General features: G+C 59.2%; 2 protein-coding genes across 4 annotated transcripts; both read left to right on the plus strand.

The window, feature by feature from the left end:
* Nucleotides 1-8,074: 8,074 nt before the first annotated feature.
* PMEPA1 (prostate transmembrane protein, androgen induced 1) lies at nucleotides 8,075-61,328 on the plus strand. 2 transcript variants are annotated; one of them, XM_039236895.1, is made up of 4 exons: nucleotides 8,075-8,659; nucleotides 53,882-54,033; nucleotides 59,447-59,500; nucleotides 59,807-61,328. In XM_039236895.1, exons 1-4 carry the CDS (start codon nucleotides 8,551-8,553, stop codon nucleotides 60,353-60,355), a joined length of 864 nt encoding a protein of 287 aa, XP_039092826.1. In that variant the 5' UTR covers nucleotides 8,075-8,550; the 3' UTR covers nucleotides 60,356-61,328. The 2 variants fall into 2 exon arrangements, with proteins under 2 accessions (XP_039092826.1, XP_039092825.1); XM_039236894.1 differs by having other exon boundaries at nucleotides 8,076-8,659; nucleotides 53,879-54,033.
* An 11,500-nt stretch (nucleotides 61,329-72,828) lies between these two features.
* On the plus strand, nucleotides 72,829-84,545 carry ZBP1 (Z-DNA binding protein 1). 2 transcript variants are annotated; one of them, XM_039236919.1, is made up of 8 exons: nucleotides 72,829-73,171; nucleotides 75,682-75,903; nucleotides 76,388-76,450; nucleotides 76,805-76,978; nucleotides 78,123-78,287; nucleotides 79,628-79,834; nucleotides 80,798-81,031; nucleotides 83,582-84,545. In XM_039236919.1, the coding sequence occupies exons 1-8, from the start codon at nucleotides 73,138-73,140 to the stop codon at nucleotides 83,821-83,823; spliced, it is 1,341 nt and encodes a 446-aa protein (XP_039092850.1). In that variant the 5' UTR covers nucleotides 72,829-73,137; the 3' UTR covers nucleotides 83,824-84,545. The 2 variants fall into 2 exon arrangements, with proteins under 2 accessions (XP_039092850.1, XP_039092851.1); XM_039236920.1 differs by having other exon boundaries at nucleotides 80,957-81,031.
* Nucleotides 84,546-116,121: the final 31,576 nt, after the last annotated feature.

Raw genomic sequence — 116,121 nt, forward strand, 5'->3', positions numbered from 1 at the left:
GTCTGGCGCCCGCCTCCTCCGCGTCTTGACTCTGAGTTAAAGGAGCCGCGCGCGGAAGTCGGGTGTTCTTTCGGAGGCGCTTTGAAGTGACCCTAAAAATGTTTTAATTTATTTATTAAAAAGTTTTTTAAATGTTTTATTTATTTCTGAGAGAGAGAGACAGCATGAGCAGGGGAGGGGCAGAGAGAGAGGGAGACACAGAATCTGAAACAGGCTCCAGGCTCTGAGCCCGACGCGGGGCTTGAACCCACGATCTGTGAGATCATGACCTGAGCCGCTTAACCAACTGAGCCACCCCGGGACCCCTAAAAAAAATTTTTTTTAAATTAACGTTCGTTGTAGAAACTACAGCAAACAATGTAAGAATAATGTAAATTTCATTTAATCTATTCCACAAAATTAACATTTTGGCATCTATCATTCCAGTCTTTTTCCTAAGAACCTCATTTTATTTGTGTAAAGTTGCCATCCAGTGCTGCAGGCTATTTTTACACTTACTTTATAAAGGATTTTTCAAGTCACCATCAAATAATCTTCGAAAACATTGTTTGCAACTCATGCTTTTCCTTTGACCTTCTTTGTCCTATTTAACTAATCCCCCTTTTCTCTTAATTTATTGCACTCGTGTTACTAAAAATGAAGAGGGAATCAATATTCTTGTCCTAAATAATCAGTTCTCCGATGATTTCTTTAAAACATATTGTTAAAATGGAACTAGAGGCTGACGATACCCATACCTTAAGGACCTAGTACACATCGCAAAATTGTTTTGCACTCATTCATTCAGTGGATATATATTATGTGTGTCAACATGAGGCAAGGGTAGCCCATGCCCCTATCGAAAGTGCAATGCCATTTAATCACCTTTGGGGCCAGCTCCTGGACACATGTTCCCAAGCCCCAATATGAGCGCAGGGCTCCTTGTGCAGAGGGGAGGGAGGGCGGGGGTGCTGCTCCAGGAGGGGGCATGGGGTGTTTTCTGGGGGCCACTCCCTGGTGGGGACAGCTGGGGTCACGTGGTGCCCCATTCCTCTGGATTCCAGCAGTGCTTGTCTGGTGTCCTAGAGGCCCAGGGGACATCTGAGCATCTGTCCACAGAACCAGCCACGGAGGACACACAGGACACCGTCCAGCTGCGCTGAGAGACACGGAATAAAGCGCCTACATGTCATGAGAAATTTCACTGGGGGGTAACTCCTCCAAAGGGAAGAAGGGGATTCTGGGGCTCGTTTATATTTCATAGGAGACTGAGAGCTCCGGGAGCACAGAGCATGTGACAATAATACACTTCTCAAGGGCTGAGTGCTGCCCAGGCCCTATGCTAAGTGCCATCCAGCACGTTTCCCATTTAATCTCCCCAAATAGCTCTCTGAGTAAGTATCTTTGTGATCTCCATTTTACTTATTTATTTAAATATTTATTTTATTTTTGAGAGAAAGAGAGAGAGAGAGAATGAATGGGAGAGGGCGGGGGGACAGTGGATCCAAAGCAGGCTCCACATGGACAGCAGAGAGCCCGATGTGGGGCTCGAACCCACGAACCATGAGATCATGACCTGAGCCGAAGTCGGACGCTCAACTGACTGAGCCACCCAGGTGGCCCAGTGATCTCCATTTTACAGATGAAGAAACTGAGGCTCAGGGTCAGTAATTAACTTTCCCGATCAAGATCATGACAGTAGAAGTGGCAGTATGTACTTGTTGGGCCTCAGTTTGGGGCATGTAGAATTCAATGTCTGGGGAAGAGGTCAATGGGTAAGTGAGCTCCCCAGAGGACAAACTCTATGATGGCAGAGCCCAACTTGTCCCTCACCGTGGGCCCCCAGGGCCTGGTGCCTGGCTGTCATATGCAACAGTCTGTGTGAGGCAGGTGCAAGGCCAGGCAGGCAGCCCCCCCTCAGTCCTTATGACTGGCCTGGCCGCAGCCGGCACTTCCAGCCCCCTCCCATCAGCACCCCTTGAAAACCAGCCCCAGAGTGCGGTGGCCCAGCCCGGCCCTAAGTGCCTTTTGTGCCACCAAGAATCATGGTTTTACATTATTAATTGCTCCTGACAACAGCAGAATTTATCCTTCAAGAGAGCAGAGAGACAGACCATGTCTTCTCGGGTGTGTGTGGCCGGTAAAATCAGCTTGAACGACACGCAGTTCTTTCTGGGAGTGTTTCAGACAGGAGCTGAATCTTCTCAGCCTGTGTGAGAGAGGTCTGCATATCACATTATTTACGGTACCCAAAGACCCTGAAGACCAGTGCACTCCCCGTGCACTTTACCAGCAGCTTGACTTGGCCACGCCTTGTCCTTATCTGGGCCTCAGTTTCCCCACCTGCCAGAAGACAGGATTTGGCTCTGATGTTTCCTTCTGCCCGCCCTTCATCTCCCTGTCTGTCCCGGTGGGGGTGCACCTGGGATGAGGCCAGCCGGTGTTCTTTGGCTGCGCTCCTGTACCAACACCTAAGCACATACAACACAACCAGCAAAACACACAGCACATACCTGTCCCCCCGCCCCCAGCACGGGGATGCACCAGTATACACCCCACACATGTATGCCGCACACACACGCATCCACAAACCCACAGCACACCGTCTACACCCCACCCCCACCCCCACCCCCAGTGCATCTTTATGGCCAAGACTTTGGCTTCTCGTTCCGGTTCCGGGCAAGTGGTTGTTCTCCTTGGTGCGCACGGGCCCAGGTTTCTGGCTTCCGGATCCTCAGCAAAACCTGGGCTTCCGGATCCTCGGCTAGAGGCTTGTCATTAGCTGGGCCTCCAGGGGACTGGCAATAAGAGGTGCGGGCTCGTCAGCAAGCAACAGAGGCAGCCCCGAGTGTGACTTGTGTGTTATTATGTGTGGGAGCCATTCACCCCCCAGAGTGCCCGCTGCACGCCAGACCCCGATCGTTCGCCTGCCAGGGGTGGATCCGGGGACAAGCCGACTAAACGTGTCTCCAGAGTTGCCAGTCGAGTGGAGACAGAGGGTCCGCTGCCTTGGGTCACTGTGCTGAGGACTTGCCGCGCACACCGCCCCTCGCTGTGAAATACTGTGTCCCTCCCCCACTTAGGGGTGGGGGGGTGTGCAGGCTCAGCAGGGGGGAACAACCTGCCAAGGTCACCCATGCAGCGTTCTGGCCGCAGGTGCCCCTCGGAGCTTGGTCTTCACCTCCCCCCTCCCCGGCTAACTTCCGCCCCCTGCTCTCTACAAGTCAGCTCCTCTTCATCTTCTGAGGGGAGATGGAGCCAAGGGGGTCCCCCAGGAAGCCCAGGGAGGGGTGCTGCCGAAGCCCATTGGTGAAGGCCGGGGGCCCAGGCAGACGTGGTAAGGGTAGAGGATGGGAGCAGAAAGCACCATACACTGAGTATTCACATCCTGCCCCACCTCGTCTGCGGGTCCCCAAGCCTCCGTGCCCCCGTCTGTCAAATGGGAATAATAATATTAGCTTGGACCTCCTAGGGCTGTTGTAGGGACCCGATGCACTCACCGGAGATCCCGATGTGTGTTTGCGCAGTGATTAACTGGTGAGTACTAGTGTCTAGAACAGGGCCCGGTTCCCAGGCTGCGTCCAGTAAACACGAGCTCTCGTTGGTGTTTGGAAACAAAACAAGCCTCCGGAAGTGGTAAAACACGCGGTCCCACGGTGCTAAACTGGGGAATGTTGGAAGGCTGATTGATCCACACATAGGGCTTGGGGAGAAGCGGAGCCAGCTGGAAGGAGCTTTCCAAAGGCAGTTGGGTCAAGCTGCCCAGAGCTACCTCTGAAGAGGCAGGTGGGTGCGGCCAGGCCGGGGTGGCCGGAGGTGAAGGGCAGGCCGGGACCCCAGGAGGCTGCGGTCTGCCTTGTCCCTGCGCAGGCCCTTGGTCGACTCAGCAGGCCACTCTGCACACTGCCCCGTGGACACAGTCGGGGCCCAAACACACGCCGGCTTTCCCGGCTTCCCGACTGGCTGCCGAGGGGGGCCTGGCCTCCACGCAGCTACGGGAAATGCAGGGCCCCTTGTTCGAAACTTATTAATTATTAAGAACTTCGAGACGGTGAGAGCAGAGCATTAACCCAAGCTGGGGGCCCTTGTGAGAGAGGACCCCAAGGACCTACACTGTCACACTTGTGAAGCGGGCCATGGACCCAGGCCCAACCAGCAGAGACGTGCCACTCGCTGCAAGGCCTCCTTGCTGGGGTGGACAGGACCTTTTCTCTCTAAAGAGCCCCTGTGATGATCCAGGCCACGCTCAGGACAGACAGCTGTCCGGAGGCCCTGGAGGGCCCGGCCAGCCACCCGAGGACATACACCCATTTCACAATCCTGCGCCCTGTAACCGGCTGCGCACCTGCTGCTCCCAGCCTGGGACTCCCTTCCCGCTGTCGCACCTGCCCAGAGAGGCGCCTTCCTGGGCTCCGGCTGCATCCAGAGCGAGTCCCTTTGTATTCTTTCCAGCTTTGCACGCAGCACCTCTCCGAAACCACCCCCAGGACTTCTGTGTTTCCACCTTTGCTGTCTATTTCGTCTACAAGAATACGAGGCGAGGCCTGGGAGGGAAAGGGTTTGTTTGTACTCGGCTCTAGGAAGGTGCTCAGTAGCTATGAATTGAATGAAATGCCACCTCCTCAGGGTGGGCTTCCCTGATCACCACCCTGGCCTCTAACTCATCATTACCATATCTGAAGTGACCTAGTTTAGTTATGAGCTTGTCTGTGAGTCTATAGCCTCTCCAGCCCTATCCCATGTGACACCCACCCCGCCTTGTCGCATGAGGGCGGGGATTTTTTTTTTTAAGTTTATTTATTTATTTTGAGAGAGAGAGAGAGGAGAGGCAGAGGGAGAGACAGAGAGAGAGAGAGAGAGAGAATCCCAAGCAGGCTCTGCACTGACAGCACAGACCCTGATGCAGGGCTCAATCTCACAAACCCAGCGATCACGATCTGAGCACAAAACCAAGAGTCAGACACTTAACTGAACCACCCAGGCGCTCGGAGGTGGGGATTTTGTTTTGTTTGTTGCCCTGTGCCTGGTATCCAGCAGAGAGCCTGGCACCGAACTGGAATATACTATTTGCTGAATGAATGAGGGAAATTTCTTTCCCTGACTTACGGCCTTTCTGCCGAGGACTCAAACTTGTGCAGCGGATCTGGTCCACCCCCCAGCACCCACACTCCCGGTAGGGTGAGTGCTCCCACGCCGCGCCATTCACGCCTCAGCCATGCTGCGTGACCCTGGACAGAATCAGCGAGCTAGGACCTCCTCTTCCTGTGCCTGGCCTGGCAGCGGGCGACGTTCCCACCTCACCGAGTTCCCAGTGCCACCGTGCCTCGCACACGCAGGGCAGCCAGATTTAGCAAATAAGAACACAAGACATCCAGTTACATGTGAATTTCAGATAAGCAACATAAACATTTTTAGTATAAGTATATCTCAAATATTGAACAGGATATACTTACACTAAACCTTCTTTGTGGTGTATCTGACATTCACACTTTCTGGCAGCCCCAGGAGCACAAAGCTTCCCAGGAGTGTGAGCTCTCAAGTTTATGTTCTTCCAAAGCAATTCTGCCCTTTCCTACCACCCACGTTAGCCAAGGACCAAGCCTTCCCAGTCGCCAATCCTCTCCCCTGTAAACAGGAAAATAAAACGATGCTAGCTCCTTCTCTGCCCAGGTTGCCACGAGGATTACATAATATAACCACTGGCACATATTCGACCTCTTACACACTCTCAGGTCACTACTCCTCTGTTCCTCACTGTTACCCCAGCCAAGGACACCATTCAGGGTGCCATTTTGCAGAGGAGGAAACGGAGGCAGTAGCGGTGAAGGTACTTGCCAAGGTCATGTGTCTCACTCATCTTTGGAGACGGCAGTTGTGACCACCAGGCCCGACACCCCACTTTTGGAACCAGGGCACGGACCACTAAACAGTCCCGGGTGCCACCATTGCAACAGCGATGTCACCCTGTAGGCACTCAATGAATGTGGCCGCTTCTGTCGCCCCAGGAAGATCAACCAGAGGTCAGCCTTGTGGGTAAGTTGTTGTTTGAATCAATTGAATTCACTAGTTATTTCTGCCTTCTGGTGGTTCAGCCTCGATTGTGTCTAGGCTGCTTCATTTCCAAGACAATCAGAGTGCCCTGATTTCTCACAGCCTGACAGCCCAGAGCCTCTGCAAGAGACTTAGAGGGCAGGGGAGGTTCCTGGTGGCCTGAATCCTCAGCACCTGCGGCTGGAGCTCCTCAGAGTTTGTTGACTGAGCGACAAGAACTAGCTGGGACGGCTGTGACAGCGGTCTTTTTGGTCCAGGAGATGAGACCCAGCCTATATTTTTAAGCAATGAGCAGGACCCTCCAGTTTTCCTCCAAGCTGCAGAAGCCATATTATAGCAATGGGGCGCCTGGGTGCCTCAGTTGGCTGAGCGTGCGACTTCAGCTCAGGCCATGATCTCACGGTTCGTGGGTTCGAGCCCTGCGTCGGGCTCCAAACTGAGGGCTTAAAAAAGTCCAATAAAAACAAAGAAGACAAATTGCAAGACCTGGCGGCCAAATCCATCCTTCCTCAAGGAAGGGGCTGAGACTGTCCAGCCGGTCACCCGGAGCCCTCCATGTGGGCCCTGAGCACTGCTCACCTCCTGGTCCCCGGGGTTGGGCATAGCTCTCAGAGTGGGCTTCTCTTCCCAAATGGTGGTCAGTGCCTTTTCACCTCCCTCGGTGCAGGGCACCCATGGACGCCTCCATAAAACCCGAAACCCCTAATCACCCCTGAGCTTGAATCTTCCAGAAAAAGTTTCTTTTCTGGAACAAGAGAACAAGAGACATCACCATGACCAGCAGCCAGGAGGGATGTCACCCACTTCCTGGGCTGGCTTTCTCGAAGTTCTGCAAGTCTCTGGGTTGGTGACAGTCTATTAAAAGGAAATACGAATTTCCAAACACCCCTCCTACCATGGCCCAATACAAAAGGAGCCTCTACTCATTACTAAACTCCGGCAATTGCAGGGATATGTGGAAATGTAAAGAACGAGAAAAATATGTGGGGGGCAGGGGTGCATCTACCCCAGGGACCTGGCTTGTGTCAGACTAGTGTCCACGTCCAATAGCCCTAAGCGACCAGCTTCCGAGGCCGGTTCCCACGTCTGTTAAATGGGGATAAACACTTCTGCGTCGGGGAGTAGGTACCGGGCTGAGTTACATTTGGTAAGTTTCTGGCACGAGGTAGTCACTCCAGAAAGTGCATGGAAAATAGAGATTTTAGGCAGCGGTCTCGGAGAGGACACACCAAATTGTGGAGAGTTTGGGGACGTGCCAGGGAGAGGGCCTCTGACGTAATATTTTAATATCTTTTTAACCAGGAGAATGTGCTCTTGTAGCACTCGCGTAATTAAAACTTAATGAAATAAAAGTACACCCCCGCACTTCCTCCCCCCCTCTTTGAACTCCGGAGGCGCCCCCCCTTCCCAGCCAGTGGCCCCTCGGGCAGCAGACAATGGGAGTGGATTCGCCCCGGGCCCTGCGGGCTGGGACAGTACACAAGTCCCCGACACGTATTTACATGACAAGGACTCCCGGGCGTTTCTCCCGGCGGTCCGGGGCGTGTCTACGCGAATTCCAGTCTAACCCAGTCGACCGCCTTGGGGTCGGGTTGAAGTGCGCAGGGGGCGCTGGGGGCTGGAGGCCTGGGGGGGGGGATGCAGACCTGGAGGCGGGGAGTTTCCTGCGAATCAAGTAAGGGGCGATCACGAGGACTTCCCCCATCTTCTCCAATTCTCCTACCCTGAATTTCAGTGACCTCTTTGTGGCGGCGGGGGTGGAGGGGAGGCTTCCCCTAAACCCGGGTCAGAAACCCCGGGGGCCCAGAACACACCCGCGACGGGCGGGGCCGAGCCTGGGACCCAGCCTGAGTAGGGCCGGTGTTCCAAACTGACCCAGAAGGGGCGGGGACGCTACGCCCCTCCTCCGCCCCGCCGGTCCCGGGTCTACGCGGGCCGCCTCGCTCTGGCCCTTTAAGAGCCCGCCCCCTTCCCTGTCACCCCGCCCCGCGGCCCGGGGAGGGGGGTGCGGGGGAACCTCGGCGGGGATTGGCGCAGCGCGCGCCCCCTCCCCGGCCCCCGCGCGGTGGGAACCGGCAGCCCCGTCTAGCGCTGACGTCAGACCGTCTGCCTGCCTCCGACCGCGGTCTCGGAGCGAAACCCGATCTCCTTGGACTTGAATGAGGAGGAGGCGGCGGCGGCGGCGGAGGCGCTCGGCTGCGGGAAGCCAGCGGCAGAGGCTCAGCCCAGGCGGCAGCGCGCGCCCCGGCTGCCAGCCCATTTTCCGGACGCCACCCGCGGGCACTGCCGACGCCCCCGGGGCTGCCGAGGGGCGGCCGGGGGGCGCAGAGGACCGCGGCCCCGCGCACTGAGTCCCGCGGCGCTCGGGGAACTTGGCGGCGCCCCGAGCCCGGCGAGCCGGGGTGCGCCTTCCCCGCCGCGCGCCTCCTGCATGCGGGGCCCGAGCGCCGGGCGCCGGCCGGAACCCCCCCCGGCCGCCCCCGTGCCCCCTGCGCCCCGCGCCGAGCCGCCGCGCCGTCCATGCACCGCTTGATGGGGGTCAACAGCACCGCCGCCCTCGCCGCCGGGCAGCCCAATGTCTCCTGCACGTGCAACTGCAAACGCTCTTTGTTCCAGAGCATGGAGATCAGTGAGTGACCCCGCGCTCCCCCCTCCCTTGGGGCCCCGTCGGGCTCGGACCCCGAGTCCTCGCGCAGCTGCTGGCGGGGGCCCGGGCCGTGCGCGCCCCCTCGGGCCGTGCGCCCTGCGCCCCGGGCGCGCCCTCCTGGCTCGCGGCAGCTGGCGGCCGGCCCGGCTTTGTCCCGCGGCGCGGCGAGCCTGGCACGGCCCCCGCTGCCCGCGCCCCGCCCGCTGGGACTCGGACCCAGGGCCGAGCGGCGCGGAGGGCGGCGGGGCGCCCGGCGCGGGAGCGCTGGGGCGGTCGGATCCGTGAAGTTTCCGTTTTATTTCCCTAAGGGGCAGCCTCGATGGAGCAATTAGGCCGGCTCTTTATCAACTTTGGCTGGGGGAAGGGGGGTGGCGGGCGTGTGAGACACTGTCTGGCCTGCGGGGTGTCTGGGGCCCCGGGTGTGTGTCTGGAGTGTGCGCGGCGCTTATGTCTCGGTCTGTGTGAGCGGGTCTCCTTGCGTCTGTGGAGTGTGCGTGTCTGTGTGTCTGTGTGTCTGGGTCTGGGTCTGGCGCGTCTCCGTGTCTGTGTGTCTGGGTTGCAGTCTGTCCCGGGAATATGTAGTCTTCCTGCGTCTCCGCCTGCCTCCGGCGCTGAGTGCGTCTTTTGAGTGCGTGCATCTCTCTGGGGGTTTGGGGACCATTTGTGTCCAGGTGCCGGAATCCAGGGCCCAGCGCTGGAGGGTCTGGCCGAAGGTGGATCCGGAGTGTGTGTGTCTCATTGTGTGAGTGTCTGTGTCCCCGACGCACCTATAAATAGCCTCTGTCTGGACAGCTTGGCTCAGCCTGGCTGGGACCGTGGTTACAAATGAGTCAAAGTTTGGGGCTGTCTGTGTTTGGGACTGCCTTGCCCTGAAAGGAGGAGGTAGACCGAGGGTGGGGAGGGGGTGTTTGAAGATTGGCACCGACTAGCCCCATCCATCCAGAAGTTATAGACAAATAATATGCCTCTTCCTCCACCGTGCACAGCCCACTCCGGTGGAGGTTGGGTTGGGTTGGGAATTGACTGCCACTCCCTGGGGTCTGCCTTCCAACCTGTACCCCGTCCCCCAGCCCATCTTTTGGGGGGACCTCTTGCTTGTCTAGACTTCAGTTTCTCCGCCCTCGCCTCCCAGCACCCCAGGCAAAGGGGCCACACACACTGTGCCTCCCAGCAAGGGCTAGCCTTCTTCCAGCTGGGACCCGGAGAGGCAGCCACCGCGGAGCAGGGCAGTCACCGGGTGACTCATAAGCCAGTTTCCGCAGGCGGCTGCCACAGTTGTGGACCCTGAGCCTGTACAGTGAGGCACAAGAGGTAAAAATAACCCGTGACCGGCCCTGCTGGGGCAGGCTGGCCAGTTGTGGTGGGGCCTTCCATCCGTGAGTCCCTCCCCCGCCTCCAGTCCTGGAATTGAAAGCCTTGTTCTCTCCCCCCCACCCCCACCCCCCAAGCTGCCCCCACGCGCCAGGCCAGCAAGGTGCCTCGAGAATCTGCTAGAGACAGCCAGCGTGCGGAACCGAGTTGCATTAAACCAGATTGTTTCCCAAAAGCCCTTTGTGAACCCAGGAGGCTAATGAAATGCATGGGGATATTATTAAAATATGTTCGCACATGTTTGGAGAGAGCCTCACCAGGGCCGAACGGATGGATTGCTGCTTGAGTACCCTTGGTGCCCCATCTTCCCCCTCTTCTGGAAAGCCGCCTTGGCCGACTCCCCACCGAGGGGTCCGCGCCCTTGTGTCTAACTTACCATTAAGAGGCCTGGGCACAGGCATTTTGCTCCTGTCCTTTGTGTTGAGGACTTCGGAAAAAATTCATTCTTATTCCTGTCCCTTCTTGGGCTGCTCAGCCCTGATGATATTTTGGCCGACACCGAGGTGTTGGTAAATCCATTGCCTTCGACCTGTGCGTTTCCCACAGTGGGGCGTCTGCTCCCGGGGTGGTACGGGAGTCACCCTGCGCGGTGTATCTTTTACACACGGCCCCCTACTTCCTGGAAGAAAGCCCAGGGTAGGAAAGGAAGTGATCTTTAAAATTCAGGTATAGTGTGACAGCTTGTTGGAAGTGCTAATCAGATTTCCCCTGGAAAGGGTCTGGGGAGGAGGCTTTAAAGGCCTCGAGTTGCTTTATACAAAAAGATGAGGAGGAAAAACTGAAATGTGGAAGGAAGGCCACATTTCACAGGATAGGAGTTCAAGATTCTTCGCAAGTAAGGCGTTAAGATGGATTTGGAGCTGCGCTGCGGAGGGGCCCCGGTGACTTCTTTTGTGTAAGAGAGGAACTCGGTCTCAGTAGGTTCCTCAAGCCACCGTAGTTTCCTCATCAGAAAAATGAGATCCTGACGGTTGAAATCTAAAGGTCTACCATGTTTTAAGACGGGGGCCTTTGCCTTCCAGAGTCTGGCTGGAGGCTTCAGGGCCAGAGCCGAGCGGCTCCCCTCTCCTCTAATAGTGCTGGGTCTCTGGCGTGGGGGCCTGTTGCCCCAGATTTCAGAGCTGGATGGAGCGTTGGCCAGCTCAGGCTTTAGGAGGGAAGGAATGGAAAAGCTTTGCCCCAGGTCGCCAAGCCACGCCAGCCCCAGCCCCAGGAAGCACACACACTGTCTTTGGAACTTGGAACTCGGGCCCCACGGTGGGTCTACCTTGAACTTGGGGGCTGGAAGAAATCAGCAGCATCCCCGTTGCACTTGGGAGGGTGGGCACCAGGCTGTGTCTGGGATGGTCTTGACTTTCACAAGGTAACTGCTACCACAGTCCGGGGCCCCCCATCTTCTCTGAGAGTCAAGGCGTGAGGGACGCCGTCCTATGGGAATTCACTCTTCCCGAGGTACCCCGCAGAAAAATACGCTATTCTTAAAAAAAAAAAAAAAAAAAAAAAGCTGGGGGTCTTGGGGTTAAAATCAGCCGGCTCAAGTGACAGCCCTCCGGAGCTGACAGTAGGGAGTTGGCCGGGCGACTTTTCAAGAAAGGATTCCTCTCCACGCCTGTTCTTGACATTCTTTTTGGCCTTTTTACAGTTTTGTGTCTCGTACAAATTAGCCCCTGTCTTTCTCCTTCCGCTTTTGCTGAGATTTTCGGGGGAGCAGACAGATGCTGACTAACCACACCCGGACAGACTGACCCATGCCACACAGCCGTTGGTGGCTGGGCGCCACGTTTGGAGGGCTCTGCTCTGGGCCCACCATGGACCCCTGTGGCCAGGAACTGTGGTGGCAGCTTTGTTTCCTAACACCACCCATGTCACCGAGCCTCTGATTCCTCTTCTCCAACCAATTCCAAACAGATATTCCCCAAACTGGAGGTTCAACTTGAAGAAAGTCACTGGTCACCCAGGAGGCACTGATGTAGGGTTAGGACCTCCTTGTGGGGGAGGGGGTGTCCTGTGCTGGATGTTAAGCATCCCTGGCCTCTGTCCACTAGATGCCCTTTGGAGTAGGATTCTGCCCCCCCCCACCAAGGTGTAACACCCCAAAACGTCTCCAGACTTCACCACATGTCCCCTGGGGTGGGGGGTGGGGACGCATTGCCCTGGGGGAGAACCACTGTTTTAATCAATGCTTAGTTTCCCCAAGGGGCTTGGGGGGGGGGCCAAAGTGAGTGGCCAGCAGCGGGAACCCCAGTGTTGTTCACAGATCAGCCCCTGGGAAAGCCGATGGTCATGCTCAGAGTTGGCGCCTGCCGTCATTCCCCTGGCCTTTATTGAGCGCCTGTTGTGTGCAGCACAGGAGGGATGGGGGTGGGGGGGGGGCTCTGGCTCTGGTGAAGTTCCCGGTTTTCATCTTGGATTTGGCGTTTTTTTAGGAGAGACTCTGGCATCGCACAAGCTTGGATGTCGGGACTCGGTTCCAACTGTGGCTGTGTCTCGCGCCAGCTGTCCCCCATGGGCCCTCCCAGCGGGGCCTAGTAACCCACACGCTGTCTGGCCGTCTGGCTTTCAGGCTGAGGTGCAGTAAGGGCTGGGTTCCCACTGGAGGTCAGGTCAGACAGCAGGCCAGCCACGCCAGCCAGTGTGCCCGGGGTCAGGGGTGGCCTTCGTGTTGGTCACACGTGCACAGGCCCCGCGAGGCTGTGTGCATGCACACAGACACATGCACACACATGTGTGCACACACATGCCTGGCTGCTACCACTTTCTGCCTCCTCGCCAGCTTCTCTCTGGGCTGGAATGGTTTCCACTTCTGGGCACGTTAGGAAAACAAGGGCGGAAGTGCACGCGCGCGTAGTCTGCCCTCTAAGTTGTGCAAATTTATGCGCTCTCCCTTGGGAAGAGAAGGGAGGTGGATGGGTGTGTGCAGCTGGCCCGGAGAGGAGGCTGTTGCGGAGGACGGGGCGGCGGCTGTTTTGGGACAGCAGCCGCCGGCTCGGGTGAGGGTGAGCCTGGACGCCTGCTCCCACCGTGTCCCGGCCCGGGGCCGGGCTGTGCCTGTTCCGGTTTGGTCAGTTGTTAAAATGGAAGGAAGCGACCCGGAGGCGGTTCCTGGAGGTGGGGCCCAAACCAGAGGGTCTGCCTGCCCGTTTTCCTCTCGGGAGTTTGCAGGCCACTCGGGGTCTGGGATCCTGCGCAGAGACCAGGGGCTCTTTCAGGGGAGGTTTGGAGGCTCCAGTTCTGCCGGCCGTGGACGCACCAAGGAGGCGATCAAAGCCCAGGGCCTGCGTTGTGCTTTCTAAAAGGTGTAGTGTGCACACATGCATGCATGTGCGTGTGTGTGCGCGAGCGTGTGTGAGCGTGCCGGGGCACGTGCGGGGGGGCCCTGTGTGCTGGCATGCCCGCCCCTCTTTGTGTGCCCGGCAGCGGTGAGGAGGGCACCGTGCTGTGCCCGGGGCTTCCCGAGACTGGTGACACGTGGTGCGGGCTGGGAAACTCCGTTTTCTCCTAGTGGGGGGGGGGTTGGGCAGGGATAGGGGCGGCTGCCGAGCCCTGGGGGTGTGAGTCCTGCCCCAGGGGGCAGCGCTGCCTTTCCATTTCAGGGGCCCTGGCAGCTGGATTTTGATGTCACACACCTGGCAATTCTCTTTTTCTCACACTTTGAGGGCTGCACAGAACCTGCCCGCCGGCCTGATCTCTCGGTGACTGGGGGCCAGAGGGAGGGAGCCCAGCTCAGGCCGGCTCCAGAACCGACCCGGTGTCCTTTGGCCCGTGTGGAAAACGGGGATAGCAACAGCTCCTGTGTGCCAGGGGTTAGGGTGTTTGCAAGCGTGGGGTCGTGGAGGGCGGCCTCCCATCTACACGGCGCAGTGTTCGTGCGCATTGGCGGTGGCTGTCAGGGAGGGTCAGCCCTCCGCTGCTCACTCTGTCCTGTGTCCCCTGGTGACCACTGCCTGGCGAAGAGGCCTCTTCACCAAGAAAGGTTCCACCTCCTGGGGCTGGGGCGCCGGCACTCGCTGGGATGTTGGAATATCCAGATGCTCGTGGGGACCGTGACCTTGAAGGTGGAGGCACTTGAATATCTAACTTTCTTGTCCCTGCCAGGCCCACCGCAGAGCTGGCTGGGACCCCCCCAGCAGAACGCCCCCCCCCCACAATCTCCTAGGGACCCGTGTGGGTTCCTGAGATCTACTGCCGGGGGGGGTGGGGGCGGTGCTGGGGGAGCCGCGAGGCACAAGATCTAGGCCGTGAAGTCAGCAGCACCATGACATCCAGGTTCCCCGCCTCGGTCCAGTGCAGAAGGCGACCCCAGGGCGCTAAGCCTGAAACTAGGGATGGCTTGAGGCTCCTTTTTTTTTTTTGAAAATTAATTTCAGTTTTTAGCAAGTGAGGGTATACAGGCCATGAGTTATCAAAATAAGACCCTAATCGTTATCCCCCCCTTAGTGGGTTGGGGGGGCATGTCTTCTGTTTGACTTCTCCCAGCAAGAGCGCCTGCTGCCCTGCCCCCTCCCCGAGGTGAGCCGCGCCCCGCCCCTTCGTGCAGCCATGACTGCGCGGAGCACTGACACTCAGCCTCCCTTTGCCTTCCGGGGACACTGCAGAGCTGAACTGCGACATCTCTGGGCCTCATCAGGGCCTTGTCAGGTGCTGGTGGAAATGTCTGTCACAAGCTGGGAAAAGTCCCAGAGTGACGTGCTGCGGAGACGGGGGGCTTCAGTGCCCCCGGATGGGCCCGGGAAGGGTTGGGGCGTCCCCAGGCTTTCCGAGAGAGCCACCGAAGGGCTTTATCTCCTGTTTCCAGGGCGACTATTGGATTTTTTGCTTCCACTCCCTCTCTTAGTTGTGTGCGGAGAACTTATCATGTGCCAGGTACTAGTGACGCATTTTTCTCAATCTTAAAAACAGCTCTGTGAGGGAGCTATTGCTGTCGCCAATTTGCGGCTTCGAAAATGGGTTCAGAGAGGGTAAGACACCTGCCTCAGGTCACTCAGCCAGGAACTGACGCTCCGTCGGAATTCAGACCTGAGCTCCCTGATTTCTTCCCCGACGACCCCGCGCCAACTCCCTGAGCCCCAGCGTCATCTTTGCAAGACTCAGCACGGCAGCGGTGGCTTAGATGTTGTCGAAAGACTGCAAGCCCACATTGGTCGGACCGTTCGCTAGGCAAGAATATGAACGAATCTCAGGGGCACCGTTGGGTCCGTCCCCCCACTCTGGCAGCACATGGGCTCTGTCTCGTTGGCCAGGTGGCCCCCACACAGGTGTGTCCCGTATCAGGCTGCCCGAGGAGCTGGCGTCCCTGTCTGCATCCCCAGTGCGGCCCCGTCCGACATCGGGTCAGGAGACTGCTGAGTGGCCCCAGGGCTGTTCCTGGAGGGACCGTAGCTGTTAAGCATCCCGTGTGGGGTCTGCGCCGCCTGCCTCCTGAGTAAGTTAGGAAAACGCAGACCTGACCGGGGCATGTGTGGGACACGCAGCACCCTTTGGGTGCCTCAGTCACACTGTGCTGTTCCAGGCGCTGCAGGTGGGTGTCAGGATGGCACCAACAAAATCTGCTCTCTGGGAGCTGTCGTTCTAGGGAGCAGACAAAGTGCGTGTATTTCCAGAAACGAAAACGGGGGCCACTCTCCAAGCCCCTCGCTGGAAGGCTCCCCCAGGATCCCAGACCCATCCCGTTTGGGCCCTGAGCAGCCCGGGGGGGTCCCTCCCGCACACCCATCACATTGTGTTGGGTACCATGTCGTTAGTTGTCACCTGTGATGTTTCTGGTCACCAAACACCGAGGGGTTGGGGACCCTGCCCGTTTTGCTCAGTGCACTCCCCGAGCCTGTAGAAACCCCTTCCCACGTAGGAGGTGGGAAGGAAGGAGATTCCCAACTGGACAGGTCGGGACGGAGTCAAAGATACACTCTGAAACCCCTCAGGGCAAGTGCAGCGTCTCCCCCTTGAGCCTCCACAAGATGGAGGGAAGAGTAATGTCTTACTCACCAGCAGGCTGGTGGGACCGTTGCCTGGGTCTGAAAAGCGCCTCTGGCTCAGGGTATTATTTTGAATGCGTCCAGGAGGTGTCCGCTGTTTGGGGCAGGAGCTGTGCCTTAGCCTCCTGGCCCCTCATGGCTCCTGGCAAGGTCAAAGCCGCACCAAGGGGCAGGTGGAGAAATCCATCGCAGACCTGCTTCCCCTGCTCGAGCCGCAGTTGTCCTGGGAGGACCCGGGAGGTCGCTTCAGCGCTTAGAGTATCGGGAAGACAGAGATGCACTGCGGACCCCCCCCACCCCCCCCTGCCCCCCGCCCCGGAAGGGGAATTCACCTGCTTCAGACCTGGAGTGTTGGGGCTGCGCTCCCACCTGCACCGCCCACGAGTGAGGCTGGCGTTCGCTCCAATGCCAGGCGAGATGCCAACGTGGTGAGAAGAGTTGGGGGCCTCCTGTGTCACCTGTGGGGGTGCCTGGGGTCGTGGGATCTTCCTGGTGTTCCAGCAAATTCTAACATGCATTCGGTTTCCATTGGGCCGGGCGTGGGAAGAAGCAGGGGTGGGTCACTTGGCTGAGCGTTGGTGCCTGCAGTACCTTGCGAGGATGTCAGAAGCCTCGGAAACGTTGAGTCTGACTTTCTTTCTTCCCCTTCAGATCCCCTTCAAATCCCTTCAGGACCGTAACTAACGTCAGGGAGCATTGTGTCAGGGGGTTGGGAAATGGCTCTCCTTGCAGAAAAGAGGTTTAGTTACTTGGGATCTGGGTGCCGGATGAAGTTTGCTTCTGGCTTCTAGGAGCCGGCTCTTAGCAGTCCCACTGCTGCCTAGATGCACCTGCCAGTGCTCCGTGGCACATGGCGCTGCCCCTCCCCCACACCCCAGGCTGGACGGGCACAACATAAACCTCCAACGGTCATGCGGGTTCGAGACACCACCTTGCCTTTTAAGTTTGGAGAAGTTGTCCCGAATCTTCTGTCCCTTGTGTGGACTTCGGGGGCGGCGGGCGCGGGGACAGCCGTGCCGAGTCCTGGCGGGGACGGATCCAGATTTTGCATATGCTCTTGGCCCAGAGTAGATGTTCCATACAGTGAAGCAGTTGGCAAATGAGCGGATCTACGGGGTTCCTCACTTGCCCCTGTGACTGCTGGCACTTGCAGCAATGGCCTGTGCACATGTGATGGGGTCCCTGTCTGGAGCAGCTCCCCGGCTTTACTGTCATCTGTGGGGAATCCTCGAATCCTGGCATGCAGGTCATGTGGTCCTTAAGTCTCCGAGAGATGCTGTCTCCATCCCTGGGCTTGGGGGGAGGGGGGGGCATTAAATGGGACCTACCAACCAGCCGTGGCTTTGTTTGGGCATCTGTGGTTAAGAGTACAGAAGTCTGGGGGCACCTGGGTGGCTCAGTCGGTTAAGCGTCCGACTTCGGCTCAGGTCATGATCTCATGGTTCGTGGGTTCGAGCCCCACATCATGCTCTGTGCTGACAGCTCAGAGCCTGGAGCCTGCTTCGGATTCTGTGTCTCCCTCCCTCTCTGCCTTTCCCCTGCTCATGCTGTCTCTCTCTCTCTCTCTCTCTCTCTTAAAAATAAAACATTAAAAAATTTTTTTCTAAAAGTACAGAAATCTGCTTTTTAACACGTAAAACCACACACCTTTACGTATATAAAAGAGACATATCTTATGATATAAAATATGCAGAATGTTTTCTGGCCGGGAGACCTTTTCCGTGAGGTCCCTTGACTGGAGGCCAAGGTGGGGACCCCCGCTCCCCACAGGTGGGCTGAGGACCTAACCTGAGCCTTCCTAGGCTTTGCCCCGGGCTCCACAAGGCAGGTGAAATCCGGGGTCCCCGGCCCTGTCTTCTGAAGCAAGAGAAGTGGGGAGCCGAGGGAAGATTTCCAGTAAATTTTGGGGAAAGCAAACTACCCTTGCCCGAGAGAGGTTTTCTGCCTCAGTGGCCTTGACTGCCGGGTCACCAGCAGGGGCTGGCTTTGCCCTGGGCACTCACGTGCTTCACCCGGGTGGTCCAGGCAGCTGGTGGGAAGAGGGAACGCTGCCTGAGTGCGTCAGCCAGGTGCAGGCTCACTTTTGTTCTCTCTCCTCTGTCGTTTTGTGCAGGGGATTTGACAGCCCTGATGGGCTTTTGTACTTTTCAGATGCTGTCCAGGAAGCCTGGCCAAGTAGGTTCAACCCAAGCCCTGTGGGGGTGATCCGCCCCTTCTTTAGGGAGCTCAGCAGTTGCACGTGGCCACCGCGAACGCTATTTCTTCATTACCTTCCGTTTTATAGTAGGTAACATAGCTTTGCACTGAACTGTTAGCGGCTGATGTCCGTGTAGAAACTAACTGTGTGAGCCTTGGTTCTTGTTGATGCCGTGTTTGCCGCAGAAGAGGGAATCTTTGCTACACTTCAAGAATAAAAAATAAAAGTTAAAACCTAGATTTTTGACTGAGACTGTGGTTATACGTGCTTCCTTCCTGTACATCGCTTACGTGGCTCCACAGCTGAAGGATTTCCTTAAGATCTGAAATAACCCGCCAGGAGCAAGTAGGAAGTGAGGTCCCTGGAAGCCCCCGCCCCATTTTGCAAATTCCCAGGCCGATAGGCTCCTGGCCAGGACCGGGTCATGGCCCTCGTTGCCTTCCTGAAGACCATTTAGTCGGTAATAATTCTGCAAACCCATGAATCAACTTTGCGCAAACACCCTGAGTAATTTCTTTGTTCTTTTCTTTCTACTTTGTAATTGGTGTCTGTAAAAGCCAAAGGTTTGGTCTTGCGGAAGGCATGATTCATTTATTGGTGTCTGTGCCGCCCCGTTATCATTCAGTCATTTCAGAATGCCGTCGCGGTGAGCCTGGAGTGATTCATACCAGGCTGAGCTTGGCAGCCGTCGGGGTCACGGCCATAGCAGGAAACTATTTTTCCTAATCTATTTATGGTCGGGGAGAAAGAGGTGGGTGTATTGAGATGATAGAAGAGGTGTCGGTTACATCGGTGAATATAACCGATTAAGTAACACCGACAGGCCCTTGGCTGCTGGTGATCATTAAGGCTGGGTCTTAGCTAAGTGTGCTCCTGGCTCAGGCGATTTCGGAGCCCTGGTCCCCAGCAGGCTGACACGTAGGGACGCCCCCATCGGAGTTCTGGAGCAGAGTGTCTTTTGAAAGACACCAATACCGAGAATGTTGTCATCCAGGAAAAAAAATCTATCGAGTGAGGCCACCGTAGAACAGTTTATAAATGTAGGCTTCAGGGTCAGAGGCCGCTCCCCCGCCTCCCATCCTTTTTCGGACGATGGCAGTCATTAGATGTTTGCAGTTGTGAAGTCTTTCATTGGCTCTACAGAGTTTGGGGACTTGCATGTGAAGCTGCTGCTTTTGCCTGATTTTATTACTTACTTTTGGCCCTAAATAAAATTGTCACTACCGTCCCATCTAGAGGCTAATTAGAGTTCCTTGCTGCAGGGCCCAGAGGGGTAATTATGAGCCGGCTTCCAGTCGACTGTCCATGTAAATCTAGGCCCTGTCTGCGAGTGCGTAATCCCAGAGTTGCTCGTGTGCAGTTGAGGAATATTCCTCCCTGCGGTCGGCTTCTGTGGCGACTCTCCGTCTGCTGGATCCTGCCCTCTGCACCACCGAGTGGGGAGGGCTTGGCTCTCGCATGTGGGAATCCCCAGCTCCTGCGGCCCTTGAGTTGGGGGAGAACCAGCCCATGTTTATTGAGCGACTTTGTGACCTCAGGGTGTGGATCAGGGGAGAGTGAGTGCGTGGCGGCCGGTCCCGCGCTGCCCTTCCTGCCCGTGACGTTGCTCATCCACATAGCAGCGTCCGCTCTTGCTGGGCTCAGACTCTCCCCAAGGTGGTGCTCCCCCGCACTCCGGTCGCAACTCCGAGAGCGCTCGACCGTGATGGAGATGATTCTGTGGAAGGAAGCTGGGGGTGGTCTGTGCAGAGAAGTGCAGTGGGGAGAGGGGCGAGGCCTGCAGGATTCCCTCCGAACCACAAGACAAGGCCGGGGCAGCCCGTTCTGTGAGCTCTAGAAATGCGCCCACTGCTCCTTGGATTGCCGCAGCCCCTGCCTTCCGCTCTCAGGCTTGTGTCCCTCCCAGACCTGCAGGCTTGTGCACGGTGAGGTCTGTAGCAGGGCCTCACCCCTGTTACTCTTCAGCTCCCCAGCTCCCCGACAGCACTCCATTGGTCTTTCTTTAAAATCGGGGTCACTAGCCTGCGTGTCACAGAAGCGCCTCCGCTTTACCTCAACAGCCTCTTTCCCCTGGACGTCTTAGCATTCCTGCCCTCGGCACTTCATAGCATTCCTTTACACTCTAGCGAGAATGAGCTCTCAACCTTTTCCCCAGAATAGACTCAGGTTAGGAGGGGTGGGGCTTGGGAAGAAGGAGAAAGGGGGAAGGCTGGGAGGCAGGGCTCTGCTCAGGGAGTGGGCGCCCGGCTCCAGCAACTTTGTCCATCTGATCGTTTTCTTAGCGTTTGCCCGAAGTGACCTTGCGACTACTCCTGCTGATAGTCACTGTGCGTGCCCTGCCTCACTGTCCCTGTGGCAGCTCTGGTTTGCACCTGAGGCGGCAGAGCTCGGTCGTGTGCTGCCGTGTGGGAGATCACGAGGGGCAGAACAGGATTTGAACTTGGGCAGCGGGGCTCTGAAGCCTGTGCTTTGCCCACCCTCCCCTAAGGGTCAGAACCACCTATCACCCGCTGCAAGGCTGTGTCCTCTCTGCCTTTGCCCTCCGCCACCTCGTTCAGCCCTCTCTCCTCCACATCACTTCCTGGGAGGGTCACCTGGCCGCCATCCCTGGGGCTCAGGCCCAAGGGAGCAGGAATTTGTCCAGCACTGAGGGTCACCATGACCTGTGAGGGCTGGGCAGGGCCGGGGCTCCTGAGAGGGGGCGGGGCGACCCTAGAGAACATCACGGTTGGAATGCCCTTCCCGGCCACCTGGGGGCTGGCGAACCTGAGTCTCAGGTGCACCCCAGGCCAGTTACTGGGGACAGGGCAGGCAGCCAGGATGCAGAATCCGGGTGATTCCAGGGTGTGGCCGAGGTTAAGCCGAGGTCTAGTGAGGGACAGGAGGAAACCAGGGCCGATTTTCAGCCCAAAGCCCTTCTGTTCCTAATTCGAGGCGAATTTCTAACGCTATTGTCCTTAGGAGGACGCCCCACACTGACAGGGACCCCCCGCCGCAGCTCCCGGGGGCCCCGCCCCTCGTGTGGGTCCTGCCCCGTGGTCAGCAGGTCCCAGGGCCGTCCTGCTCCCGACACAGAGCTGACCTGTTGTCTTCTGGACCAGGTGCTGGGAACAGCTGAGCCACCCCTGGGGCCTCCACAGCCCCTCCACAGCAGCCTCGGGGTCGGGGGCACTGCCTGGGGTTGGTGGGCACCGCGATCAGATGGGCACCCGGCGACCTGGCCCCTTTATCTGCTCCGTGTGGCTGGCCCGAGTCGGCCCTGAGCCTGTGCTGGGTAGGACCTGCCCGCAGCCTTGGCCTTCTGGCTTCTCCGCGACCCGGATGAGGCTTTCTGTCCCACCAGAGATGGCACATCGCCTTTGTGGACAGGTTTCTTGGGCGCCTGGGTGGCCCATTCGGTTATGCATCCGACTTCTGCTCAGGTCATGATCTCACGGTCCGTGGGTTCGAGCCCCGCGTCGGGCTCTGTGCTGACGGCTCAGAGCCTGGAGCTGCTTCAGGTTCTGTGTCTCCCTCTCTCTGTGTCCCCCCCTCCCGCCATCAAAAATAATTAAGCATTTAAAAATTTAGAAAAAGAAAGACAATGTTTCTTGGCACAAGGGCTAACGGTGGAGAAGACGGGCAGAGGCGGCACTGGCGGCCCCGTCTTGAAGACGGAATGTTCTTTCTGGACGGGAGGTTTCTTGTTCCTGTTGCCCCCGATGAGCCCGTGCTCCGCTCTCTCCCCTACAGTCTCCTCTTGACAGTTTTCCTCTCTGCAAAACGGGCGTGAGCAAACCGAGGGCTTTGCGAGAAAGAAGACCCATCAGACCTCGCGCGCCGTCCCTTCTCTTCCCTTAAGTAGCCCAGCTTCGTCTGGAGCCTGTTCTCCCCGCCGGGACGGGTCTGTTGAGACCGCAGACAGAGAGCGCACAGACACAGGGTACACTGTGGTGACGGGTGGCTAACGTGCGTACGGGACGCCTGTCCGGGTGGAGACGTGGCTCCTTCCGTCTCGGGACAGTTCCCCTTGCCCCTTTCCGGCCTCTGCCCCCCCCCCTCCCCCGCCAGCAGTCGCAGTGGGTCAGTCTTTCCTCGGGGAGAATTTTGCATCAATGAAGCCACACCGTGTGTGTTCACTGTCTCTGCTCCTGCTTTTCTCACCCGGTCTCCTGACTCGGGGACCCGTCGCGTAGGGTGGGTAGGTAGTGATGCCTCTATTTGTGAGTAGTGTTCCCTGTGCGGCGGGATCTCACCGGGGCCAGGGGGCTGCAGAAGGGCCGAGCTGGACCCGGAGGGATCACTGCCCACTGGCGGAACGCCAGCCGCCTCCAGGGGGAAGAGCTTTTGTAGCCTGAATCTGGGCCCCATAAATGGTTCCATGAGACCCGGACGTCCGTCCAGCCCCAGCTGCGATGGGATGGGGACATCAGGTGGCAGCTGAGTCCTTGGAGACTCCTCAGGCCACCCCCCCGCCCCCCCCGGCACGGCCCTGCCAGCCACTGATGCCAACCTGCCTGCCCGCCTCCTCTGGCCTGCGTTCCTCTGCCAGGAACGAGGGTGTGGGTGACCCCAGACAGGCATGAGTCACGTCTGGGGGAGGCGGGACTCAGAGGCCGTCGCACCGAGGCCGCGTTCCTGCCGGCTGGCAGAAGGTTCCTAACGCAGCTGTGGGTCCCCCGGCGGGACACGCCTCCCAGGGGGGTGTGGGGTGTGACACTGTGGTCCCCGGCCAGCCTTCTCTGCAGAGGGGCTTCGGAGTCAGGGGCCAGTGCAGAATGGGGGTTGCATCGCCGTTGGGGGTCCCCACTTGGTCTGTAAACTGCAGGTGCGGGTGAGTGTGCTCCCTCCCTTGGGCTGCGTGCAGGCGGCGCTGTCACTCCTGCCTTCCCTGGATGCCTGCACCGGCGGGGGCCCTTGTTACTAGACCTGATTTTCAGATGGGTAGGCTGACGTGTAGAGGACGAATGTCACCTGCCCGAGGGCACACTCGTCCGGGGTTCATCGGCCGAGCTGCCCCAGGAGCCCGCTGAGGCCCCAGGAGTCCTGCCTCGTAGATCTGGAGAACCGGACAGGCCCATGGCACGCGGCAGCCCGCGGGGACAGTTTTGGTGGCGTGGGGACGTTTCCGATTTCACAGTTAAGCACTTAGGCGGATGCGTGTTGAACACACGTCAGGAAGAATGGAGCAAGCACGTCGCTGACCTCCTGAGTGGTGGTGTTTCAGACCAGGCGAGGTAGTGAGTTGAATATTTAAGAATTTAAATTTTATTTCGTTTTTTTTTTTAAAAGTTTATTTTCTTTTGAGAGAGAGAAAGAGGTGGGAGGGGCAGAGAGAGAGGGAGACAGAGAACACCAAGGAGGCCCTGCACCGTCCACACAGCCTGACGTGGGGCTCGATCTCATGAACCATGAGACCATGACCTGAGCCGAAGTCCAGAGTCGGACACTCAATTGAGAGCCACCCAGGCGACCCAAGAATTTAAATTTTAGAGGGCGCCTGGGTGGCTCAGTCGGTTAAGCGCCTGACTTTGGCTCAGGTCGTGATCTCACGGTTCTTGAGTTCAAGCCCCGCGTCGGCCATCTGCTGTCAGCTCAGAGTCCGCCTCGGCTCCTTGGCCCTCCTCTCTGCCCTGCCCCCATGCGTGTTCTCTCTCTGTCTCTCTCAAAATAAATAAACTTTAAAAAAGAATTTAGGGGCGCCTGGGTGGCTTTAGTCGGTTAAGCGACCGACTTTCGCTCAGGTCATGATCTCACGGTTCGTGGGTTCGAGCCCTGCGTCGGCCTCTGTGCTGACTGCCAGCTCAGAGCCTGGAGCCTGTTTCAGAGTCTGTGACTCCCTCTCTCTCTGACCCTCCCCTGCTCACGCTGTCTCTCTCTCTCTCCTAGAAATAAATTAAAAAAAAAAAAAGAATTTAAATATTGAAGTTAAAGTTTTTAGGAATTTTAACTTCTTTAACAGGTATTTGGAAACAGCAGGAATCTGGAAGCCCGGTCGAAGTTCCTGCCAGGACTCCTCGGGGGTCCTTCATAGCAGCGGGAGGGCTCCCGGGGCCTCCTGAGGAGGGAGCACCTGGCCTTTCAGGCTTCTAAGGTCACCCAGCCATGCGAAGGTCAGGGTTAACTCAGTTCTAATGAGATCAAGGTCACGGCATTACGCCCCCGCTCTGAACAGAGAGGAACCCACAGGGCAAGTTCACGGGCAGAGGGTTAGGGGTGGAGAGAGGGGTCAGACACAGGGCAGAGTCAGGCAGGTGACCGGGAAGCCTTGTTCTCCGGTTGGTGCTCGTGCAGGGGAAGCCAGCCCTCGGCCCCTTTGGACTTTCGGGGCATCCCACAAAGTGCGTGGGGTGGGGGGGGTTCCCTGTCGTCTGGGTCTGTGTGTGTGTTGTGAACGAGGTCTCTGAAGTTCTTTGTTTGTAATGGAAAGAACCCTCCTTGACTTAATTGCCTTGCAGCGCAGGAAATGGTTTGATGCTTTGCAGGGCAGATCTGTGATTTATGATTTCGCCTCCTCACGCATGTTTTTGGCTCTGGGGAGGGAGGGACGCACTGGGAGACCGGTGAAGCCAGGGGCCCAGGTGTGCCCGGCTGAGGACCCCGCAGGGGTGTGTGGGCTCCCCCGGTACTTCCGCTGTCCGCTGGACGCGCGTCCACACTGACTCACCCCTCCATCACCTGAAGGCCTCTGTGACAGAGGCCTTGGGGGACGTTCTCTGGCTCGGGGTTCGGCGGAGTTTGTGCTTAGTTCTACTGTTTTCAAAGCCATTTGTGTGTGACCTGCAGGGGAGGGGGCTGCTCGAAGACCCCACAGCGCGACCAGACCCACCCCTGGCGGCCGCCCTGGCTGGGCTGAGGCAGGCTCCTTCCCGACGGGGTCCAAACTCCGAGACCTTGGTGAGGAAGGAAGAGGCCAGGAGGCTACTCCCTCTGCCCGCTGGCCTTACAGGTAGGACCCAGGAGAGCACGTGGCGCTTGCCCCCTCGCCCTCTCCCCGCTCCTCCCGGGCCCAGCCTCCTACCTGACTACCTGTCTAGGAATTTTTATTGCAACCCACGGAGGCATTGCAGCCTGGCTGGAATGTGACAGGTCCCGGCCGCGCGGGTGGGAAGGCCCCGGGCGGGGGCCCCTGGCCTGCTCACAGGAGCAGTGTGGTTCTGTTGCTTCGGGCCCTCCTGGGCTTTGTGCCGTCTCTTTGTGGCCTGGTTGGTTGCGGCCGGATTTGGGGGTGACTGCCCTCCGGAGACCTCGCCGCACAGCAGGGACTGAATCAGGTTGAGTACGATGAAGTGTGAAGGCCGGGAAGATGGGCCTGACGGCCCCTGGGTGACCCTGCTGTGTCCCCGCGAACACTGCCCGGCGCTCTCCTTGGTGGGGTGGAATCCTACCAGCCCCCCAATGTTTCCTCTCGCTAGACCCATTGCAGGGATGTGGACACTGAGGTTTAGAGGGCGCTTGCCTTTGGGCCCGTGGCTGGTGAGTAGCAGAGCCGGGACTCCGAGCCCAGCAGTCTGGTTCTCGTGCCTACGAATAGAGCTGAGTGTGGGCCGGGGGCTCCGCCAGGGATTATCGCGGCCCCTCGTGGATCTGACCTTGCCGGTCAGCTTTCAGTCACTGGGAGGCATGGTAGCTCCGGGCTTCTAGGGCTGTGCCTTTCGCCTCCACCCTGAAGAGTGTCCAGGTGAGGCCAGGAGCTCTAGGCTGACTCGGGCTTCCATAGGCCGCCTCGCCACTGGGTGCCAGGCCGGCAGCCCCAGCCAGGGTGAGAGGCCATTCTGCCTCCGCCCTCGAGCAAGAGTGGCCGATGGTGTGCCGTCTCCCGCTGGCTGCCAGGTGCAGATGATACAGGCCCCTGTGAAGGAACAACGGCCGGAGCAGAGGAGGGGTCGTCCGGAGGAGGACCAGGCCCAGAGACACCGGGCACCAGGGATGGCGGTGTGGGGGCCTCTGTCCGTCTCTCCTGGCCATCCGTGCTTTCCTGGCTCTGCCCTGACGGCCCCATTACCTGCCCCTGCAGCCCGCCAAGGTCCTTGAGAAGGCCAGACCCCGTGTGTCTGAGTAGGCCCTGGGGACCCGGCCCCAAGAACAGGGGAGGCAGGGAGGCCCCGCTGTGGAGCCAGACAGCCCCCACCACTGGGGAGTGGCCCTGGGGCTGCCTCGGCTGTGAAATGGGGATCCAAAGAGTCATTCCCTTCATAGGATCACCGCGGGGATCAAACAAGAGAACATGTGCTTAGCTCAGCGCTCGGTGCCTTGTAAATGCTCAGGAAGTGCGGGCATGCTCTGTGCTCTGTGGTTAAGGCCGGCACCCTTGCCGCCACCTGCCGAGAGAGACCCTTTGTGACTCAGCCCCGAGTCACGGCCCCTCGCCCTGCAGAGCCTTCCCCAGGGACCCCAGCCCAGCCCCCTGCCCAGGGCACCTCTGCGGGGGTGCTGAGGAGGAGGAGGAAGAGCTGGGAAAGAAGGGCACCCCCCAGCCCCACACTAATGAGGGGCCTGGCAGACGCTGGGGCTGGGGTGCGTCACCTGTAATTTCGTGTTCATCCAGGAGCCTTTCGGATGGGTCGTTTCCCTCAATATTTTACTCCTTCATTCCTGAACTCCTCTGACACATTCATCGAGTACCTGCTCTGTGTGGGGCTGAATGTCCTAGAAGTACACAGCCACAAAAAAGACAAACTCAAGGCAGAAAATGAAGGAAACCAGTGAGCGTCGGGCACGGCTGGGAAGTGCTAGGACACGACTCGAGAGGCAGAGGGCTGCCGCCACGGGAGCGTCTTTGTCTTTAGGTCCTGCTTTTCCATGGACCTTGAAAGCTGAGGGGGACCTGCAGCCCGTGGTGTGGACGCATCCTGATTTATCAGGCGCAGCGGTTCACTTAGGGGACTTTCTGAAAAGGAGAGGCTTCCCAGCTTTCCTGCCGGAGTGCTGATCCAGAAACCCGGGAGTGAGCCAGGAAGCTGCAGTTTTGCACTTTTTCTCGGAGGAGATACAGATTCAGGAAGCCGGGTCTTGGGTCCCAATCAGCCTGGGGCAGCATCGCTACTTCTAGGTGGGGGTGGGGTTGGGGGGGGGCGTCCCTGAGCCTTTGGTTCCCTGAGGGCTTCCTAGGACAGATTCCATGCAGCAGATCCTGGGGCTCACCTGTGGGCCTGCTTTTCTGGATCCCCGAGGACGCCTGGGGCAGTCCCCCCCACCCCTCCGGCTCCACCCGTGCAGGGGAGAATGGGCAGTGAAAGTAGCATGGTTTTTCAAGGGGTAAAAACCGATTTGTGCTCCTTTATAACAAAAATTCAAAGAATTTGATAAACGACAGAGACAAAAGTCAAAATGTCTGTAATGCCATCACGTGAAGATGGGCTTGATTGGCAGGAGGTACTCTAAGGAAGGCTGATGGAGAGCTGTTAGCAAAGGCTGGGGGCATGGGGCCTCTCCCCACCCCCACCCCCGCCCCCAGCAGTTTGGGAGGGGAAGGAGACGCCCCCTACAGGCTGTCCGCCCTGCCACAGCTGCCTGGCATCTATTCCTTGGGACGCGGAGGTCCCTGTGGGGACCCGCTGCCCTCCCTCTGATGCAGCTCTCTGCTGATGGGCAACCTGGCCTCTGCCCCCCGGGAGCCTCGCGCTCCTAATCTGTCAAATGGGCTGATGCCAACAATTTCTGCCTCGGAGCCAAGGTGAGGGGGACCTAAGTGTCGGGAGAGGCTCAGCCACCGCCCGGAACGTAGTAAGTACCCAGTAAAACAAACTCAGCTGCTATGGGTGCACGGCCTCCCGCCCCCAGGCCACAGGTCACTGTTAGTAGTCTCCTTATACCTTGAGCTTCCAAGTCAGACTCCCATTCAAGCAAAGGCTTCTGCTGGTAAGATAAGTGCAAACCACAGATTGGATTTGAGCCCTTTTCTGTTACAGACGAAGGTTCCTGAGTGAGGCCCAGAGAGGCTGAATAGGGGCCTGAGGTCACACAGCCGGCAGCCATGGCCAGGGGTCCCGGAGCGCATCCCCTCCCCCGCTTGGAACAAGGCCTTCCAGACTGAGGCAGACCCTCGGGTCCCTGCTGGGGTCTTTCTGTCCTTGTCACGTCCGCCCAGCCTACACGTGAAGCCTCTAAACTGGTCATCCTGATAAATGACTTCTGTTTATGCTTTGCTGCCTGGACGCAGGGCTCCCCGTGGATTCGTTCCTTTAGCGACAGGCCGAGGATTCCCCACGTTTCGTTTGGAGCCAGCGCGTCCAGCCTTGGCAGCCACCCAGCCCGGATTCCCAGTGCAGAGCCCCGGCCACGTCTCTCTTCCAGGAGGGACAGGCCGTGCGTGGGACCCGAGAGGCCAGGCCCGGCCAGAGCCCCCGCTCGCCGCCCCCACACCCCGACCTTTCCTCCGTCCTGGTCATACGATGCCCCTTCCCGCGTTCAGACTGGAGGTCTAGACGCTCACGCTCTCTTTTGTTCTGCAGGACTCGGGGGCTGGGGAGGGGCCCCAGAGAGCGGGATTCGGGCCCAGACAGGAAGAAATCTTCCCCGGATGAAGAAGGGGGGTGGGAGTGAGGGGATGGCAGTTTCCAAGGAGGCAGCCCGGTGTCTGCGCCTGCCCGTCGAGTGACAGGCCCCACCAGCAAAGCATGTCCGTCCCTGTCTATAAGCATCAAGGCAGCTCCCGACAGACGCCCCCTCAGGCCTGCTTAGCCGACATCATCTACATGAAACCCCGCAGCCTGTGCCAGGAGGTCTCAGAGGCAGCGCCCAGCTGGGCCCGAGCCCAAGATGCTGTGGGAAGGGATGCAGCCACGTCTCCCGGCCTCTGCCCACGTAGGGGCCGTCTGGGTGCATGGTAACGGGCAGGGCAGGCAAACGTCCCTGTGATGTGAACCTCCAGGCCCTCCTGTCTGTGGCTGCCGCCGACAGGAAGCGCGAGGCCACACTGGGAGCGGGCGCTGGCCCAGGAGAGACCAGAACCTCTAGTTTGATACTCTGGTTCCAGAGCCAGTGTTGACCGGCTCTAACCTCTTAGAGCCCCATCTGTGAAATGGGGTGATGAGGGGCCGCGGCAGTTGCTCACAGGGCGAACCGGGGTCGGGACTTTGTGAGCGAATCCGCGTTCCCTGCCTGGTGCAGGGTCAGTGCTCTCGCTGCCGGTGCGGACTGTGACCCTGTTCTCTCTTGGGGGTGGAGAGGGAGCACGCAGGTGCCCCATCCGGCCCGGAGCAAGTAGGGAGCATGGCGGAGGCCACCGAGGGTGGGCTGATGGCGGGCCCGCCGCGGATGGGGCTTGTCTCTGCCCAGCACGCGCTGCTGTGTGAGGCAGCCCGTCGCTTGCCTCTTTGAGTGGCCTGTTCCCACCAGAAGGGCCCTCCCAGCTCTGTGTTGCTGGGGACACGGCCTCCAGAATTGGGGCGGCCCGTGGAGCTGCTCACCCACGCAGGCCTCGGTGCCTGTTGGCCCAGCTGCGGGGAAGAGACCTCCCTGCACAGCCCCTGTGGGTTTGAGACGAGCTTGGGAAAAGCAGAGCAGGGTCGAGAAGGGCGGGCAGCGTGGGGGTCCCGGTTGGAGCAGAGGTGCCCAGAGGGGCTGGACACGGTTGGGGGACCTGCTGTGATGCCTGGTGCCCAGCCTCCTCTGTGCTCTCCAGCCGCCCGACCCTGCCCTGTGAGACCTTTCTCGTCCCCTGTCAGGCCGGGGACTCTCCAGACTGTGTCTGGGAAGAGCTGGCCGAAACATTCCCTGTGCCTGCTTGGCTGACTTCGGGGGCGGCTGGGGAGAGGCCACTCCGGGCGAGTGGGGTCGCTGGTGCCGCCGCCCTGGTTACCCGGTGAGAGTGGCAGTGGGGGGCGGGGAACCACACATGCAGGAAGGAATTGGGTTCTTTCGAGTGCCGACTGGGTCACCTGGGCCCCGTCCCTAGCTGGGGGTCAGCTGGCCTCTGAAGGTCCAGCTCGGGGACCCTGGGGACCTCCGTCTCCCACCACTTCTGGGGTCCTCATCCCCCCAGCAGGGACGTCTTCTCGAACCTCCGCCCCGTGTGTCCCAGTGAACTCCTCCCACGGACGGCGGAGCCATGAGCCCCATGGGAGGAGCGGAGATGAGCAGCCTTTTAAGAGCAGTTATTAAAAAGCATGTGCAGACCAAAAGCCAAGAAGGGGGGACATGGAGCCTGTAATCCGCCCCCCTTATTTGAGCAGTTCCTGTCACTCTAACCCCTGGGGAGGCTTCAGGATTTACAGCAGCCGCACACTGACTCCTAGTGGGCTGGTGTAGACAGCTTTTCTCAGCGGGATCCTGATCCTACAGGGTTCTGTTGGCACTGTTTGCCGTGTCCAGGCCTGGGCCCAGCCTGGAGCGTGTGAGCGAGTGGCCCCCGCGTCGGGGCTCAGCGGGGCTCCCTAGTGCTGGGTCGAGGCAGACCATCGCATCCTCGCCACGGCCCCTTGGAGCGGGTGGCCGGGACCTCGCCGCACGGCCGGGGAAACTGAGGCCCAGAGACGTGACTTGCCTTGGGCCGAACGCACGGCCTGACGGGCGCAGCTGGGGTTTGGTCTACGCCCGTCTGGCTCCCGCGTCTGGACTCCACAGCGTTGGAGGGCGGGAGGGAGGGGCGCAGGGAGGGAGGGGAGGCGAGTCTCAGAACTAGACACTGCCTCCGGCAGGGACAGGCGTGTAGAGGAAGTGGCCGCTTGGCCGGCAGAGAAGGCAGAGAAGGTTGGTGGAAAGAACCGCCACGTTGGGTGCCTGGTGGCCCCCGGGCCTTTGACCCAGAAGCCGGCAGTCCTGAACAAAGAGACCAGAGACCCACATCCAGGGGATCCAGCCCCAGTGGCAGCCTGGCCAAGGAGTCTCGGCGTGCTCCCTTTGACTTGACCTGGCCTGGCTTAGGCTATGACTGGGTCACAGGGGGTGTGTCCCGGAGGGGCACCCTGAGGCCGGCCACCCCAATACCGCCCTCCTTTCCTGGCCAGGGACGGCGGCCCGTGTTGCAGCAGCCCTTTGTAAAAGCTGGGGCAAGAACCCCCCACAAAACACGAAGTTGGAGGTGACCCCAAATTCGTGCTCTCCCGTTTGTTCTCAGGGTCCCCAGAGGCAGGGAACACATGTTCTTGCCTCCCCCCCGCCATGCGTTTTATTTTAACCTTGTTGCCACCCTTTTTAAGCGGGCGGCGCTGCGGAGAGACTGCCCACACCAGGCGCTGGGAACACGTTAGCTCTCGGCTTCTTAGAACAAGAGCGAGAATTATTCGCCGGCCAGCCGCGTACAGGCCCTGGAGCGACCTGGAACGGAGCCCGATCTGAGATGATACGTTTTCGACTTCTCCAGAGCCGCCAGCCTCCCTGCCGTACCCCCCACCCCCACCCCTCCCCGGCCCCGGCCACTGGCAGACCCCAAATCAGACCGATAACTTAGCATTTTCATTTAAGCCCATCTGACAAATCGTTTTAGACGGAGAAAGCAATACTGCATCTTTAAATGGCTACTTTGTCAGCGCGTCTCTGGGCGCTGTAAAAAGTCCTTTGTTATCTGTGTCTAGACAGCCCGCCAGCGGGATATTTGGTCTGCGTGAGGGAGAGAGATCTGACAAGGTTGAATTCATTTACCGGCTTATTTAAAGCAGAATTTCAAAACACTTGCTCATAAACTGTTTTCGGCCCAGACTGCCCCAGCCTCCCCCTAAGCCCACACTGGCTTTTCTTGTTTTATATAATGTTTTCGCCTGTTGGGGCAGTTCGCGGGCCGAGGCCGGTGCCCTTGCGGGGAGGAGACGCGGGGTGACCACGGCTTGCAGCTCCTTTTCTTTCTTTAATTGTCCCCTTTATGACTGTCTAGACACCCTGCAGATGTACTTTCGCAGGGAAATGGCTTTTCCCTCTGGTTACGGGACGCTAAGTCGGAAGGTTGCAGCCCTGTCCTTTCCCACCCTTTGACCGCCCGCCCCCTTCCCAAAACCGTTCTCCCGGATTCTTCCCTCCCTAAAATTAAGGTGCTTCGCCTCCCGGCAGCATCTTTGTGTTTATAACACATTTACTTGACTGTGCTAATTTTATACCATCACCAAAAAAAAAGAGAGAGAAAGTGACACTCCTGGCTTCTCCCCCGTGTGGGTGGGCAGAAACCCCTCCATCCAGCCCCTTCCCAAAACTTACCCCAGTTCTTATCACTGTTTTGTTTTTTTGTTTTTTGTTTTTTTTTTTTTGGTGGCACATATAGACAAATCAAACATCAGGGGTTGGCTCTTTTAAGGGCGACGATATCGGGGCACCTTGAATGGGTCCGAGGTTTTAGTTCTACGCAATAGATGCATTAATTAACCTCGTTGCCATGGCGACTGGGTGATTGTTGCTGGGGTGGAAAGGGGGTGGGCGGTGGGAGCGGAGGGTCCGCCAGGGGTGGGGGGGGTAGGGAAGCCACCCATTGCCGTCCCTGCAGGAACAGGTTGAACCTGCAAAGGGCATTGTTCCGCCCTCCTCCAGGAAAGTGGGCCACTCTGGGCTTCCTCCCGACTCTGAAGTGTGGGGGAGGCTTCTCAGCTCCCTCCCTGCAGGCGGCCACAGAGACAGTGAGATTAGGAAATGGAGTGGAGTTACAGTCCTCGTGTATGTTAGGGACACTGGGAGGGGGTGCAGGATGGAGGGCAGAGAGACCACGTGCTCTGCTCCCCCATCCCTGCCAACCCCCCCCCACACTGACCCCCTGAAAACTATTGTCATTGCTGTTGACTCTGCTGCGAAGCCATCAATTGCCACCTTCCGCCTCGCAGGCATCAATCTGCCCGGGGGGTGCGTGGTGGGGGCACGAAATGTGGATGGAGGGTTGGTGGCGGGCGGCCAGGTGTCTCCTAGGGTCCCCAAACTGCGTCTCAGTTCTGCCAGGCCCCGCAAATCCAGCCTATCCGTCTGCTTCCTTGGTGGGGCATGGGGAGGGGCTGAGGGCTGGGCAGGTCATCTGTGGGGATGCAGAGCAAATAACGTCCCAAAGCACTGGGCTCCTTGGCCTGATTCTTTTATTTCTCCGCCCCAAACAGACGGAGCAGGTCCTGCTACTCCCTTGTGACGCCCGCTGGGGTCTGAGCTGCGGGGAGAGCTCAGACCTCCTCTTGGTTTGCAGCCCGAAAACCTGTGATTCCTTCTCCCTGTTAGAGGTCGGGTGGCCGAGTTCGTTCCGTCTTGAGTTAATGTCGTCACTGAGGCTTCCGCCCAGCCCCCAGTATCGTAGTGCCCGGCTTCGAGGAGGAGAGTCCGAAACGAAGAAAAGGAGGCCTTTCTGTAAGAGAGAGACCAAAACCGCATCACCAAGTTCATCCTGCGCGCAGACGCGCTGCGGGCCCCGTGCCCTCCCCGGGGTGCCCGGGTGAGAAGGGGGCATAAGAAGGATGGGCTTTTCAGAAGCCCATCTGCGGACTGGGTTTGGGCAGAGGAGAATGATGACATTAACCCAGTCACCGGCCAGTGCGGCAGAGACGGAGGTGAGCAGCACTGCCATTGATGCTTCCCTCCCCAAATTGGCCTTTTTCGGCATTCTTAGGAGTACACTCTTGGCTTGAGTTTTGGGGGCTATTTTTGTTTTTTTTTTTGCATTAAAAAATTTTTTTTTTCCCTTGAGAGAGAGTGTGAGCGGGTTGGGGGTGGGCAGAGAGACAGAGGGAAACACAGAATCTGAAGCAGGCTCCGGGCTCCAAGCTGTCAGCACAGAGCCCGACGCGGGGCTCGAACTCAAATGAACCATGAGATCACGACCTGAGCCGAATCGGATGCTTCACCAGCTGAACCCCCAGGCGCCCCTTTTTGCATTTTTCACTGTTTTATAATTGATCATGTCCCCTGCTGCCCTTTTTCTTTCTAAAGAGCAGCAGAAGATCCCCTTCCTCCTAATGAGATTGGCTGCAGTTTGTGCGGGGAGACCTGAGCCCTGAATGCCGTGCTTAAGCGTGGAGGTGGCCCCGCTGCCCGCGGCCGGAGAGAGGAGATTTTGAAGTCTCCTTCCTGGAGCTCAGATCTGGGAGGCCTGGCCTGACTCCATCCGCCGCCCTGGAGAGTTGGAGAGGCCGGGCCTTCGGGCGGCCTTGGTGCGCTCGCTGCCTTATTTAGGAGGCGAACTGCTGCTCATTTGTCAGGCAAAACAGATGTGGCGAGGAGACAACATCTATTTTCATAATTCGAAACAAATCTGGCGCGCCGCCTTCCTTTTCAGCGGGGCCCGCTCATGCAGAAAGCCCGCTCCCAGCAGCGCTGAGCACAAGTATTTATAGCTCGGCAGTTGAACTTTCTTTCCTCCGGGATGAGCCGGGCGCTGTTGGCCGCCGGGTCTGTGAGCCCGGGCCTCCCTAGGTAATAGGTGCTGTTGTGAGGATTTTTTTTTTTAATTTCAGAAAGGAAGTGGGGGGGGTCCCAGCCAGCCAGAGCCTCATCAGTGGGTCCTCTAGTCTTCTGAGTGTGGGGCTGTTGGCTGAGGTGCCGTTTTCCCCATCATTTGTCACGGAGTGGGGACAGTTGGTGGCTGGACTTGGAAGGACAGCCCCCCACCCCCCACCCCGCACTACCCCCCCACCCCCGCCGGGCAAGCGGCTGGCTCCCCCAACACTCCGAGAAGACCTTGCTTTGGTTTGCAAGGGAACGTGAGGGGCATTTCCCCATCTTACGGGTGAGAACACCGAGGCTCAGAGAGGAGCAGCTAGCCTGAAGGCTGCCGAGAACTGATGGCACGGGTGGTCCCCTGCCGGGTCCAGACATGACTTGGGTTGTCCAGATTCTGCCGGGGCCTCTTTACCCCCGAGCACAGCTGCTGGGACCTCCCGCTAAACGTAGCCGTGTAAACACGACGTGCGGGTCATGTCACGGCAGAGGGCGGGTCCCAGTGTGGGGAAGAGGCCCCCCTGCTCCTGTGTCAGGTGGGGGAGCTCCTTTGTGCCACTGGAGGTGTGGGGGCGGGAGCGGGTGCTTGTCCTCACCGGGCTTAGACTCTGGCGGGGAGCAGACAGAAGACGCGGTTTCTGACGCTGGTAATGCCAGGGCGGAGGAGAACCGGGGTCATGTCAGCATGCGGGGCGTGGGGGGGGGCGGGGTAGATGTTCTGCAGGGGGCGTGATGCCAGAGGCTCTGGGGGGCGGGGAGCTGGCACCGCCCGGAGACTGGGGGGTCCGGGATGAACACAATGGGAGGCTGGGGGGGAGGGACCTGGAGCAGGTGCTGAGCGGCTCCCGGGCCCTGGTCTGGAAGACAAGACCGAACAGCGTGAAGTGACGGACGGCCTACGATGATACCATCTCGAAAGACCCCTTCCGCTGGAGATCGGGGCGCGGGGGAGGCTTCTGTGCTTCTTACGGCCTCTGTAGACGTACAGTTACCTGGGAATAACGTTTCTTTAAAAAAAAGTGAAAGCTTCTCGCTGCTGGGACCGCCCTGGTGCCCTTGCGGTCCCCGAAGCCCAGGAAAGGGAAGCCCTGGGTAGCTTCTCTCTTTCTTCCTTTTTTAAACTGATTTATTTTGAGAGACAGAGACACAGCAAGTGGGGGAGGGGCAGAGAGAGAGGATCCCAAGCAGGCTCCGCACTGTCAGCGCAGAGCCCGATGCGGGGCTCGAATCCACAAAGCCACGATGAGGTCCTGACCGGAGCCGAAAACAAGAGTCGGAGGCTGAGCCGACTGAGCCCCCCGGGCGCCCCACGTTCCTCCCTCCTTGTAACCTGCACACTGTAAGCGTGGGGCCTGGGGCGCTCAGGGAAGCTTGCATGTGGCCCTTGATGTGGCAGGAAGGACGCCCGTGCCGGGCTCAGGGTGCCCTCGGGGTCCCGGGCAGGGTGCTGGTTTGGAGGCGTGGTGGATCCCAGCAGAATGACTTCTGGAGTCTCGGCTTCTCGTTGCGCTCGTGTGTCCGCCCGGATGGATGGAACCTCTGGGAAGTCGGAAGCACACGCCGCCCGTGTGCCCGCCGGCCCCTGGGCAGATATGACTGACCGTTGGCAGCACGCTTTCCGGGCCTGTGTGTGGTAGAAGCCGGGTGGACGGCTGGGGGTCCCGGGCCCAGGGCTGGTGCGAAGCCTGTTAGCTGCAGAGCCAGCAGGGAAGGGTCCCCAGCCCGTCAGGAGCCCGTTCAGAGGCTTCTCCAGGACCACTGCGCCTGTGGCCCCAGAGACTGAAGGCACGTGGTCCCTTGGAGGGCCCCGAGCTGCGGCCTCCTGTGTAATGGGGTGAGTGGCTCTCAGGCAGTGACAGCTCTTCATGTCAGAGGAGCTGGTTAAACACTGGTTTTCGACACTTCCCTTTCAGAAATCCTTTACCCCTCCTTTCTCGTTGTCCTGAACCCCACGGACGCTTCGTGTTTTCCTCCTTCCTCCAGGCGGGGGCCTGTAAACAAGGTGGGCTCTTTCTTCCTCCTCACACGCGCTCTTCTCATAAGCATTTATGAAGTGCCTACTGTGTGCCTGGCGCCTACTGTGTGCTTCTGTGGCCAGGGTAGCCGAGGCAGAACTCCCTGTCCAGGCTGAAATGGACCAGCGTCGTTCCCAAAATCATGTGCTTTCAAATCCAGTTTTTAGACTGGGTTGTTTTCTTGCTCTTTGACCCAATCGTGTGTGATTTAAGTCTTTGCTGCTGTCTCCATGTTGGGGCCTAACTAGGAACCTCTTGTTGTCTGGCCGTGTTTATTGAGCAGGTACTGTGTGCCCAGCACCGTGCTTGGCCCCTCCCCCACTCACCTACTTAACTCAGAGTTTCTCAGCCTTGGCACTGCGGGTATCTGGGCAGGATCGACTTTTGCAGCGGGGTGTCCTGGGCCCTGGGGGGTGTTCAGCGGCACCCCCTGGCGCCTCCACCCACTGGATGCCAATACTACCCCTTTCCAGTTGGGGACAACCACAGGTGTCTGGATGCTGCCATTGTCCCTGGTGGACAGAATTGTCCCCAGCAGGAATCACTGCTTTCACCCCGAGGTGGCTGAGGGAGTGTGGGCAGGCCTGGCATCTCCTTGTCAAAAGCAGGTGATGATAGGCCTCCCCGCGGTGGCTGGTTGGGAGCCTTGAATGACAGCACGCGCCGAAAACTCATTGCACGGCCTGGCTGACCTCAGCGGCGGAAAGTCTCCCGCTGGTGCGTCCAATGGGCAGGGAAGTCACTCCATCCACTCATCCCACCAGGTTCGTGGGGCTGATGGGGGGCTCGAGCCAGGCTCCACACCGCCAGCCTGAACCACTTCTTGAAGATGGGCAGCGCCCTCACCCTCTGGGTTGGTGCCTGTGCTGACCCTGGCCGAGTGCCCTATGTGGGTACCAGGGCGATGTTGGGGCCCCCAGGGACAGCCCCCCCCCCCGAAGACTGGGAGGCTGGCGCTGGCCGTTGGCTTTGCCAGGGTAGCTCTCTTCCCTGGTCTGTCCATTTTGCGTGTGACCCAAGCCAGGGGCTCCATAGAGGCGCTATCCAGAGGGTTTATTCTTTTCCTAGGCTCGTTCAGGACCCCAGTTGCTCCAGGGATCTCTGAGCCGCACAAGGTGCCAGCTGCCCTCCCTTTCTCTCTCTTGCACCATAATCAGCTAAGTGTTAGGCTCCCACATTCGCTTTTACATCCAGGACCTCAGCTGAGAGTTCATTTGGACAAGAGGAAGCCTGGCCGAGACCGCTGAGTCTGCAGTGGCGCTTGTAACAACCCAGAACCCCCGGGCCCTGGACCCAGCTCTGAAAGACGGCGACTCCGTCCGTGGGACACGGGGGACGTGGGGCCCAGCACGTGCGCTTAGCAGAGCCGCTACAGCAGTTCCGACGCGCGGCCATCTTTGGAACACACATCGGAAAGTGATGCTCGAGCCCTTTTCAAACTCACGGTTTCTGTGCTGCCTCTGCCCGGACACACACACAGCCACCGCCGGGCCAGCCACCGACTGCCCATCCTGCCCGCACGCTGTGTGTCTTGCCCTTGAACGTGACAACATACCTACCTCAGGGCATTTGCACTGGTTGTTCGTTCAGCCAGGCGCAGTCTCCCCCGCTTTCCTCACGCTTCATGTCTCCGAGAGGTGGTCCTGGCGCCGCATCTCAGGGACCCTCGTCCCCGGGCCCTGTGCCCACCACCCTCTTGTGCTCTCTGCCAAGCGCTGGCGGCCATTGGTGCTCGTCTGTGTGTTTGCTGGCCCAGCATCAGTACTCCCCAAGTCAGCGTGAGCCCCGTGGGGCCAGACGTCTGCCTCTGCTGAGCTGGCACAGGACATCTCATCTGTGAGGACCAGCGCTCCTTACAGACCAGCTCCAGCTCGCTTCCGGCTTTCCTGAGACGACAGGTGAGCCTTCTTTGAAAGGACAGGTGTGTCCAGAGATGCCCGTGTCCTTAGAAGGTCCTGCAGCTCTGCCTCTTCTGTGCCTGAGGTGAGCCCCTGCTGGAGCCACCCCGCTGGCCGTACGTGACACTCCCCAAGGATCCCTGGCTTTGGGGAGCAGTGACCCTCTGAGACATCGTCTTGGGGATATTTGACTGTGTTGGGGGTGCAGTGGTGCTTTGGGTCGGGGCCCCAGGCCACTCCCTCGCCCCCTGGGAAAGAAGTTGGAAGTTTGCTGCCCTTGGCCTGGGGGAAGCCACGGGCGGCTGGTGCTGAGACGTCGCTTAGATTCTTCTTTCTCCGTTTCTAAATTTTAAATGGCGTGTTCAGAATTTAATCTTCGAACCTGGGAGCCAGACCTGCAAGTTGCAGGATGACAGCCGAGAGACGGTTGCGTTTGGCTGGCCGCGGCAGCCAGACGGCAGATGCTGTGAGCGGGAGACAGGGGGGAGGCTGGGAGAGGGCGAGGCGGCTTCTGTTTCGGCTCTTACCCCCCCACCCCCACCCCCCCGCCCCTGCAGTAAAGCTCACTCCTAGTGCCGGGCCTGGGGCGCCCCGGGATCGCCTGGTTCTGCTGGTGTTGCCCTCTGCCAGGGTGAGGCAGGGCCCCAAGGGATAGGGCCCCCCATGTTTTTCCTTTAAAAAAAACAACTTTGTTTTGATATAATTGTGGGTTTGCATAAAGATCACACAGAGCTCGTGGCCACGGCACACGGGGTGAGGGCTCACGAAGCCATAACACAAGCACCACAGCCTCTGGCACAAGCCATCGACCCCGCCCGGAGGGCCCCACTGACACGCACTCACTCGAGCGAGCGTGTGTTTGTACGCACACACGTGCGTGTCTACGCCTGTGTTTGGCCCTGCGCAGTTTCATCCGGTGTGTGGGTTTGTATGAGCCCACGGCTGTCTGCACACAACACGATCCCGTCACCAGGACCCCTCATTCCACCCCTTTGTGGCCATGCCCCCCCCCCCCCCGGTGGTAACCCGTAATCTCTTCCTCTCTCTGACGCTGTCATTCTGGGAATGTTCTATGAACGAAAGCTTTCGAGTTGCAAGCTTTGGGGATTGGCTCTTTTCACCCGGGTAATTCTCTGAAGAGCCGTCCGGGTTGTTGGTGTATGAAACAGCCCCTTTACACGTTCCGGAAGGCGCCTGTACCACAGTCAGGTTATCCGGCCACCTGTCGGAGAGCGTCCGGGCTTTGAGTTTGGGGCTGTCGCAAATCACGCTTCCATGTTCATCCTTGCTCAGGGTTTTGTGTGAGCGTAAGTCTCCCTTCTCTGGGATCGAAGCCCAGGAGTGCGGCTGAGTCCTTGGGTAGGTGGTCGCGTGTTTAGTTTTGTGAAAGAGGCTTCACTTTCCGTTAACGACCCGTGTTACCTCCGGCCTCTGGGGAGAGGTGTGACTCCTGGGAGAGTGAATACCTTCCTGCTTCAGATGCTGGTCGTGCGCCGTGCGCTGTGCCAGGCAGGGAGCTAGACACCAGGGATACGCGGAATCGGGATCCCCGGGGACCGTCATGGCGCTCCCTTCGGCTAGTGAGCCGAAATCAGCCGCAAACAGGCAAGCACGTCAGTAAAGGAGATTAGCCGGTCGTTGTAGCCAATACTTCCCTACGTGCCAAACGCTTTCTGGGTGCCTTATGATCCTCCCACAGGCCTGTGAGGTGGGACTGTCTTTTGCCCCAGGACATAAAGAAGCAGAGGCACAGAGAGCCACAATGAGACGGAGCCAGGACCAGTCCAGGCCCTTGTTGATGCACTGCATTGCTCGTCGTGGCCATCAGGAGATCTAGAGGTCAGAGGTCTAGTGTGTTTGGAATGGGGCCGCTGGGATGCCTCCTTGATGTGGTAACATGGAAAGCCATGCAAAGATCCCAGGACCAAAAACTGCATGTGCAAAGGTCCTGGGGTGGGAACAGGAAGGAGGCCAGCGTGGCTGGAGTGTAGGGAGCAAAGGAAAGAGGTGGGAGGTGCAGAAGCTGTGCAGGCCTCATAGGGTTTAATCGGAGCCTGAGTCAGTGATTCAGTGGAGGTTTTTAAAAATTGCTCTGTGTGCCGGGTGCAGACTAGAGTGGGGTAGGTGGCACCCATGTGCTGTGGGGGAGGCAGGGATACGGGGAGGACACGGAGGTAAACAAGTTGGTCTTGAGAGGTGACCCCTGGGTCTCAGACCCCAGCTCCGCCTTGCGAGCGCAGGACCCCAGCCAGCCACCCCCTTGGGAGTCTGCAGCCAGACCCGGGGCTCCCTGTGGGTCTGTCTCCCGGTGGATTTTTCTTGCTGTTTCTCTGCTCCTTGTCTCCACACCAGCTGTTACCATACAAATTCAATTTATGTGCTCAGTACCAGCACCCCCCCACCGGCCCGATCATTTAATAAATGAGCACCGACAGCTTCCTAGCCATCGTGCGTTGCCTGGTCAGGTACGTCGTCCACTTTTTAAAGATCTGACGATAGCCACCACTTATTATGCCCTTGCTGGGTACCGGCTAGTGTGGAGGGAACTTAAAAGACGTCTCCCAGCTCAGTTAGTCCTGGGAAGTTACACATACGGATCCATCTGCTTCTGATGGGGAAAATCTAAGGTAGGTGCCCAAACGACAGCTTGAGGCCACTCACACGGGGTGCGGCAGCGTCTGGATTTGAATCCGGAGCCGGGTCCCTCGCCTCCCACAGCTTTGCCGCGACCCCGCCTCTGCAGAAAGGTGCCTCCGTGAGCTTCTCCTTCCTTCTGAGAACAGGTGGTTAGAACCTGGGTCTTGCCAGCCGTTGGGATTTTCTGCTTCTGGAAGATGCGGTCTGAGGAGGAAATGCTACTCCGGGCTGGAATAGCCCTGCCTACGGGGTGGGGTCCGGAAGAGGCGGCGGGTGTCTTGGGGGGGGTGTCTGGGGGGCTCGCAACTGCCCGCTGGGAACTTGTTTTGACTGTCGCCTGAAAGAGAGGACTCGCTCACGCAGAGTCACAGGGAAAGATTTGCCAGATTCAGACCCAGACAGTCTCTCTCTCTCTCTCTCTCTCTCTCTCTCTGTCTCTCTCACACACACACACACACACACACACACACGCACGCACACACGGAAAACACCAGAAACACAGACAAATACTCTGAGACAGAAGCACACAGATGATCGTAGCTGAGAGACAGATACAGAGACACCCCCTCCCCAGACTCCCGGACCCTCAGAGAGAAGCAGAGACTGACATTCGCTTTCCCACGACTGGGGGCCGGGGGGCTGCCGCAGACGTGATGTCACTCTCCCTGCCTGTGCTTCCCCCCCCATCTCGGGCCCCGCCCAGCCTGGGGGGTCCCACACGGGGCCCCCGGTCTGTGTGTCCGGCCGTGGTTCCTAGCACCTCCCCACGAGGCTGTTAGACAGTCTGGCAGCAAGGGATGCATGTCCTGGGTCCTGCGCCGCCCTCCTTCCGCGACCGGCAGGGTGGCACTTGTGTGACGGCTGTGTCACCTGCCAGCCCAGCCGGGCATCTGGTGGGCTCGCTGCTGCTCCTCCGAGGCGAGCAGAGGCGGAGCGTGAAGGGCTCGTGTTGATTTAGCCGTCGGGGCTGCCTGGGGCCGGCGTGTGCTGCTGGGCTTCATGCTGAGCTTCGTGTCCGCTCTGATTCAAGAATCCTGTTTAGGACACCGGCCTCCGTGTCCGGGGCCCGCCGGAGAACCCTGTGTGAGCCGGCCATGCCGTTCTGTCTCCCAGCCTCACAGGCCGTGTCCCTAAACTAGGGGACAGGGGCCAGGGCCGTCCCGGATTTTGCTGCGGGGAAGGCTCAGGCCACAGAGACCGAGCGGGCTTCTGCTCAAGGTCGGAAGGTCAGAAGGGCCTTGGGAGATTTCAAAGCGTTTGTCTGTCCCGCGAATACATCCGGCCAGGATTCCGGGAGCACAGATTTGAATCGTTCTGCCACAGAAGGGGACACATCAGGGTAGGATTTCAGGTGACTCTCTGCCCTGGAAACCCTTAGCTCTGCCTCAAGCCTGGCACATAGTGGGTGCACAGGAAGTGGGCTGCGTCTGTCTCCCTGTCCCCACCCCCAAGACAGGTGCCCTTCACAACTGGTGGCTGAATTCCTTACGCTCAGCCCCTCTACCTGGTCCAGGTGTCACAGTCAGTGGGAAGACACCACGGCCTCGAAGGAAGAGAAATGTATTTTCTTTCAATTCTGGAGGCTGGAAGTCCAGGTTCAAGGTGCTGGCAAATTCAGTTTCTGGGGAGAGCTCTCTCCTCCTGGCTGGTAGACGTCCGCCTTCCCCAAGTCATCACCTGGCCTCCTCGATGTGTGAGTGCAGAGAAAGTGAGTTTTCCTGTCTCTCTCTTTGTTTTAATTTTAATTAATGTTTATTTATTTTTAAGAGAGAGAGCACAGGGAGAGGAGGGGCAGAGAGAGAGGGAGACACAGAATCTGAAACAGGCTCCAGGCTCTGAGCTGTCAGCACAGAGCCCAGTGCGGGGCTCGAACTCACGAACCGTGAGATCATGACCTGAGTCGACTGAGCCCCCCAGGCGCCCCGCAGTGTCTCTTCCTGTATATAAGGACACTGATCCTATAAGCTCGAGGCCCCACTCTTCTGTTCCTTCACCCTTCCTTACTTCCTTAGAGACTCCTCTCCAAACACTGCCACACTGGGAGTTAAGGCTTCAACATGGGAATTGGGCATGGGTGGGGGTGGGGGGCACAGACATTCAGTCCAGAGCCTGAGGCACCCCCACACCCCATCCCTCCACCCCCTCCTCTGTCTGATCCAAACAGAGGATTTGGGAAAGCTGCTGGAAACTGCCGTCTGCAGCCTCCTGTCCCCTGCAGGGTTTACCGTGAGCCCGGTGCCCGGAGCCATTCTTCCGGGGGATTCAGTTCTCAGGTTGGTTCCACAGGTGAGGGCGCACGTGGCCGTGAGTGAGGTCGGAAGGTGGAGGAAAGAGCCCAGGGAGCTCTGTGATGCATCTGCGTCTACACCTAGAGCTCCTACCTGGCTCCTTGGTGCTTGGCTCCTAGTTTTTTGCTGCCTGAGAGTCCATCGTGGCCCAGATACTAGGGAGAAACAGGGGGCGGGGGGGGCTCTGTCCCTCAGAGCCCGGAGTCCCACTTGACAGTGGTCTGGACTTGTTATCACAATAGTAGGATGTAGAATAGAATAGGATGTAGAAGTTGCTCTGGGGCAGCCGGGGCTGGGCTTGACCTTGGCCATCAGGCTGTCTATCTCCCTGCCCTGGTCCCGGGTGAGACCCAGAATAGCGGGGCCCCTCAGTCCCGCAAGGAGGGGCCGCCCGCGTCAGCACTGAAACCGTGTCGGACGGACCCTCGGAGGCTCTTGAGCACACGCAGCCGCAGTGACTAAAGAGCACTGACAAGTGGCTTAATACCGCTTGCAGTGTGGCTCCCGGTCCAGACTGGCACGTGCAGTCCAGGAGGCTTGGAACGGGAGCCGGGGCTGGGGTCCCCTCCTGGGGCTGGGGTCCTGGCTCCTGTCCTTAAGCACCAGACTCTTGAAAGTCGGTAAATGAGAGAAACATCTGCTGGGTTTCAAGGAGCACAGGGGGCCTCCCCTCCCCGGTGGCCAGGACGGGCACGGGCGGCCTGGCCAGCCACACTCGCAAACACACACAGCACGCACACACGTGTGCCCCAGTGGTTTCCGTAAAGAGGTCAAGAATTAAGGTTATCAACATTTGCCGTAGAAATGCAAACAGTGTAGAAATAGCGAAAGGAAGAAGCGTAAGCTCCCTCTTCCAGAAGTAGTCATGTTACCGGTGTGATGATTATCCCCGTTTTTCCCCGTGAAAACGGGTCCATAGTATACATGCTGTTCCAGGTTTCCATTATTTCTGCTCGAGAGTAATTGCGAATCTCCATCCAACATCGGGCCTAGGCCAGGAGTTCTCATTGGGGCCAACTCTGCCCCCCGGGGACACCAGGCGATGTCTGCAGACGTTTCTAGTCGTCACACCCTAGGGGTAGGGGTGCTCCTGGCACCCAGCGGGTAGAGGCCAGGGATGCCCGAGTACCCTGTGATGCCCAGGACGGCCCCCACGGCAGAGAATGATCCAGCTCAAAATGTTGATGATGAAACCTATAGTAGGTGTGTGTATCTCTTGAGTGGCCCCATTGGGCGGCATAAGGCAATTTCCAGGCTTTCCTTCTGGGGATTCGGATGGCTTCTGATTACTTTTTTTTTAATAGTTTTTTTTAATTTATTTTTGAGACAGAGAGAGACAGAACATGATGGAGGGTCAGAGAGAGAGAGGGAGACACAGAATCCGAAGCAGGCTCCAGGCTCTGAGCTGTCAGCACAGAGCCTGATGCGGGGCTCGAACCCACGAACTGTGAGATCATGACCTGAGCCGAAGTCGGACGCTTAACCGACTGAGCCCCCCAGGCGCCTCTGATTGTTTACTTTTTAAAACACCCCTGCAAGGCATTATCATACACCTATGCTCTCGGGCCCTTCTGTGAATGCTTTGGTCGTATACGATCCTGAAGCTAAAATTGCTGGATTGCAGGGTAGCATGTGTTAAAAAAATTTTTTTTAGGTTTTTATTTATTTACTTTGAAAGGGGGGGCTGAGTGGAGGAGGGGCAGAGAGAGAAGGAAACAGGATCCAAAGTAGGCTCTGGACCCATTGCGGGGTTCGAACTCCTGAACTGCCTGATCATGACCTGAGCTGAAGTGGAATATTTAACCGATTGAGCCACCCAGGCACCAAAATGCCCTCCAAGAAGATTATGGGTGTCAGCACTACCACCGGCTGACAGAGTCACCCATGTGACCCCCCTCCCCCCGATTTGTTCCCTGTTCTCCTCAATTAACGGAGTGCATTTGATTTATTTTAAGTAACTTCCCAGGGCCCCTCCAACGTGGCCGTTGGCACAAATGGTTCTCTTCACCGTGAATTTACTCCATCCTGCCAATAACTCTCCAACGGTGATTGATATTTTGCTGACAGTGGGTGTTTAAAGAAGTTCGATGTCAGTAACAATAGAAAAAAAAAATCTCATTAGTTCTTTCCGTTTGGATAATAGCAAGAAAGATAAAAGGCGCAGCTCTGTCTTTCCTGAGGGAAGGAGCGTTGGGTCCTCGGCTGCCCGTCCGGGTCCCACGCGAGCTTCCGGCCCTGCTCGCCCACGGGGCAGCCGCCGCCTCTCCAATGCCACCCCAGAAGGCGACCTCAGGACGTGGGGAGTGAAGCCCCAGAAACGAACGAGCCTCCGCACAGCCTACTGCTTGGGCATAAAAGGCGTCCCCTCCCCACTCCCCTGCGTGAGCCTTCAGGCCCTAGGACAGGGCATCGCACCAGTTAGACGGAGACATGCCCACAGCTGGATGTGTGCACTGGACCGGGCTCCAGTCCGCGAAGGAGGGTGTCGTGCCCTTTAGCATATGTGTTGCTCTGGAGGGGTCCGCGCTTATGCCTTTCCCTCTGCCTGGAGGCCATTTCCAGCCTTCCCTCATCTGCCTGGCTGACTCTCTCGGTCTCTCCCTTTCTGGTCACGTGCACACGCACACCTGCACACACTTCCCTGCTGGGCATCCTCTCCAACCCCCCCCCCCAAGCTTCGGAGCATGCAGCTGTCACCCACTGACTTAAGCCTAGAAGTTTCGTTTTGCAGGTGGCCCGCGGGTCCCTGGTCTGTGCAGACACAGATAGTCCCTCCCAGATGTAGCTGTGCGTCCTAAGATTCACTTTAAAGTATATAGATATACGCATATATATATTTTTTAAATGCTTTATTTATTTCTGAGAGAGAGAGACAGCATGAGCAGGGGAGGGTCAGAGAGAGAGGGAGACACAGAATCTGAAGCAGGCTCCAGGCTCTGAGCTGTCAGCACAGACCCCAATGCGGGGCTCAAACCCACGAGCCATGAGATCGTGACCTGAGCCGAAGTCGGAGGCTTCATTGACTGAACCCCCCCCAGGCGCCCCATGTTTGTTTTCTTTTTAAACAAAAACAGACTCATCCTATCTGGTGGCTTCTCCCCCTTCTGTCATCGGGGCGTCGTTGGGGCCGGTGCACACACATCTGCTAGCTGTGACTCCTTGGGGTGTGCCGGCCCCCCTGGGGGACAAGTAAGAAAGTGGCGCCTCGTGATTTTAGCCCTTCTGTGCAAGCCAGCAACACACCTTCTGGACCCTGATCTGCGCACGTGAGGAAAAATGTGACCATTTATGCAGCCTGTTTCATGCCCGTGCTGTCCGGGGAAGGTGCTGTTCCAGGTGCTGGGGACACAGAGCCACCTCTAGTGACACTGACATTTGAGTCGGGAGAGGCAGGAAATAAGCGACTAGATAGGTCACGTCAGCATTATGGGGTAGTGCCTGGGTGAAAAGGAAAGCAGACACGGGGCGTAGGGTCCTTGGGTTTGGGGCAGAGCCCTGTCCCAGCAGGTGCTCAGCGATGCTTCTTGAGGAAGGGACATTGCAACAGAGACCAGAAGGAAGGGAGCAAGCACGTGTATTTGGGGAAAGATCATTCCAGGGAGGAGTTAGGGCATGTGCAAAGGCCCTGAGGTGGGGCTGTGCTTGGTCCTTTTACAGAACACGTGGTTAGAGCACTGTGAGTGAGAGGGAGAGTCCAGGAGACGTACATGTGGAGATAAGTGCCCGGAAGCTGATGTGCAGGGTCAAGTGTGCGTACTTGACAGTTTTGAGAACTTGTTAGTTTCTCTGTCCAGAAGTGCTCTGGATTTATACCATCCATGAGCTACGGCGCCGGCAGTGGGGACCCACTCAGGTGCGCCATGGGCGGCTACTGCGGATTCGGAGAGCCCCAGCCCAGGTCTGTGGGAGGAGAGGGGGCAGGCTGATGCCCAGAGCCCGCAGGCCAGTGGTTCCCTCCTGGAAATGCCGGCTGCAAATTAGCTGGTGCAGCTTGTGACCACGCCCGCGTGAAGAGCGTGTGGTTGTCCTTCTTCCTAGATGAGGCCACTGAGGGACTTGCCCGGCAGGGTCGCCGCAGGCGGCGAAGCTGCGATTTGAACCAGGGGCCTTTGGGCCAAGCCGGTGCATCACCCGTACCCTGGGGTCTCCCCGTGAGCAGTGGTGCAGAGCCGCAGCCCTCGCCCCCTCGCCAGCCAACACGTGACTTCTTCCGTGAGGCCACCACGCAACACCAGACAGCATCTCAGGGCTACGCATTCAGGTGACGGGCGCCAGACGCCCAGCTGTGTGCTTGGCACTGAGTAAGCGCTTCGTAAGCGGTTCGGTCTGTCTTTAAATATGAGAATCCTGGCCTAGATTTGCTGCCCACCTCCCAAACCTCAAAAGAAAGACAGATTCATTTTCCCCCCTATAAATGGTTTTGCCCTAAGAAATAAATGTGCCGTTGGGGGGTGTTTGAAACGGCACCAGGAGTGATCAGAAAGTTATCCCTTTGACGTCTGGTTCAATTCTGTTTGACATTCTAGGTGGGGAGGGAGCTGGGTTCTTATTCAAATGCGGGGGGGGGCTGGGGGGGGGCAGTAAGGAAGTGGCTGGAACCCCAGGCAGGCTGGGGCTCTGCGAATGACAATGAAGCCCGCCCCAGTGGGTCTCCTCCAGGCAGGTCTAACAAGATTAGATTTTCATAAATTTCAGACAGTGCCAATTCCTAATTCCTTGGTGTGCGGCCAGGAGGCCAGACAGGGCCGCCTGCACGGGCTGCTTGTTAACCAGGAAGCAAACCGGCGGCCCCTCTGCTGGGAGCAGACACGAAGGGGGGTTGGCGGTGGGGGGTCGTCTGGTCTGGAAACCTCCCGTGGGCTGGCAGGAGCCAGGTGGACGCGGCCCAGCTCTCCAGCCCGGGCGGGGGCGGGGGGGGGGGGACAAAATGAGCTCTGGCGCCCCCCTGCTGCCCCGATGATTAACTGAAAACGTGGTGACGGCCACCCTCACCTACCTGTCCAGGGAGATGTGCTGTTCTCACGCGTTACTGACCGAGCATATACACACGTATAGCGAATAGCACCTGTTAGCACGATTCTGCACCCGCCCACTCCCCATTTACAGCCGGGAATCGGCTGAGCGGGGTTGGGGGGCGTTGAACCTGGGCTCCTGAGCTTCGTTCCTTCCGATCGAGGCTCTGTCCCCAAGAACAGGGGCCCATCAACTTGGATGCAGAAGAATTTGTTGCATCTTTACCTTAACTAACCCATCCGGACCCCGGGCTCCAGACCACGGAGCCACCAGCAGCGCCTGCCTTGTGGTCTCCAGTGGAAGCCACGGATTTCACGTCACGTTGAGACCTGCTAGGTCCTCTTTAATGCCATCCTGTCCCTGTGTCACAGAAATACTTCCGTGCATTCTTTCCCTGTCGCGCATCTGGTTGAGAGTCTGATAACTGTCTTAATAGAGTCCGCTTCCTTTTTTAAGCCACAATTTTATTTCATTTTTATTTAAAAACTGTGTTCCGAGAGAGCGTCCTGGCTTCCCCGGGTGCCAGGGAGGGAGGGCTCCATGGCGGGAAGAGGGACTCGGGCGTGGCCTGGACTCAGAACTGCTCCCGGGGCCGATGTGCGCCCTGGGCAGTTGTGGGAATGCAGAGAAGGAGGTCCTGACCTGGCTAGCGCTTGGCACTCTGCAGCAAAGGAGGCGGTCGCCATTAGCATCTCTCTGCAGTGCCCTGAGAGGTGCCCAGAGTGCCAGGTCTGAGCATCTCAACCGTCCTGTGATCTCCACTGTGGGTGGAAGGTGGGTACCACCCACCACGAATACTGGCTGCAGGAACCGCATGGCGGGTGACGCCCCAGAGGGTCCCTCCCAGCTCCGTTCCACGCGAGCCCCGTGCCGGGACCGGGCTGTTTCCAGCCTGGGGCCGTGGTGCGCAGCACGGGTGGGAATGGGGCAGCCGCCCGGACCGGGCCTGAGAGTCTAGCCTGGAGGCAGCAATGGTCCTGGGCCTGTGGGCAGAGTGGCCTTTGGCCAGCCGTCCCCTGCCAGCCCCTCTTTCCTCGTCCGTCGAGCAGACGCAGGGGGAAGTGGGCATGTTCGAATCTGCCTCACTGAAGGAGGGTGAGGATTCAGTAAGGCGAGGCCCATGCGCGCGTGGGCCGTGCCTGGCGTTCTGGGGGCCCTGGGCGCACGCCGCCTCTGTCCGCCGCCGGGCCAGCTGGGAGAGGACCTGAGCTGGGCGTGCACACATCTCAAAGTGACTGTGTCTGCCTCTGGAGAAGACAAAAGGGAGGGTCAGGCCACTCCGACGAGGCAGACGAGCCTGTTAATTTGAAATTATTCACCAGGAAAGAAGACGCTAAATTAAATTAGAGTGACCTTACTTTGCATGTGGAAGATGGGCTTGGCCGCCCCCGAGGGCCCGCTGCATCCATCACCCACCCCGAGGGGGAAATTAGGAAGAAAAATGGCAGAGCGGCTCCCCCGCCCTCCCCACGGTGAGCAGCCCTGACGCCCGCAACGAGGCGAGGGAAATGTGTTTCTCTCTCAAAGGCTCCTGCTGGAGCTGGGCCCTCGGAGCGGAAGCGGGACGAATGTCTGTAAGTCCCTCGTGGCCTTGCATCTGGCTGCCACCCGGGGTGGCCGCTGTGGATCGACCTCGCTCTGAACCCCCAGCCCCGGGGCTCCCCCAGCCAGGCAGACCTCGGCGTTTCTAGGGCATCGGCCTGAATGAGGGTGTCGGGAACTGGGCCGTGCCGTCTGCGCTCTTACATTTGTTATTTCATCTCCCCGGTGCCGGCTCCTAACGGGGACTCAGCAGAGGTCTGCGTGGCTGGGGCCGCACAGCTTGTAGCCCGAGAGACGGGGGGAGGGGGGGCAGGACCAGGTGCTCCAGGCGTGGGGAGGGGAAACTGAGGACTAACTTCGGGAAAGCTGCGAGAACTTATGGGGACAAGACCCTTAGAAGACCCGGCTCTGCTCTTCCTGGGGCATCTTCTCCCTGGGCCTCCCTGTGCTTGTCTGCAAGGTGCAGGGTGACGGCTCCCGCCTCACGGACTTGGGGGAGGTGGGCTCCGCATGGGTGTCGTGGCTGCTGTGGCCGTAATAACGGCAGCAGTGACTGGTGAGTTGGGGCTGTTGACCAACCCGCCCACTCCTCTTGCTCTGTCCGTCCGCCTTTGGCCGTGAGTCCTGGGGTCACGGGAGACTTGACCAGGGAGGGGGCAGAGGTAGCACCCGCCCATGCGTGCGCCAGGCTGGGCACTTGGCCTGCGTCCCCAGAGGCAGGGCTGTTGGATCGAGGACTCGGAGGCGGTATCGGCGTGGTCCCGTATCTGCCGTCAGCAGCGGGCCTAGAAACCCCCGAGCTGCCCAGCGCTTTTAAGCCTCTTGAACACGGTGGCCGCCGAAGGCCGGGCAGCCTCACAGATGGGCTCTGGTTCTGGAGAGATCGGAGGTGTGGCCGCACTGGGCCGCCTGTCTCGGGCGCTGGCCTGTCGGACGGCTGCGGTTGCGAGGAGCAGCGCCTGCTGCGGGGGGAGAGAGAGGGCTCCTGCCCGGTCCCCATGCCTGGCCGGGCGCAGGAGGGAGGAGTCGGGATGCCGAAGCCCAGGCCGCCCCCCGGGGCCGGCAGGTGATGTCACGCAGGGCAGTGCTTGGGGCCGAGCAGACAGCACAGGCCTGTACAAGAAGGCTGCCACTCGCAGCTGTTCCTTTGCGGGGGCGGGGGGGGGGGGGGGGGGGGGGCGTGTGGAGCACGTGGACGCACGTGGTCTCCAATTCACCGCCTCCAGCAGGTGCTGCCCTGGTGCGCTTCCTGGAGAAGCGGCCCGGTCCCCTGGCAGTGGGGCCTCCTTCCGGGAGCGAAAGAGCACGGAGGAGCCGAGGGCCGGAACACCCAGCCCAGGGCGGGCTCTGCCTGAGGGGTGGGGGTGAGCTGGCTGCGGGCTGGGGTCCTCTTCCGGGCCCCTCACGGCCCCCACCCTCTCACGCTGCCGGCATATCCAGCAGACCCCTGCTTAACCCTGTTCGTCGGCTTCTGGGTTTGGCATCCCTTGGTTTGCTGTATGGGGGTGATGTGCCGCCATTACTCCTCGTCCTGCTGGAGCGGCTCCCTGAGTGCCAAGTGCGTCGTCCACACACAGCCCTGAGCCTCCTTCCGCGTGGGGAGGCTGGGGTGGACCCAGCTGAGGTCCCGGGTCACACCGAGCGGGTCTAGGAACCCTGATGGGGCTGCAGCAAAGCTTAGGAACCCTCAGGAGTCTCCCTCCTCCCCTGGGCCCAGAGCCAGGCCTTCGGCTTCCAGAATGTAGCCCCCCAATCCGTCTCTTTTTCTGAGAGTGTTTCCCTCTCCTCCCCCATGTGGATTTCCTGGGTCCTGGCCCCCCTGGGGCTGTGGCCCAGGGAGGGAGAAAAGGCCCAAGGTGCCCAAGTTAGTGTTTCCAGGAGCCCTGTGCTCCTTTCTGGGGGTGATGGTCTCACTCTGGACCCCAGCCTCCAGAAATGTGTCCTCCTGCCCCTTTGGCCCGGCCTGGGGGTCAGGAGAGCCATGGGGGGCTTGTTGCCCCGTCTTCGCTGCTCCCCGGCCACCCTGCCTCAGCTGCTGTCTTGGTGCAGCGCTCTGGGCTCCGGGAACCGCCAGGGGGATGGCCAGGGCCTGGGACAAAGGCAGCGCGGCCACACGCGTCCCTTCCTACAGGCCAGCGTGGGCACGGCCCCTAGGGAGCAGGGGAGGGGGCAGAGGGGGACCCACCGCCGTGGTCCCAGTTGGGGTGAAGAGTGCACTGGGCCGGGGGAGGGGAAGGGCGCGGGGGTTGCACAAAGCAGGCCTGTGTGTCCCCTGAATGGGCGGCTTTATCCTGGGCCCTCACAGACAGGACCCTGCCCTTCGGGAGTCCAAGCAGGCGGCCGAGGCCCTGACCAGCCTGTCTGGGCAGGCAGGGGGTGTGGCCGCCGCGGTCACTGGGTCCCTGCAAGGAAGCGAGTGTGGCCCTCTGGCGGTCCCAGGCCCCAGCCTTCCGGGCACTCGGGCAAGTCTCCCTCAAGTCCCCTGGCCGGCCTGTCCCCCCTCCTGGGCACAATGGGCCGCGCAGCCCCACCTGGGGACCAGAGCCACGGCCCAAGCGCCAGGTTGAATTCCTGGGTGCGGAGGAGGCTGTCCGTCCAGCAGATGGCTGAGTGGGAGGAGCTGCCAGCGTTGGGCCCTCGGGCTGAGGGCCTATCACGTGACCCTGCGAGGTGGGATGATGGGGTCCCCAGGGTGCACTCGGCCCTGGCTCCGTCCACCGGTCATTCTTCGTCGAGGGGCATCCCCGCACCCACCCAATTGTGACAGCCACCGATGTGCCCAGGAATTGTCACATGGCCCCTGGTGGGCAGACTCCCCCGACTTAATAACAGCAGGAGGCATTATAGGTGCAGTTGGGCATGAGAAGGGGGTGTCCAGGAGCCTGCATGGGAGGAAGGGGCGGCCAGGGCTTTGGAGAGGATGTTGGGGGTGGGGCACTGTGGGGAGGAGCTGCCGGGGTTCTGTGAACAGTCACGTTCCCTGCTGGAAGCCGTAGGGAAACTGAGGCAGGAAGGGGAGGCCGTCGCAGGTCTGGAGTTCCGCCCGTCCCCCCGATGCTGCCTGTTGCCTCCCCTACCCCTGCCCCCGAGCTGCAGCTTCCGTGTGTCTGTCTTGGTGGAAGAGCTGAGCCAGTGGCCTTGAGCTTGAACCTGTGCCCCGGGGAGCCCTCAGCTAATTGCCCGTTAGCGCTGGCGTCAGGGTGCACTGTTCCCCCCGCCCCCCCGTGGGCGGCCTGGGGCTGCAGGAGGCTGGCCGAGTCCCTCAGCTGCCCTGTCACCCCCGGGGCCCCAGCACGACCGACCCGCGCTGGCGTCCCGCCCGTTGCTGGGGGCTCTGCTGGCACCGAGCACGGCCAGCTGCCGAGCCGCCTCGACACGGACCCGCTCGAGTCAGCAGAAACCGCCCCGGCTCTGGCAGGATCAAAATAACCTCCTTCCTTTTCCAGTACTTGAGGGTTTTTCCGCCTTCGAGGGGAAAAACAAAACAACACCAAAAGAGGGAGAGAGAGAGAGAGAAGAAACGAGAATTGCAGTGTCTGCAGCCACACAGAATGTGGTTTTTCTGAGGCTTCCTTTCCAAGAGCTGGTGGGGGGGGTTGCTCCTCACACATTCCTGTCCCGTCCAGGGTGGGGGGTGCTTGTGATACATGTGTGTGCATTGCACGCGTGGTGAGGAGGCTATGTGCATGAGTGTGAGTGTGTGGTGGGGAGAATGTGTGTGTGCACGCACACTGTGCGAGCAGTGGGGAGGCGGTGTGTGCACACGTGTGTGCACACCGGGGAGGGGTGTGCGTGTGTGCGGTGGGGAGGGTGTGCACATACAGCAGAAGGAGGTGTGCATGCGTGTGAGTGCCAGGGTGGCGGGGGAGGCGAGTGAACGCTCGGCCGGGCTGGGCCCTGGGCCCCTGGCCTGCACCGGGGCCCCGGGCTCACGCGTCTCCCTCGCTCTTGCAGCAGAGCTGGAGTTTGTTGAGATCACCATCATCGTGCTGGTGGTGATGGTGATGGTGGTGGTGATCACGTGCCTGCTGAGCCACTACAAGCTGTCCGCCCGCTCCCTCATCGGCCGCCACAGCCAGGGCAGGAGGAGAGAAGATGCCCTGTCCGCGGTAAGCGCCCGGCGCCCCTGCTCGGGGCGCTCACCGGAACGGGAGGGAGGCAGCCGGCGGCCACGGGGGGGAGGGGGAGGCGGCTGGCCAGGCGACGGAGGAGGGCGTTCGAGGTACTGGCCGAGGCCCCAAGGGATCGGGTGGTGCGGAAGGTGCCCACGGACCCGCCGCCTTGACCCAGACAGAAGGGAGGCGGCCCTGTCTTCTGCACCCTGCGGGCGTCTGGGCCTGGGGGCAACAGATCACCGGGAGAAGCCCCCTCCCAGCTCCCCTGGTCCTGGCCGTGCGCCCTCGGACGGTCTCGATCCACGAAGTGGGGTTGCCATTCACCACGTGCGGGACTGACTGCCACGCCGCTCTGCAGAGGAGTCGGGGCTTAGCACAGAGCAGCCGCCGGGCGCCGCCGGCCAGGACGATGAAAACGTTCCCATTCACTCCGTCACTCGTCCGTCCCTCCGCCACCCCCCCACCCACCCACCCGTTCGTGCATTTGCTGCACAGATACCTGCTGAGCAGAGGGCCGAGAACCTCCCAGACGCTGGGGGCCTGGGGGTGGCTGTGGGCCCCCCGTGGGGTTGCTGTCCGGTGGCCGGATCCACACAGACAGGGGCCTAAATCAGGTGATACTAATTAAAGGCTCGGAAGGAGGGCAGAGTGACTGTCCCCGAGAAGCCCAGGGTGGCCTGCTTGGCCAGCCCAGTCAGGACGGCCTCTTCGGCCGAGCTCTGAGGGCGGGGAGTGAGGACGTCCAGCAAGGTGAGGAGGATCGCTGCCCTGGGCGTTCTGGAAGCCCCAGGAGTATCCCTTCGACTCCACAATGTGGGGCGGCCCGCAGGGCGGGAACTTGGCCCTTCTGCGGCTCTGGGTGCCCAGGGCCGTTCGCGCCCCCCTCGCCTGCAGGGGCTGAACTGGGCCCTGCCGCTGGCCGCTCTCCAGCAGGTGGACCACGGGCTGTGGGTCTTGTCCCCCAGTGGTGCCTGTCCCCGCACGTGCAGTGTGTGATTTCACAGCCTGGGAGAAGCGGTGGCCTGAGCGGCGGGCTGGGGTTTGCAGGGAGGAGGTGGCGCGTGGGTGGCCCAGGGCTGTGCGCCCCACCACGTCCCTGAGCCCGCGAGGACAGCGATGGCATAGGGGCGGCACCAGGCGCGGCCTCCCGGTTCTGGGGGGCGCCTGCGGCGGGGCCTGCGTCCGCAGGCATCCGGGGCGAGGAGACCCACCCCCTTGGTCCCTCTGACGGGAACGCTGCGTACCCCCGAGGGCACCCGGGGTTCCGGTCTGAAGGAACCCTCCGCATCAAGGCCCCACCTCACCTGTGCTTGCTGGGACTGTTGCCCAGGTGACAGCGTCGGCAGCTGCGCTTGGTGACACGTGCCCGACTCCCCTGCGCCCGGTGCTTGCCGGCCCACAGCAGCCTGGAGGCCCCGCTCCGCATGGGAAACCGGGGCCCGGGGAGGTGGGGGCACCGGCCTGAAGCCTCGCGGCCTCTAAGTGACAGTTTGAAGAGCCCAGGCCCGTCTGTCCTCCTGGGCAAGGGAACAAGCCAGAAGGCATTAGCTGTGTGGGGCGTGCCCAGGGAGGTGGGGGGTGCCTGGGGGAGGCGGGCCGGGCGGTGCGTGCCCCGGGGGGGCATCTGGGCCCCGCTGAGCCTCAGTCTCCCTCACATGGGTGCATCTAGTCTTTCTGCCGCCTACCCCAGCGGTACAGTCGTGGGGAGGGTGACGTCTGTCAGAGAGCTAGGGAGGGAAATGGCGCCCGTTCCGGTGGGAGGGATCCTTGCTGCCACCGGGGGTGGGGGACAGCCCTGTGGGCAGCACCTGGGACTTTGCGCCCAGACAGAGGTGAAGGTTGGGGCCCTGGTTCCTGGACATCTGAAGCCAAAGGAGAGTCCCCACCCCCATCTATGAAGCCACCTGCATGGACCCCTGGGGATGCCCGGCTGGGTAAACACAGAGCCTCGTTAGGTCTGAACTAAGTGTGGCAGCTCCCTTGGGGACCTCCCCCCGCCAGACAGGGCGTGTCTGATGAGTCTTGGGGCCCCGTGACCTCCCACGGAGACCCCAACCCGGCCACCGTCAGCCTGGGGCTCGGCCTGCCTCGGCTCCTTTTCAGGGTGACCCCATTCCGTTCTCTTGAATGAGGCTCCCACGCAGGTGAGCCTCTGGCCCCAGAGGGTCACCTCCCTGCTCCCAGCGAAGCCAGGGTGTGTCACATAATGGTAACAATGCCGACTGCGGGTCTGAAGGGTCTTGTGCCGGGGTTAGCGGGCGAGGGGAGGGTTACCTGTAAGGGCAGGTACCCTCTACCTGTGGGCACAGGGGAGCAGCCTAACAGGCGCAGCCAAGCCCCGCACAGGAAGCCTCTTGCTTTCATTGCTGAGCTGCTCCTGGGTCCCTGGACTTTGCTTCCAGACGCCACTTTGGACAAACATTCCCTGCTTTGCATTCCTCTCCTCGGCAGCCTTCATCATTCCCAGAGAGTTTCTGCTCCTTGAGCAGCGATGGCCACTTCACCCGTCGTCCCCGCGGAAGACGGTTTGTGCACGAGGCCAGCTCAGCGTGGGGCAGGGATGGATTCAGGCTAGAGGCTCAGCCCGGGCTTCGGATGGGGCACCGCTCTGTTCTCTGTGTCCCCCAGTCAGTCCTGGGGTGGGTCTCCTGCTTCCCACATGCCTTCTGTGGGCACAAGGCTTCTGATCAGGGCCAGGCTGCTATAGGAGCTGAGTTGCTCTGGGAGGCAGGGGGGCGGTGGGTGGTTCCCGGGAGGCTCCCTGGAGGAGGCGATGACTTCTGGGAGGCAGTCAGGTGACGAGGCTGGCGGGTGGTTTGGGGGGGTCTGTGGTGGGGCTCCTGGGGCAGTGACTGGTGTTTTCTTGAGCTTTTTGGGTGGTGCCACTGTGCGGCCAGGTAGATGATCCCTTGCCAGGCCTGGGAGGAGGGGGAGCGGTGGGCAGAGGTCCTGGGCGGCCACATCACCCAGAGCCTGGGACGGAGGGACTCGTGGGAGGGTTTTAGGCAGGAGTTTATCTGGGTCACATTTCCTCCTTGGCTGCATGCATCGCGCCCCAGGGCTCCGACCCCGGTGAGGAGCAGGTGGATGTCCCCATCTGCTTCCTGGCACACGTATGGACTGCGCCAATGGCCCGACTGGGGGCTGTGGAGCCTGCCAGGAGCAGCCTGAGCCCGAGTGAGGCAGGCAGGTCAGGGTTTGGATCCCGGCACTGCCTTTTACCAGCTATGCCTGTGCAACCCGCTAACCGACCGCAGCCTACCTCATAAGCTTGTTGGGGAAAATTTGATAGTGCTTTATTTACTTTTTTAAAAATGTTTATTTATTTTTGAGAGACGGGGCGGGGGCAGAGAGCCAGGGAGACAGAATTCCAAGCAGGCTCCGCGCTGACAGTTTGATGTGGGGCTCGAACTCACAAACTGAGATCATGACCTGAGCCAACATTGAGTCGAATGTGTAACGGACTGCTGAGCCGCCCAGGTGCCCTGGGATAGTGCTTTAAAGAGCGCTTAGTACCCTGTCCGGCACCAAGGCAGCAACTGAAACGTTACTAATATCAGTAACAAAACGGCCTTTGATGACCGCATTAAACGGCAAGGTTGTACGTCTGCTTGCATCCTAACACCTGGAACATAATAGAGATGCCAATGAGTCTTTAAGGGCTGGCTCCTTTCCTGGTAGGACAGTTTTGAGAGCCACAGAGCCCCCTAGTGGCCATGTAGGTAACTGCAAGCCTCGGGGCTCCCGGCTCCCTCCAATTCCTGCTCTGGCCTGAGACTGTAGGGGAGAATGTCTTACGTGGAACCCCTCAAGAAAACGTGCACCAAGGAAGCTTTTTGGGGTGATGTCATTTTGATGGTAGTGATGGGTCCCTGGTATATACACATGCCAAAACTTAACCAAATTGCATGCTCTAGACACATGTAGTTTATTATGTATCAGTTAGGTCTACAGAAAGTTGTAAAATTCTTTTTTTAAATTTTTTAATATTTACTTATTTTTGAGAGGCAGACAGAGCGTGATCAGGGAAGGGGCAGAGAGAGAGGGAGACACAGAATCTGAAGCAGGCTCCAGGCTCTGAGCTGTTAGCACAGAGCCCGACGGGGGACTCAAACCCACAAACTGCAAGATCACGACCTGAGCGGAAGTCTGACACTTAACCAACTGAGCCCCCCAGGAGCCCCGGGAGCTGTAAAATTCTAACAAGACATCCCTTCCCCGACCCCAGGCTAAGGCTGTCCAACACCATGTAGCCAGCATTGGCTGAGGTGGCCGCCTGGTATGCGGTCCTCCGTCCCTGACCCATGGTCTCTCCCCAAGACCTGAAATCGCACGTGGCCATCTGCCCCCCCCATGCAGCCTGTCCACTAGTGGGAGAGCCACAGCCCCTGTGTGCAATCTCAGAGCAGAGGGTGTACACTCCCTGAGGTGGCAGGCACACCTTTGGCACGGAAGTGGGGCCACATTCCTCCTTTGATGACAGGCCAGATCGTTATTTGGCAGCAGAGCAGCTCCATGCAAAGGGCACTTTGCTTATTAACTGACTGTCCCGTAAGTCTTTCTCTGTAAACCGGGCTCCCAGTATCCAGGATGAGGCCGACTGAAGAGGTAGGTGAATACAGACAGGTCGATAACAGACGAGATTGCTGCTGTGAGGGGAATGAGCCCAGGACAGGACTGTCCATGGGGGAGGGCCTTTTAGACAGCGGTGTCAGAGAAAGTCAGCGGGGCTGGCCACGCAGTGGGGCGGCCAGTGCAAAGGCCCGCAGGTGCACGCATACTGCGCTTTGCACTAGATAGTGGGTGGGCGTGTCTGCCAACACTTCCGTATACTCCCTGCGGGCCACCTGCACTCCAAGCATATTCTACCTCTTGAGAGTTTGGGAACTTAAAGAACTTGTCACGGCCGCAGTGCAAGCAAGTGGCGGTCGAGGCCAGGAGGGCTAGATGATGCCCGGCTTCCTTATCAGCCATTTCACAAGAGAACTTGGATTCATTTTCAGGGGACATTCATTTCAGAATTTTTAGGGGACAGCTGGGCGAAGTGAGAACAGTGACAAGGCGGGGGAAGCCCCCAGGGCTTGCAGTTACCTACATGGCCACTAGGGGGCTCTACGGCTCTCAAAACTGTCCCACCAGGAAAGCACCAGGCCCATAAAGACTCACTGGAGTCTCTAGTATGTTCCAAGTGTTAGGATGCAAGCAAACGCACAACCCTGACGTTTAATGCGGTCACCAAAGGCCGTTTTGTTACTGCCAGAACCGGCCAGGGCCCGGGGTGGGGATGGGGAGCAGTGGATGGGTGCTGGATCTGATTCCAAATAGAAGATCTGGGGTCAAAGCCAGTGGACCCTTTGCTGTCTCACCTGTTCATCCTGCTGACCCCGCCCCTCTCGTCCCCACACAGGAAGGATGCCTCTGGCCCTCGGAGAGCACAGTGTCGGGCAACGGAATCGCAGAGGTGAGACCCGGTGCTGCCTTCCCCCCCACCCCCGGCCCCAGGCTGCTGTAGCGGGCGCCTCCCTGGCCCGAGCGGTGTGGCTGCCAGGCTCACAGGCCGCCCTTTTCTAGGAGTCTCCTCGACTGCTGGGACCATGCAAGCCGGGACCTAACACTGCTTCTACCCGCGGGGAGCGGCCCCCAGCTTCAGGGCGCGGCTGCACTCTGGGCCGGCCGCCCCTCCCCCGGAGCGCAGAGCGCGCGCCGCCTCGGGTCCTGCTTCGGGGAGGGGGTGGGGGGACCCTCACTCCGCTCTCCACCCCTCCAGCCGCAGGTCTATGCCCCTCCGAGGCCCACCGACCGCCTGGCCGTGCCCCCCTTCGCCCAGCGGGACCGCTGCCTCCGCTTCCAGCCCACCTACCCGTACCTGCAGCACGAGATCGACCTGCCGCCCACCATCTCGCTGTCGGACGGGGAGGAGCCCCCGCCGTACCAGGGCCCCTGCACCCTCCAGCTCCGAGACCCCGAGCAGCAGCTGGAGCTGAACCGGGAGTCGGTGCGCGCGCCCCCGAACAGAACCATCTTCGACAGCGACCTGATGGACAGCGCGGTGTTGGGCGGGCCCTGCCCCCCCAGCAGTAACTCGGGCATCAGCGCCACGTGCTACGGGGGCGGGGGGCGCATGGAGGGGCCGCCCCCCACCTACAGCGAGGTCATCGGGCACTACCCTGGGTCCCCCTCCTTCCAGCACCAGCAGAGCAGCGGGCCGCCCTCCTTGCTGGAGGGGACCCGGCACCCCCACGCACACCTCGGCCCCCTGGAGAGCTCACCTGCCTGGAGCAAAGAGAAGGATAAACAGAAAGGTCACCCTCTCTAGGAATCCCGGGGAGGGGGGGACAGGGGCGGGGCAGCAGTGGGTTAAAAAAAAAAAAAAAGGCAAAACACTCCGCACTTCCTAAGCGAGAAGACAGAGGAGGACAGGGCGGCACCCAGAAACCGCGGCGTAACCATCCCCTCCCCCTCTCTCTGTGTATAAATATTTACATGTTCTGTCTGGTCTGAATGCACAAGCTAAGAAAGCTTGCAAAAAACCACGTTTCTTTGTCGAGCTGCGTCTTGAAGGCAAAAGAGAAAAAAAAAAAATCGACCCTAGTCTTTTCTGTTCTTAGTTGAGCTGCGTGCGTGAATGCTTATTTCCTTTTGTTTGTTTATGATGATTTCACTTAACTTTAAAGACATATTTGCACAAAACCTTTGTTTAAAGATCTGCAATATTATATATATAAATATATATAAAATAAGAGAAACTGTATTGTGAAGGCAGGAGTATTTTTGTATTAGAAGAGGCCTATTAAAAAAAAAAGTTTTCTGAACTAGAAGAGAAAAAAAATGGCAATTTTTGAGTGCCAAGTCAGAAAGCGTGTATTACCTTGTAAAGAAAAAAAAAACCTACAAAGCAGGGGTTTAGAGTTATTTATATAAATGTTGAGCTTTTGCACTATTTTTTAATATAAATATGTCAGTGCTTGTTCGATGGAAACTTCTATTGTGTCTGTCGAGACTTTGAAGGGGCGAAGTGGCGGAATTTCGCAGCGGACGTCAGGCCGAGGCGGGCTCTGCCCGGAGCTGGGACAGACTTCCGGAGGGGCCGCTCTTCCTGCGTAAGTGGAAGCTTCTGTCTAGGATAGGTTATTACCTCGTTACACATTCCCCACCGAAGGAGACCTGTTTTCCCCTCTGGGCCAGCACAGCCTTTGGATGGCAGATGAGACGGGGGATTAGGCACCCACTTCCAGGGTGGTGGCTTTGCCTTTCCCGAGATGAAAATAAACTGTTACTGAAGAATCGTAGTCTTTCCTCCTGTTTTTTTAAGCATGAAGCCCCCTCTCCCCCCCCAGGAAGGGGCTAAGGTGCCCCCTTTACGGAAGCTGCTGCCCCCCCCCCCCCCAAGCACGTTGCCAGGACCGCCAGAGAGGTCTGGGTGGCTGTTTTGTGCGGAGTGCTTTGGGGCCCAGAAGGATGCCGATCGGAAAGGCCCCAAGGAAAGGAATCTGACCTCTTCCCTGGCTTTCTCTTTACGTAGCAATTCTCACCGAACAGGCGGATAAACAGGACACCAGAGATGCAAAGGTGACACGCCCAGTGTCTCCCAGGACACGACAAAGCGTTAAAGCGAAGAAAGAAAAAAGTCAAACCAATGTAAACCTGTGCTTTATGTTTTCAAAGCAGAATTCTTTACCTTCCCTCCCACGTGTTCATCCCCTTTCCCGGTGGAAATGGTCATGTTTGGTGTGTTCGTGAATCTGTGTGTTCATAGCACCTGTATCAGAGATAATTCTTGTTTGCTAGAATTTTCCCGAGTGGATTTCGGTTTGGCAGGATCCCTTGGAGGTGGCGCGCAGGTGAGGGCGTGTGAGTGGGCACACGTGTGTGCACAGCGGGGGGGGGGCTCCCTTGGGATCTACTGGTTCACATTCCATGGGGTGAGCCCCCAACCCCCTCCTCACTGAGCTGTCTTTTCCTTCTGGAAGAATGCTACCTGTCAGAAGGCATACGGGCAATAACTCTTGTTTCTAAGCGACTTTTTTATTACTTAAAACAAGAACCTGAGAACTGTTTTGAAGTTCTGACCGTTCGAACTCTATTTATATATACACTTTAAGAACCTGGTGACCAACAGAGAAACACGGAGTCCGAGTGTTCGCTGCCGACCAGCCTGCCAGAAAGTTCTTGTGCTTTAACGGTGAAAATCCACCCCTCCGTGGGGTCCTCAGCCTAAGCGTTGCTTCTCTCTGAGATGGTTTTCGGAAGTCGTGTGGAGAACTCGGTGTAATTTGTCCTAAAAGGTACAGGGACACATTTATAGATAAAAATTTTCAAACACTGTATCTTTCCTTCACGTGAAGAGTCAGTCTCCCTAGTGCCTTACTCAAGAAGCAGTGCCCTCTGGTCACCGGTTAGGGGCAACCCTGGACAGTGACTCAAGTCACCCCTCCCTCCCACTTGAGGGCTGCCGCTTCTCAAACACCCCCCATAGCTCGCTCGTGCCCGTCCCGCCCGCCCCTCCACCTTCCTATCGTGCGTACTGTGTCTAACTCCCATGCGGGTTGTGAGCCTAGAGGCGGACCTCCTCGGCGTGGGTAGCGTCAGGCCGAAGCGATGCCGAGGGCCTGAGCCACACTGTGAACCCTGTTGCTGGGTGGTGTGGTCTGTGTGCGCTGTTTGGGAGGAAGCAGCGGAGTGTGGCTTCCTGGCCTCAGCAGGCTCCAGGGCAGAGCACCCCCCTACACCCCGGTTACACCCCAGGCTGGCAGGCCAGGCTTCAGCAAGGCCCCGTGCAGAGGCTCAGGGCAGAGACGTTGGGCGAAGTCGGGGTGCATCCCGACAAACCCGGTGGGTGTTTCTGGAAACTACTGCTGCAGCTAAGCACTTGGTTTCTCTGCTAGACCCCGAGCCCTGGGGGTTCCCTCATTCCTCTAGATTCTGGCTGCCATGCCGTTGCCTTCGAAAAGGCTTTGAGCACCCCCGAGGAGGCCCCCCTTTTTCCAGAAAAATTTTGGGGTCCTCGGCAGTGGCTGGTTGGAGGGGGACCAGGTCAGGCTTTCTCTTGTTATCTTTTCCCTGCTTGTGACCCGCATTTCCCCCCATGAAGCCCGGGTCTCCGCAACCGACTTAGCCGGGGGGGGGGCACTACGAGCCATCCGTGTCCCCCCCAAAGTGTTATGTGCAAGGAGCTGAGCACCCCCCCCCGTCTAGTGAACACCGGGGCAGGGCAAGAACGGAGTCCCTTCCCCGGCCTTGTCTCCTCTGTGAATTGTATGTTCCAGAAATTGTTTCCTACATGCACACAAGGCTTCCAGACCCAGAAAACATCCCGGCGATAAGGAAAACTAAATGTGTTTGCTTTGTTTTGTTTCGTTTTGTTTGTTCTGGAAACCGTGCTTCAAATTTTGCTGTACTATAGAGCCCGAAGGACACGCCTTCTCGTCTGCCTGCCTGGGTCCACGGCGGTGCGCGGTCGGCACGCTTGTACCTTGGTTCTTGGCGTTGAGACCGCTCTCCTTGCAGCCCCGTCTCGCAGGTTTTGTTCCAGTTAAACTCCTGTAAATTCCCCGTGGCACGCTGGGTGCGGCGCCCACGTTGCTGCTGAGTAAAGCTCTGTGTTTGGACGCCACCCCGCAGGCCTGATGAAATTGCTTGTTGTGTATCAATAATCATTAGTGGCAATGATGACCTTCTGAAAAGCTGCAATACTTATACAATAAATTTTACAATTCTTTGGAATGAGGCTTTTTTACTTCTTCGGTCCCATTACCTACCCCTGCCCGTCCCCGCCCTCGGCAGGGCCCATTTAAGGGGGTGGAAGAGAGCCCACGGAGCTTCTGTGGGCCCTTGAGCAATTCCTTAGACCTCTGTCCCAGTTCAGGCAGCCTCCGGGGAGCCCAGGGAAAAACTAGCTCGGGCTGGTGGTTCTAATAAAAGGGGTGAAAGAGTAACCCATCCCTCTCGTTGATTGGGGTTAAAAGAGTTTGCAAGACGTTACTTTTCCTCCCTCTTGGAAAATCATGATTCTCTGTAGCATGCCCAAAGCTCTGATAAGGTCTGCAAGAAAGAACCTACCTTAGGCGGGGCCTTTCCGGAAGTGAACACTGAGGCGTGGATTTGTATGAAGGGAGTTATCAGGGGTGTGCTCCCTGCGGAGACAGTTAAAGGAACTGGGAAGAGGACCGAGAAGAAGAAACAAAGCACGGTAGGGACAGCTTTAGGCAAAGTCCGTCGCAGCCTGATCCCGAAGGGACCTGTGAGGACCTCCGGGGTAGAAGTTGCTTCCAGATGAGACGTGGACTCTCAGGTGCCCCTGGCTCTTCGTGGAGAGGAATTTCACAAGCCCCGGGGTGGCTCTCGGGATGTTCCCAGGTACCGACCATGAAACACATGTGGAAGCTGGGGACAGGAGGACAGGGCCCTAAAAGGGATCGCAGGGAGTCTGAGTGGCCTACCCACAGTGCCCACTACAGAAACTCAAGTTTATTTTCCCTAAATGGAACCGTTTTTAACCTTGACCAGATGCTCAAGGTTTTGAAAAAAATCAGCCCAAACTGATGACTCCCAGGGTTGACCATTGTTTGGCCTCAATCCCAGGGTTCTGTAAGCTTCTGGAATACAGAGCCCTACGGTCAGGGCAGAGCGTGAAGCATACAGCTCTTGCTTCCTTTCTCTGGAGGAGGAAAAACTAGATTAAAAAAGAAAACAAAACAAAAAAGCTCATTACTCGTCGGTACCGGCCATGGTAGAGGGACACCACAGTGTTGCGTGTGCCCCGGCCCCGCTCCAGGGCCCGGGTCCTCTCACTAGCCCTCAGTCACCTCACCTGCAGAAAGGGTTGATGGCAAAGACCATGGGGGTGGTTCAGAAGGGCGTCTCGGGTTCTAAGGGAAAAGGAGACCCCCACACACCCCTTTGCCTTCAGCTCAAGTTAGGGCTGAATCCATCCAGAATAAAGGCGGACATCAGGATGTCTAATATTTGCCGAGCACCTACTAGGTGCCCAGCACTATGCCAAGTTCTTGACCGCAGTTGGCAGCTTGTTTGGGGAGGTTACATCTCTAAATCATCTGATACGATTTTTTGGCTCAGCCGCATGCTGGGCACAGCTCGGGGATGCCAACCTCTGACCTGGAGGAACCCACCCTCCGGTCCTAGAGCCAGATTGGCACCATCCGGCCAGGGCAGGAGAGTGTGCTGTTGGGGGGAGGGGAGGCTGGATTTCAAGCCCGGAGATGTTAGGGGAGAAAGGAGGGGAGAGGGTGAACCAGGCACCTGCGTGGGCAAAGGCCGGGAGGAGACTTAGCAGCGCCCCTGTACGGCCGGCAGAGCGAGGTCTTGGAATCAGTTCGGTCTCGACGAAGCGAGCCAAGCCCATCTCAGGCTGGCTGTGGCAGAAGAGGGAATAATTGACTCTTGTAACTGAAAAGCAACAGGTCGAGCTGGGCGAGATTATATGCCACCAGACCCAGGTGGGCCCCCTGGGACGTTAGGAAGATGTCTGTCTCGGCCATCAAACGCCTCTTCCCCTTGCCGAGCTCCCATTCAAGGGGATCCCCCCCCCCCCCCCCCCCCCCCCCCCCCCCCCCCCCCCCCCCCCCCCGCCTGGGACCCACCTTCTCCCCAGGCTCCTTTTCTCGCTGCTCCGAATCAAGCGGGAAGAATCCCTTTGCCATTCTTCCAGCCAAAGTCCCAGAACCGAATCCCATTGGCCTGGCTGAGATCACGTGCCCCAGCCTGAGCCAATCAGTGCAGCCACAGGGAAAGCGGGCTCTGATTGGCCAGGATTCGGTCACATGGCCTGGAGGCGGGGCCAGCTCCCTGCAGTCCGCCTGCGCGGAGGAGGCCCAGAGCGCATGGCCCGAAGGAGAACTGGGGTGATGTGGCCCAAGAAGGGGGTTGGGCGCCCGCAGCGGGGACCCGCCGCTGCCGTTACAGCTGACGGGTGACTGCGCGGACGCTGAAGGTCAAGGCTCTGGTGGCTTGCGGTCAGCTCCGCCCCCGGCCGGGCGAGGCAGCCCCAGCCAGCCCTTCCTCCTCCGACGGCTTCAAGTTGGTTTTGAGTTGATATTTGTTGAAATTATTTCAGCATGTGTGTCTGGCTTCCTGTCTCGGTCGCAGGCACGGCGGAACGTTCCAGCGAGGAAGGCTCGGCGCGCCAGCGGGGAGACACAACACACAGGGGGGCCTGTGCCAAGTCGGCGCCGCGTTTTCCTTAACACTTCGTACGGTTGTGCCGAAGTAAGAGGACTGCTGCTAAAAATAAAACAAAACATTATCAGCTTCACAAATAATCTGGAACAACTGATGGATTTAAATGTGCGAATACATTTTTAAAATAAATGTCCGCCCCCTCCCCCCCCCCCTGCGCGCCTGCGCACTGGCTCGCGCTGCCCCTCCCCCATCCCTCCCTCCCTCCCTCCGTGTCCCCCCCTTGCCGTGACCGGTGACCCTGGAAGTGGAGGCCTGAAATCATGATGTTCATCTTATTAAAAGGCTTTTATTGAACTCAAAATAATTAAATTTGTCTTTAAAAGCATCCAACTTAATTGAACAAGTTTAAAGATGAATTTTTAAAGTTCACAGACGTAGTCAGACCCCCGGCCGCTCTTTACAGCCCCGGGCGGACGCAGAGGACGCAGACGAAGGTCCTCAGCTCTGGATTCAAATCTTCCTCCGCCCCCTTCCGGCTACTTAACCCCTTCGGGCTTCCGTTCCCGAGAGGAGTAGCTGGGGCAGGGAGCCCCGGTCAGTGTCGCCGACGCCCCACGCGTATGCGCGGCCCCTTCCATGTGCGTCCACGCGGGCGCCCCGCCCCGCCGGGAGCACGGCTGTTCCGCTGTCCGAGCCTTTCTCCGGCTTCCGAGAGGTCTCGGCCCGCCCCGCGGCCGGGCAGGGGTGCCGGGGGCCGGTGCGATGGGGCGGCCCCACCGGCGATGGGTCTCGGGGGTAAACACCCCAGCTCCTCGGCCCTCGGGGTGGGGGGTCACCACGAGATGATACTCCGCGTGCTCCCCAGGGGTCTTGAGGCCCTGGGTGCCAGGTGCCCAGGGTGTCGCCTGCCGGATGCCGCAGCCCTGATTAGGCTCCCTCCTTCCCCTGCCCGCCTCCCCTCCGCCCTCCCAGTGTTTGCTGGCGTCTCCCCCCAGATCAACTGCTTGCGCCCCAGTCTTTGCCTCAGGGTGTGCTTCTGGGGCACCCAGCCTCGGACACCAACTGTAAAGTGGTTAGCAAGGGGAGGAAAGGGGTTCGCTGAGCAGAAGGCCCGGAGGGGCTCGTGTGTGTGTGTGTGTGTGTGTGTGTGTGTGTTCAGGGCTGTGTGCACGTGTTCAGTTGTGGACACGCAGCCGCCATGTCTTTTTTTTTTTTAACCCAATAATATATCCAATGAAATCAGTATGAAAATTGGTAATGAAAAAAAAATCGTGTTAAGCTGTCTTTGAACTTGTCGGGTTTCCGTGCCTCTGAGCGCTTAGCCCAGGCTCGTATGGGCCCCGCACGGCCTGAATGTTTGTGCCCCCTGAATCCATGCACTGAAACCCTGTGTGCCCCGCAGGAGGCTATTAGGAGGCGGGCCTGTGGGAGGCCCTGAGGATGGAGCCCCTCAGCCTCGTCAGTCTCCTGGGCCCCTCCCTCAGCACGTGAGGGCACAGCTAGAAGGTGGCCCTCTAGGAACCAGGAAGCAGGTCTCTCTCGATGCTGAGTCCACCTGCGCCCCGACCTTGGACTCCCCAGCCCCCAGAAGGGTGTGGTTGAAGCCCTCCAGCCTGCGGTGTTTGGTTATAGGCGCTGAACTGATTAACACGGGTCTGCTCGGTGAAAGAAAGCTTACAAAACAATCAAGTATTACTTCCCTTTTTCTGATAGGCTTGAGGAGTCACGCTCGGCGGCAGGATGCCAGGGAGAGGGTGCTTCTTGCCCCCGCACCACTGTGACCGCACACCTGCGCGCGGCAGTGGAAGTGACTGCCAAGAGCTTAGATTCCAGAGCCCGACGGTGCGGGCCCGCGCTCCGTCCTTCCCACTCAGCAGCTCCATGGTCTTGACCAGCTTCCCCAGTGATCTCGCTGCTTTGTCTGTAAAATGCAGAACTGATACTACTCACGCCTCCCTTACAGGACTGCCAGGGCTTCAGTGAAATAATGGAAATGGGGTCCATAGTAGGCTCCAAATATATACAGTTGAACCTTGAACAACACCGGTTGGAGGCAGCAAACATCTTGTGAAATAAAAAACCCACGTGTATGGGAGCCTGGGGGGCTCAGTCGGTTAAGCCTCCAACTTCGGCTCAGGTCATGATCTCACGGTTCGTGGGTTCAAGCCCCGTGTTGGGCTCTGTGCTGACAGCTAGGAGCCTGGAGCCTGCTTCAGATTCTGTGTCTCCCTCTCTCTCTGACCCTCCCCTGCTCACACTGTCTCTCTCTCTCTCTCTGCCCCTCCCGTGCTCACGCTCTGTCTCTCTCTCAAAAATAAATAAACATTAAAAAATGTTTTAAATAGAAAGAAGTTACACATTAACACGTAAAACTGTTCTATTCTCGATGCAGGCCTAGGGAAGTTTCAAGAGCCTTTGAAAATGTTTGAGCTCCAAACTATGGGGTGGGGGAGGGGGAGGGCAACACACTGCAAAACCCGAATCCATAAATGTTTAATTAAACACACAGGAAAACTAGCGTCATGTTCCGTTCATTAATTGCCTCATCTAGTCAGCATAAAAGTATCATTACACTTCATTATATTTGAAATGAATTTATAGGTGAAATCTTCTCATTTCGCCAGAAGTCCCAAAACACTGGACACCCAGTGAGGAAATCGTGGCCAGTTGTAATTAATGAATTTCTTGTAGGCAAAGAATTTTGGTAGTAACACCATCAAAACCTCTTTGGATTATAAAAATGAACGTTAGATGTGAATTCATTTTAGGACATTTGTTGGGATGTCGGGAAGGGCTTTCTGTGGAGAGCTGGGGTGGGGAGGAGGTGAGAACAGCCTGGCGCTGCCTCTCTCCCTCCCCTCGCCCACCCCTTGCCCACCTTCCTCAAGCACCACGGCCACCTTTCCCCACTCACCTTGGATGCAAACCTCCCAGTGGCTTTTCCTTTGCTCTCAGAGAAAATCTCAAGTTTGCCACAACCATTGGTGTCCTGACCACTGCCAACCCCTCCCCCACCCCGGCTCACTTTACTGGCCAGCACAGCTGGGCAGAGTGGGCACCCTGAACTTGGCCTGAGCCACTCATCAGTCCTGAATTGGGCAATGTGGCCTCTTCGACATCTGGAGTGAGAAGTGGATCTGGAAACCAGCAAGGAGAGGCCTTCTTTCTCCCCCACCATGGGCCCCAGCTCGGGGCCGGGGATAAAGAAAACATAAAACATTATTTGGTGAAAGACTGTTTGAAATGGGGATGCTTTTGTCATGGCAGGGAAGGACAGCTGGGGATCAGAGGCTGATGAGACAAACAGCTTCTGTTTACTGAGCACATACTATGTGCTGTTTGCTGAACACATACTATGTCCTCAGTACTCCGTTAGGACCTAGATGTATGATGGAGATAATTGAACTCCTGCAATGACCTCAGAAAAGTAGTTGCTGCTTTGATCCCTTTTTCCAGCAGGGGAAACTGAGGCTCGGAAATAGTGACTTGCTTCGGGCCCTCATCTAGAAAGCAGGGGTGCCAGAGCCCGGACCCCAGGTCTGTCCACCTCCAGGGGACACAGATGATAAGGGGAAACCCACTGAGCCCTGCCTTGCCGGGCGGCGAGGAGAGCCAAAGCAGGTCCCTGGGGAGGCTGCCACGGAGACCCCACGGCCTGTGGCAAAGCGGCGTACCCGGGGCTTTGTGCCTCGCCCGCTGTTCATAGCCCTCGCGACCACGCGCGATCCCTGTGTCCCCCGGCCGCCTCGGGATCTCCCGTCTTTGCCCCCGACCCAAGGCGCCTTATTACCCACGTTTGGTGCCTTCAGCCCTCCCCACTCCCTCCCCCGAGGTGAATTCACAGCGAACCTGTGACAGCGACATCCAAGCTGCCTGGTAGAAAGGAGTCTGGGTTTTGCCAACACAATGTGCAGTAAAAATATCTCTCTTTTAAAAGAGAGAGGGAGAGAAACTTAAAGGCTGGAGATCAGTAACATGTAATTATCATCTGGTTTGGGCGGAGAGTTCTAATAGTTTCCAGAAAAACACAAACCACGAAAAAGGAATGTGCTTTCCACGGCGAGAAGAGGTCTGGGCTCCGGCTCGCAGCGGCCCCGTCGTGGGGCCTCTGAGGCGCTTCCCACGCGGAGGAGGGAGACGCCTGTCCCTTCCTCTCCTGGTTTGCCTTCCATGCTGCGCGGAAGGCTCTGAAAATGTGGAAGCTGCCTTTGAACTCAGCCTCGAACCCGCTCAGTAAATAGGCTCTTGTGAGTGGCCATGCAGAGGGGGCACAGAGGGGCATCCAAGCTCCTTCCTTGAGGGAACAACAGAGCCTCGTAATGGCAGAGACAGCTTGGTCTCCTCCAGTCCTCCAATACTTATTGTCTTCTATTTTGAAATAATAACCCCCCCCAATTTTAGCTCAGCGCATTGTGACACAGAAAGTACCATCTTTCCCCCACCTTCCTTGCTGGGCCATGGCACTAATGGGATGTCGGTTTAATGTGTGTGCAACTTAAGATACTTGTCCTTCTTCTTTTTCCTCCTTCCTGCTGGAAGGAATGAAGATGTGATGGCCGGAGCTTGAGCAGCCATCCTTGAACATGAGGCCAACCTGGGAATGGAGGCCACAGAGGGCAGAGCAACAAAATAGCGAGGCCAGAGACTCGACACCGTGGTGTGCCACACCAAACCCGGACCAGCCACCCTACTGTCATGGGAGAAAGCAAAGAAGCAGCTGCATTGTGTAAACCACTGATATTTGGGTCGAAGACCATCCTTAGAGTCAAAATTGCCTTGAAAACCTCTTAAACTGAGAAATGCAGTTCAAGACCATCCAGATCTTTAAAAGTGAGACTCCCACTCCCTGGGGTGAGCACTCACAAATTCCAGACACGATGGGGTGCAAGGGAATGCTTTGGGGTTTTGGTTTTTTGTGTGTTTGTTTCTGGTGCCTAAAGTTATACTGTGAAGATCATATCACATTTTCCAAGTTTTGCTGCATGTGCTTTTTCTTGTTTATTATCTCTGTTTTATAATTAAAGAAACCGCGGCCCGGAGAGGCAGTGACACAGGGCTGTAGCTGGGGCCTGTCCTGGAGAGGAAGGCCAGGCAGAATCCTTGTCCAGGAGCACCCCCTCCCCCCCGAGGAGTGCTGGCTTTCCGGAAATACCGGTTCCCCTGCAGGTCCAGAGCCAGCATGCGAGCCCCACCCCACGTGGCTTCAGGATGCAGCGGGGAGGGAGGGGCACACAGGGAGACAGGGGCATGAAGGGGCAGAAAGCGGCCATCCGAACACTGTCCAGACGGACACAGGCCATGAGGGTGCCGGCCTCCACCACCGAAGCACAGCTCGTCCTTCCGGAAGTGAATCTCTCAGCCTGACCTGCAAGCCTACAAGCACCGGCTCAAGGCCAAGTCCAGGACCTCAGGCCTCCACACTAAGAGGTCAGCAGCACGCAGGGAAGGAGCCAAAGATCCTGAGAAAGAGAGGCCGGGGAGGATGGGGAGAAGCCCGGAGTGGGACCACACAGAGTCGGAGATTCCCTGGGCGATGGGGATGGGTGGGAGGTCCCCCTATGTCAGGCAGTGAGACCAGGAGCCGCCCCAGGTCCAGGTTGGTGAGTGAGCGCCACCTGGTGGCCTGTCCCGGCACGTCACCCCCCACCCCCTCACTGGGGGGCTCCCCAGAGCCTCCTCCCTCAGGGCGCCTCCACAATCTCCCTCAACACCCCCGTTACCCCGCACTTAAAGTCGATATTGTCACTTCCTAGGGAGAAACACCTTTTTGGTTTTACCCCAAAGAGGAACAAAGTCCAATGCAATTTCCTGTTGGTACTGAGCGCCCCAGGAGGCAGAGGCAGAGTCCTCCCCAGGGACCTCGCCCCGCCACTGCTCCGGGCGAGCCAGCCCCCTCCCTTCGCAGAAATGCTAGCGCAAAGTCCCCCGGAGGGCAGGGCCAGACCCTCCCCAGGCCTCTGCAGCTGGGACCCAGAGCCCCGATTTCCAGGGCTGAGTTCTTGACCCTCCTGGGCGCCTGGCCGCTGCAGGCGCCCGTTTCCCCTCCTACTACCTTGTAAAGAACAGGGGCTCGGAACTACCTGGGAGTCAGTGGCCCCTTTGAAATAAATGAAAGTGATGGGTCCCTTTTCTGGGGATGTGCGTGCTCAGCTGGGCTCATGACCGGAGACGGAACCGGGGAAATCTGGCCAAACTGTTTCAACTGGATTACCCTCCTTGGTCCTTGCCAGGTCCTCCTGATGTACCTACTTTTTCATTAGCCCCATTTTACAGATGAGGAAACAGAGGCACAAATAAGTTTAAAAAAAACTTGCCCGGAGTCACACAGTCAGGAAATCGTGGGGCTGGGGTAGAACCCAGCCTTGGACAAGTGACCCCACCGACCTAAGCCTCAGTGTCCCCTCTGAGCAAAGACATCAGGACCAGACCCCTCCCCCCCCCAATAGGTGAGTCAGAGGGGCATACGAGATTGGAAAGCATACGGTAGGTGCTCATTAAAAAGAGCTGTCATTTTGATCCGCGCACAATTGGTCCCGGGATACCCAGCCACCTCCTGGGTGCCTCAGCCAACATGTGGGTAGGTCAGGGCGGGCAGTGGCCAGAGCCCAGAGGGCCAGGAAAGCCCCGTGTTTACAGAGAATGCTCCCGTCTCACCGAGCTCAGCTCCTTCCTTCCAGCTTGTAGCCAGAGGCTTTGCTCATCGATTCTGCTTTCAATTTTGTTTCTTTCTAAAGCCACACACAGGAGTTTCGTTTTCTTTTTTGCCAGAAAGCTCATCGGGGTGACAAGCCCTGATTCTGGGGTGTGAACGGCAAACGCCGACCCCCCCTCGCAGCCGCAGATGCACCAAGTTCAGCCACGTCAGAACAGCTCATCGGGACCGGCCCCTCCTCTCCGAGCCTCAGTGCAGGAGCCTCCGCGCTGCCCTGAAGGCTCCGGGGTCCAGCGGCGGCCGCCAGCATGGCCCAGGCCCCCGAGGACCCTGGCGAAGCAGGTACTTTCTTCCGTCTAAGGAATAGCGGGTGTTCTCAGTGGGGTTTGCACCCCTCTTTCTGGCTCTTTTCCTTGGCCCGCTTACAGCAATGATAGCCGACCATATACCCCCAAGCACAGGGGTGAGGAGAGAAGAGGTGAGGCTAGGGTGCGGTCGGGGAGGCCCCCGCGGAGGCAGCGCTGTGAAGTTGCCATCTTATCCAGGAGATCACTGAGGCTTCTCGAGGAGGCGTGAGTCAGGGCCTCACAGCTGACACTGGGCTCTGCTCACGCGTCCGCACGCTCGTGTTAAGAAACAATGAGTTGCTTTGAGGAGAGGCATCCGTGCACTTCTGTGTTGCCCTCAGCTAACCCTTCACTCCTGGAAGAATATACCAGCGAACCGTGTACTGGGCAAGGGCTGTGTTCTACAGGGCTTGTGGGCTGTGGGCTGTGGGCTGTGGGCTGAGGGTTTTGTTCTGTTATCATTAGCTCATTTATTCATCACTACCATCCTTGAGGTACCTGCTCCTACCCCCACTTCACAGATGGGAAAAGTGAGGCACAGAGAGATCACACAGCCTGTGGCTCGCAGAGCTGGGGCTCAAACCCAAGGACCCAGCCGTCAGGGAACCAGAAAGAGGAAAAGCAGTGCCCTGGGGAGGGGCGCCCGCTGGTGCAGCCCAGGGCCGGGCTGGTTCCCCAGGGGGCACGTGTGGGCACTCCTCTCTCGGTGGCTGAACTTAACTTCTCCCTTCCAGGTTTATCTTTCCTTACCAACTTGTCACTTACACCTCATCCGTTTTGCAGCTTCCCATTTACAGACTCAGGGACCTGAAGACCCAGCACACGTGGCCAGCCAGCCCTTCGGGCTCGGCCTTCACTTTGATCTCCAGCCCCAGGGCTCCTTTGGGGTCAGGGGCGTGGAGGAGGAGGGAGGGGGAGAGGCTTACCCGGAGGCGGCAGGCTTTTCAAGAATCAGAACTCTTTCCAAGAGCAGGCAGGCAGAGCCGGGCTTGCTCAGTCGGCCGGGGCTCTCCAGCCGCTGGAGGCAGAACTTGGCGGGTGCAGGGGTGGGTGCCCGCAGGCATCCTGACCGCACCGCCCCTGCGGCCAGCAAGGTCGGGCCTGTCCTGGTCACGGCCCGGCCGCGGAGCGAGCAAACGCTTCACCCCTTCCCCCGCTGGCGCTGCCACCAAGGAGCCTGGGGGGACCCAGAAGGCAGAGTTTTCACGCTGCTGCCCTGCAAGGGGCCCCGGGTCTTCCCAAGGACGACCCTGCTTTGATTTTCTCTTGGGGGTTTTGGGGGGCAGACGTTTCCTGGCAAGAGGCGAGGCTGCCCCCCACAGGGCCCCCTCCAGCTGGCCGGGCCCTGCCCTGCATCGTCCGGCCAGACACCTGTCCCCGCGGTGGGTGGACCCACACAGTCACTCGTTTATTCAAATGCTGTTTCCTGAGCACGTACTGTGTGCCCGGCGCTGTGCCAGATGCCAAAGACGCTGCCGTGGCCCGGCAATCACAGCGGGGGCCCTGGAGCCATTCTGCACGGGACCCACCCCCACCCACGCACAGCACCCCACCCCCTGGGGCATCGGGCGGCTCCCTACAAGAGACGGTGCTTGAGTGAGACCTGGAGGCTGAGTCGATGTTGGGGGGCGTGGAGAGGCAGGAGTGTGTTTCTGGCAGAGGGGACACTATGTGCAAAGGCCCAGGGGTGAGCGGCCTGGGTGAGGGATGGGGGTGGAGGCACAGAGCGGGAGAAGGGGTTCGAGAGAGCAGGGGACAGTGTTTCCAGGCCTCTCTGGAACTGGGCTTCAGGGAGAAAGGTCCGTTTCTGAATGTCTGTGTCTTCCTGGCTTCGACGAACACCTTCACCACCGAGTGGATGGGGAGCCCCCCCCCCCCAGGAGGGACAGAGGATGCAGGGGGCGGAGACTCTGCCTCCCTCCCCGCTCCTTCCTGCTCCCCTCCCCTCAATCAACCGCCTCTGCCACCTTCCGCTGCCCTGTGTTCTCAGGGTGTCTGAGGGCTGAGTGCCCTCCCCCTTGCCCTCCAGCGCTCACACCAGGCAGAGGATGCTCAGAAGTCTGGGGCGCCTCCTCTGTCACCAGGCTGTCTGGCCAAGGGCATTTCTTTTTTCTTATTTTTAATTTTGAGAGAGAGAAAGACAGACTCGGGGTGGGGAGGGGCAGAGAGAGAGGGAGACACAGGATCTGAAGCAGCTCCAGGCTCCGAGCTGTCAGCACAGAGCCCGACCCGGGGCTCGAACCCACAAACCACGAGATCATGACCTGAGCCGATGTCGGATGCTTAACTGACTGAGCCCCTCGGGTTCCCCTGGCCCACGTCATTTCTGACCACCTTCTCACTGAACAGAGGCGTTGTTAGTGAATGTCTGCTCGGGCATCTGCCCCCCACCCCCCACCCGCCCAGGTCACACCGGGGACCGGCCGTGCCTCCCACCCGAGCTCCCAGCCCCGCTTGATGCAGGGGGGACCCCGTTCTCCCTCCGCCCTCTCTCCCTCCTCCCAGACCTTGAGCAGAGGATCCTGAGGGCACTGCGGGCCGCCGGCTCCCCTGTGAAGTCCGTCCAGCTGGCAAAGGAATGCCGGGTGCCCAAGAAGAAACTCAACCAAGTCCTCTACCGGATGCAGAAGGAGTCGAAAGTCTCCCTGGCCGGCCTGGCGCTTTGGCGCCTGGGCGAGGGAGGGACTGGAGAGGTGGTGCCCGCAGAGCCGGCGCAGCTCAGCCAGGGTAAGAGCCATCCTGGCAGTGGACGAGCCAGGCCCAGGCCCGGGTTCAATACAGTCCCTGCCCCTCGAAGGTGCCTAGATGTCCTTGTCTGGCCAGCGGACATAGTAGCAGGTCCGCCATTGCCAGGGGTGAGGTGGGAAGGGCTCACCTTCATGCGCGCACGCAGCAGGCGCTCAGCAGAGCCTGAGTAATAACATCGACGACAGTAGCAGTGACGATAATAGTAGAGCAGGCTTGGCCTCGCGCAGGGTCCCCTCCTACAGCGCTGACTTCAGTCAGACGCTCGCGGTGCTGACGCTGGACCAGAGAGGTGCGTCAGCAGGTACGCGGCACAGCCGTGGAGTCAGGGCAGGTCTGAAGGCAGGCGCGTTTAGCTCTGGACTCGGGGTCCCGATCTCCCTCGCGCCGGCGCCACCTTCGTCCCGTGGAGTCCCCGTCCCCTCTCCTGGCCTCCGCCCCCTGACCCCCGCCCTTTCTCCGGCAGCGAGGCCCCAGCCAGACGCAGCGGCAATTCCAGAGGGACCTGGCCCTCAGCTCAGTGAACAGCGTAAGCATCCCCTTCCCTTCCAGCTCCTGGGCCCTGGGGCCTCCGACCCCGAGCTCTCCTTGTCCCCTCGAGACGTGACACCTCAGCCGCCAGGAGTCCCCACAAAACATCCGGGGGGAAGACCCGGTCTGCGCCGCGGAAGGCCCGAATGCACAGACGCTGTCTCTGCGATCGGTGGTCAACGCCGGGCGCCCTGACCACCTCTGTGCGGCGCTGTTCTTACGAACCACGGGCTCCAGACGGGGACCCTGGCCAAGGGGGCCCGGGGCTCCCCCAAGCTTGCACAGCTGGCAAGCGGTGGAGCAGATTCAAACTCTGGGGTCCTCCTTAACCACCCGCCGCCCTGCCTCGCAGAGAAAGCCATCTACAAGTTCCTGGAAGGCTCTGGGCCCTGTAAGGCTCTGATCATCGCCCAGGCCCTGGGAATGAAGACAGCAAGAGAAGTGAACCCAGGCTTGTATGATATGAGGAAGAAGCACCTTCTGAATCTTGATGAGAAATCGAGCGTGTGGTCCATTTATCGGCCAGGTAGGTGCTCACCTGCTGTGCACAGGTGGGTGGGGCAGGGTTGTGGAGAGAAACCCTAACACCCGATGCTTGCTCCTTGCTTGGGCGCCCCGGCGGGCACTTGGCCAGCCCTACCCTCCCTGTCAGACCCTCACAGCAGGGGTCTAGCTGACGAGTCACTGGAAGGCCAGGTACCCGGAGGGCGAGTGTGCTGGTGAGAGCAACCAAGGAGGGTTTCCTGGAGGAGTGGCCTGAGGCTGCAGCTTCAGAAAGCAAAGGACCACGAAGGGAGGTGGCCCGCTCCTGACCGTCTCAGCCCTGGGATGTGGGGCTCGGCCTGTTTGCTAACACTTTCCTGTCAGCACTTTGCCCAACGGGGACTTTCAGAGTTGCTGGGAGAGAAGGCTGCGCTCGGACGCCCACAGGGTGGGGCCCGGCCGACTTCTCCCTCAGGTGCAGCAGGCACGGGGCCTGGAGAATGTTCTCGTTCCTCTGACAACAGGCAAACAGGTGAATATTGTAATCCTCAGAAATGGTCCATCACGACTGCAGCTTAGATTATATTTGTCTCTAATCCCAACACAGTCATAAAATGTGCTCTTGAGTATCTTTTATGGAGGAAGGGTCCCGCCAAGACACAAGAGCTGAGGGGCCACGGAGGTGGAACGTGGCCCTGTGTGTGGAATGGACAGAGCCCGGCAGGTGCCCAGCTGCCCACATGGGCCTGACATCCCGGCTCACGGCCCCCAAAGGGGTGTCTCAGCATCCCTGCCACGATAGGTGACAGAGGCCGGATCTCAAATGCTGGTGAAAAATCTGAATTCTTGAAAATGCCACGTGGGCCAAACAAAGCTTTTCTGGTGGCCAGAAGCATCCCAGGGACGGCCACCTGCAGCCTTCGCTGAAGGGAGAGGGGTCCTGGGGCTCAGTGGCCAGGGGCACCCGCAGAGGACGCGGTGGGCGGTGAGGACCCAGGAGACACACGGATAGGGTGACAGCTGTGGGGACATCCAAGCAAGGCTGGTCTTCCCGGCTCCCACCTTGGACCTGCGGACGCGGCGCCCCCGGGGGTCAGCGGGGAGCCTGTGTTTTAACAAGCGCCACAGGACTTTGGTACGGCTGCCTGGAGAGGCGCAGAGGGCTGGGGCGGAATATTATTTTGCAGATTGTGGAGGAAGAAATGAGTCCCCTGCGATCATTTACCAGCAAAATCCAATCAACATGATCTGTCAGAATGGACCAAATAACTTCATTTCCATTGAGAACTCTGAAGACATCCAGATCGGACACGGGAACATCCTAGTGAGGCAAACCGCCTCAGGGGAGAATGGTGAGTCCTCCCAGAGGCACCTCAGAGGGACCCGTAGGGACACCTGCTCCGTGAGCCTGGGGCCCAGAGGGGACAGTCGATCTCTGAGGAGAAAGGGCAGCTCTCACATCCCCGAAGGCATCCTTTAGGGCCTTCCTGAGAATGAGGGTCTTCCTGCACGCCTGGATCAAACCTCTCCTGCTTTCCCTTCATCCCAATAACTTTATCCTCAGTTTCAGTGGGACCTGACATTTTTCCATGAGAAATAACTCGGTTCACTCTCCCTTTGTTTGCCCTGAGATACATTCCCCCACCCCCCAGATTTTAACATCTTAGAAACTGGGACGCATCTGGCTGGTGGCGTCCTAGTTTTGATAAAATACAATCCCGCAAGATGTGCTTATTCCATGCCAGACACTGGGGAGACAAGGGACAGGGCCACCTCTCAGACCAGCCATGGAACACAGGGGACAGCATCAGCCCCAAAGCTGAAATACTCCCTTTGACCTCAAGAGAGCCCTGCCTACTCGGGGACTTGGTTTCCCCAACTGTGAAACGAGGAACTTTGTTTTAGAATCTGGACCAATGTTTCCCGAAACTTAGTCCCTCCAATTTTGGCCGTTCCCATGTTGGATTATTTACTTAATGTTGTTAGATGCTTTACCTGTTTATTCTACTCAAATTTATTTATTTTATTTTATTATTTGATATTTTACTATTTTAGGTCTTTTTAAAAAATTTTTGTTTATTTTTGAGAGAAAGAGAGTGAGTAGGGGAGGTACAGACAGAGAGAGAGAGTCAGGGGATCCAAAGTGGGCTCTGATCTGTCAGCACAGAGCCTGATGCGGGGCTCGAACTCACAAGCCGTGAGATCACGACCTGAGCTGAAGTCGGACACTCAACCGCCCGCGCCACCCAGGTGCCCCACCCAAACTTATTTTAAAGCGAACTTTGGTAGCACTACCTGACGTAAAAACGAAGCGGTTTACCCTAAAAATAAATACTGAGACAATAAAACAATGTCAAGGCTCTGAATGCTCAGTGTTGAGGGGGCGTTATAGATATGCCAGCCCCTGAGGACACTTCCCCTGATGGGCTCAGAGGATGGGGGGCACCAGCGGGCAGAGGCTGTGCTCACTGACTGGGCTTTCGATGCCCCAGTGGAGCCAGGCGCCACTGCCCTGCTGTACTCACCTGCTCCCCATCAGTGGCCTGAAATGCTCCTTCCCAGCCCGGCCGTGAGCACCAAGAATTCCGAGGCCTGACTTCTCTGTCCAGCCAGGACTTTGTATGTGTGTGTGTCGGGGGGGGTGTGGGCAGAGGGTGGGGGTCAGAGGTCATGCTCCTGCGTCCCCTGCTAGGTTCCGTGGGGCCCCTGCACCCCCCTCCAATGGCACCAGCTGGTCCCTCAACGCAGAGCTCCCCGGCTACAGCCTGGGGACCCCAGGACATCCGCTTGGAGAAGTCTGTGCTCAGACGGGTGCTGCTGGGACACGGGAACGAGATGAGCCTTCGCGGGGCCCAGGCTGGAGGCCCTGCTGCCTGCGGCCCCTCTGACAGCCCCCCAGGTACCCCACCCCGCCCCCGCCCCACCACATTGGGCTCCTCGCTGCACAGAACGAGAGCCGGTCTTAGCGGGGAGAGAGGCATGATGGGAAACTCCCTTCCTTCCACCTGGAGGCTGTCCCACAGAGCAGAGCAGGCGGGGCTTTCAGAGCGCGCACTCAGGACCCCACCCCCTACCACCCGCCCCCTCCCTCGGGAAGCCTCAGTTTCCTCATCTGTACGGCAGGCACGGGGCGGCAGAGGCCAGACCCGCTGAGGCAGGGTCAGAGATGGCCAGACCGGAATGGCATCTAAGGAGGGTGGACAGGAGCCATTAAGTACCAGGTGCTCTACTAAGACTGTCGACGGTGACCAGAGAGCCCAGGTCAAGTCCTCCCAGCCCTGGTGACCCAGAGCCAGGCCAGGGATGAAAGACAGCAGGGAGGCTGGAGAATCCCGCGGGGGGGGGGAGGGGGGAGTTTCTAGAAGCGGGCAGGCCGATGAGGTCGGGGGGCTCCATGGGGTCCGGCAGCAGGGGTCGGTGGTGAGTTGAGGGCACAGAGGATGGGGAGGAGCAGGGGGGAGACTGTGAGCAGCTCCTGCACGAAGTTGGATGGAAAGGAGCCAGGTTGGGGGGGTGGCCGCTGGGGACAGGCTCTGGTCACAGGAAGGTTTCAACCAAAGGTGGAGGTGGCGTTCGAGAGCTGTGGGGAAGCCAGCAGCAGAGGCGGGAGGAGGGCCGGTGGCCGAGTCCCAGGGGAACCTGGGTGGCGGGAACACCAGCCATCCGGGTTGTGTGCAGAGGCGCCGAGGGAGGCAGGGTCTCGGCCGTGGACCGAGCCGGGTCTGGCCCCCCAGGGGGACATTCAGGGGGGCGAGCAGGCCAGGGGGGACTTGAAAGCCAGGCTGGGGGTCGGGGCTCGGGGGCCACCACCCCGCTGCTCATGCAGCCCTCCTGGCTTCTCTGTCTCTGGCTGACCCCGCAGCCTCTGCCGCCACTGTTGGCTCAGGAGCTCCATTCCAAGTCCTGGTGCCCAAGCCAGGACCTGACTGCAAGGGGGATGGGACCCAGAGGGTCCACATCAGTTCATGCTTCCTTGAGGACACTGCCATTGGCAACAGCAACAGAATGACTGTCATCTCAGGGACGGCTGGTCCAGGAGAAGTTGCAGAGCCTGAGGACTGCCGGAGGGGCCCCGAGGAGCCGGGCAAGGATGCAGGTGAGCCTGGCACACGGTGGGCCCTGTGTTTTCTCTTTTTCTCTCATCCCCAGCCCACCCATCCACTCATCATCCCCTTATCCATCCACCCACTCACCCACCGACCCATCCATCCATCCATCATCCATCCATGCATCCATCCATCCATCATCTATCCATCCATCCATCATCCACCTATCTATCCATAATCTATCCATCCATCCAACCATACATCCATACACCTATCCATTCATCCCATTCATCCATCCATCCATCCATCCACCCACCCACCCATCCACCCACTCATTCATCCATCCATCCATCCATCCATCCATCCATCATCCATCCATTCATCGTTCACATATCCATCCATAATCCATGCATGCATGCATCCATCCATCATCCATCCATTCATCATCCACCTATCCATCCATCATCCATCCATCCATCCATCCATCCATCCATCCATAATCCATCCATCCATCCATCCATCCACAGTCATTCTCAAGTCTCCCATTTCCCAGAGTCCAGAAGGCATTAGAGGGTCATAGCAGAGAGCAGCTCTGGAATCAGTGTGTGGGGTCAAACCTTTTTAGCCAAGCGACCTAGCCCAGCACTCAGCGCTGAGCCTGTTTCCCACCTGTGACATGAGGCTGATCATTGCCTGTGGCGTCTGGTTGTGGCGAGGACTGGGTGACCTCTGCAGGCAGAGCCTCAGCACCGGGCTTGCCCTTCACATGCCTTCAGGCAGCGTCAAGAATCTTTACCATTGGCGTTATTTTAGGCTTCATAGAAGGCTTGGGGGGGGGCACAGTGAGTGACGCTCCATCTCAGGGAGAAGCTACCCTGCTGCAGCACGATATCCTCAGCAGGGAGGCTCCGCCTGCTGGAGGCTCAGCACACATGCAAGGGGGCCGCCCAGGCTGGCGGGGGGCACAGACCCCGGTGCTTCCACCTCGGTGCTGGGCCACCCCAAGGCTCTGTCTTGTCTGTGGGCAGAGAGGCTACAGAGGGCCGGCCATTCCCCTTCGACCAAGCACAAGCACGCTCCTCTCCGTCCAACGGCCTGCACTTGGCCTCAGGAGGGGCTGGGAAGTGCCGCCTGTGCCCCGCTGAGACTCAGAGGAGGGGGCTCCATGGCCAAGAGGGCGACCCTGGCGGGGTTAGCCGCCCAGCCGCAGCGCCTGGCCCCCGGCTGTGGAGCCCGGGGACTCCAGCTCGGCAGCACGGATGGAGCAGGGGGGCAGCGGCAGGGGGCGGGCGCCCCGACCGGGGCGGGGGGGGGGGGCGAGCACGGGCAACAGGTGACGACAGGATGGTGGGTGAACAGAAGCATGAGCGTGTCCCATGCACGCTCCACGGGTGGTGGAGACTTGCATCTCCCAGGGCGACGGGGAGCCACAGAGGGGCTTTGAGCAGGAGAGGGTAAGGCAGGGTTTCTGCCTTCGGCGGGGAGGAGGGATCAGGGGAGGATTGCAGCTCCGAACGCTCCGGGATTTGGACGAAGGAGTCACACTGTCCCTGGCACGGTCAGAAGCCCCAGACTGGCCGGCGTCTGGTGCCCTAGCCGGCACCCACCTCCCCGGGGCATTCGTGCTAGAAGCTGAGAGGGTCCTGCCATCCTGATGGCTGTGACCTTGAGCTTCCAACAGCGAGGGTCCCCTCTTCCTCACTTCGCAGAAGCCTCCACGGAGGCACACAGAGTTCACACAGGCCGTGAACCCCCCACCCGGTCTTAGGTGGGACCAGCCAAGACCCTCTTGATAGAAAGAAACTCAGCCCTCTGTTTTTGAAAAATAGCTAATGCTCCCAAGTTTATGCCTCCCCCAGGGCTGAGCAGTGGCACTGACAAGGCCTTATTCACCCTGTGCCCCTACACACCCCCCTCGCTGGCCTGAGGGACATCGAACTTCTCACTCAGGTGACAGGCAGGATCCCGTCCTGAGAAGTGTAACGCCCGGCAGGTTTTCATTTTCGGGGGGGAAATGGTGAATCAGGGACTGTCAGTGCCGCGGAGTGTGGCGCCCTCTGTGGGGTCCCTGCGAGCTGAGGTGCCTGGGCAGGTGACATGATCTGGGGGGCCCGGGGTGACATGCAAAAGTGGAGCTCCTCATTTAACTTTGTTAGAATTTCGAGACACGATGGGGCTTTAATCTGAGCGAGCACAGGGGGCCCCTGAACGTAGGCCCAGCCACGTGCCTGTGAAGCCGGCCCGGAGGCCCCTCTGTCATTCAGACCCCTGGATCTTCCCAGGAGGTAATGCTGCGTCTTTCCAGTGTTCGGAAGGGGTAGTTCCCTCATTCATTCACCAGTCCTGCGCCCGCCCCTGCTCTGAAACGCTCCCCTGCCTGCACGATCAGCACTGAGCACGTCAGATAAACAGTCCAGGAAGCACCAGAGACCTCGCACGGAGCACCGAGAGGCTGGCGGTGTTGACAAACGAAGGAAACAGGAAAACCCGGGGCCGGGGAGGGGTGGGCAGTGCCTGGTCCCCGGCGAGCTGGATCGCCTCGGCCCCTTGAGGTGAGGGGGCCCGTGTGTCCCCAGTGCAACATGTTCTCTCTTCCCCAGGGCCCCTCTCGGAAGGTGCGGAGTCCAAAAACGAGTCCCTTCCGGACCCGGCTTCGCCCCTCAACGCCAAGGTCTCGAAGCTCATCTCCCAACTAGAAGCTGTGACTCTCGGGAGCAGGGGTCCCCGCACCGCAGAAGACAGCGGCTGGGCGGACAGAACCCCAGATGTGGCGTCCCAGCGGGAGGTCGCACCCCAAAAAGACAGCCAGGCTCCCTCAGAAAGAGCAGGCGAACCCCAGTGAGCCCTGGGGCTATGCTTTCTGTGTTCCATGAATGTGCTTTTCCGCCTTCTTGCCTCCTGACACGGGGCCGACGAGGCTCAGCATTTGGGCCTGGTGGCTGGGGCACGTCTGACCCCACTGCCCGCCCGCCTTCACGGCTACCCCCTCTCCTCTCCAAGGCCTGACTTCCTCAAGGCCTGTTAGGGCTGCCTGACCGCTTTCCCACTTGACCTTTCTAGAACCTTCCTACCCTCTGATCTCTCAGGACTTCTTAGCTGAACTTCTAGAAAATGAATCCCTCCCGTCCAGGCCCCAGTGGGGGTCACTGGCTGTGGTGCTTGCGGGTGGGCTGGGTTCCCTTGAATGATTGTGGGCACAGCAGCGTTTCCGGAACAGAGGAATAGAGTGGGGTTCAGAGGACACTTGCAGAGGGGTGACGGGAGGAAGACAGAGAAGGACAGAGGAAGGTGGTGGTCAGCCGGGCAGGGCCAGCGTGGGCCAGGCTAATGTCCTCCACTTGTTTGGTCCGTAACACACACGCAGGTACATGTGCACCGCCCCTCAGATGCCATGCTGCACGTCACTCCCTTGTGTCTCCTCCACTGGACCATGAATGTCCAACGCCCAGGAGCAGCCCCGGTGGAGGAGGGGCGGACTCCTCACAGAGCCTCAGTAAAGGAGGTCATTGAGCAGGGGCGCCTCGGGGGCTCAGTCAGTTAAGCATCCAACTCGATTTCAGCTCAGGTCATATCTCAGGGTCTGAGGGTTTGAGCCCTGCATCGGGCTCTGCACTGACAGCATGGAAGCTGCTTGGGATCCTCTCTCTCCCTCTCTGTCTCTCTGCCCCTCCCTCACATGCTGTCTCTTTCTCTCTCAAAATAAATATACTTTTTTTTTTTTTTAATGGCTTTGAACAAACCTTTATGCCTTTCAACTTGGCTGGAAAGATCTTGAGTTCCTTGACATGCTGTGTGTGTGATCGGTGCCTGGACTAATACTTAGCACTTACGGTGTGTCCCTGGAAGGGGATGAGTCCTAAGGCACTGTTTGAGCCCCTGGATCCAGCCATGCCTGAAGTAGCATCTATCTTTGCACTTGTCCATTAGAAGAGCCCATGTGTCTGTCCCCTTAGTGGGCAAGTCGGCGCCGGGCGGATTTCAGTTTCCCAGTGTGGCGTGCCCCTCTCACCTCCGTCTCCCCCTCCCCTTAGCTCCCCGATACTCCGTCAGCAGGTCTCAGTGGAGACACGACCCGGCCCAGGAAAGCTTCCCAAGCTCTCATTCCAGCCGGTGTCTCTTCTCTGCTCCCCTCCCTGTCATACTCGCCACTGCCTTGTTCGTCGTCCGTCTCTCTGTATTATCAAAACTCACTTTGCTGTAGAGGACAGACAGCTGGGACCCGCTTCCCACAAAAGGGGGTGTACCGGCTCTTCTAATGCCCACAAGTCCAAGCACGCGTCTTGCTTCAGGAACGGGACTCCCCATCCAGGAAGTCGGACGGTGTCTCAGGACTTGGCCTCCCTCCATCCATCTCCCTGTGGCCCCCGGGGGCCCCGGCCGCCAGCCACCAGAGCAGCTGCTCAGTGGTTGGAGACACCTCTTTCCGACGGCAAAAGCCAAGTTGGGTGGCTTTGGTCACGTGAGCACCTCCCAGCTGAGGTCATTAGGCAGAGGGATGGAATGCGTGACTGGTGTCACATGATCTGTCCCGGGAACCAGGATGGGGGTAGGCCACCCCCACATCACCTGGCTTGCGGGCACGGACAGTGCTCTAAAGTAGCAGAAAAGGGACGCGGCCGGACAGGAAGGGGCTCAGAGGTCGGCCGCACCTCCCCCAGCATCAGCCAGTGGGTCACCAGTCACAGGAGCCTGGTCCCCCCACCCTGCACCTCCAGGGACTGCGGGACAGACCCCTTCACTGTGCGCCCCGCGGGCCGCCCCAGGCTGCCGGGGGAGGGAGACCAGGCCCTGACTGCGGTGAGCATGGGCCCGAGCAGGCCCGAGCACAGGGGAGCGGGGAGGGCGGAGCCCCCCCCACTGTCTGGAGGCCCCGGGGCTCTGCGTGAGGCTGAGGTCGGGTGGGGCGGGAATGAGGTTCTAGGCGAGCAAGAGCACAGTCAAGGCAAAGGGTGAGGACCGGAGCAGAGGACTCCCGCTGAGCTCCCCGGGGTGGCGCTGGGCTGGTGAAAGCGCAGTGAAAGGAAACAGGGAAGAGGTTGCCTGGGGGGAAGCGTGCTGACCGCGTGTGCCTGGGGGTTGGGACTTGACCCCCGAGCGCTGTCCTGGCCCCGCCCCACCTGTCCCCAGTGCAACAAGGAAGATGGGTTCATCACCAGGGGCATCTTGTCCCGAAGGCTGCGATTGCCTGGCCTGCTGGGGAGGGCCCTTCCCGCCACCGTGTTGACCCGGGGCCCCCAAATCATCCCCCTCACCCCCCATGTCTGTTTTGCCACATGCCCCCAGGTCTGAGGGGCTTGAAACTGGGTTTGGCTCATTGCAGTGTCTCCCCGCCGAACCCCAGCGGTGAGCCGAAAACCGCTCCCCTCGAAGTCTGCCCCAGGCCTGTGGTCAACCAGGCTGCGGGCGGAGGGTCCCCACGTGTCTCAGAACTCAGCCTCGCGGCCGCCAGCCCAGCCCAAAGCTCCGCCTCCCGCGAGCCTTCCCCTCTCTGTATAATTACTTTGTCACAAACACAAAGCACGGCCAGCAGTCAATGGTGGCTGGAGGTGAAGGTCGTCGCCAGTCTCTTCAGGAAAGAAATTAACCAGCTACCATTAGCTGGCAGACAATGATGAAGTCCGTCCACCCCCAGGCTTTTGATCCCCCTCCCCGCCCCGCTCCCTGGCACCGGGATATGTGCAGGCGGAATGTGCGGTCCCCAGACTTGGACGGGGGACTTAGACGGGGGCAGTTTGCTGCGTGAGTTAGAAGCGATTTTCCCAACCCCCCACGACCTGCTCGCAAACGCAGTTCTGTCTTCTCACCCAGCTTCCCTACATGTCTCAGGATGAGCCCAGGTGGCCTCCTCGCCCGCGGGGCCTGAGCTTGGAGGCCATGAGAGTCGAGGGAGTCACTCAGGAGCACTTGGGCTGTACGTGACAGGTACCTAGCTCACCTAGGCTTAAAAAAGAATCTGTTTGCTCGTGCCACTGGGAAATCAAGAGACAATTGGCTTCAGGAATGGCTGGATCCAGGCGCTCAAGCATTACAGTCAGGCCATCTCTCCTGTGCCTGCCAGCTGCTCGAGGCTTAGGGCCTGCACGGTTGCCAACCCCAGCGGAGTTCTTCACGCCAAATACTGCCGGGAGAATGTCCCAGGGAGGGTTCCGGGTTACGTGCTTGCGCCGGCTCGGTTAAGTGGAGCCCATGCCCGGGGCTGAGCCTTCCAGGTTCTGAGTCAGATTTCTCCAGCCCTGGTGACACACCCAAGGCCCAGAGGCACGTGCCAGCCTCTTTGCTCTGATGGATGAGACCAGGATGCCACCCAACCCGCAGGCAGCCATGCCGCATCAGACGAGAAGAGGGACAGGCGGGACCCGCATTTTGTGCTCTGCAAGAGTCCCCTGGGCGAGAGAACGGCCCTCCGGACCCCGCAGCCCAGAGAGGGAAGCAAGCTCAGGGCGGTTAGGCGATTGCACGAGAGGCAGAGACGGGGTTTGAGCCGAGGCCCCTGGGCTCCCAGGCCAGTGCTCGGACCCACGCTGCTGGGGCAGCAGTTTGGGGACACAGCCACCGGCCCGGCTGTCGCCACCTCGCTTCACTCTTTGTGACCCGGGACTCCCTCCCTCCCTTCCCCACCCCCACCTGGGACCCCGTGGCTTCGTTGGCACCAGTGGGCTCCCACCCGCTGCTGGAGGAGCCCCGGCTGGGACGGGGGATGGGGGCCTGGCTGCTACTCGTTTGGGCCTCGAAGGCCCCCCCCAGAAGGCCCGACCCCTCTCGGGGCGGCACAGCCTGGTCGGTCTCCTGGTGGGAGGTGTTGGGGTGCACAGACACAGCCGGAAAGGAGGCCCTCCCTGTCTGTGCGAGCTCTCCCTCGGGTGCCCCGGTACCAGCTCTCAGCCTCAGCCTTCTCATCTGCACAATGGGCCAGGGAGGCAGTCAAGGCCGGGCCACACGGGCACAAAGCTCAGTACAGGATGCGCCCCCTCCGGGCGCGTTTTACCCACATCTCCCCGCCGCCAGCGACTGGGGGCCCGTCCCCAGACATTTTTGGTTGTCATGGAAACAGAGGGTGGAGGTGGTTTCCTGTTACTCCTGTAACAAAAGTAACAAATTGCCACAAAGTGGTTTAAAACAACCCGACTTACTTTCTGAAGGTGCCGAAGCCTCGAAGTCCCACACGGGCCTCACGGACCGAGTCACAGTGTCGCCAGGGTCCCTCTGGAGGCTCCAGGGGACAATCCCACTTGTGTTCCCCGCTCACGGCCCCCCTCCGCCTGCCCCTCCGCCTCCCCCTCCCCTCCCCCTCCCCCTCCCCCTCCGCCCTCTCCTGAGGCCACCCGACCCGCCGGGACCTCCCCGCCCCATCCCGAGAGGGTAGGCGCGTCTGCCGAAGCCGGCTTCACGCGTGCGGTGACAGGCTCTCGGCGGGGGGACTAGGGCATGGGCATCCCTGGGGGCACCGTGCAGCCCGCCACGCAGGGGGCAGCCTCCCCTCCCCCACAGCAGGAGCCACCAGGCCCCAGATGCGTGCAGAGCGACACCGAGAACGCGGGCCACAGGGGACCTTGTCGTTTCCAAGGTCACAGCATCATGAAGACGCAGGAACGAGTGGGGCGTGGCTTCGCAGCCCTCGGAGTAACCGGCGTGTAACCTCAGGGAAACCCAGCAACTCCGAGCCTCGGTGTTCCCCTCTGTGAAATGGGCAGAAATAGGGACAGCACCTGATCCACAGAGGTTATCCTGAGGTCTCACGCGGTGTGACTCAGCCCGGGGCGCATGTGACAAACGCTGATGTCAGGGCCTCACCCCAGACCGACAGAGGACAGTCCCTAGGGTGGGGGTGGGGCCGCGCGGGTGTATTTTTAAAGGCTCCTCCTGTGGCCCCAAGGAGCGCCCCAGCTGAGATGTCCAGGGCTGACCCCGGGAGGGCACACCCAGGACACCGGTGCAGCCCCCTCGCCCAGCGTCTCGCCCTGTCTGGTGTCCGTGGCAAGGGGCCAGAGCCCAGAGGGCCCCGCCGGCTTCAGCGGGTCCAGCCTGCAGAGCTGGGGCTCAGCTTTTCACAGCCTTGGGCCGAGCGCCCTCTGGTGGCCGCCAGCCGGCAGCAGCAGGCGCTGAGCTTGGGAACTTCCAGGGCCCCAGCCTGGGACCAGGCCAGGGGTGGGGATGCCGCTCCATTCCCTCCCCCCAAAGCGGCCAGACACACAACATTCTGCCCGTGATTCTGGATGGTTCCGAGCCCCCGAAGCCCCTCTACAGATCTCAGGGTCCCGCTCCGCGCCTGTAGGCAGTGCTTAACGGAGGTCACCTGCTTAACCCTCACAATGGCCCTATGGAAGTAGACAAACTGGGATTTTGCCCATTTCACAGATGAGGAAACTGAGGCTCAGAGGAGCAAGCTTACCGCCCAAGATTAAGGGCGGGTCTGACTGGCCCCCGCGGTGCATCCACCCCCTGCGTGTCCATTCCGGGCAGTCGGGACCCTCCAGTCCAGAAGGACCCTGGGGCAGTCAGGGCACAGCTCTGTGGAGCAGACATTGGGAGGCCGGGGTGGGCTCCGTCGCCAGCGCCAGGATGTTTCCCTCCAAAGGCGGGCTTATCAAGACCCACCTTGCATCACGGGGCCACAGCCTTCGACGTTTCAATCTTCCTCAAGGGAAGCAAAAGCAAAACCGAAAACTTCTGGAAAACTCACTTTGCTCCTCAAACGAATGAGCCACCCAGGCACCCGTAAAACTCACTTTGCTCCTATAAGCGCAACCGCTCAGCAGTCCTGCGTCAGCCCCGGGCCACTTCCCCAAGCTGTGCGCTGCTGCCCCGATTATGCTGTTCGAGAATATTCTCGGGCAGGACGCCACCCAGCACCCGGCGGTGCCTGGGGGACGAGCCGGCGGCCACGGGGCCCTCTGCGGGGACGGTTCACTCGGATGCGACAATGTCTGCGTCCCTGCAGATGTGACCAGGGGCAGGCTGTGGCCGTGAGTCCCAGGCGGTCATTTCTTCCGGCTTTATCCGCGGGGCACGCGTGCGAGCTGGTAACGACGAACACGCAGGAACAGGTGCCCCGCGGACAGGCCTCGGTGCCCTGCACTCTGTGGGCCACGACCTGGGCCGTGGCCATGGCCCTGGCCACCAGGTGGCGCTCCAGACCTATTATTTGCAAACGGAGCCCCCGCTGGGAGATCGCTGGGAGCCGGGCAAGGGGTCACAGGATTCCACTTCTCTGCTTCAGTTCAGCCCGGGACCCCTGGGGCGGGGGGTGGCCCTTGAGGCCCTTTCCAGGGCTGGGACTTTGTGTGGGTTTTTTTTTAATGTTTTATTTATTTCTAGGAGAGAGAGAGAGACAGCGTGAGCAGGGGAGGGTCAGAGAGAGAGGGAGTCACAGACTGAAACAGGCTCCAGGCTCTGAGCTGGCAGTCAGCACAGAGCCCGACGCGGGGCTCGAACCCACGAACCGCGAGATCATGACCTAAGCGAAAGTCGGACTCTTAACCGACTGAGCCCCCCAGGTGCCCCGGGACTTTGCGTTTTAAGACCCTCGTCCCCACCCTATTTCTGGGGACAGTTTGGCTGCTGCTCTGCAGAGCAGGGGTGGCCACGCTGCACATCTGTTGTCCCCTGCCCAGAAGTGTGTGTCCTCGAAGTGACCTTTGGGTGCCCTTTCGGCCAGTCCCTGCGGGGGCCACTGGGGTCTACCTGTCCAGGCCCCTTCTGCCCTGGGGGGCCCTTCATACACCCCTCACCCCGGAGCCCTGGCTGCCCGTCTCTGCGTATTTCTGTCTGGTCTCCTCTCTGTCTCCCTCTCCCCACCCCCTCCTACGAGATGACATCTTACCCAGCAAAGTCCCAAATACCCATGTATCTGCACAGGCCCCACCCGTGCAGATTTCAATCCACTGGGTCTGGGAAGGGCCCAGGATTCTGCATTTCAGGTAAATCTCACCTGACTCCCCTGCCAAAAACCCTCCGCGGTCAGCTCACAGCCCCAAATCACTCCTGAGCCGGCGGGAAGGCCTGGCCTAACGCTGCTGACCCTCTTCATCTCCTGACCTCTTTCTGCCTCGCTTCTTAGCCCCGCCCTCACAGTGCTTGAATTGACTTAAGTCTTCCTGCCCCAGGACCTTTGCACATGCACTCCCTCTGGCTTCCTTTCTCTGTCTTTTCTGGCTGGCTTATTTTCAGGGTCTCATTTCAGGGTCTCCTCCAAGAAGCCCTCCCTGTCACGGGGACACTCTCTGTCCCACCTCCTGAGCTCTTTCCTTCTGAGCACCCAGAGTAATCTGCCATCATTTTGTTTCCTTCTCCCTTTAATTAGTCTCTTCCTGGATGACACTATGCTCCAGAGGTGCGTGTCCTCCGTTGGTTTCTCGGTTGTCTCCTCAGTGACTGGAACAATGTCTGGCCAGCAAGTAGGGGTACAGCACATGTTTCATGAATGAATGAATGAATGAACACCCACAGGTGACTGATGTCCAGGGGGGGCTGGAACCCCGGAAAATTAGCGTATCATTCAGACCCTTTCCAGATCTGGCTTCACACTTGCCCTTCCTTTCACCTCACCCCCTCATGTGCTCCCCAGACCAGGACCCCCCCCCCGCCAGCCTCCGGGCCTTAGCTTGGGACTGACCTCCACTCGGACGCTCCCTCCGTTCAGCTCTCGCTGCTAAGGACCCCCCCACCCCACCCCCGCCTCTGTCTTCACCACGAAGCCTTCCTGGTCACGGTCCCTGCCCTGAGTGCACGTTGACCCCTCTGTCCGGTGAATTCCACCCCGCGGCCGGGCCGTGCTGGGGCCCAGCCTGTACTGACCACCCTCGCATCCCAGTGTGGACTCAGAGAACCCCCTTCAGGGCCCCGGGGCCCAACGTGCTGCACGGGTAGGATGGGGCGGCCCGGGAACGAGCATTCTGCAGCCCCTTCCCCAGGGCGGACGCAGGCTCCAGTTGGCTAGTCTCTGACCCACATCACCCTGAGCCCGGGGCCGATGCAGCCCAGGGGCCCAGGACCGAGAAGGGGCAGCTCCCGACCCAGGGCTGCGGGTAAATCGAGGCGTCACGGTCCACCCCATCCTGCGGGCAGAAGCTTTGCCCCAGAGCTGCCTCCGAGGTTCAAGGCCTGCCCCAGGCTGTGCTGCTGTGGGCGCGTTTGCACCTTCTCTGTGCCCCGTGTCCCCCTGCACCAGCCTCGCGGTTGCCATGGGGGTTGAGGGCGCCCGCAGCTGACGCCCTTGCGTGGGCCTGACAGAGAAGCAAGAATCGTGGATTCGGCAGAGAAGGAAGAGCAGAGAGCGCGCTCCCGAGAGACCCAGGGCCTCCCCCGCCTGCGCGCGGCTTCCGGAGAGCTGGCCGGTGTGCGGGTGGCCTCCCAGCCCAGGGTCCCTGGTCTGTAACGGGGGTCCTCGCCCAGGCGACCTCACACCTGGGCAGACGCGGGACTTGGCTCACGGCTTGTTCCTCCCACGCAGCTGTGAGCTCCTGAGGGTAGTGGCCGTGTCCCCCCCACACCCTCCTCCGGGGGCCCCAGGAGGTTGTCTCTGCCCCTCCAGCCCCCAGGCCCTGTGCCCACCCCGACGGTCTGTCCCCTCCTCCCGTGGGAGGGGATTGGGACCCCCCCACTGAGGCCGTCACAGCCCGGCTGCCTCTTCGACTCCCCAAGGGCTGTGCTCAGGTCCCCAGAGGACGGGGTGCCCCGTGGGCTTCACCCACGTCCCTCGGGCCCCGAGCCACGCGCCCCGACATGGAGTTGAGCACACAGACTTGCATGCGGACGGGCGGGCGGCTTTGGGCGGGGACCTCACTCCCGGCTGGGGTATTTACAAAGACCCGGGTCTCAGTCCACATGCTGACGTGGTGGCCAATGTCCCTGTGGGAGTCACCAGGTTAAGCATTGATTTTTCCGGCTGATTCTGGCTCCGGGCAGAGACATCTCAGGGAACTGCCAGGTCTGGACGCTTTCCTGCCGGAGCTGGGGGCCGCCTCCGGCCCCTGACCCCCCCCCCCCTTGCTGCCACTCAGGCCCCGGACAAATGTCCCGTCTGCCCTTGGCCTGCCTGCCCCTCCCGCTGGCCCTCCCAGCCGCGCTGAGGCCGTCTCACCCCCTCCTGGGTGGGTGGGGGTGTCCTCAGAACCATCTGGATCTCGGGCCCCTCCCAGTGCCGCAGGGGCGGGACTCGGTGTCCGCAGCCCTGCTCACCCCGTCTCACCAGGACGCGGGTAGATCTCTCTAGAGAAGTCCCTGGGGAAGGTCCGGACAACACTCCCTTGTGAATGTGAACCTGCCTGTCCCTGCTCTTCACAGCCCCCCCCCAGGCCCTCCACCAGTCTCCCGTGACCCCCCTGCTGCCCCTCTACCTGGTCTCCATCCGGTACCCAAGGGACTGGGGAGAATGCAGCCCCTGGCACCACGGCCGCCGGCACCAGCCAGACCCGGGCCTCCAACCTCTCCCTCATCTCCCTGCCCCCCCCCCCGGGGCCCCCAGCTCCGCACACCAGCCCCCCGCCCGCCCCGCCTCCATGCTGGGCGCGCTTCGGCCCTGCACCTGCCTCGGGGCCTCTTCATGACCTTCCCCCCGTGGGACGCCCTTCCTGCTTCTTCCGGTGGCTCCGGGCCTCAACTCAGGTGTCCCTCTTCCAGGCAGGAGGCTCGCGCCCTCAGCCCTGACGGCCGCCCGGCCCCGCGGAGGCACCATGTTGGTGTCGCTGTGGCTTTGGAATTGGCGTTCGCCTGCTGGTGGGTCCCCGTCGGGGGCGGTCTGGGGTGACAAGACTGTGGGGCGGGCGGGTCCAGCCCCCCCCCCGGCCCTCGGAGGAGCATCACCCCCACCCGCTGCCCAGCGCCTTCCCAGGGAAGCCCTGGAGCTGCCTTTAATGGGTCTGGGTCCTGGCCCCCCAGTGGCCTCCGGGACCCCCACGGCCCCGGGAGACCGCAGCTGTCCCCTGCACCACGTCATCGGGCTGGGGCCGCCGAGGGACACGTGTCGCTCAGGCCTGCCCCACGCCCGGCTCAGAGCTGGCTCAGGGGCTCAGAGCTCAGAGCTGCTCCGCCATGTTCAGCGTGCGCCCTGGGCCGAGGCGCTAACCTTGCTGAGCCTCGAAGTGGGGACGGTGACCGCCTCTCCCGCTTCTGGGCCGCGCAGGCAGGTGTGGGGCACGGGGGGCGGTGCCTGAGGGGACGTCAGCGCTCGGCGAACACCAGCATCTCTTTCTCTTGCCTGCTTTTACCATCGATTTATTTCTTTGTCACGTCCGCAGCCTCCACATCCTTCCCACCGGCTGCTCCGTAGGGCGAATAAGCAGAGGCCCCCAGGTGTCCGCGGGGACCCCGCCCAGCACGGATGCACCTGCGCCTTTCTCGTCTAACCTCAGCCCACCCCACGGGGCTCTAGGCCGTGTGACCCCAGCCACGGGAGGGAGCTCACTCCTTCCCCTTCCCACTGACCCTGAACTTCCTCCTCCCTTGGGTCCGTCACCGAGGGCCCGGCTCCCCTGTGGCCTGGAAAATTCACCCAGTGAAGTCCGCAGGGAATGATTAACGGAGCCAGCTCAGGCTGGATCACTTGCTAGAAAGTTCCAAGCTATGAGAGACACTGGCTTTGGGTTAGCTGGGGACAGCCCCCCACCCCCTGCCCCCCGCCAAGCTCTGGCCACGCTGCTCAGGACTCCGGCAAAGAAAACCAAGGCCTCGGGAAGCCCTGTCTAAGCCGGGGGGGGGGGGGAGGGGGAGGCAGCGAAGGGGAAACTGGGTGGACCCGTCACCACCTGCCATGACAACAAAACCCCCCAAAGCTCCCACGGCCAAGGGTGCCTTTGTTTCTGGCCTGGCTTTGCCCCTCGGCTGCTTTTGAACCTGGAGGCTTTTCCGGGGACAGAGCTGCTCGCTGGAAGCCTGGGGGCCCAGGGGCCCCAAAAGTCCTCAGGGCCGCTGCCCCAGCCTGGACCCTGCCCCAGCCAGGCCTCCTCTGAGCCGACGCCCTCACCCCGGGTCCCGGCCCCGGTCAGACCACAGCTGGTCCGGGAGCGCATCCTGGGACCGGCAGCCTCACGGGCTGGGCTCACCCCCACCCGTGCCCCAGTGTTCTCTGCAAAACAGCAATAATCCAGTTCAGGGAGCTGAGCTCAGAGCAGGTAGGCAAGGGTCCCTCGGCTGGAGGGCGTCACCGCCCCGCATTTCCCTATGACTCCCTTTGGCCACCAAAGATGGCCCCGCCCTTCCTGGTGATGCGCCGGAGCTACAGCCACCTCTGGGCGTGTCAGGGGTGTCACTGCGAAGGGTCTGCCCTGGGGTAGAGCCTGCCTTTTCTGCCCACAAGGAAGTGGCAGTAAGGACAGTACTGTGTGGTTGTTAAGCACTCATTCTCTGCTGTTGGAGCGGCCAGAGTTCAAATCCTGCTTCCCCGTGTGGCCTCGGGCAAGGCTTAGTCGCCCTGGTCGTAGTGTCTGCAGAGAGAACAACGAGTGGTAGCCACTCGTTACTGGGCGGCGCGCAGCCTCCAGGAGTATCTCATTTCATCATCCGTGTAGTGCACCAAACGCTCCGGGCTAGTGTCCAGGGTTAATATCTGGGATTTGGAACAGGACCCAGGAGAGCCCATTGGATTCCTGGCTTGATCACTTAGCCTCCCTGGCCTCGATTTCTCCATCTATTAAATGGGACTCTTCACAGACTGCGTTTCCCAGGGGTTCCCCGGGCCCTGCTCCAAGCTCTCTGTGTGTGTGTTTCCTCTCTCAGTCCCCGCCATAACCCCATGGTCAGCCACGCGAGTGGGGTGGCCTGTCCACTCCTCCCCGGGCCGCCGGGAAGAACGCAGTGCTGCCCTTTCCTTTTTTTTTTTTTTTTTAATTTTTAAATTCTTTTTTATTTTTGAGAGAGAGGAAGAGAATGTGAGTCAGGGAGGGGGGAACAGAGAGAGAGGGAGACACAGACTCTGAAACAGGCTCCAGACTCCGAGCTGTCAGCACAGAGCCCGACGCGGGGCTCAAACCCACGAACCGTGAGATCACGACCTGAGCCGAAGTCGGATGCTTAACCGACTGAGCCACCCAGGCGCCCCCAGCGTTGCCCTGGACACACCTGGCCCACTGGAGGGCCATCTCTGGGCCGCTCTGTCTCCACTCCCAAGCGGACAGAACCCCCCTCCCCCAGCCTCCTTGCGCCTGAGCCCATTGGGGTGAGCGCTCTTCAAAGAGAGGAATGCCTCCTCCTGCTTCTTCTTACTCCTTGCTTCATCCTGAGCAACACCCGGGACTCCGGAGGTTAAAGTCCAGAGGAGGCCGCCCCTCCAAGGTCTGTTTCAGGCACTGGGTGGGGTGAATAAGAGTGGAGCCACCCCCAGAAGCACAGCAGGATCTAAGGAGGAGTGTCTGCACCCCCAGGGGCTGTTTTCATCACAACTAGGGGGGACTTCAAGTGTTTTCTGAGACAAACTTGAAGCCCTTGAGGACTCAGAGAGGGGCTCATCGCTGTTGGCACCGTTGGGTAGAGAGGTATTCTGCTGCTGTGTGAGGAGTGGGAAGTGAGCTCCCCATCCCTGGAAGAAATCAAGCAGGAATGCGCATCCCCTAGTCTGTGGGTCCTGCGGTGGCTTGCCCTGGGCGGGGGGGCAGGGAGAAAACGAGTCCCAGCCCACCGGCTGCTGGTTATTCGTTAAAGGTCCCCTCCAGTCCGCTTGCAGAAGTCCATGGCTTTGTCTACGTGCCCACGTGCACAGCACGAAGGAGGAACTGCGGGCGGGAAATCGCTGAAGGGCTGAGAATTAAGTTAGGGACCAATTAAGGCATGCGTCTGGCTGCATCCCGAGCCCCAGCTGCTCGAGTGCTAGAACATCCGCGGAAATGTGACAAATTGGAGAAATTCATATTTATTAGAGCTCCTCTCAGGGACGGTGTGTCTGTAATCGCAAGAAATCTCAGGACAAAACACCTGCTCGGGGAGGACTCGTCTTTCCCACAGATGAGCTTGCGCGATGGAGGGCGCCCCCTTCCGGCCTTCGGAGGAGGTGCAGCCTTGCTCTGGAGGATTCTGGTTCGGCCCAACGGCTCAGGACGGAGAAGAGGTTAAGTCCTGGCAGCTGTCCTCTGCTCACAGGACACGTTGCAGAGGGACACCCAGGCTGCCCGGGGGCCCCACTGTCCTCTGCCTGCGTCAGCCCCAAACCGAGGAGCCCCGTTCTGGTTGGAGAAAGATGAGAGACAAGCAGTTTCCTCACGGCGGCAAGAATGTGTCTGTCTACCTTCCAGAGCAATCCATGGGGGGACAGGGGCCGTTCACTCCCCTTTGCTCGAGGTGGACGCCGGGAGCCGCCTCGCGCACCCTCAGCTGCTCCCCAGACATGCCTGCCCAAGGACGGCTTCGCACGATGGTCCCTCAGCTGCCCCACCAGAGCACGTGCCCCACGGGCAGGGGCCGCGTCCGTCAGCTTCCCCATCGTGTCTTCATTTTTTAAAATTTTATTTAATTTTTTTAATTGACATCCAAGTTAGCATATGCTGCAACCGTGATTTCAGGAGAAGATTCCTTAAAGCCCCTCACCCATGTAGCCCCTCCCCCTCCCACAGCCCCCTCTGTCTGTTCTTCACATGCAAGAGTCTCTTATGCTTTGTTTTTATGTTACTTTTGCTTCCCTTCCCTTATGTTTATCTGTTTTGCATCTTAAAGTCCTCACATGAGTGCAGTCATATATTTGTCTTCTCTGACTAATTTCGCCTCGCATGATACCCTCTAGTTTCATCCATGTGGTTAAAAATGGCAAGATTTCGTTCTTTTTGATTGCTGAGTAATACTCCACTGTGTGTGTGTGTGTGTGTGTGTGTGTGTGTGTGTGTGTGTGTGTAGATACCACATCTTCTTTATCTATTCATCCGTCGATGGACATTTAGGCTCTTTCCATGCTTTGGCTATTGTGGATGGCGCTGTTATGAACGTTGGGGTGCGTGGACCCCTTAGAAACATCGCACCTGTATCCCTTGGATAAATTGCTAGCAGTGCAATTGCTGGGTTATAGGGTACATTGTGTCTTCATTTGTGCAAAGTTCTTGTACACGGTGGGTCCCCAATGACAATGTGTTGGATCAGATTAAATAAACTCAAATCCCCTGTGAGAGGCAAGCATCACTTTTCATGCTGCCATTCCCAAGGAATGATGCTCCTACATCCAGTGAGCCCATATTTGCTTTCCCAGCCCGATCGGCCTGCAGCCTGGCCGCACCCAGCCGGGACCAAGCACGGTCGCCTTTGCCTCTGCAGGTCCCCTGCCTGGCGTGCTGTCTCTCAGACTCCTTTCTCACAGCCCCCACTTCATTCCCAAAAGTCCTAAACACCCTCCCTTCTCCACACACCCCATCCTGCACAAGCCCCTGAACCATGCTGAAGGCTGCTTTCCTGAGCATCCAAACGGGGCATGCACACAATGGAATTACTTTAAAGTGCTTTTTAAAACCGGTCATCCATTTTTTTTTAAACGTTCATTTATTTTTGAGGGAGAAACAGAGCACGAGCAGGGGAGGGACAGAGACAGAGAGAGACCCAGAATCTGAAGCAGCTCCAGGCTCCGAGCTGTCAGCACAGAACCGGACGCAGGTTTGGAACCCACAAACCATGAGATCATGACCTGGGCTGAAGTCAGATGCTCAACCGACTGAGCCCCCCAGGCGCCCCCAAAACGCCGTCCATTTAAAAGTCAGCTTCCGATGTTGGGGTAGCTCTGTGCTCGGATGTGGACCCTTGCGGGGAGCCCGCCGGTGTCACTGCTGGGCTGTCCCTGCAGGGCCCACGCTGGGAGGGAGCAGCCGCTGTCTTAAAGCTCTGGGTGCAACTGTGGAGCACAGCGTGTGACTTTCCTCCATGAGCAGATGTCAGAACCAGTCCCCGGTGGGGGCTGCGGGATGGTTCGCCCCCCTCCCTTCCTGCCGGACGTCAGCCTGACGTGCTGGGGACGGAGCCCCTCTGGGCACAGCCACCAGCACTACATGCCCGTCACAGGCCACAGGGCTGGACTCGGGAGCCAGAGTGTCACCAGCCCGCCCGCCCCCCTTGGTGCCCCCCCGCCCCCCTTGATGCCCCCCCCGCGCCCCCCAAGGCTGCTCCATCTAGCTCTGTTCTCCCAGGCAGCCAGGTGCCCAGAGAGAGCCTGGCTTCCGGAAGATGCAGGTGGGAGGGGGCAGAGCTGCACGTGGAACCCCCTCCTATCGTGCCAGCCCCTCATGGAGACGGGGCCCCACCCCCGCCACCCACCCCGCTTCACAGCGGAGCTCCGCACACTGACCCCACGCCCACCTGCTGCTCGAAGCCAAACATCTAGGGGCCGCCTTTGCTTCTCGGCCTCCTGACGTGCTGTCCGTCTCCAGGGCTGTGGGCAACCTCCAAATGTGGCTGCAACCCGACACCTTCTCTCCTCCCCCAAGGCACACAGCTTTCCCCCCGAAGCCCCTCTTCCCTGAGATAGAAGCCCCTCTGCATCCATTCCTTGCAAGGCAGCCAGGGGGAGTCCTTTAAAACTATAGGTCAGGTCATGTCTATGCCACTGGTCTACACCAGCGGTTCTCAAATTTGAGTGTATATGGGAACCTCTGGAGGGACATGCCCAGAGCTTCTGAATCAGTGAGTCTGGAGCAGAGCCTCAAACTCAGCTTTTGTAACAAGTGACCGGGTGCCTGTCACAGCTGAAGGGTGGGGTCTACCCTCAGCTTTGCGCTGCCTTCAAGTCAGAATCAGAACCAAATGGTGTCAACCACAGACCCCCTGAATCCAAGTCCTGGCTGCCTCTTCCTGTGTGTCGTTGATCAAATAACTTAGCTTCTCTGTGCTTCAGTTTGATGTTCCTCTTGGTAAAATGGGGGCAATAAAATGGGTTGAGAGCTGTGCCTGGTGGGGCCGTGCGCGGTGTGGACGGCCTGTCCCGCATGCGGGAAGAGCCGCTGGAGTGGTCTGAGAAAGCCCTCCAGCTCCCGGGGGTCATGGCCAAGTGCGCGAGCACCGAAGGGGCTGCAGGGAAAACCAGCCGCCGCAGGCAAAGTCCCGGGTAAGCACTGTGTGGTTCCAGGCCCCTGTATAATTCCCTGACAGGGGCCCCCTCGGCCTGAGCCCCTAACTGAATCGCCTTCAAGGCTGCCCCCCACCCCCATTCCAGCCTCCTGGCCGCCTAGCTTCCTGTCCCTGCCACAGGCCCTGTTCACGGGCCTTTGCACAGGTTGGACCCTCTGCCGATGCCACGCGGCTCCCTGCAGCGCTCCTCTCCCACCTGCCCCCTTCCCCAGGGGGTTCCTGTCTCTCCCACCCCAAGCTGCCCCCCCTCAGGCACCCTCGGCCGCCCCTCCCCTCACTCCCCGACAAGGAGGCCACTCTAAGCTCCGGGTCCACTTCCCTGTTCACTGGTTCGCGGTCTGTCTCCTCCGACTAGCTGGCTTCGCGCCAGGATTCCAGAAGCTACAGTGCTTGTCATCCACGCCCCAGCCTCCAGCAGGCCCAGAGTGGCATTCACGGAATGAATGCATGAATGAATGCATGAAGTACTTGAGTGGAAGTCAGAGAAGCAGTAACATCATGTAAGAAACGCTGGCTTGTGAGTGAGTATCTCAAGGCTGGAGGCACAGCCCATTTCTTGCTCCTGTGTCCTCCTCGGTGCTTTGCGTCCCTCCTGGGACCTCAGATTCCCCTCTGACCTTGGGAGCTGGGAGGGGGAGGACTGACTTGACAGTGTAGGTGGGAACTCTTTCTGATTGCAAGGCCCCATGCAACCCACTGATCTGGGAGCAGCCTGGCCAGAAGGAAACAACATTCACTCCCTCCTCCGTCCTGGGCACTCCCCAAAGCCTCGAACACTGGTTAGGATTCAGTGTTGTATGTGGAACAGAGATACTAAACCAGACGTCACCAAAGCCCAGGTCCCTTCTACTTCATTGCCCCTCCATCCTCAACACAGAGCTTCTACTTCATAGACCAAGGTGGCTGCTTGTGCTCCAGCCATCACGTCCCCATTCCAGCCACCAAGAAAGAGAAAGGAGTGAGGAAGAGCTTGTTCACTCTCTGTAATGAAACTTCCTGGAAGGCCACCCACAAGACTTCCACTTACATCTCGTCGGCCAGCACTCAGTCCCACATCCATGGGCCCAGGAGCTAAAAACTGGGGTCCTCGTTCCTGGAGGAGATGGGGAAAGGAGGTGATGTGAGGCAATCAGCAGCTCTGCTTTGGCAACCTTTCAGGGGAGCCATTCTACCATTGTTTGGTTCTACTCTGTGCCAGATGCTGTAAAACAGCAGGGGCCAGAATGGAGAGCCCCAAGGGACGACTCCCGGGTCCACACAGCAGCAGGAGCCCATTGCTGCAGCCCTGGGAAGACAGCAGCTGTGCTGAGAAACAGCAGTGGAGGCGGCGGGGGGGGGGGGGGGGATAGTAGCTACCCTCACTGATGGGCACAGAGCAGGAGCTATTGACCATCCCAAGAAGCAGGAAGTGGCTTGCAACCCCCGCCCCCCAGCTCAGCCGGGTTCTGGGCAAGCGCCCCTGGTGGGTCCTTGCTCGTCCCTGAACCCTGTGAGCTGCAGCCACTCTCTGGGCGGCAGAACTGGGGTCTCTGTGAAGAAACTGAGGCTCGGAGCGTCTGAGAGCCTTGCTGTCTACCGGCAGTTCTCGACTGGGGGGAATTGTGCCCCACCCCCCCCAGCCCAGGGAACATGGGTCCATTTCTGGAGACAACTGTGATCATCACCACTGGGGAGGGGGCTGCTACTAATGGCATCTAGTGGGTTGGGGGCCAGGGATGCTTCTGGAAACATCCTCCAAGGCCCAGAACAGCCCCCCCCCCCGCCCCCATGACAGAGAATCATCCAGCCCCAAAGGTCAGCAGGTGCAGAGAACCCTGTCCGCCCAGCTAGAAGGAGCTCAGTCCGGGTCTGCACGTAGGGTCTCCCCACCCAAAGCCCACTCTGGCTTCTCCAAACATGTTTGAGAGCCCCCACCCCAGACCCGCTCCAGGCACCCCAGACAGCGTGGGCTTTAGATGTCTGCTTTCTTACCAAACACGCACGATGACTCAGACACTTGCTGAAGTTTTAAGGAGAACTAAACTATGTGCTTATAAAGTACTAGGCACGTAGTCGCCAACCCCCCACACCAAAATCCATTACAAGTTTAAAGTACAGCTATTATTTTTACAGCATTGCTTAGAAATGGCTTGCAATCTCTAATTTGCTAAATTGATGTGTATATTGACTAAATAAATATTCGGCACGAAGCCCGAGTCCCCCTCCACACTTATTAATCCTCAGGAAATGGAAACACAAGACACGAAATGAGCTTTTGCTCAGAGCTGCAGACAGGAATACATTATGTTGTTTTTCAAGCGTTCGGGGGCCTGACTCGCTGCACCAAAGACCGCCCAATCACCAGCCTGCAAGTTTTCCATGACGCACATGTCTGCCCGTGGACGTGCCTGTGTTGCTAAGGCTCTTTCTCGGACTTTGAAAGTCTAGGACAAGAAACTTTTCCCTCAGTGGGGGGAAAAGCTGGGGTGACTGCTTTTGGGGGGCTGATCTGAGGGGCTTGGGGGTGACACCAGGGTTCAGGAACAGAAATCGAGGCAGCCGCTAGGGCCAGTGGGGGATGAGCTGGGACACCCCCCTCCCCAAGCACCAGGGTGTTAGGGCTCGCAGCTCTGGGGAGAGGGCGCAGCGCTACCTGGGGTGGGGGTGTTGGGGAGGGGGCCCTCTGTCGACACGCCCACCCCAGGATGGCACGCAAAGGGGGAGGGCAGCTCCTGTGGGCAAAAATGTGTGTTAGCTCTGACCTCTGGGATGCCGATGGGTTTGGGGGCTTGGCTTTGCACCAGGAAGGGGATGGGGAGGGGGTGGGCAGACACACGGGGAGACCAGGGGCCTCGGAGAGGTCTCTCATGTCGGAGAGGTCTCTCGGGTCGGAACTCCTGAAGGCTCTCAGTTCCACAGACTCGTTGCTTATGATGCCAGCTGATACCAGTGAAGTAACAGAGCCCAGAATCAACAGAGAAGTTCATCTTCGGAGCGGGGGGGGTGGGGGGGAGTGTTCTCCAGAAGAGGAAACGGCAAGAGCCTTCCTTTGGCCTCACTGGGAGGGCGTGAATCCCAAGGGGGAGGCATTTCATGGAGGCTGGCCTCTGCCCGAAGCCAGTCCAGAGCTCCCATACCGGGCAAGACGCCAGGCCACGCAAGGTGTCCAGTCCTCAGGGAGGCTGATCCCACAGGCTGGAGACTGGGAAGGGGGGTGGCCTTCGGCATGACGGGGACCTCAGTTTCCTGGTCTGCCGGGTGAGGGTCATGGTGGTGCCAGCGGTGACCCCTCCCAGGGGGGGCCTCCCCACCCCCTCTACTGACAGACGGGGCTGGCGGATGGGACGGCAGTGGAGCTGTCTGAAGCCTCTGCAGCCTCAGGGCTCCCCAAAACCATGCTGTGGGGCCCCAAAGTGGGGCAGCCACAGAGGATGCAGGGGTGAGTGAAGGGACAACACAGACCGCTTCCCCTCCCCCCCCCCCCACTACTCTCCAGGCAGGAGGAGCAGCCAGCTTTGCAGGAGGGACTGTGGTCTGAGTTGAGGGCAGAGGGATGACAAGGCCGGATCACCCAGGACCTGGCGGCCACGCACAGGAGGGTCCGGGCCGTATCCTGGGCGCAGCGGACAGCCCGGCAGAGCTTTATAAAGGCCACATCCGAGCCGGGCCTCCGAGGCCCCGGGAACAAGCTTCAGCCTCGCGTGGAAGGCAGAGCCTAGGCACGGAGCCCTTGAACTCAGCCGAGCCGAGCTGCGTCCCCATCAGCTGGGCAGGGGAGGGGAAAGCCTGCCCCCTGCAGGGCCGGGGGTGATTCCGAACCACAGGGAGGAGAGTCTGGTGCCAGCGCCCCCACACACCCGCCGGAGGGGGGACGAGAAAACAGTAGACCGCCAAGTGCTGGCGAGGCGGAGCAGGGACGCTGGTCGGGGCGGCGGGAGCGAAGAGCACACGCACTTGGAAGCCCGCGGGGCGGACAGTCACGTCTGCCCCCGGGTGTGGCAGCCCCACCCGCACGTTTCACCCAAGAGAAGTTACCCGGAGGGACCGGCACGGGCATTCAGCCACCTTGCCCCACGCGGGCAGAGCTGGGAACAGGCTTCCAGGGGCCCGCCGCCGTGCTCGAGAAGGTCCTGGTAATGCGCGCAGCACCCCACAGGGCTGAACAAGGCGAGCGAACACTAACCCGCCCCCAGAGGAGGAAGCCGTGTCTGTCATCACGGAAGTCTGTCTGTCTTGGATAAGGCACAACCTTACCCGCCAGCGATGGAAAGATCAGTGGCTGCCTGGCGGCTCAGGGAGGTGGGATTCATAGGGCACGAGGGAACTTTCTGGGGGCATTGATGGAATGTTCTAGAATCTTGATCTGAGCGGTGGTTACCCACAGGTGGCCAGACTCAGCCCACTTTCCACGTAAGTTCTGTGTGCCTCACTGCACGTAAAGGAGACCTTCAGAATAAAACAAACCGTATCTGTAAGAAGGGGTCTGCTTTCGGGTTTGGGGTCTGCGATCCCCTCTCTGTGTCGAGCTGCCCGGGCTCCCAGGCAGAGCAGAAGTTCTGTGCAAGTGGAAAGAGCCTCGCGCGGGGGCTCCTGAGGCCACGGCGCCCGCCTCGCCGCGGCACATCGATCTTGTTATTGCCAGAGCCGGAGAATTGCTCCCGAGGCGGAATCTTGAATATTCATCTGATTTACGGCCCGCTGCCGACAGCTTTATGAATCCGCCCACCAATACCTGCAGCCGGTCATCAATCTTCCCCCGAGATTGTGCTTCTGCCAGTAACTCATGAATTAAAGAGGCCCCCGGCGGCCCCCACGCCTCCCTCCCCTCGCGGCGCGGCGGGATGGAAGGAGGGTCTGACCCGAAGTCAAAACACTGCTATCTTGTGGCGCAGGCTCTGGGTGACCTTGGATGACTTGCTCAGACTGCAGCGCGAGCAAGAGACAACTTGGGAGCCTCGGATCTGCCTCTTCCTGGCTCGGAGCCTCAGTTTCCCCATCTGGAGAGACGGAGTGCAGGGCCCCGTCTGCCTGCCTACCTGGGCGGGGGCATGGGGGGTGGAGGCAGGAGGGTCGTGGCATCATCTGGGAACGTCTGCAGGAATGAGAGGGACAGTGAAGCTCATGCAAACTTCCCTCTGTCTCTCGTATATGCAACATGAGGGTGCAGGCATGTGACTTTGGGGGGACCCACAGGGCACCCCGGGGGGGGGCTCAGCACAGTGCTCTGCCCCCCCGCAAGCACTCGACAGGGGGCAGGTGTTAGGATTGCTTATCCAGGAAGGAACAAATGTTTCAGGCTGAGCTCTGGGCTCAGGAAGCAGGGGTCCTCAGAACTTTCCTCCCCTTCCCTCTCCCCGCTCCGGGCAGGGACCCCCGACTGAAACTAGCGCCCATGGCCCGGGGCCACCCTGGCTGGCTTGCACGGAGCCCCCGGAGCCTGCCACGGGGCTAACACTCAGCAAACGATCCCCAGCTGCTCAGACTTTCACCCAACCATTGGCTACATCTGCTCAGCACTGGGGGAGCCCATGCCTGTCTCCACGGGGGCCCACAGATGGCCAGAATGCAGAGGGGGGGGGCAGACCCTCTGGGCTCAGACACACCAGGGTCCAAATGCCTCCCTGCTCTTGGCATCCAGGGACCTTGGCAAGTCACTCACCCCCTGAGCCCCATAAGCTGGACACTGATGTGATGGCTGCTGCGGGGGAGGGGGGGAGGCTGGGGCCCAGAGGCAGCCTGCTGTACGGGATGTGACAAGGGGTGTCACCGAATGTCTGCCTGACACAGGGCACCACGGTGGCGGGAGATGGTTCGGCTCAGCCCTCTTCTTCAGTGCCTCACTCAACAGATGTTCATCAGTGCCCTCAGGCCACACAGGGCTCATAATACCAGTCCCCTCCCCGGGGCCCGGCTCCCTGCATCTGCAAAGTGGCAGCGTCCCCGAGACTGTGGCTTGCCACAGGGCCTCAGGGTGCCCTTCCCAGATCCACACGACAGCGGGTCGACCCTCCCCCCTGCACGGTGCTGTCGCTAGGCAGGCTCCTGGGCCGCCTACAGCGGGCACGGCAGCCCAGCAGCCAGACTCTACAGCTGGGCTCCTTGGTCCAGCACACTCCCCCCTGCAGGGCTGCAGTACCCAAAGGAGGCCGTCGCCACAAAGAGCTGACATTTACTGGGCACCCACTGGGTGCCAAGCACGTTCTGAACCCCTGGCCCACACCCCTCCTTTGAACCCCCACTGAGTGGCAGGGTTTGTCCCTCTTGTACAAAAGAGAGGCGAGGCACAGAGAAGTGAAGTGACTCACTCAAGGTCACACAGCTCAGAAGTGGCTGACACCAGGGACTGTACTCTCAGCCCGGCTCCAGCTGCTCCTTGTCCCGGGAAGCACGCATGGCAATGTCAGGGTTCAGTGAGACTCTGACCTGGGGAGTCACCTCGCCACTCTGAACCTCAGTCTCCTCTTCTGAAGAGAGAGAACAGTGAGCCCATTCCCACTGGGTGGGACCCACAGTGGCGCTCCCCACTCGGGCGCCACACGCCCCTCCTCACTCCAGCGGGGCCCCGGACCCCCTGTATTTAAGAAGCCCTCCAAGAAGCAGCCCGGCTCTGGGGGAAAGGTGCCCGGAAGGAGGTGCAGGCGGAGGCAGAGGCCAAGGCCGGGAGCGCCAGCTTGCCTACTTGGCGGCCCCTGGGAAGGGGCGGAGGGGCTAGCCAGAAGCTCACTGGGGAAAAGGTCTCAGCTTCTGGGAACAACATTTCCCGGGGGCTCAGCCTCCGCCACTAGGGTTTCCGACCTACGGACTTTTCACCTTGGCACCGGCTCCCTGACCACGCTGGCAGTATTTGCCCTGAGGGAGGGGGAGGGGCAGGTAGGTGGGGTGCGCCTGTGCGCACGCGCACTGGAGGGGAGGGTCCGAGCCACGCCCCTGGCTCCCGGAAGCTCGGTGGGAGTCGTCCGTCCTTGCTCTCTGGCCGGGTCCTCCCTTCCCTCTTGCTCTGGGGGCTGAAATGCTGGTGGATGGATGAGGCCAGACCCACAGCCTCAAGGTGCAGACAAGGGCTAAAATCCAAGCTCCCCCTCCCTTTGCTAGCGCTAAGAACTCCCCTCCTGCCTCATCTCTAGGAAAGGGATCATAACAACACCCAAGGCTGCGAGAGAAGTACTCCTGGGAAGTGGCCGGCACGCTGTCAGCACTCACTGAGTGGCAGCTGTTGCCACCGGCCATATGGGTGCTCAGTACCTGATCACCAGCTAGGTGGATGGAGGGAGGAGAGGGTAAATGGATGGACGGGTGCAAGACAGATGGATGAGTGTATAAATGGACAGATACCTTCACAGGTATATAAAGGTATGTGGATAGATGGATAGTGGATGTTCAGTCATTCACTACCTATTCATTAATGGGTATCCATCCATCCATCCATCCATCCATCATCCGTCCATCCGTCCATCCATCCATCCATCCATCCACCCATCCATCCATCATCCATCCATTCATCCGTCTATCCATCCGTCTGTCCATCCATCCATCCATCCATCTATCCATCCATCCATTCATCCATCATCCATCTGTCCATCTATCCATCCATCCATCCATCCAACCAACCACCCATCCATCCATCATCCGTCCATCCGTCCATCCATCCATCCATCCATCCACCCATCCATCCGTCATCTATCCATTCATCCGTCCATCCATCCGTCTGTCCATCCATTCATCCATCCATCCATCCACCCACCCACCCGTCCGTCCGTCCATCCGTCCACCCATCCATCCATCCACCCACCCATCCATCCATCATCCATCCATTCATCCGTCCATACATCCGTCTATCCACCCATCCATTCATCCATCATCCATCTGTCCATCCATCCATCCATCCATCCATCCAACCATCCATCCATCCATCCATCCTTCCTTCCTTCCTTCCTCCCTCCCTCCCTTCCTACCATCTCTGTTGGATGTGTGCATGCACACATGGCTGGGTGGAAGGCGAGAGGGACAGACAGGAAGACAGATACACAGACGGATGGGTAGATAAATGAAAAAATGGGCGGCTGGCTGGCCTGATGGGTGGATGGATGGTGGGTGGATAGATGTTCCAATGGACAACTGAATGAATGAACAGATGGAGAGTTAGATGAATGGGCAGATGGATTGCTGGATGGCTGGGACTAAAAACTAAATGCTAAATTGCCTCCTTCCCGAAGCTGGCAGATAACAATTGCTTCAGCTCCTGCCTGGTACCACATACATTAACACGGCCACAGGGGGCCGGAACACTGCAGCCTTCACAATCTGCTCATTAACTGACTCACGGAGCTTTTCACCTATTCGAAGCCAACGGGGTAGCAGCGTGACATTTAAGATTTCCTTTCAGCAATCACTTGCTTGGCCTTTCACAGAACACAGCGTGCAGCTGTTCGCTGGCTTACATTCTCCTCCAAAGGTGTCTTGCAGCCCCCTGTGTGCAGTAATGGGCCCGGCTTCCCTGGGGCTCAGGGGGCTGTGCGCCCTGAAAAGTTGGGGGCCCCTTTCCCCCCAACTGCTGTGCCACATTCTCTCTCGGCAGCAGTGCCACCAATTACCTTAATTACCCTTCAGTTAGGGGGTTTCATTTATAACATAGTGGCGAGGAGGTTTCCCTGGCAACCAAGTTTTTAAACACAAGATTCTCTGAGTTTTAAAAGCCACTTCTCATCTAATTTTCCCCCTGAAAATTAGCTTGGAACTTTTCAGATGCTGAAATTTTTAGCATAACAGCAGGCTAGCACTTATTCTGAAACCATAAAGGACCTAGATTTCTCCCCTGCCAGAGGCAAGACCCTGGGAAGCTGTTCAGCTTCCTGTGCCACTTTGTTCGTGGCGGAGAAGCGGGGACCGCGATGGCCATTACGGAATGACCATGGAGAGCGGCATTTTGCGCACCTGTGGTCGGCCTCACTCCCGACGCCAACCCGTTTTCTGGACTCAGTGGTTCGAGATCCCCGCTGGCTGAGTTCTGCCATGTGGGCTTGACGGAGAGAGCCCTGGGCCAGCCAGGGGGTCGGGCCCATCTCCCCAGGTTGAGAAGGAGGGCACCAGCCAGCACCGCAAAGCCAATAAGTTCAGGATCTACTCTTGGCCGAGGCTTCCCTCACTGAAAACTTTCTATCACCAGCCTCCTGTCGCCCCCCCACCTTCCCCCGCCCGGGCTCACGAAATGAACCTCAGCTCAGGCACACGACCTGGCTTTTCATCATCTGCTCCAGCGCAGGGCGCCTACTTCAATGCTCCCCTCTTCCCACTGTCCACATGCTCTACGCTGAATCAAGCCACATTTCCATCCACTCAGCCTCCAGCCGTCTAGACGGCACCTACTCCTCAGTCACAGTGCATCCGTCCCCAAACATTCCACCCCCCACCCACCTTGATCCTTGTTCACACCCCCCAATGCACCCGGAATTCCTGTATTTTGCCCTGGAGACCCAGGCTTTCCAAATTCGACACCAGGTCATGAGCACATGACAGGGCACTTCCTCTGAGCCTTGTGGCAAAATCCATCTACACCTCTGAGAAGCTCCCAGCTTTTCGGCTCTGTGGGGCTTTGCAGTTACCTTGTCCTGGAGGTGCGTGGTAGAGTGGGGAAACGAGGCAGAGTTCATTCAGATTCTGGCCCTCACGGCTGGTGGTTGAAGATGAGAAGGTGGATTGAGGGGGCCGCAGAGTTCGATGGGTCTAATGGACCCCACAGAGGTCAGCCGAGTCCCACTTCCATTGGGTGGAAGTGAGGATGGCTGGAAGGTGTGTGGAGGGCTGGATGGTTGGGGGTAGAGGAATGGATGATTAAGTGGAAGGGTAAGGGTCTGGACCGATGGATGGGGAAAAGGAGGGAGGAGGGAGGGAGGAAAATTCAAACCGCAGCAGAGCCCAGCGGCCCTGGTCTGGGGGGCTGACCAGGAGGCTGGCCACCCAGGAATTCTGGACGGGGCAGAAAGTGCGCCTGCGAGTTCTTGCTCACAGGAAATATTGCTCCTGAGAACTTGAGGCCTGAAGTTTCTCAGTGACCCCGAGAGAAGGACGGAGGCTCCTCTGGGACCAATTCGTTAGGAAAGACAGTCCCAATCAGCTCACCTAAGCACTTGGGCCGACTCTAAGCGCGAGGCAGTCAGAGGGCGTTCAATAACTATTCATTGGAAAGTGACGGATTGATCCTGGAGGGCTGCCATTCTGGGGAGGCCTGGCCGGCTGGGAGCCACATAGGAGTGCACGTTCCCCCAGATTCAACGGCACGGAAAACTGACCCTGAAGCAAGCAGCCCAGGCTCCGGCCTTCACTCTTGCTCCCATGTTTGCGCGGGGACAGAGCCCACACCATGGAGGAGCCCGGAGCTCAGGGCTCCCCACAAGAGGCAGCCCCCGCGGTGCAGGGGAGGCTGAACTTCCTCCAACCCATCTGAGTTTGGGATGTGAAGGACATCAGGTTGGAGCAAGTCAACCCAAGGCGACTTGAGTCATAAGGCTGCCCTGGGGGTCCATCCACATCCATCCTTCCTCTAGGAAGACCCCGTAGACAAGGAACCCGCTTCAAGGAGCTGTTGGGGGTTGGCGGTGAGGGATGGCATGAAGCTAGAAAGACATCTGAAACTGGCCCCTTTCCAGGAAGGACAAAGCCTGCGAGATGGCGGCCACACACACACCCAGAGGCCACAGGAAGGTGCGAGCATCCCCAGCTTGCTGGCTGAGGCTTCCTCCCAGCTTGCAAGGTCGGGTCTGACTGGGACAGCCTTGCAGACTCTCTCCCAGGCAGCTGGGAGAAGGAAGGGTGCACAGCCCCAGGGCCGCCCTTCACACATCCCAGGGGGAGGGCAGTGGCCTTCAGGCAGCTTCGATGCCAGATGGGATTTGGGGGGCCTCTCGTTCCTGAGCAGAGCGTCTGAAAGACAACAAACTTCCTAACAGAACTCGGGGAGCCTTGCGCTGTTAATGAAACTGTCTCTTTACTTCTTTCCCCCAACTCCCTCCCCACGGAGCGATGCGGGTGGTGGTGGCAATCAGGAAAGGGGTGCAGGGGGGAAGACAGATTCACTCTGCCTTATCTCCAAAGTGTTTAGCTAAGTGCCAGGCACATCATAAGTGCTCAATAAATAACCATTATTAGAGGAGGAAGAGATGGAGGAAATCGGACAGATCAGAATTTAATTTTGCCACGCAGATCTATTGTGCGTCTGCCCAGGGAGAGGGAGAGAACGAGTATCTCAACCTGCCATCTCCCTCTGCCTCTGAGGCTGACTTTGCAGTACTGTCCTCTCATCCCCTTTTGCCTGCAGCCTGTTGAAAAAAAAAAAGAAAAGAAGAGAAAGACCGAAAGCCAATCTGGCACGCTTGGTCGAGCCTCTACCTCTCCAGCCCACGGCCCCTCCGACTTTCTGTTTAATTTCCCTGGGTCGAGAGGAAGCATTCTGATGATCCGAGTTAATTCAAAATGTAAATTTCATCTCCTCTCGGCTAATGGCTCTGAGCTCTGCCTTACATAACAGGGCAGCAGCTGTCTGATGAGTCACCCAGGCCTCTGGCGCCCTGGTCTCTGCCTTAATGGTGATGAAGCCCTCGCTGAGGCCTGAGACCTCCACGGCCTCCGTACCCACCGAGACCGGACTGGATCTCACCTGGGGGGGTGGGGGGGGGGCAGGAGGGGACCAGGGGGTGGAAGGTTTACATTAACCCCGGGGGTCGCCCGGAGGCTCAAACCAGGCGAGACTGGCCCCCCGGGACCGTTGTGGGCCCCCTCCCCCAGATTCGGGAGCCTCAGCCCCTGGCAGAGGGCTTCGCCGTGAGCCAGGGGCTCCCGCTGGGTAGAACAAGCTGTGTTCACCCAGGCCCCAAAAGTGGCCTTGAACCCTGCAGGGGCCAGTGTGTGAATGTAGCCGAGGCTGCAGACGCTGGCCTGCCCGTGCAGCTCCCCTGCAACGTCCCCAGGCCCCGCAGCAGGCCCCCCTCCTCTTCCCAGGAGATGCTGAGGGCTTCTCTCAAAGCCGGCTGAGCATCTCCCCGCCTGGGTTTGCCCACATCCTTGAGGACAAAACCAGTGACGACGGGCTGGGGGTTTCCATCTTGCTTCCGTGGCCCGCGGGGAGATGGAGGGAGGAGAGGGGTGGGGTGTGCCGGTGGCTGTGAGTGTCCCTGCCACACCGTCCTTCCCCAGGACTTGACCCTGGACGCATTGAGTGGTACGTGAGGGGCGGATGGTGTGATCGGGTGGGGAACCGGGAGTGGGGGGGCACTCAGCGCCCCGGGGTGGGGTTGCAGGCATGTTGAGGAGCTTCAGGGGAACTCTTTGCAGGTGGGACGTGTTCTTCATGCCCCCGAGGGCATCCGGCTCCCTCCGCCTCGTCCTTCTCCCCGCGCCTGGACCTGGGCTCCCTAAACCCCAATTTTTAGGGGCCCACCGAAGAGTCACGAGGCTCCAACTCCTGGCAGGTTGGAGGAGGGAAGACTTCCAGGGGGCGAGGCAGCGCCTCCTGTCCAGCGGGGGAAGGGCCCGTCCCGGGATTCGAGAGGTTGCGGTGGACACTAGCTTCATAACCCAGACCCCATTCCACAGGGAGGGGGGAGGAACGGGGACCCCCACCCCGCTTGGCTGGAGCCCTTGGTGTTCAGAGGAGCACTTGTGTCTAGACCCTCCCTTATGTGGTGACATGAGGCAAACCCCGCCTCCCATCGGCAAGCCAGTCTGTGGGAGCCTCCTGACCACCGTCAGCGATGGGGTGGTCGCGGGGCTGGACTCGACGCCAGTGCACCCGGGTCTGGAATCGGACGCTCCTGGTGGTGCCCAGCACTGCCACCTGCTGGCCATGGCTTTGTCAGCCTTCTGTCCGCCGGCCTGTTTCCCCTGCAAGCTGCTGAGATGATTCTTAGGCGGCTCATAACTGGGAGAGGTTCACGGGCCTGGCATTAAATGACCCTGAACCCCATAATAAAAAAAAAGTCTGTTGTTGTTTCCGTTTTCTCTGAAGCCTCCTGGTGAATCCCAGTGGGCTGCGCCTGTCACACGGCCTCGCTCTTCCAGGCTCGTGTCCCCTATTGACGGCCTCCACTCGAGAGCTCTGGCCACCAACAGGTTTCTAACGTGAGTTAAGAGGCACTTCTGTTTTTGTTGAATTTATTCTTTTTTCTTAAACCACTTTTGAGCTGTAAGTCACGTACCATAAAATGCATCCACTTAAAATGCACAATTCCATGGTTTTTAATATGTTCACAGGATTTGCAGCCTTCATGGAAATCTCACCTGAGAGTGTCCTCAGAGCCCCGAAAACAAAGCCCGTACCCAGTAGCCATCACTCCTCGTTCTTGGTGCCTCCCCGTCCCAGACCCCAAGCAATCACAAATCCAAGTTCTATCTCTGGATTTGCCTGTGCTGGACATTGACTCAACACGGAATTATACAGGGGCTCCCAGGGGGCTCAATCCGTTGAGCGTTTGACTTCGGCTCAGGTCATGATCTCGCAGTTCATGAGTTCAAACCCCGCGTCGGGCTCTGTGCCGACAGCTCAGAGCCTGGAGCTGCTTCGGATTCTGTGTCTCCCTCTCTCTCTGCCCCTCCCCCGCTCACACTCTGCCTCTCTCTGTGTCTCAAAACTGAATAAATGTTTAAAGCTTTTTTCAAAAACAGTATCAGTCGGAATTACACAGCGGCCATGTTCTTTGTGGCTGACATCTTTCACTATGTGTTGTATTGATGTGATTCCTTCAGCAAGAAATGCTGGTTTTTCATCAGTGGTTGGGAGGCACTATTTTCTTCTAGAACAAACTTCTTTCAACCTACTTATTTTTTTCCAATTAAGTGACTCGATCATTTGCTCAAGTTACCAGTGATCCATGGGAGGTGGAACGTTCACTAGAACTTTTGGAAAACACATTGCACCCCCTGTCCTGAGGGTCCGTTTGCTGTTGGTTCTCTGATTTGGGGAACTTTTCCTCGCCCTCCCTCACCCTCCCTCACCCTCCCTCGCCCTCCCTCGCCCTCCCTCGCCCTCCCTCGCCCTCCCTCTCCAGCAGCCACCAAACCCCTTCCTCCACCTCCATGACTGCTCTCAAAACCCCCATTGCACGAAGGGGCGGGGGGGGAGGCTCAGAGCAAAGTCTCTGCAAATGTTTAGTCCGTTGTTCAATGAACTCAGAGGGACGTCTGTGGTCTCAGCTTCTCCGCAGTCATTTTGTCTGGAAGCAGCACCTACCACGAGTTTAATTATGCAATTAAAGTCATTTTCCTGGGCTGAACAAATATTTACAGCATATTTTGCTGCAAATTGCTTCGCCTGGAGAAAGGTTCCGCCGTGCGGGCTGATGCACCTGGGCACTCGCACATCTACATACCCCGTTACCAGGGGGCCGCGGGGCGCCGGGCAGGTGGCGGTGACAGGTGTCCGCGAAGCAAATGTGTCCCCGGGCCGCCACGGTGCTGCGTGTGGACCAATGACGTCCCGTGTTCCTCCGCGGCAGCCCCAAATCCCGGCTCTGCGCATCAGAGAAACCTCTGGGCTCTGTCCCACTTCCTGGGGGGGGGGGGGACGGCACAGAGAACATCCCGCGGGGATGCTGTCATCTGCACGGCGGTCCTGGGGGTGGTCCTCGGCGAGAACTCGCGTGTGGAATCTCCCCAAGGGGCCCCTGCCCTTGCTTCCTGTCCAAGCGTGGGTGGGAAAACTCAAAGCAAAACTTGAGAAAAGCAGAAGAACGTCACTTTCTCTATTTTACTCCCTCTGGACTTCGTCCCCGTCCCAAGCTCCCTTTTTACCCCGGGAGGAAGATTTATGGTAGTTCCCTGGGGTGAGGTCGGCTGACTCAGGGCTTTCTCGAGGGTGCCTTCTGCCCTGGCCCAGCTCCCGGCTGGCAGCAAAGCTCTGGGTGAGAGTTTGTGCGGCATTAGGGCATCAGCCCTGGGGGAGGAAGGCCCCACCGGCAGCGGGCAATGACCAGACCCAGGTCTGGGAGCCCCCCAGCTGTGTGGGAAGGTCTGAGGGTCCCCGCATCCCAGAATGGGTAAGCCGGGGGCAATCGGAGGGCCAGGTGGGGTGACTTCAGCTTCTCACCTTCAACCCGGCCATGTTGAAGTTCAGCCTTGAGGGCAGCGTAGGGCTGGTCATCTCTCCACCTTGGTCTCTGGGTGAGTGTGTGTCCTTGTCCTTGTGTGAGGGCTGCTTGGGTCACTGGGTGCTCCCCCACCTCCAGCTACCCCGTGTTCTTCCCAGGGAGAGCCCTCTCCGGAGCCCCTTGGGAGCCCAGGGATGGTCATCAGGGGGCCAGCTGCCATGGGGGACAGTGAGCTCCCCACCCTCCCCCCCCTGCCGTGTGCCAACATAGCCACACAGAAGACCTAGGGCAGAGCAAATGTGTCCCCGCTGTGTGCCAGATCCCTCACTCACATTCCCATCTGACCTTCTCAACCCTCTGAGAAGTTATGGTTATTATGCCCATTTAACAGTCGGGGAAACTGAGGTTCAGAGTTTTGTGCAATCATTTGAGAGTACACCGCTAGGAGGGGGTAGGGTGAGGGCTCACATCCAGACTCTCTGGGCCTCCAAGTCTTCGCTGAGCTGGGCTATTTTGTCTTATCCTTATCGGACCCAGAGGGGATGTTAGTGTCACAGGACACAGATGAGGGTCACTTTGGGTGACACTGCTGGCCAGAGGCGGAGCTGGGATGTGTCCAAGGCTGTCCGTGTTTACTATTCCTGGGGGAAGGCAGGAGGTGGGGGCGCAGGCCCTTTCCCATAGATGATGGAAACTGGTGCCCTATTTACTGCAACTGCTGACCGCGAGGGCCAAGGTCACTGATGTGGTGCTCTCTGCAGGGGAGCAGGGAAGGCAGCCTCCGGGGCCCGTGCCTGCTGCTCTTACACCTCCGGCACCCCGAGGGCTCCGGGTCAGCGTGGGCCTGAGGAGACAGAGCAAGAAGGGTGAGAACTGTAACCACCGACCCCCGAATGTGCCCCCGCCCAGCGCCCCCCCGACACCTGCCACCCCGCCCCCGATGCCTCGAGTGAGCTTAAAGGCGGGTCTGTTGTCCCACCTCAGTATCTGCCGCGTACCTACTGCGTTCTTGCCTTTACCCCAGACTCGGGCACAGCTCGGGGACGCATGCGGCCAGGGGACAG

Source organism: Hyaena hyaena, unplaced genomic scaffold (assembly GCF_003009895.1).
Source record: "Hyaena hyaena isolate Hyena2069 unplaced genomic scaffold, ASM300989v1 scaffold_119, whole genome shotgun sequence".
NCBI classification, from domain to species: domain Eukaryota; kingdom Metazoa; phylum Chordata; class Mammalia; order Carnivora; family Hyaenidae; genus Hyaena; species Hyaena hyaena.

Bases quoted from the DNA above. Each gene is read 5' to 3' on its own strand.
- PMEPA1 (XM_039236894.1), top strand. From the start codon at position 8,551: ATGCACCGCTTGATGGGGGTCAACAGCACCGCCGCCCTCGCCGCCGGG. The intron at 8,660-53,878 runs GTGAGTGACCCC...TCGCTCTTGCAG, and splicing joins GTTCCAGAGCATGGAGATCA to CAGAGCTGGAGTTTGTTGAG. The intron at 54,034-59,446 runs GTAAGCGCCCGG...GTCCCCACACAG, and splicing joins GAGAAGATGCCCTGTCCGCG to GAAGGATGCCTCTGGCCCTC.
- ZBP1 (XM_039236919.1), top strand. From the start codon at position 73,138: ATGGCCCAGGCCCCCGAGGACCCTGGCGAAGCAG. The intron at 78,288-79,627 runs GTGAGTCCTCCC...GTCCCCTGCTAG, and splicing joins AACCGCCTCAGGGGAGAATG to GTTCCGTGGGGCCCCTGCAC. The intron at 81,032-83,581 runs GTGAGCCTGGCA...TCTCTTCCCCAG, and splicing joins GGAGCCGGGCAAGGATGCAG to GGCCCCTCTCGGAAGGTGCG.